Raw genomic sequence first — 121,896 nt, forward strand, 5'->3', positions numbered from 1 at the left:
ACATTGTATTAGGTATTATAAGTAATCTAGAGGTCATTTAAAGGATACTTGAGTATATTCTTAGATCCTGTGGAAAGACTATGCCATTTTATGTAAGGAACTTTTAAAGATTTATTATTTATTTGAAAGGCAGAATTACTGAGAGAGAGGAGTGAGACACACACACACAGAGATATTTTCTATTTGCTAGTTCATTCCCCAAATGGCTGCAATGACCAGGGCTGGCCAGGCTGAAGCCAGAAGCCAGGAGCTTCTTCCTGGTCTTCTTCATGTGGATGCAGGGGCCCAAGGACTTGGGCCATACTCTGCTGCTTTCCCAAGCACATTAGCAGGAAGGTGGAGTGGAAGTGGAGCAGCCAGGACTCGAGCCGGAACCCATATGGAATGCGGCACTGCAGGCCATGGCTTAACCCACTGTGCAACAGTGCCAGCCCGTATCTAAGGAACTTGAGCATCCATGGATTTTGGTATCTGCACTAGAGTGATTGGTAGTATCCTAGAACCAAGCTCCTGTGGATACTGAAGGATAACTGTACCTATAAAAAATTGAGCTTTGCTATCCTGCTACAACATGTTAGTATATGACAGATAGTTCACAGTTATCTACTTCTTGTTGTCTCTGTAAAAGAAAAAATAGTGGTTAAAAACTATAATCATTATTTATAAATGAAACCTTTGGTAGCAATGATTGCAAAAGGAAAAGAACTTTGAATATTAAGGTATGCCAGATATGTTTTTCCCAAGATTTTATTAAATTCTCAAGCATAGAGAACAATGAAAAGAATTGTTTAGTGAGGACTCATGTATCACCTATCAAGACTCACATGATGCTAACCTTGCTTTATCCCATGTCTGTTCATTTATCCATCTCTCTAGCTGTCCCTCAGTCTATCTTATTTTTGGATGTAATTTAAAGTAAGTTGCTAACTTCAGTGAAATTCACTTCTAATTCAGCATATGTATCATTAGCTAGCATTCAATGTTTATTTAGTTTAAATAAAATTGATAGATGTACAAATCTCAAGCATATCATGAAATACAACTTTCAAAAAGTTTACTTGGGAGAAAGAAGGACAGAGACTGCTGGTTCACTCCCCAGCTGTCCACAGTGGCTGGGGCTAGGTCGAAGCCAGGAGCCTGGAACTCAATCCAGGTCTCCCAAGTAGGTAGCAGGGATCCAACTAGTTGACCCATCACAGCCGCCTCCCAGCGTCTGCATGATCAGGAAGCTGGAATCAGGAGCCAGGATTAGAACCCAGCCACTCTGATATGGGAAGTGAACATCTTAACCACTAGGCTAAGTGCCTACCCCTCAAAGAGTTTTGATCAATAGAGACCCATATCAAGGCACCAAGTATGGCCATCTCCACAGATGGTCCCCTCATGCCCCTTCCTTGTCAATTCCTGCTGCTACCCTTCAAGAGGCAAGCATCATCCTACATTTTCTTGCCATAGGTTAGTTTAGCTTGTTCTAGGATCTTCATACTGGCTTGTAAGAGTGTGCAAGGGCCAGCTGTTACATGTGTACCAACACAACACTGATTGCAAATGAGGATTTTTGTCTCAAGACTGATACATTTCTGCTGACAGACAGGAAGCCATTGTGCCAGAGGCTTCCAGCACTATCACACATGATCCTCGGAGCAATCCCAGGAGGAGGAAGCACCAGCCCCATTAAAAAAGATTATTTATTTATTTGAAAGAGTCACACACAGAGAGAAGGAGAAGCAGAGAGAGAGAGAGAGAGACAGATAGAGAGAGGTCCTCCATCTGCTGGTTCACTCCCCAATTGGCTACAACACCCAGAGCTGCGCTGATCCATAGCCAGGAGCCAGGAGCCTCCTCAGGGTCTTCCCATGTGGGTGCAGGGGCCCAAGGACTTGGGCCATCCTCCACTGCTTTCCCAGGCCATAGCGGAGAGCTGGATTGGCAGTGGAACAGCCGGGACTTGAACCGGCACCCACATGGGATGCCAGCACTGCAGGCGGCGTCTTTACTTGCTATGCCACAGTGCCAGCCCCTGCGCCAGCTCCATTTTAGACAGGGAAGGAAAAGGCTGGAGAGGTCAGGTCACTTGCTAATGAATAACCATCCAAATCAGGATCTGAGCCCTATATGCAGCTTCCGTGCTAGTCTATGGCCACTGTATTAAGCCTCCCACTGGCACATCAAACTCTTCTTTGCAGGTATAGAGCCTTGGGAAACGTGAGCGGAGTTGACTGTTGACCTTCATGGCTGCCTGCAGTCCCACCTCCCTCCTCAGGACCTGTCTGCCCTGACTTCTGCCTCACTGTCTCATGTAATCCTTCAAGTCCTTGGCTGCCAGGGCCCTTCTTGCCCTCCACTGCTATTTGCCTGAGCCTTGCCGCCTCTGCAGGCTGCCTTTCCTATGAGAACACAACCTGAAGCCTACCCTGGCAGTGGTGGATACCTCCTCTTGCTACAGCCAAGTGTGTTTTTGTTAAGGAAAAAGGTAGCTTTTTAAATTTTTTTTTTAAAAAACATTTATTTATTTGTTTGAAAGTCAAGTTACACAGAGGGACACACACACACGCACACACACACAGAGGGAGAGGGGAGAGAACTCTTTCTCTCTAGTCTCTGTGGCATAGCAGGCAAAGCCTCTGCTTGCAGTGCTGGCTTCCCATATGGGCACTGATTCTAGTCCTGGCTGCTTCACTTCCGATCCAGCTCTCTGCTATGGCCTGGGAAAGCAGTGGAGGATGGCGCAAGTCCTTGGGCCCCTGCACCCACGTGGGATACCTGGAAGAAGTTCCTGGCTCCTGGCTTCAGATCAGCCCAGCTTCGTCTGTTGGGGCCATTTGGGGAGTGAACCAGCAGATGAAGGATCTCTCTCCCTGCTTTCTCTCTCTGCCTCTAGCTCTATAATTCTGCCTTTCAAATAAATAAATGTTAAGACACAACCTTCTTAGGAAAGCTACCTTCTAAGGGCATACCTCCAGTATGCATACCTAAGGACCTCCCACTAGGCCCACTTCCTAAAGGTTCTACTGCCTTCCTGAGAACCAAGCATTTTAGGGCCTTTGGGGGCACACTGGAACCAACCTCCAAACCACAGCACCTAGTAATGAAGCTTCCACTAAGCCCCAAAGGACAGAGCTGAACACGTGTCAGTTCCTGAAAGGTGCCGTGCTCCAAGAGGTCATGGCAACACTGTGCCCTTCCCGCACCCATATGGGATGCCGGCGCCGCAAGCAGGCCAGAGCTTTAACCTACTGCACCACAGCGCCGACCCTGCCAAGTATTATTTTCCGATAACCTATGCACAATCCTGTTAAGCAAGTTTTCAAATATCTTGACAGCTTTTGACATTTTGTCTTCCTCAGATCTAATCCTATATTTTACCTTTTATATCTAAAACTGACTTTCAGATTTCTCTGTGGGGCTGGCATTGTGGTGCATAGGTTAAGCTGTTGCTTGCAATACCAGCATCCAATATCAGAGTGCTGGTTCAAATCCTGTCTCCTCCACTTCTGATCCAGCTCTCTAGATCAGTAGCAGGCAGCCCTTGGCACCCATGTGGAAGATGGGGATGGAGTTCTGGGCACCTGACTTTGGCCTGGCCTAGCCCCAGCTATTGAAACCATTTTGGGAGTGAACCCACAGGATGGAAGATTCTCTCTCTCTCTCTCTCTCTCTCTCTCTCTCTCTCTCTCTCTTTCTCCATCCCACCACTACTCTGCCTTTCAAATAAATTAATAAATCTTTAAAAAGAGATTTCCCAGGGCCGGCACAGTGGCATAGTGGGTAAAGCCCCAACCTGCAGTGCCGGCATCCCATATGGGTACTGGTTCAAGTCCCAGCTGTTCCACTTCTGATCCAGCTCCCTGCTAATGTGCCTGGGAAAGCAGTAGAAGATGGTCCAAGTCTTATACCCATGTTGGGGACCCAGAAGAAGCTCCTGGCTCCTGGCTTCAGATTGGCCCAGCTCTGGCCGTTGCAGCCACTTGGAGAGTGAACGAGCAGATGGAAGATCCTTCTCTCTTTCCCTCTGCCTCTCTGTAATTCTGCCTTTGAAATAAATAAATAAACCTTTTTTTAAGAAAGAGAGATTTCCCAGAAAAATGACAGAAAAATTTGTTCTTTCACCTTGTAAAAAAGAGGTGTTAGAATAATTAGATTTATTTGATATTTTATAAATTGTATAAAAAGCATTGTAAAAAATACTTACCTTTCCCTAGATTAAAGTTGTTTGGGTAAAATAGCATCAATATAAATATTTCAAAAATTTTGTAAAATCCCTAGAGATTTATCATTGCGCTCACTGTTCATGATATATTTATTAGAATTCTAGTATTGTTTTCTTTATATTAGACAACAGTACAATGTTATCAGACATAATTTCAATTATTTAAAAACTCTTAACATGGTCACAATTTTAGGTTTTTTTTTTTAAGATTTATTTGTTTCTTTGAGAGGCAGAGTTACAGGGAGAGGGAGAGACAACTTCCATCTGCTGGTTCACTCCCCAAATGGTTGCAATGGCTGTAGCTGGCCCATTCTTTTTTTTTTTTTTTTTGACAGGCAGAGTGGACAGTGAGAGAGAGAGAGACAGAGAGAAAGGTCTTCCTTTGCCATTGGTTCACCCTCCAATGGCCGCCGCAGCCGGCGCGCTGCGGCTGGCGCACCGCGCTGATCCGAAGCCAGGAGCCAGGTGCTTCTCTTGGTCTCCCATGGGGTGCAGGGCCCAAGCACTTGGGCCATCCTCCACTGCACTCCCGGACCATAGCAGAGAGCTGGCCTGGAAGAGGGGCAACTGGGACAGAATCCAGCGCCCTGACCGAGACTAGAACCCTGTGTGCCGGCGCCGCAGGCAGAGGATTAGCCTATTGAGCCATGGCGCCGGCCAACTGGCCCATGTGAAGCCAGCAGCCAGGAGCCTCTTCTTGGTCTCTCACTCAGATTCAGAAACCCAAGCACTTGGGCCATCTTCCATTGCTTTCCTAGGCCATAGCAGAGAGCTGGATTGGAAGTGGAGCAGCCAGGACAGAAACTGGTGCCCATATGGGATGCTGGCCCCACAGGCAGAGGCCCAACCTGCTATGCCATAGCTCCAGCCCCCAAAATTTTAGTTTTTAAAAACCCAATAGTGGGATCAGTGTTGTGGCTCAGAGGATTAAGCTGCCACCTGCATTACCGGCATCCCATATGAGCACCAGTTCGAGTCCTGGATGCTCTGCTTCCCATCCAGCTCCCTGCTAATGCTCCTGGGAAAGCAGTGCAAGATGGTTCAAGTATTTGCATCCCTGCCACCCATGTGGGAGACCCTGATGGAGTTCCAGACTCCTTATTTTGCTGTAGCCATTGTGGCCATTTGGGGAATGAACTAGCGGATGGAAGAGATTTCTCATTTTTTTAAATTATTTTTTTAAAGATTTATTTATTTATTTGAAAGTCAGAGTTACACAGAGTGAGAAGGAGAGGCAGAGAGGGAGTGAGAGAGAGGTCTTCATCTGCTGGTTCACTCCCCAATTGGCCACAACCACCGGAACTGCGCTAATCTGAAGCCAGGAGCCAGGAACTTCTTCCAGGTCTCCCACATGGGTGCAGGGGCCCAAGGACTTGGGCCATCTTCTACTGCTTTCCCAGGCCATAGCAGAGAGCTGGATCAGAAGTGGAACAGGCAGGACCCAAACTGGTGCCTATATATGATGCTGGCATGCTAGGTGGCAGTTCTACCTGCTCCGCCACAGTGCCAGTCCCACCTGCCTCAGATTTAGGGGCACCCTTTTGCCATCAGTCAGGAACCCTTTGATTTTTCTACCTAGACATCAAAAGGAACCTCCAGCTCCAAAATGTCTTGAAAACAGCGATCTGTTTCATCAGGCTGCCTTCTTTCTCACCGTCACCACTGTATTACCTCTGGTTTAAGTTTTCTAGACATTAGATGTACCAAAAGGTCTATAGTGATATGTTAGGACTACAAGCTTAGGTGGAATCCCGGCCCCAGATGGAAGGCTGTGACCTTCCTTTCTCATCAGATTCTCAAGAAGCCTTAGAGCAAGAGGTCAGGAGATCGGGGATAGTAGGCCTATTAAACTTGACTGTGACAGCAGATTGTGTATAGGCAGCCTTCATGCCTGGAGCTGCTGCCGTGCAGGCCACTCAGAAGTTCACTAAACTTCTGTGTCTTACATGCTTTGCTACAGGAAATGACTGTGTCCCGTGAGCAGTCTGACCAAAACCACTCCCAGAGTTCTCAGAAAACTGCAGGGCCTCCATTGAGCTGTCTTGTCACAATTGGCCGGCACAGGGTATGATCCTAGCTTCTTGGTCAGAAGTGATTGCCGTGCATATGTTCCCCCAAACACTCTGGTGTCTGTGCTACCACCCAAAACACGTGGCCTGCAAACCAGGAGACCCATTGCCTTGTTGTCACTGTCATCATTATTCTGCTATCTGAATACACTTCCGGCTGATGTCCAGGAATCTTCTGGACTGGCTCCCTGCAAATCTTAAATCTTGCCCTTGTCTACCTTTAATAGCTGCTATTTAGAAAAATGTATTTCTAAGTATATCTCTCATTAAATTCCCAGTCTCTCACTCTCTGACAGCTGTCAGTCCTTCACACCCAGGAAAACTCTTTGAAGCGAATTCAACCTTGTGGTAACTCTTCATTCCATCACTAACAGTGTTTCAGTGTAGAGTTTGTGGCTTTAAAAATAGGGGGAACACAGCAAGTGCTCACAGTTGCCCTTTGCTACCCTTTGCTTGGTCTTGACCTAACTTGAGTCAGGCTTCTCTCTTTCCTACAGGCCCTTGAACTCTGATTGCCCCTAAGCCTGAGCAAACACAAAAAAGTACAGCATGACCCTGTTCTCAGCCTCTCCTGGGAATGGACATTTGCCTCTGAGACCCCATTGGCCATTTTCCCTTATTTTTGCAGCTTCCTCTTCACAGATTTTTATCTCTGCTTGCTGCCTCCTTACCCTATTAAAGAAAAATATTTTTTTTCTGTTTGGATTTGAGACTTCTACATTCTTTATGGTCACAACATTCTCCCTATTGCAATAGTCCCTTCTCTTGTAATAATCCTTTTGAATCAAACTTTCTCCTAAGTCCTGATATTTTTTTGACAACTCACATGCAAAAAGATGTGTTAACAAGTGTGCAGAGCTCCCCATCACAGTCAGGAGGTAAACTAGGACTGTGCTGCTATCTAATAACATGACTGCTGAAATACAGTGAGATCTGCCCAAGGTTTCCAGTTCTTGAGGCTTTTGTTTAATTCACGTGAATAGCTCACTGCACTCTGCTATCTGCATTTCTTACTTGAAATACTGTGTGATGTCCTGCACACTTGCTGTTCCTGCTGCCCCCTCTCAGATTAGTGATTTTTTTAAAAAAGATTTATTTATATATTTGGCAGAGTGAAAGTGTGAGCAAAAAGAGAGGAGAGAGAGAGAGAGAGAGAGAGAGAGAGAGAGAGAGATTCCATTGGTTGGTTCACGCCCCAAATGGCAGCAATGGCTGAGGCTGGGCCAGGCCAAAGCAAGAAACCTGGAACTCTATCCAAGTCTTATATGGGTGGTAGGGTTCAAGCACTTGAGCCATCTACTGCCACTTTCCCAGACACATTAGCAGGGAGCTAGATTGGAAGCAGAGCAGCTGGAACTTGAACTGGCCCTCTGACATGGGATGCTGGCATTGAATAGTGGAAGCTTAACTCACTGCACCACAATGCCAGCACACAGATGAGTGATTTTTTTTTTAAATTTTTGACAGGCAGAGTGGACAGTGAGAGAGAGACAGAGAGAAAGATCTTCCTTTTTGCCGTTGGTTCACCCTCCAATGGCCACTGCGGCCGGCGCACCGCGCTGATCCGATGGCAGGAGCCAGGTCTCCCATGGGGTGCAGAGCCCAAGCACTTGGGCCATCCTCCACTGCACTCCCTGGCCACAGCAGAGAGCTGGCCTGGAAGAGGGGCAACCGGGACAAGATCGGTGCCCCAACCGGGACTAGAACCCAGTGTGCCGGCGCTGCAAGGCGGAGGATTAGCCTAGTGAGCCGCAGCGCCGGCCTGAGATGAGTGATTTTAAGGTGACTTGTACCACCACAACTATTGGGAAAGTTTGTGACATTAGAGAGTTGGGTGAGCATGATTGTCAGGGTCCCTTCCCTGGGGCATACTGCTGCTGAGTGAACATTTTGAGCCAAATTCAAATTCAAGAAATACTGTCCAGTGTGGAATGAAGGGAAGTTTATGATAAGCCCCTTGATTCCCTAAAAGGCCTTCCAGGCTCACTCTGCTGTGAGGTTAGGTTAGTGAAGAATTCCTATGCAGGTAAGTTTATGTGGTTTAGTGCAATTCCAGGTTGTGCTAATAAGAGTTTATAATGTTGCAGCCAAACAAAAGTGCATGTTGTCCATATTATATTTAGCACATTGGTCAACTCACTGATTATGGGCTCCGTCCACCATTGGCTGGATATGAGTATTCACATGAATTGCCTTCTGGATCTTGTTGATGGATGTCTACATCAGGGGAGTAGGCTTATCTTGGTAGGTGAGGTTTGTGGGGGCTGCTTGGCCAGGAGAGGGCTGTTTTGCTCTGTGTACTGAAATCAGGTCGGTAGAAGCAGACCAGTGTATGGCTGGTTATGTTTGTAATCTCAAGGCTAAAGCTAGCTGCAGGTATGGTCATCCTTGTTCTGGTAGATGTGCATTGGTGTTTCAGTTTCCTGCTGGTGACCAATAGTAAATAGAGTGGATGTGTGTGCATGGCTAGAAGCTTTGGGGTGCTCTCAGTGGGTTTTCAGAAAACTTGTCAATTTAGCTGCGTACCAAAGTGAATTCTGAACAATAGGGAACACACGTATGGGACCCTTATAGGAGGGGATGCAAATCATCTCAAAAGTAGACATGCGCTGTATTCCACACGAGAGCCATCTGTGCCCCTGCTTCTCAGGATGCTGCTGTCTCAGTGGGGGGTGACCGGCTCCATCCCTCGCCCTCTGGGAGAAACTGTTCTAGGGCAGCCAGTGCACAGCTTCCGTAGCCCCAGAGATGGCCCCTTGGAAGCAGGTGGTGTGACTACGCCAACACGTTTCCTCCCAGGCTGGCGTGGCTCCACCCCTTTCATTCCTCTACCTGTAAGCTGGGAAGTGCACGTCCTTTAAGGTACCCCAGGAGAGTAACACTGGGCAGCAGCACCCCTCCAGGATGTCCCAGGTCCTTATGGATGGTGGCCTGGGTAGGTAGGCCTGGCAGATGTTGGCATAGCTATGCCCAAGAAGTTGTCGGTGAGGATGGAGAAACTCCCATGTAGAGAGCGGTCAGGTTTCTCCAGGGGATCAGCAATGTTTTGGGGGAGATTTGTCTTTGCAGTACCCTCAAGGGACGTCAGTGGTTTACTGGGCAGCCAGCCTTGCAATCCTTGTAGAACCTGCTTCCATCAGGTGTCCTGGCCGTGTGTGGGCTCAGGGTAGGGGAGGTTTCCCAAGCTGGGTGTAGCCCCTGTATTTTAGACAAGCCTGGGTCCAGATGACGTGATGTAGCCTGCACAGCTTTGCTTGGATGGAATGAGTGGCCTGGGAGGAGGCCCACGGAAAGGAGCCCTGGGCACAGGGTGAGTGCAGCTTGTCTCAGCAAGTGGGGTTTGTGGTGCGGGGGAGAGAGCACGTGATGACCGCTAGGGAAAGCGGCCAGTACAAGGGCTCACACGGCTGGCAGGGTTCACCCTGGGGATTCTTAGGAGCGCCGATGCTATCTGCAATCCCGTAGGGTTGGCTGCTGTTGGCTGTGGACGGCAGCACTTTTTGGAACAGATTGCACCAATCACAAGCATCGTGGCGATGATACAGGGTACTAGGTACTGTCTCTGGGCCCGCGTTCAATGAGACTCCACAGTGGTGGCCAGTGATGACGTGAGTTCACGGTGGTCATGTCACGAGCTCTGCGGTGGGAGGTGGCCCCCGGGACTCGGAAGGCACCTCGGTCACAGGCGGCTGTAACCTAGAGCCTGGCTGAGCCCAGCGGGTGCACTGCTGGGAGGTGGAGTGCTGGCTTCGGTGCAGACGCCTGGTTGTGTTAGGAGGATGGAGCAACCCTCGTGGCCACCACTGTGCTTCCTTCCCACTGTCCCCAGTCTTCCCCGTGTTGCGTCCCCCTGAGGGGTGTGTGTGCCGTGATGCTGCCGGGCATACCTGGTCAGCACAAGGCTGCAGATTCCCACGATGGTGGCTCCAGCAGTGAGCGTGCACTTGACGCTGCGGAGGGGAGGGGCTGCTTGGAGAAGGAGGGGCCGCAGCAGCAGGGTGGGGGTGAAAACCAGAGACCTTCTGCCGTGAGCAGTGAGCAGTGGGGGCTCAGTTTTCCTTGGCTGTCCCTGGTTAGGGGGTGACGAGTTTTGCTCCTGGGGGTCGGGAACAGGTCCAGGTTTGTCCCTGGAGCCTTGAGTAAGGTGCCTGGGCAGCAGGTGAGCACCCTCTCTTTTCAGGTGGTGGTGGGGTTTGCCTGGCTTAGGCCGGATGAGGAGCAGGTACAGGCTGGGCGTGGCCCCGGGGTGCGTGGTCCAGGTCCGCTGCTTGGCGGGACTGAAGGGGAAGTGGCCAGGTGCCAGCTTTGCAGGGAGGGAGAAGGTGAAGGATGGTAACAGGTGTGGGTGCGAGGCCAGGGACCCCATGTCCGTGAACAGCGTCCTGGGGCTGCGTGCCCGGCGTGGCTGTGTGCTCGGCAGAGGCCTCGGTGTCTCTGCGGGGGTCTGCTCCGTGTGTGGGTAGCAGTACGCTGCCGTTGTGCCATAGGGGCGTGAATGACGTCATCAGGGCTGTGGGCAGTGGTTTCTGAAGTTCTCCCCACAACCCTTGTTCTCAAAGCCCTGCGTGTCTTACTATGGCACGGGCCACTGCGGGCCAGTAAGGAAGGTGGGAACCCAAGCAAAGCTGGTTTCAAATGTCCATTGCTGCATTTGCTCGGCAGTGAGGCAGCACCTGGGCCTGCCTGCCTGCCTGTGCCGCTCCCCACGGCCTGAACCATTGGGCAGCGGTGGCGGAGGTTGGTACCCTGCGTGGCTTAGCCGGCAGCTGCCTCTTTCACCCTCTGCCACAGTTCAGGCATCTTTAGTGGTTCCTGATGCTGCAGGGTGAGGCCTGTCGGGACAAGAAAATCCAGATAAACAGGTTGAATAATAACTGTTAAGTGTTAGTCAAGTCCCACACTGCCATGTTCTCTTATCTGTGCCTCTATGACAACTGGGCAGGTCCTGGTTGCTGATACATTTTCTGCTGGTCAGTGGGCCCAGTGAGGCTGATACATTTCCTGCTGGTTAGCAGGCCCAGTTAAGCTGACACTTTTTCTGCTATGTAAGTCCTTGGCTTTAGCCACTATTGTATAAAGCCTGTATATAATATATATATATATATATATATATATGTATATATATATGTATATATATATATATGGAGGCCAACTCTTGTGCTGTTGGCTGCTGCTGTTGCTACAGATGCTGCTGTTGCTGCTGTCTGCTGAATAAAGCATGTCTTCTCTACCTGTGGATCCATGCGTGGTCTTCCGGTTTCTGATGCACACCTCAACATCCCAGGTGGCTGAGCACAGATCCAAATCTGGTCTAATTTACATGAATTGGGGGTGAGTGTCCCCAGTGCCCCACCAGGGGACATGTTGCATCTGATCGGGCTGTGGTATCCCGTGGCAGCAGTCCCAGCATCTTGGTCCCTCACCCCCACCCCAGAGGAGTGGAAACTGGTGAACGGAAGTTCCCAAACCTTGGGAGGACATGCTGCCAGAGAAATATCGGGCTGATGCTGGTTGGATGGATGGATGTTACATATGATGTCAAAGGAGCAGTATGAAGCCACACTTGCCGGTGACACCTGGGTAGAAAATTGTGCCATGTGGAAAAACAGCTAGAGACCCGTGTATGGGTGTACACTTTGGTGCTGTAAACAGGATTCTTTTCAGGTGAGTATAAAATATAAGGTTTTGGATAACTATAGTAGGTGGTGCCTGGTGGTTATGGCCTTGTGGGCTGGGGAGCCCTGCCCCCCAGGAGTGGCCTGGAGTAGATAATTCTCCCACTACCATGACAAAGACATTGCATAGATTGTGAGAGCTGTCTGAGCAGGGAGATGCCCAGATAGCAGAGAGGGCCACAAGAAGTGAGACTGATTTGCAGACAGAAACCTGAGGAAAACTTGTGTGCTTGCAGCACACCTCAACAACAGCATGGGAAAAGGACAGCCACTTTGTGAGCTCTGCCTCAAGCCACATACTCCACCTCCGCTTTTTCTGGGGAAGAGGTGAGAAAAATGAAGAGGCGGCTGCAAGAGCTTGTGAAAACAACAAGGAAAGACCGACTCAGAGGGCCCTGATAAGGACTCAGAGGGCCCTGATAACGCAACAAGCTCCAACACCTGGGGAAAGAAGCCCAGGAGATCAAGATCAAGATCAAGATCAAAATGACTGCTACTTAGTGCTGATGAGGGTAATTGAGGCCCTGAGCCAGGTCACCTGCCGGGGGCTACTGCGGGAGCCTGAGCTTACAGACAAGGTAAATTTTGGCTGCAGATGCGGGCAGTAAAATCCCTTGTCAGAGGACACCCACAGCATGCAGCAGTGACTGTGCCAGTGCCCCAGCAAATAGCGCGGATGTCATAGTACTGATTCCCCGGGGTACATGAACAGCTTGAACAGACTGTTATCCAGTTGGAAAAGGTTGATGTTATTCACCCTGTACACAGCCCAGATAATTCACTGGTATGGCTGGCACAGAAGCCAGATGGTACCTGGCAACTGACTGTGGATTATCGAAGAGGCAAGCAAGGTGACAGCAACTCTACATGCTGCTGTTTGTGGGTTACGGACATCTTGGACCATTTGACTCTGACTTTGGGACAGTAGCACTATGTGGTGAACTTGGCTAATGGGTTTCTCTCCACTGACATAGCTCCTGAGAGCCAAGAGCAGTTTGCATTTACCTGGGAAGCGAGATGATGGACCTTTGTTGTTCTTCCCTGAGGTTATCTACATAGTCATACCATTTGTCCTAGGCTGCTAGCTGAGGATCTGGCCTCCTGAAAGAAGCCTCCTACTGTTGTTCTGTTCCATTGTATTGATGATAAAATGTTAATCTCTGATTCTCTTGCACATTGAGAAACTGTAGCTGAGGGTTTAAAACATGCTCTGGGGGCTGGTGCTATGGTGCAGTGGGTTAACACCCTGGCCCAAAGCGCCGGCATCCCATATGGGTGCCAGTTTAAGACCCGGCTGCTCCACTTCCCATCCAGCTCTCTGCTATGGCCTGGGAAAGCAGTAGAAGATGGCCCAAGACCTTGGGCCCCTGCACCCACGTGGGAGACCTGGAAGAAGCTCCTGTCTCCTGGCTTCAGATCAGCGCAGCTCCGGCAGTTGTGGCCAACTGGAGAGTGAACCATCAGATGGAAGACCTCTCTCTCTCTCTCTCTCTCTCTCTCTCTCTGGAACCCTGGCTTTCAAATAAATAAATAAATCTTTAAAAAAAACATGCTCTGGATTCATAGAGATGGACATTCAATGTCAACGAGGTGCTGCACGGACCTGGCTTGTGTGTTGAAATCTTAAGAGTTTGCTTGGGTAACGACTAAAGTCATACTTAAAGCTGTGATTGATGAAATCCAGGCTTTTCCATGCTGTTATGGACTTTTGTGGGAATTACTGGGATACTGGTGAGTATTTATTCCTCATTTAACACAGATGCTCTGCCCATGCTATCAATTGTGCCAATAGGAGGCAACATTAGATGCCCGAGATTGAGTAGGCTTTTGCAGCTTCCAACCGCATGGTGACACAAGCTCAGGTACTACAAGCGATAGACCCCACAAAACCTTTCCAGTTAGATGTTGCTGTTATCGCCACTGGTTTTAGAAGGGGGCTGTGAGGACAGGCAGGGAAAAGACAAATTGCTGTCAGGTTCTGGTTCCATTTATAAAAGGGAGGCCAAATGGCATAACCTCCCCCCATACACATTAAAAAAAGATAACAGCCATGTGTGTAGCTTTGCAGGCTTGTCAGCCCATAAGTGTCCCCAGAATATCCAAATAAGGACTGTGTACCCTATAGCTGGCTGGTTATGTTAGTGGCGGTGAGTGGAATAGGTTCGTGTCTTCACGCAAGAAAGCATTCAGATGTGTGACAGAGAACAGTGATAAGCAAGGTAACAAGGTTTAATGGGGTAGGACATCTGTCAGAACGGACAGGACAGAATCTGAGAGAAAGCACCCTGTCATTCAGACTGGGGAAAACAAGGTTACGTGGTTTAATGCAGAGGGTACACCTGGCGGAACAGGCGGGCAGCTCAGGAGAGAGCTGAATATGCAGTCTGTATTTAGAATGGGGCTTATAAGGGAAAAGGGATTCAGTTCTTCCCACAATTTCTCCTTCCCCTCCTCCACCACCTCCTCCTCCAGGACAAAGGGTTTGCTGAGTGTGAATGAGGTGAAATTCCTTCCAAAGGTTTCACTACTCCTTGCTGTCAGACCAGTACGTCAGACCGGGGAGCCTAACTGGCCCCAGGCAGAGGAGCTTCCCCCAGGGTACCTTCCTTGTTTTATTGCTCAGAGTTATCAGGCCATGTAACCCATCTGGTGCTGGGGAGAAAGGATTCTCTTGGGGAGCTTTCCTTGGGGGGGGGGGGAAGGCTGAGACCACCTTTAGAGATATTCGGGGTATGGGTGAGACTTTGTAGTGTAAAATAAAGATAATTGAAAATGGAAAGAAAAACCTGGTGTTAAATTGGAAATTGCATAGAAAATTAATTTTTTAAAAATATCATGTAAGATCTCTGTCTTTAATGTGCTGTACACTGTTATTTAATGCTATAACTAGTACTCCAACAGTATTTTTTCACTTTGTGTTGCTATGTGGGGGCAAACTGTTGAAATCTTTACTTAATATATACTAAACTGATCTTCTGTATATAAAGAAAAAAAAATACTGGGCTGCTTCCAACATGAGCTTCTGCAGATACTTTAATTTTCTCAGGCCCCTCTCACACGTACAAGCTAATTTCTAACTTCCTGCCTAACAGTTACAATCCTGGGTGGCTACGCCGCCGAAGACGCCTAAGACGGGAGTAGCTCAGATGCCCACTTTGGCCAAATGGGGGGTGTACTTAAAAGAGAGGGTGGCTATTAATACTAGTCTCTAAAGGGCAATAAAGCTCACAAGATGTTACCCTTCCCTCCCTCCCCCTTGGTTCAGGAACAAGCTCAACCTCTCCCAGATTCCCTGGAAAGCATCTGGCAAAACAGATAAGCCGCACAGGGCAGCTTGCGAAACAGATAAGAAGAAAGTTTCCAGCTACTTCTAAAAGCTCCCTACTCCCTACTGCCCGCCAGCTGCAAGCCCCCTACCTCCCATCAGGGTGATTCCCTCTTCAGCCAGATAAAAGCCCAGCCCTGCCTGTGCCCTGGGTGCAATCTCTTCAGAGACTGTCGCCACCTCTTTTCTTCAATAAAGCAACCTGTCTCTGTTGAGTTCGGCTCTGTCTCTTTCCATCTCTCTTTTCTGGGGGTACAAAGGCCAGAACCCCGAGCTATTCCAAACCTAATATCTTCCTTTCCCAAAAAGTATAGGCCCTAATCGGGCCAGTAACCTATGCTACCTTGCCTGATAAACACCCTCCTGCTGTCCCGGAGACCACGAACCTTACTGTGAGGATATGCTACCCTTGCCATCTACAACTTGTCCTGCCGAGACAATCTGACTGCTTAGAGCATGGTGGCAGTAAAGAGACACTAACACCATTTGGGTGTTGAAGACAGGTACCGGACAAAATAGCCAGTGAACTAAACTGCAGTCCATATGGATGGTTATTACAAATAAACCAGGGCCTTTACATATTAAGTCAGACGGCTGAACAGTGTTCCAAACCATTACCTTTATGGCTACCTCAGTGGGAGCAACAAAACAGGCATAGGTCATTGACCAGTATGGGTACATGCAATATAGAGAGATCTATGGGACATAGGTCCCACAAAAGAGGTCACAGTATATCATTTGAGTGGGCACCATCCACTATTGGCCTCTGAAAATGATAAAACAAATACAGTAGCCCAGATCCATAGCTTCTAGATTCCTGGTAACGATAGAGCCATATGGTTACATCAAAAATTGGGACACGTCCCACAGACTATGTTACTTATGGCCCAACCTTGGGATGTAGATATCACTCCCAGCAAAGCAATCCAAACAGTCAAAAGATGCCTTGGATGCATGTGAGTATACCCGGGATGGTTTAGGCTGTATCCTACATCTGGTCACGTGCTGCATAGAAAAGATCCCCTGCAGCACTGACAAGTAGATTTTATAAGACCCCTACCCTCAAAACTGGACTTAAGTATGTGTTAACCACTGTAGACACAGCAACAGGACTTCTTTTTGCTTACCTGGCTTGTGTGTTGTACAGGCACTAAAACATCTAAGTACAATATCTGGCTGCTTGGTCAGTGTAGCCAGTGACTAGAGTTTGCATTTCACTGGCCATACTCTTCCAAGTCTGGGCTAAAGATAATAGATATATCTTGACCATTGCATGTCCCCTACAAGCCATGAGCTGCTTTTGCGATAGAATGTTATAATGGCCTGCTAAAAAAAAAATTAAAGTTTAAAACTGACCCACTGGTTAAACCAAGCCATTCATTTATTAAATAAACAACCAAAAAAGAGGAAGATGTATCCATTAAATGTGTTACTTCATAGGCAACCACAGTGTGTTCATATTCAAGTTAATACAGAGGCTGAACTTCTGCAGCCAGTGAGTGGCCCTGATGGTCCTATATTACTGCCAGCTCCTTCCCTTTAATGAAAAGTAAAAAGATAAATGCTCATGACCTTGGCTTCTCATGACTAACATCAATCCCTGGACGGCTTTACTCCATGAAATGCAGAGATATAATATCTGTTACAGGTAACACCTTTCCTTGGTATTCACATGGCCAAACATGGCAAAGGTACCCCATGAACAAAACATATATGTTGGCCATATGGCCTGTTCCTGTAATGTTATCCACTAAACACAAAACAAATATAATAGGGTATGTGGTCTGGTATCCCCAACCAGGATGTCCTCCTTTCCCTGCTACTGTCATATCAAAAGATAAAGCAGTTGCTTGTATATTGCCCAAAGGGTGTGATTTGCCTATGATGGTTTCTGTGTTACTTTTGTCTTTTCTACCAGCCTGATTCAAGCCGACAGTGTACTCTCATGGACCCATAATGTATCACACTGTTGGGTATGTACTGAATTTCCTATAAAAACAATAGGTAAATATACCTGTGCCACCCAACAAGTAAAAAAAGCTAAACCTGGCTGGCTTCCCAGAACCCCTTGAGCCCAGGATGGGATACAATCGGGTGAGCGATCAAAAACCTGCCATGAGGGGATCAAGACAACCACCACCCTTTCATTAAATATGCCATAAAATTGTTAGAGATGGTTGCTCAGGAAACAGAGCTTAGGCAAAGGGCCTACATATGTATGAAACAGCAATGGCCCCCTAAAAATCATGCTGCAGGACAGATCCCACAGAAAATGTGCAAAAATATTACTAGAGTTACAAAGCCCAATTATTGGTGGCACTAAACCTGTAGATGTGCTCTCTACCAGACACCTCTAGGTTTGTGGACAGTCCAGCTGGCCATACCCCCAGCTAACCGGGACTGACAGAAGTACTTGGGGGGCAACCTTATATCTCTGGCGGGATTCTAAAATCTCTGAGATGCCACACAGTTGACTTGCAGAATACCATAAATGACACCATAGAAAACAAACGCCCTAGTGTTTTTACCCAATGTCAGGCACTGTTTCCCAGAGAGGGCGCTATTGAGCTAGAGTTAGAAGTAACTGCTCTTGCAGAACACACTGCCAAGGCCCTAAACCAGACGCGACAGGTGTTAGCTTTGATGATGCAAAAGGTAGTTCTCCAAAACTGTGTTGCCTTGGACCTACTAACTATAGCCCAGAGGGGCCCTTGTACTACCCTTCTCATAAAATGCTATACATTCCTACCTGATAGTCAAGATAATGTCATGCGGGTCCTCGTTGAGATAGACACTAAAGTGTAAGCTGTGCAGGCTTTATCCCACAACCTTCTAAGAAAGTGGTAAAACAACCTGTCCTCTACCTGGAGACAGATTCTAATTATCTTCACTTTGGTATCTTATACACTGATGGTTTACTGTTGTTCCCTATACTGTTGTTATGGTATGTGGGTCCAAAAAACTGCCCTATGGGCCCCTCCAAAATCAACCTATTTAAGGAGTGGAATGTCAAGAAAATCTAGGTAAACAGGTTGACTAATAACTGCTAAGTGTGATGCAAGTCTCATGCTGCCATGTTCTCTTATCTGTGCCTCTAAGGCAACCAGGCAGGTCCCAGTTGCTGATACATTTCCTGCTGCTCTGGGGCCCAGTTAGACCGATATACATCTCCTGCTGCTCAGGGGCCCAGTTAGGCTACCACTTTTTCTGCTATGTAAGTCCTTGGCTGATGGCCACTATGGTATAAATTCAGTATATAAGGAGGCCAACTCTTGTGTTGTTGCCTTCTGCTGTTATAGATGCTGCTGTTGCTGCTGTTGGCTGAATAAAGTATGTCTCATCTACCTACCATTCTAAGAACAGTTTCTGGCCCTGAACACCTCAATATCCTAGGCGGCCAAATGAAAATTCAACAAGGCTGAATGAAATGGGTTTGCCAGTTCTGGTGAAGCCTCTCCTGTCTAATCTCCCTACCCCCTGCTATGTAGTAGCCCCAGTGTGTAGGTTTCTGGCGTCTGGTGCAATCCCTAATGACTCTGGTTATATGTCTGTGTGTTGGGTGCACTCCTCTGTTAACCAATTTTCCTGACCTCGTTCTGCCCAAATGCCCTGACCTCTCAAGGGGCCACTGATAGGAGGGGTAAGGAGGCTCATCTGCAAGGTCTGGGGACGCTTCTTCCTTGAAAGATGCACCTGCTTTGAAGATCTGGTTAGCTCACATTTGGCCTTGCATTGTGCCTCCACCATGTCCTGCTTTTTTTGTTTGTTTTGTTTTTGGTAATACAGTATTAACCATATCTTTATGAAATATTCTGGAATCAAAAATGGTAATACGTGCATCAGGCACATCCAACACATGATGTTTACAATGGTTTGCATTGCATTTTCCTTTTCATTTATTCCTGGAAAATGCATGTTTTTCATTGATGAAATACGGAACTGAGCAGATTCCTTATTATTCCTACAAAATTATGGGATAAACTTGCTCTCATTTCTAACAAAATTCACTGGTGCACAGTTTGTAAAATAAACCGTTAATGGACTGAATGCATAGAGCACGCTGCAAGGTATAAGAAATCAGCTAGAAACGAACATAGAAACCTGCCATCTGCACCAACAGTCCTGAATGCTGGCAAACATTTATCACAATGCAGGAAAAAATTAATGAAAGGAGATAAAGTTCAGTCCTGAAAGGGTTAAAGAGAAACCCCAATGTATTGTTGTTTCTAACCATCCCTCCCACTTTACAGCACTTGATAACAGAGTCAGATGTCTGGCACAGAAACCTACACGCGTTTGTTCCAGGATTCATCAGAAGCACAGCTGCTTTTGAAATCAAAGTAGCTTGGTTAATCATTGAAGAGCATTTTGTTTCAAAGAGGACCCTCTCTCCCCCTGCAGATTTTCTGGTTACCATGACCAGTCAGGATAGTTCTCAAAAATGGCACTGAACATTTTCTGTGAGGGTACAGTTGGTACCAGTCTCATTAAAAGCAAAAGCAAACTAACCAGTTAGGGTCACAAATAAGTCTGTGCAGTAAGTGACAAGTATTTGAGCAATTAACTCATATATTGAGGATGTCTGCAGTTGCCACAGTTTAAGCCAAGTCAGCATCAGGTTAAATATTATACTAGCGTTCAACTCGGACATCATTCAAAAATATAAAGGGCATTTTACATTAAAAGCCTGCAGCTTGCCTTCCCAGTTTGTGTGATAAATTTAATGGAGCTGATAAAAAAAATGAATTGGATCACAGCTCAGTATCCATGCATGTTTTTAGAAATTGCATAGGATCCTGAGAGCCTAATATACCCTTCTGAAAGAGAATTTTTTTTAAAATCAGCCATCCTATACTTTCATTGAAGTATCCACCATTCTAAGAAGAGAGTATCCATAAGGGCAAACAACCAGCATCTCTGATAATACCATCATCTCTGATAATACCATCATTGCCTATAAATTACACACTGGAAATGACTCAAAAATCCATGGGAAAGTTTTTTTTTTTTTTAAGGTAGCTGACAAAAGAACTACTGGTAAACAAGCTACTCCAGACTTACCATTTCACTCTTTAGTCTCTGTTACTAAAATGGCAAAAGGAAAAAAAGAAAGAGCAGGGTTTACAGTCCAATATTTTAAAAATTTTGTTCAAAGAAACAACCAAAATAAGACACAAACGTTTAAAAAAGCCAAAGTTTATTTTGATAAATCTGTGAACTTGGAAAGTTATTTTGAAAGCTACAAAGCTGGGTAATGAGTAGTTTGTTCTTCAAAAGCTTCTCCTTTGTTACCAATTAAATTTGTAACATTTGGTCGGTGCCGCAGCTCACTAGGCTAATCCTCCGCCTGCGGTGCCAGCACACCGGGTTCTAGTCCTGGTTGGGGCACTGGGTACTAGTCCCGGTTTCTCCTCTTCCAGTCCAGCTCTCTGCTGTGGCCCAGGAGTGCAGTGGAGGATGGCCCAAGTCCTTGGGCCCTGCCACCCACAAGGGAGACCAGGAGAAGCACCTGGCTCCTGGCTTCGGATCAGCGCGGTGCGCCGGCCACAGTGCGCCAGCCGTAGCGGCCACTGGGGGGTGAATCAACAGAAAAGGAAGACCTTTTTCTTTCTTTCTCTCTCTCTCTCTCTCTCACTGTCCACTCTGCCTGTCAAAAATAAAAAATAAAAATAAATCCTCTAAAAATTTGTAACATTTCTTAACTAAGTATAAATAGGAAATGGAGGAAACTGGCTCATTAAAAGTAATGCAGGAAACTGTTGAAATCTTTACTTTGTATATACTAAGTTGATCTTCTGTATATAAAGTTAATTAAAAATGAAATTTTTTTTGACAGGCAGAGTGGACAGTGAGAGAGACAGACAGAGAGAAAGGTCTTCCTTTTCCGTTGGTTCACCCCCCAATGGCCACTGCGGCCGGTGCACCGGTGCACCGGTCTTCTCCTGGTCTCCTAGGAGCCATCCTCCACTGCACTCCCCGGCCACAGCAGAGAGCTGGACTGGAAGAGGAGCAACCGGGACAGAATCCTGTGCCCTGATCGGGACTAGAACCCAGTGTGCTGGCGCCGCAGTTGGAGGATTAGCCTATTGAGCCACATTGCCGGCTAAAAATGAATCTTAATGAACAATGGGAAGGGAGAGGGAGTAGGAGATGGGATGGTTTGTGGGTGGGAGAGTGGTTATGGGAGAAAAACTGCTATAATCCAAAAGCTGTACTTTTGAAATTTATATTTATTAAATAAAAGTTTCTAAAAAAAAGTAATGCAGGATGGAAAATATTTTCACACTCTGAATGCAAAGCACTGTGTAATTGCTTCCCCTGATGGAACACAGGAGAATAAGTACTACCCGGGGTGGGAGGGGGCAGGGACGACTGCTGTGGCTCAGTGGGTTAACACCCTGGCCTGAAGCGCTGGCATCCCCAAAGGGCGCCGGTTCGAGTCCTGGCTGCTCCACTTCTGATCCAGCTCTCTGCTATGGCCCCGGAAAGCAGCGAAGGATGGTACAAGTCCTTGGGCCCCTGCACCCACGTGGGAGACCCGGAAGAAGCTCCTGGCTTTGAATGGGTTCAACTCTGGCCGTTGTGGCCATTTGGGGAGTGAATCAGTGGATGGAAGACCTCTCTCTCTAACTTTTTCAAATAAATCAAATAAATCTTAAAAAAAAATTGGCTGAAATCTAAACTTTCAACTTGCAGAAAGTCATTAAGACTTCAGCTTAAAAGAAAATAGAGTTCCAGACTTAGACCAAAAAATAAAAACAAAAAACAACCACCAAAAAACCCTGGACTATGGTAATTAGGTTAAACAAGCGTGGTCCAGCTTGGACCCTGAAAGTACTTCATGGCAAAAGTTCAAAAGGGGTGGGGAGAAGAACCTGTTTGGTAACAGGGTGTACTATATACTGTTACATAAAAGGAGGTATGGTGAAAATGGACCTTTTCACTAAAGCTTACACGAGTTCCTTGGTCTGTTAAAACTACGTTAGATTTGTGTCTTCTAGTTTGCCTAACTTTTCTTCCCAACACATATCTATTTCTTGCCCATTTAAACAAACCCAAACAAAAAGCAACCAAACAGCAACAACAACACAGAAACAACAGAAGCTGAAATCCTCCGTTCCAATAGTTTGTACATTTGGATGTTGTGTTTGTCTTACTGTGGCTTCTGCCTTTCAAATCGCACTTGTAGATCCTAGAGGTTTTGAATAGGATCACCTGGCATGAAAAGTTTTCCCAAGAAACCATGCACGATTGTTCTTTTCTTTTCTTTTTTTTTTTTCTGTGAATTTTCTGCCACGCTCAAGTCAGTTTAAGTTCCAGCAAAAAGATGGTTCTTAGGACACCACTGTTGTTGCTGCAGATGACCTAATGCTGGTTGAACTTGTCCTGGTGTTTGTGTAACTTCCCTCGCTGTTTGTGTTTGATTTGCTGGGGAGCACCTGGCTTGAGTTGGCTCCCAGGATGGCTCCTGCTTCACTGCAAAGAGGCTGTGGCCCTGATAGATGGAGGTAAAGCTAGGGGAATAAATAATCCCATTATTACGGACCAAAGTTGCTGGAACCTGGACTGGCTGCCAGACCCATCTCTAACTTTCTTGGAATGCAGACATGTCTGGGACAACACAGAGCATATTCTCTCCACAACACGTAGTTTCAGCTTCTACATAGTTCTTTCCTTCCAAGTTCAGCTACTGCATGTCCTGGTCACTATGTCCCAGCCCAATAAATGCACATGGTTGTGATTCTTGTTTCTAACAATCATGGCGTTCCATTTGCGTGCGCTCTTTCTTTCTTCCATCCACTTCAATAAGATACATACAAGGGGCAGGGCAAAAGAAACATTTTTTCATTTCCATATGACTTCTGTGCACCTTTTACACTGATTGCCTCACTATTTTATTGCATAGCTTCCCTAGTGAGTTGCCTAGATGGTGGTCGCTCACCAAATTTCCTTTTAATTCATGCGAGGTCCTTCAAGAACATGTACAGGTAAGTCACAGGTTGGAACACTTTGATGCACCTCAAAACACCTCGGCCAGTGTATTAATATTCTCCTTTACTTTTGAGATCATAATGGTTGTGAAGAACTAAAATGCTTTCATTTGAATGATAGTCTCTCTCTCTCTCTCTCTCTCTCTCTCTCTCTCTCTCTTAAGATTTATTTGAAAAGCAGAGTTAGAGGGAGAGATAGATCTTCCAATTGCTGGTTCACTCCCCAAATGGCCACAACAGAGAGGGCTGGGCTGGCCAAAGCCAGGAGCCAGGAGCTTCTTCCAGGTCTCCCATGTAGTTGCAGGGCCCCAAGGCCACCCTCCACTGTTTTCCAGGCACATTAGCAGGGAGCTGGATCCGAAGTGGAACAGCCAGGACTTGAAGCAGTGTCTATATGGGATGCCAGCATTACAGGCAGCGGCTTAACCAATTACTCCACAAGGCTGGCCCCTGAATGATACTCACATAATTAATATCACCTGTCACAACAGGCGCCATCTTCCACAAACTCGCTCCAACCCTTGCGAGATTCTCCTCTCCCCGCCCCCATACACCGACTCTTTCTAGGGTCCCTCTCCCGCGTCCCTTCCCGCGTCCCTTCCCTTTTCCATCACCACGCTCGATTCCATGTAGCCCCTGCGCTCTTTTTCTCCTTGCAGCCCTCACGGAGAAGCAGATGTCTTGGGCTGCCTGCGGAGTAGGGGATCTTGCTCTCTGCCTTCCATGGAAACCTAACTGCGCCGTGTTGTGTTGGATGTGAGCAGAGGAATGCTGCACCAACAGGGCTGAGCAGAGGTCAGTGTCATAACTGCTCCCACATCTCTTGTTCCCCAGTGTGTGCACCTTGTGTTTTCCAGCCCTGATTTCGTCGAGGTGCTGTGTAAGGTGTTGGCCTGTGATCCACTCACGTTGAGGGGGGGGTGGTGGTCGTCGTCTGTGCGGTCCCCTGGGAGATGGCTTATCTAGGGCAGGAGCTGTGCTGAGGTTGCACACAGGTTGGAGCGTGGGGTACTTTGCTCTGGCCCCCATGCAGGGACTGGAGGGTGTGAGTAGGGGCGATGCGCTGTGGCTGCCCATTGCCTGGCTCTCCTGCGCCTCGTGCTCGCTCCATCGGGGAAGGAAGTGTTGGGTTCTTGTTGGAGAGGTGCCCCATCCTCCCTGCAGTCCCCACTGAGCAGGGGGTGTAGACTTCCCTGGGGTGCAGCTGTTTCCTCACAGAGTTGGATGTTCTGGTGGGGCCGAGGTGAGCTGTCCCCAGTGGGCACCGTTGCCGTGTGCATGAGCAGGCCTCGGGCTGATCCCAGCCACAGGGAACCCCTGGCACTGCACAGGGAGCACGGAGGCCCACGTGGAGGGTAAGTGTGCCTCCCTGGTGCAGGGAGGACGCCTGTGTCCCTGGGTGCCCAGCAGGCCACCAACCGGGGCCACTTTGAGGTCTGTGACAGTGAAGTGAGTAGTGTGTGGGAATAAAGGAGAGGAGAATGTGTGGTACAGGGACAGTTGGCACTGCAGGGAGTGTAGCCACATTTATGACACATAAATCTTGGACCCAACAGTATGTTCCGTCAGGCTTTTTGACAGGAAGAATAGGGATACTGTAAGGGGAGTGAGTTGGCTGAAGTAGTCCTGCTGACATCAGTCTAGTGATTGTAGGTCAAAGCCCATGGAAGGCTTGTGGGTTGAGGGGGTATTGAGGATTGTTGGGGAACGAGGGGTCCTTGAGGGATATCTTTATGTGGTTGAGGTAAAACGCAACCAAATGGTGTCCAGTGTCCCAGACAAAAGGGAAAGGATACCCAACTGTTGTAAGGTTTCGAGTCTTGAGAGAGGGGGGCTAGTAACAGGAGAGGGGGTAGGTGAGGGTCTGAGGATTGTTGGGTAATGATGGAGTATAGCTTAGTCAATATGCCCACCCAAGGAGCAGAGTTGGACAGGCAGGTAAGATAAGAAAGCTGTGACTAGGGGCCGGTGCTGTGGCACAGCGGGTTAACACCCTGGCCAGAAGCGCCAGCATCCCATATGGGCGCTTGTTTGAGACCTGGAGGCTCCTCTTCCAATCCAGCTCTCTGCTTTGGCCTGGGAAAGCAGCAGAAGATGGCCCAAGTCCTTGGGCTCCTATACCCAGGTGGGAGACCCAGAAGAAGCTCCTGGCTCCTGGCTTTGGATAGGCTCAGCTCCTGCCGTTGTGGCCAATTGAGGAGTGAACCAGCAGATGGAGGACCTCTCTCTCTCTCTGTCTCTCCTCTCTCTGTGTAAATCTGACTTTCAAATAAATAAAATAAATCTTAAAGAAAAGAAAGCTGTGAGTGAAGATTATAGATCCTTTTGAGCAAATAAGAGGTTGAGTATTGATTGAGTGGCTGTGAAATCTGGCCATTATCTCCAATAATATCTAGAGAGGAAGGACTAAAGGTCGCACATATTCCTGTAAGTTGCTCCCATATCCAAAAAGACATAAACTGGCTTGTGAGACACACCCTGGGTTCTGCACTGGTGATGGCAGTGATGGGGGCCTTCAAACCTGGGCCTTGTCAGTCCTTGGCAGCCAGTCCAAGGCACTCATGAAAGGACAATCCTGGCTCTAGATTGGGCTTGGAGGGAGTGACTCAGCCTCCAGAGAGGTGGGAGCACTCAGATTTCCAGTGTCCCCTGTCCCCACATGGCCAGCATGGCCTCAACAGAGCTCAGGGATTCAGGAAGGCTCTTGCCCAGTGTTCTTCCTTGCCACACTTGAAGCAAGGCCCCAGGGGCTTAGAAGGATGCTGACCAGGGGTATTTTATGGCCCTCTTTAAGTGTGCAAGCAGGTAGCTGGTATATAGTCTGCTCTCCTTTTAGCTTTTGAGTTTTAGATTTGTCTAATGTATTAAAGACCCCAAAGGCAGCTTTTCTGAGATCCTTTTGTTGGGTCTGGGGCTTGTCTTTAAGGAGGTTTTTTTTTTTTTGGTAATATCTGGGGATGCCAGTGAAATAAAAAGAGTGTGGAAGTAGAGACTCTCTACCTCCAACCCTGGGTCTAAGTTGCTGTATTTGAGGAGGGCCTCTGAGTCAGTCCATAAAAGTTTCAGGGTTTTCATCAAGGCTTTGTAAAGTGATTTTTAAAATGTTATCATAGTTCCCTTTGGGGTCCTTAGGAACTGTGTCTGTTCTAACAGAGTGTTGTTAGGTGTGTGTAAGGAGTCTGCAAAGGCCATGGCAGCAGCCCCGCTATGGACCTTTCTCTCTAGGTGTGGGGAAGAGGAAAGAGTAGCATAAACCTCCTGCTGGGTGAGGTCACAGGTGTGGGTGAGGTGCAAGAATTCCCTTGTGTGTTGGGCAGACTCCGTGCTGTAGGAACCTCGGTGCTTTTCAGCTCGAGCCAGATCAGAAAAGGAGAAAGGGACATGGACATGGACAGCACCCTCAGCAGCAGACACCTCACAGAAAGGAAAGATAGGGATGGGTGGTAGGGCTGAGCATGGCCAGCATGGCCTCAACAGAGCTCAGGAGCTCAGGGATTCAGGAAGGCTCCCCCGAATCTGCTGGGGGCAGTTGCTGGGAGTGCGCAGGCAGTATGGAGGAAAAGGGGGGGTAGGGTTGAGCAGGAATGGGGATGTGGTGGGGTGGGCAGTGGCTCCCTGTCTCAGTGTCCATCAGGCCCTGGTCAGACAGAGGTTTGAGGAGAGAGCATATGTTTTTATTTAAAGATTTATTTATTTGAAAGAGTTACACACACACAGAAGGAAAGGCAGAGAGAGAGGTCTTCCATCACTTGGTTCATTCCCCAATTGGCCGCAATGGCTGGAGTGTGCCGATCTGGAGCCAGGAGCCAGGAGCCTCCTCTGTATCTTCCCACGTGGGTGCAGGGGCCCAACGACTTGGGCCATCTTCTGCTTTTCCAGGGTACAGCAGAGAGCTGGATTAGAATTGGAGCAGCCTGGACCCAAACCAGTACCCATATGGGATGCCGGCACTGCAGGTGGCGGCTTTAGCTGCTATACCACAGCACTGGCCCCAGGAGCATACATTTTTGCTACACTCCGTCATCAGACAACGAACATAAAGCTGTGGCGGGGTGGGGCAGTCCATCTGGAGTTCTGTCCCATTGATCCCAGGGTGCAAAACACCAGATCTTTGTATAAGCACACCATGAGTTTGGCATCCTTTGATAATATTACAGTGTACTTTACACAATTTAACTTAAAAAGTTTTACCCCCATTGAGAGTCTTATCCTCTGAGAGTTCCAGTAATCCTCCTAGATGCCTCAAGGTCAAAAGACTTAGTTTGGAACTTTAATGTATTGTCAGGGGTTTAAAACCATTTAGTAGATCTTCTAAAAAAGATTTATTTATTTGAAAGTCAGAGTTACACACACACACACACACAGAGAGAGAGAGAGAGAGAGAGAGAGAGAGAGAGAGAGGTCTTCTATCCGATGGTTCACTCCCCAATTAGCCACAACAGCCAGTGCTGTGCCAATCTGAAGCCAGGAGCCAGGAGCTTCCTCTGGGTCTCCCATGTGGGTGCAGGGGCACAAGGACTTGGGCCATCTTCTGCTGCTTTCCCAGTCCACACAGAGATCTGGATCGGAAGTGGAGCAGCCGGGTCTTGAACCAGCACCCATATGTGATGCCAGGGCGTTAACCCGCTGCACCACAGCGCCAGCCCTGGTAGGTCCTTTAAGGCTCAGCTTTCCTAAGTAATTAAGGGTCAACAATATAACAGAAAACAAGAGAAAGCTGTCCTGAAACACATAACATTTTCATTACCTAGGTTAGTTACAGAAACAGAAAAACCTTGATTAAAGAGATCAGCAGGTGACATCAACCTGTGAGACATTACTTCAGGAGACAAAGAGGTAGCAAGTCAGATAACCCTGTTAACTGGACGTTTAAGACAAGATCTAACTTTAAATAATTTCCTTTAAATCTCATCCATCCTTATCTCACACAGCAGTTAACAGTCACAAACCTTCTACAACACAGTTATTTCCTCAGTTTTGTTTGTATATAAAAATCTTTTTATTAAAAATTTTCTTTTTTAACCTTTTGTCACCAAGAATGCATTGTTCTGTTTATAACTTTCTCCACAATTGTCTCTCCTACCTACTAATTCCTTTAACTTGCACCCTGAAACACTCCTGTAATGCCTCTAAATTAAGAGAAATCATCTTTTGCAAGAACAGACAGCATTTTAACTCATCGTTAATGTAAAGCAGTTTTTGAATTTTGGAGGAGAAGGTTACTTTACCAAAGCGTTGTGAACCCTAAATTAGTGATTGGTCTCCTTTTTCTCCTGGTTGGCTTTATCAACAGTGTTACCAAAGATGGCTTATCAGAGGTCTTTTTGTCTACGTGTAGGAAACGATTCAGGCATGAGACCCAGAGTAGTGGTAAGCAAGCAAGCAAGGTTAATGGGTCAGGGTATCTGAGAGAACGGATGCGCATCTCTCCAGATGGAATCAGAGTGTGTGCCCAGTAATGCAGACTGGGGAAAGCAAGTTGACAGAGTTTAATGGAGAGCGTACACCTGCCAGGGCAGGCGGGAATCTTAGCAACGGGCTGAAAGCTGAGAGCCGTGCAACGGAGAAGATGGTGTGGGAGGAGAGGAAGATTTCTGAGCGTGTCGAGGTGGCGTGAGGAGGAGGAAGAGGTGGCAGGGACATAGGCGGCAGTACCAAAGTCAGGCTCAGACTTCAGGGCTCCGCGGTTCGAACTTTGGTCTTTCCCTAAGAGGGGGAATCTAATAGCTGGAGCGTGACTGACAGAATGAAGGGCGTTATGGAGAAAGAGGATGTGTGAACTGAACATGGGGAGCCCAGACCATGTCCCACTGTGATTGATGAGGCTAAGTCTTGGAGCATTTGGGGGTTAAAGTTCCCATTTTAGGACTACTGACTGTTATTATCTGTTTTATACTGTGGCCAAACCGAATTGCAGTAAAAGATGAGTCTCTTAGGCTTTATTTTCTCCTTGTGAGTATGGGTGCTAAGGTTATGAAGGAGATATCTAAGGTGTGAATCCTTAGGTGGTTGGGAGGGTGAGTTTCCCACGTGGAAAGTAATGGAGGTGCATTCCAGAGGGTCACAAAATGGAAAGGAGGGAGAGACGCAGGCGTCCCCAGATCTCCTTCTGCACCTGAAAACGGAGACCATCTCTTAACTCCAGGCCTCCCCACAGTTGGGCTCTGGCCAGAAGGGACAGTTTCCCAGGCCAGAGGAGGGAACTTGACCTAGTGCTGTTAGGTGGGAAGTCAGAAATGAGCTTATGTGTGTGTGACAAAGGCCTAAGGAATTGACATCTACAGTGGTATCTCAGTCATCCCGATAACCTTCCAGGTGCAGCCCAGTATCTGCATTTCAAACGCCCTGCCCGATCCTGATGACCTTCCAGGGGTCCTGCCCCTTCTACCTGATAGCCATCCTTCCTCTAAGGCCGGGCGACGCCAGCCAGGCTTCCCCTGTCTGGTAACTTCAATGGGAAAAAAACTCAGAAAGGAATTTTTCGTATTTACCTTCAACAAGTCCTTTGTTCCGGGAGAAGAAGGAGAGGGGGAGGGAAGGCAAGACCCATCCCCTTAAAAGCCCCAGCCTAAATGTGCACTAGGCACTGCCTCTCAGGTCCTGTCTGGAGAGGTGCCCATCCGTTCTTACGGATGTCCCTGCCCTAATAAACCTTGCTATGTGGCTTTCCCCTGCTCTCTGTCTCACGCCTGAATTCTTTCTTGTGTGAAGGCTAGGACCCTTCACTTCTCCGGTAACAGTGCTAAGATCTTTGGGTGGTGGCTGGAGTAGAAATGCGGCCAGGCCCTCTGGACGGGACTCAGCAGAACTTGCCTCATGTCCCAGGGGTGTGACTAACGTGACAAGTCTAAGGAGCAAGGAGACGTGGCTCACTTCATGTCCCAGGAGTGTGACTAACGTGACAAGTCCAAGGAGCAAGGAGACGCGGCGGTTCCCGTGGACCGGCCGCCTGGGAGTCGCCTTCCCAGGGTTTGGTACCAAGGGTTGGGATTAAGATGTTGGTGCACAGAAGGCGCCGAGACAAGGAGTCAAGGCAGAAAGGTATTTGTCCTTAGGAAGGACAGCACAGTGAGATAGGTTTTCAGCCTTGCCAGGCAGCAGGCTGGGGCGGGGCTGGTTAAGAGACTCAGCCTGTCTGGCCCGCAGGCAGGGCCTTCTAAGCTCTGGTCAGGAAGGGATGGATGGCAACCAGGAACAGGCATGCGAACGAATCTGATCAGTAACTGTTGACCACTCTAAGGGGGAGCAGGGGACACAGGAGGTCTCAGCCCTAGCTGCTGACCATGAAATAGCAAGAGCAGAAAGGGCAGGGGTGCTCCTGGGCTATGTATTGTTCTGGGGATTTAGAACGTGCTTGGCAGGGTGCTTGTAAGTGACCACTGAGACAGTGTATGTTACCAGGCTTGGAGTGAAGGATTTATACCCTGCAGCCTGACCGATCTTGACACTCCCTTTTCTTTTGATTTGTTTCGTTTCTTTAACAGAGAGAGACAGAGACAGGGAGAGACAGAGAAAGCTTCTATCCACTGGTTCACTCCCTCCATGCCCACAGTAGCTGGGATTGGGTCAGGCTAGGCCAGGAGTTTGCAGTTCCGTCCAGGTCTCCCATGGGGGTGGCTGGGAACCAAGCACTTGGGCCATCTCCTGCTGCCTTCTCGGGCACATTAGCAGGGAGTTAGATCGGAAGTGGAGCAGCCAGGACTGTAACATGGTCATGTGGGATACTGGAGTCACAAGTGACAACTTAACTTGACATACTACAATGCCAGGCCCTAGTGATAGGGACTGCAGGGGCCCTGGAAACGAAAGGAAGAAACATACACGATGGAACCGCCAGGAGCCCTGAGAGAGGGGAGAAACACATACAAAGAATCACCAGATGTTGTGTCTGCCCAACATCTTGCCCACCTCTGACTTGGTTGAGCATTCTGTGAACTTTTATTTCATTTTCTTTTTTTTTTAAAGATTTATTTATGTAGAGGCTGGCACTGTGGCATAATGGATAAAGCCACTGCCTGCAGTGCAGGCATCCCATGTACGCACCGGTTCGAGTCCTGGCTGCTGCACTTCCAACCCAGCTCTCTGCAGCAGTCTGGGAAAGCAGTGGAAGATGACCCAAGTCCTTGGACCTCTGCACCAGCATGGGAAGACCTGGAGAATGCTCCTGGCTCCTGGATTCGGATTGGTGCAGCTCCAGCCATTGTGGTCATTTAGGGAGTTAACCAGTGGATATGGGATCTCTCTCTCTCTCTCTGTCCTTTTCTCTCTGTGTAACTCTGTATAACTCTTTCACAGAGAGAAGGAGAGGGAGAGAGAGGGGTCTTCCTTCTGCTGGCTCACTCCCCAATTGACTTCAATGGCTGGAGCCTGGAAGCAGGAGCCTCCTTGGGATCTCCCACACGGGTGCAGGGGCCCAAGGACTTGGGCCATCTTCTACTGCTTTCCCAGGCCATAGCAGAGAGCTGGATCGGAAGTGGAGCAGCTCACCAGGACTCAAACCAGCACCTATATAGGATGCTGGCAATGCAGATGGTGGCTTCTACCGCTAAGCCATAGTGCCAACCCCAACATTCTGTGAACTTTTATGCATAACGGGCTGCTCTGAAGTCAGTCCTTGGTTGGCTCCTGTTGAATGCTTCATTAGCACATCCCTCGGCCATTCAGACAAACTTCCTCATTTAGAATCAAATCAAAGCTCCTCCTTCCAGCCCTTCATGGCAGCGCCTTCCGGGTCCGGAGCTTTCTCCCGTCTTAGTTCACTTCCTTTGCTTGCTCATTCTTCCTGGTGTGCATGCTTCATTCTTCGTTCTTCCTGGTTGTGAGGCCACCCAGCAGGGTGAAAGAGCTGTAACAGTAAGAGCTGCAGCACAAAAGGGCTGTGATGTTTCTAAGGAGCCTGGGGAAAGGAAAAATCTGCAGTATTTCCTGGGTATGAGACACAAACCCGAGCCCTTAGCCACAGACTTCTCAACGCCTGACTGCCCCTCGCTTCATTGGATTCCTGTGCTGGGTCCTTACAGAGAGAGGCCTGAAGGTGGGCGCTAGATCATGCCGCTTTCCCCAAGTGAGAAATGGCCTCCCCTTCCTGACCCTCCCTGGCCTTGGTGTCTCCAGGGTTTCTGAGCACAGAGAGCAGAGGAGAGGCTGTCCTCACCATCACCGTGGTGGCACCGTGCGGCCTGCTCCTCTAGAGGGTGCCAGACCTCCCTAGGGTCCTCCCCTCCCTCTGGTCTCTGGGGAGCTGGGTCTGCCTCCTCTCTGGAAGGTGTCTTGGGGAGAAGCAGCCTGGAGTGGGGCCCAGCCCAGGCCCTGTGGTTGGATTCAGGATCACCGTCCTGTCTGCTGGAGTCTGGAAAGGGTGGAAATGCCAGCTTCCTTGTGTCTGGAGCCACTTTAAGTAGCACTTAATGACCTTAGTCCAAATTTGTGGTCTTGTCGCTCTGCAGAGCAAGGAGAACATTGCCTTGTATTACAGCACATCCAAGTGTGACCACAGCAGGTGCACCAGCTGTTGACTAAAGCACCCCCTGCAGCCGTGCTTAGGGGACCCATGTCAGTCTCTTCCCTATTGTCTTCTTTACCTGCTGCACTTGCCTCAGCATCCCCCCACTCAAGGGCCCATGCTCTTAGCTACTTCCACTCTAGGTGGTCCTGGGCTCAGGGTGGCCTTCCAGGGTCAGAGCCCAATACCTAATGCCACTTTGTGTTCAGGCCCACAGTCCTCAGAGTGCCTAGCACCTGCCGAGTAGTGACAAAGGGGCACAGGCTGAACTCCTTCCTCCTGCAGCTCAGCATCTGGGACCCCATCAGTCAGTTCTTATGAGGTGAGTTCACTCGGGTACTGGGCTTCCTGGTTGGCCAGGCCAGCGTGGCACAGAGGGAGGTCACACGGAATAGAGTGTGGCACATGACATGAAGGTGGTCCAGCTTTGAGCCCCTACCCCTTGTGGCTACCTGGCATGAATTTGCCAATTGGTTATCCTACTGACTGGGCACACGCTTATTTATTTCATGACAATTTTTAGAAATCCTCCCCTTTTCCTCTTTGCTACTTGGAGTTTTGAACAATTTAGGGTCCTTGGAGGTGAAATCTATAACCACAAGGTGGCAGTAGCACAGTCCATTTTATTGAGTGATTCTCTTATAGGCTTACCTGCCAGGGATCCCTCACTGCAGGAGTCTGAATGGAGGTTTGGCCTAGGGTCAGCTACTCAGAGAGGGCAAATGCAAGGGAACTTCTGCGGGATTGGAGAGACCACTTATTTGTTTAGGTTGATGTCATTCTGCAGTGAATTATGGAGTCTCTGGCAGAGAGCTCTAAAAGGTAGCAGCAGCAGCCGCTGCAGCAGTCGCAGCTAGACTCTTTATGGCCTGATACTCACTTTATCTACTGCTAAAAGAGGCAGGTTCAGGTTTCATGGGGTAAGCAAAATGCACACAGGCTAAAAATCTGCCTGTGTGGGCTATTTATAAAATAATTGGATGTGTGAAGATTTGTTTGAATCAGTGGGCTTTTTTTTTTTTAAGATTTTATTTATTTATTTGAGAGGTAGAGTTACAAACAGTGACAGGGAGAGACAGAGAGAAAGGTCTTACATCCGCTGGTTCACTCCCCAAATGGCCGCAATGGCCGGAGCTGCACCAATCCGAAGCCAGGAGCCAGGTGCTTCTTCCTGGTCTCCCATGTGGGTGCAGGGGCCTAAGGACTGGGGCCATCTTCTACTGCTTTCCCAGGCCACAGCAGAGAGCTGGACTGGAAGAGGAGCAGCCGGGACTAGACTATGGGATGCTGGTGCTGCAGGCAAAGGATTAACCTACTGTGCCATGGCGCTGGCCCGTGGGCTTTTGACCTAAAGGGTCTCAGCCTGCAGTGACGAAATGAACAGCTGGGGCCATTATACCATGGCCATTTTTTGCTCATGTGTATAGCAGATAAAAACATAATCCATCGAAGCTGGTCCTTAAAAATTCTGGCATATAGGCTTAAAGGTATAGTTAGAGTTTTTCATTTGGGGATCATCTCTGTTGTTGGCACATATACTTGTAGCATTGGTCCCAAGACCACCGCATCAGGTAGGAAAGAGGAAAGTTGAGGTGATGTGGGGAAGAATTGTGTAGTTGTACTAACATCCACCTCAACCATTTCTTTCTCAGACCCCTCGTAAAAATGGAGGTTTCTCTCTAGTGGGGACTTTCTTTGGCCCCTATTGTACTAATTGTGAACACACATTCATGGATGGGTACAAGACAGCTCTTCATACCTTTCTTCTGGGCCCATTACAGACCATTGCCTATTCCAATTCTCCATTGAGCCAGGTTGCTGAAGATGATATGCAACATGGTATGTGATGTGATACTTCTTTTCCTATTGTTGAACACCGTGGGCTAGGAAGCATATTCCTTGATCTAAAGAAATATAACTGAGTGGTTCAACTTGATACAGTACTTTCTCTTCCAGTCAGATGTAATATTGGTCCTGAATAATTAATTGAGACAAGGCAGATGTAACCACATAACATAAAATCCATTCACACATTTCAGTTTCCACTCAAACTTTCATCTCAATCTCATCAACCATTTCATTCTCATACCCTCCCAATCTAACTATAACCCTGTTAGGACTTTACCAACAGATTTTAGGTTAACTGCATTGGGCTCTCATGTCAAGGAGTTCCAGCACATTTATTCTCCACCAACCATTTTAACCACACGTGTGCATATGGCCTTCAGTCCCCATGCAGGGCTCAGGCCAAAGGATCCTGGCTCCTTCATCAGTCTCCATCCTAATTTATTTGTCAAATCATCACCTCCAGCAATCTCAGGGAAGTTTTTCCATTGTTATCTGTGCTATCAACCAAAGGCTACCAGTTAAAATCAGCAAAGGAAAAAAGTATAGGGAAAAGTCTAGGGGAAACCAACCATAAGCTTCCAAAGAGCTAGAAAGGATTCATTTTATAATCCAGGGCTCTTATCTGACTGTGGGGTGGCTACAAGTCCCTCAGCTTGTGGCTTAATTCATGAACTACCTGACTCATCCATCCTCTTTGCCAAATTTGCTGAGAAACTATGATTAAAAATAAAATGAGAAAATCCAGAAATTCCTCTTCACAAAATATAGGGAAGAAAGAAAAAAAGGTTTATTATTGAGTAAGCGTTAAACCAGACTGCAATGTGTATCACAAGCAATCTTTTAGAGAGATTACAAAGCTAAAAAGAAATCTTACCCTTTTATTATATAATCAGGCAGATATAATCCATTTCAACAAACAGGAAGTTTGTTTTTCCCTGGGTCCACACATGACGCTACAATCAGCTAGAGGGTCCAAGTCGGCCACTCTCACATATCTGGGGCCTCACCTAGATGGCTCTAATGGCTAGGTCCTGCCTCTCCATTTGGATTTCCACTCTGGGCATCTTCATGTGATGGAGGAAAAGTTTGGCAAAGATGAAGGAAGACACTTCAGCGAGGCTTCTTCAGAGTTATGTCCTGCAGAGAGGCAGTAAGGATGGAATACTTAACAGGGAGCTGGGTTAAAGCAGGGAGTTGTTACCAAATAGTTAACAGGGGCCCATTTTCCAAGTCAGAGCAAAGGGCCATTGGTGGAGGAGGAATGGATAGGGCCCCAGATTTAAAGGCAGACCAGAAGAGGCTTTGATGTTGGCACAGTTAACAGGTTCCAGTTCAGAATCGAGGAGCACTGATGATATGAGAGTGAATGGAGGCACACAAAGTCTAGAATATTCTATCATTTGTTCTTTTTTTTTTTAAGATTTATTCATTTGAAAGACAGAGTTACAGAGAGAGGTAGAGACAGAGTGAGGTCTTCCATCTGCTGGTTCACTCTCCAAGTGGCTGCAATGGCTGGAGCGGAGCCAATCCAAAGCCAGGAGCTAGGAGCTTCTTCCGAGTCTCCCATGTGGGTACAGGGGCTCAAGGACTTGGGGCATCCTCTGTTACTTTCCCAGGGGGCATTAGCAGGGAGCTAGATCAGAAGTGGAGCAGTCAGGACTCGAACTGGTGCCCATATGGAATGCCAGCACTGCAGGCCAGGGCTTTAACCCACTATGCCACAGCGCTGGCCCCAAATATTCTCTCATTATTGGTGGAATAACTTTAAAAAGTCCAAGCTAAAGTTCATCCCAGAGCAGCAACAATGGTGCAATATTAAACCGGCTGGAGTTCCAGTTCAGAATCGAGATGCTGGATATTAGACCATTTCACAATGGCCTTCTAATTGAAAGACATTAATGGAAGAATAGTTAACAGACTATCACTTAGAAGCCTGTAACACAAAAAAGCATTATGGCACAGCAGGTTAAGCTGCTGCTTGGTATGCCAGTATTTCACATCAGGGTGCCAGTTCCAATCCAGCTCCCTACTAATGCACCTGGGAAGGCAGAGGATGATGGTGCAAGGGCTTGAGCCCCTGCAGCCACGTGCAAGACCCCAGTGAAGCTCCTGGCTTTGGCCTGGCCCAGCCACAGCCGTTGTCATTTGGGAAGTGAACCAGCAGATAGAAGATCTCTCTCTCCCCATCTCCTTCCTCCTCTCCCTCTCCCACTGTCTGTTACTCCACCTTTCAAATAAACAGAACCAATGTTTAAAAAATACAAAAGGCGTTCATGTAGTGTACATTATGTATGAATGGTGGCCACATGGTAGAGTGAATGGAAGTGAAAATTTGGGGGTACAGTGGGAAAGACTAGATTTGAATGATTGGTAGAGCAGGAAGGAATGAGGCCATGAAGGGCAGAGTGCGCTGGTGGAAGTGACAATGTTACTTTTTTATCTTGAGTGAGTTCTGTGCTCCTGAAAAGCAGTTGTGGTTAGGAAATGCACCTCTCTTCCCATTTTATGTTTCAACAAAGCATCCCTGTATTAGTCAGCTCAGGAGGCCAAAACAAAATAATAAAGACTGGATGACTTAGCCAGCAGGAAATTTATTTCTTACAGTTCTGAAGGCTGGAAGGTCAAGATCAAGGTGCTGGCAGATTTGTTTCCCAGTGAGGGCTCTCTTTCTGGCTTGCAGACAGCTGTCTTCTTGCTGTGTCTTCACTTGACTTCTGTATGCACATGTAGAGTAAGCATACCCTCAAGTGTCCTTTCTTAAAGGCCACTAATTCTTTTTTTTCTTTTTAAGATTTGTTTATTTATTTGAAAAAGTTACACAGAGAGAGGAGAGGCAGAGAGAGAGGGGATTCTTCCATCTGCTGTTTCACTCCCCAGATGGCTGCAATGGCTGGAGCTGCACCGATCCAAAGCCAGGAGCCAGGAGGTTTCTCCAGGTCTCCCACGTGGATGCAGGGGCCCAAGGACTTGGGCTATCTTCTGCTGCTTTCCCAGACCATAGCAGAGAAATGGATGGGAAGTGGAGCAGCCAGGGCTCAAACCGGTATCCATATGGGATGCCGGCACTGCAGGCGGTGTCTTTACCCACTATACTACAGTGCCAGCCCCATCACTAATTCTTTTGACCAGGATTTTACTCTCATGACCTTATCATGACTTCCAAAGGCCCTGTGTCCAAATACCATCACACTGGCGGTTAGGGGTTCAACATATGAGGGGGAGGGAGGTTGGAATGTGCACAGAATTCAGCCCATAGCAGTCCCCAATGATTTTTCTTGTTCTGAGGTAATAAAAGGAGACAGAAGGGGTTACAGTTAGGCAGTCAGATGAAAGTGTGTGTGTGTGGGGGGTTCTTCTCAGAAAAAACTGCCAGGCTGTTTCTTGGAAAAACCACTAGGCACCCACAGGGGCTTGCTTCTGAGAAAGTGGATGGGTGCTATCAAAGGTGCAAGCTGGCAGACGTGCAGAACTCCCCTGGCTGAGCAGAGCCCTGGCTCACATGCCAGAGACACACCCCCCCCTTTTTTTTTAACGAGTTGGCTGGCAATAGTTAACTAACCAGATGACTGTTAGCTTACTTTTGGGATTGACATCTTAGGCAGCCAATCAAAAGAAATCCCCTGTTTACCAGACTAAAACTAAACTCCAAAGTGAGCTATCTTTTCTGCCTTTTCCTTTATCAATAAACTTGCTTTTCCTCCTCATTCCTTGCTTTCTGTGTCCTTCATTCTTCACCGGCGTTGGACAAGAACCCAGTCAGTCCCAACACCAGAATGCCCGTGTCAGAGAGACCTGTCTCCATCCTTCCCCAGGATTCAAGCGTGGCTCCTTTGTAAACCCCCAGACTCCCTTCCTTGTCTTTGGGATGTTCCTCATCAATGAACGTGTCCCCCACGGTTGTAGCATGAAAAGAATGGTATCTAGTCGCCGCATGCATTTTGTCTTTCACAAGATTAAGTGGTAGAATGCGATTACTAGGTCAGAGTGTTTGTGGTCCATGACCACCTGAGCACTGTCAGTTTCCTATTTGTTCCCCAGGCCTCAAGGGGGCACTGAGTGGCATACTACAGGAGCCTCCCGCCCCCAGCCCGAGCTCTCTGCCCCAAGTCCCGGAAGGAAGATGGAATGTGGATTCGGAGGGGTCTCCCTGAATTCTCTCTTAGTCTCCGACTACGATACCATCTGGCCAGGGTCCTTTTGTCCCTGGGCGCCTGTCCCTGTACCTATGTTTATCAATCTCAGTTTCTTCGCTTTTCTATTTCTCTGAGGACAGAATTATACCACCGTGGCCTCCCCCCCATCTGCTTCAGTGGTATCTCCCAAGGTGGACTGTACCAATCTGAGACTTCGCCACAGCCATCCCAATGGTACGTATCACCATACTGTTATTTACTTGAGAGGACTACCACCTCCGTAGTGTCTTCCCATCTGCACAGTTGTACTGACCTGTGGGGGAATCATTGTAATATTTACTTTCCTTCCCCACAGTAAGTCCCTAGGTAGGACTGGACCATCCGAGGTCTCCCCTCCTTTTCTGCAGTGGTATCTCCCCGCTGCAGGCACTGTGGTCCTCAACTCTTCATTTTTTTATATATCAGTTCCCATCAATCACCCCTCGCAGCACATATGCACACCTTGCATACACATAATTTACCCATCTGTATCCTTTGCATAAAAGGCGCCACTCTTACTGCCAAGTTTTCAAATTCCTCCCCAAATCCCATCTCTTCCGAACTGTAAGAGGCACGTTTCTCCGCGGTACAGAATCATTAATTGGTGTAAGATGTCTGTTCCCCTGCCAATCTGATTGCTTGATATGGCCATATTTCTTGCCAACCAAATAAAATTATTGCCATTACTGAACAAAACCAATGTTAGCTGTTCACGTCAATGACGTCAGAAAATGCTACTGCGCATGAGCAGTAATGACTGACAGAACCTGAGGCGGAGTAAAGGGCCAAGAAAGTGGCTCTCGAAGTTGTGACTGTTTTTGCAAAACACCACGGGGAAAGGGGACTTTGCCAGAATAAGAATTTGACTCTTCAGATCAGAGCAGGATATGAACAGGAGGGCAGAGGGTTCTCTCAGAATAGATGTGAGAAGCTCTGAGGGCAGAATGACAAGGACCAATGTGGGTTCTCCAAAGATGGGCACTTACTTGGTGAGTCTTTGGAAGGGGTCTCTGGGTTTGGGCTGTCAACTGAGTGACAGGGATCTGTAGAATGAATGATGGTGGGGTTTATGGGGTGACTTGGATCTGGTGGGTGAGTGATGGGTGTGTCCCTGGAGGCAGTGATGGAGGTGTGCAGGGTGAGTAGTGGAGTCTGTAAGAGTGGAACCGAGCCCCCAAACAGTGTCTTGAGTGCAGATGCTAGATGCCATCAGGCTGCAGTCTCCTAGCCACGCTCCCTTGGCCTCACCTGCGGAATGGAGGAAGTGGTGCAGCTGGCCCTACAAGATCTGAATCACTGCACTCAGCAGGTCACCTGCTTCTCCAATAGAGAACAGGAGGTGGCCGGTACTGCCTCAAGGTGAATCCCAGGTCTGGGTAGCACATTTCCAGGGCCGGGGCAGAAGATGACCCCCACCTGCATGGGGCCCCCAGGCCATCACCAGCAGAGGTCTTGTTGCTGCTTCAGGGCTGGACTGCCGGCTTCCCCATTGCCCACACCCCAAGGCGCATGTCACCTTGTTTCTTGTCTCTAGTTCTCTTGCAGACAACCAGAGCTCAAAGCAAAGAAGGAATGTGGAAGGCAAGCCTCGGCGTTTAGCCGGGGGGCAGCCTGCAGCTGCCCCTGACCCTTGCCCGGCTTTTTCCTGACTCCCCCTGTAGCGTCCTTAAAAACCCAAACACCGTCTTTCAGCAGAGCGGTAGTTCTGGAGACCTCGACTTACCCTGGCATCTGTCGACAGACGAAATGTTCTCTTTCCTTCTGTTGGAGTCTGTAGTGTAAGTGGTGGGGAAGTCTTAGAGTGTGTGATAGGAGGGGGTCTCTTGAATAAGCGATGGGGGGTCAGTGACAATGAACCAGTGCTGGGTGGCCTCTGAGGTCCATGATAAAGCTGTGTTGTTGAGTGATGGGGATCCATGGGGGAAAACAAATGTCCTTTCCCATTTCTTTTTTTAAAAAATTATTTAATAAATATAAATTTCAAAAGTACAACTTTTGGATTATAGCAGTTTTCTCCCCCATAACCACCCTCCCACCCACAAACCATCCCATCATCCCATCTCCTACTCCATCTCCCATCCCATTCTTCATCAAGATTCATTTTTAATTATCTTTATATACAGAAGATCAACTTGGTATATACTAAGTAAAGATTTCAACAGTTTGCACTCAGCATGACCATTTTAGCAGCTGGCATTTAAAGATTTCTAGTCTAGTAATTTGATGAGCTCTCAATTGGATATTCCTTGCCATTCTCAACTCTTCTCTCCGCCCCTCTCAATGTTCTGTCTTTGTAGGCCTTTGCCTTCCGTCCATAAGAGTTAGACCTGACTATGTTCGGGTAAGAAGCTCCTGCCTCCTCATGTAAGGATTCTTAGAAGCAAGGAAGCAGTATTGTATAGTGGTTAAGAGAACAGATTCTGGAACAAAACTGCTCTTATTGACTTTGTGCCTTAGTTTCCCTAACTGTAAAATGGGAATGATGCTGCTGATAATAACACCTACCTTGTATGGCTGACGTGGAGATCAGTTGAATTAAGCTGTTTAGCACAATTCCTGGCACATGTATAATAAGCCTTATTTATGAATTTGTTATTGTTATATAATTTATACTATAAAATGGACTTGTATAAACACAAAGTTAGGATTAAGGACGTACAGGAAGACCAGGGCAAGGCTGGAATGAATATATGTAAATCGTAGGATTCTATATAACTGTGTTGAGCGGCAATTGTTTTTTCTGAGCTTCCAAGAAGCTGTGATGGAAAGGGAAGGGAACACTCACTTGTTTTACCTCACAGAGTGAATACGCCCCTTCCTCAGAAGGAAAGATTTCTCCATGTTGTTAGGACAGTTTTCTGATGGGTCAACCCAGCCTCACCAGCAATCTTGTGATACGTACAGGGATGAGATTGCTCTGCTGTGATTTAAAACATGTCTTTATGTCATCCAAAGGTATCCTTCTGGTGCAGAGCTAAAGGGATATGACTCTTCAAGAGGCCAAGACTGTGCCAGCACAAACCGCTCTCATGTTCTGGTTCACTACAAGGATATAACTTTGGTGGTCAGGAAGAATTAATGAACCCCATGCCCTTCAATTTCTTTCCTATTACATTATTTTTCCTCATCTTGGATTTGAGTACAACAGGCTGATCTTCCCATAGGTCTGTCCTTTTCCATTCCAGGCTTATAATTCATGATCCTTTTCAGTTCTTTCCCTTCTTCCCTTACTAAATATGTCTGTATTATTCCTGCAAAAGTGACAAGTGGCATGAAACTCTTGAGGAAGGTACAATCTAAAAAGGAACACAATCTCCTAATCTCATGTAATCACTCATTCCAGGTGACCAACTGGTGGGGAATTTGGTTAATTACCATCTATACACCTCTCACTTTCTCTTGTTTGTTTATTTTTTGTTTTTTTTTCTACCTCTATTTATATGCATAAAAGAAAGCTCTCCAGAAAGTTCCTGGAAAATGCTATTTTGAAAAAATTATGTGTGAATTTCAAATTTTTCTTGTACCAAGATAATCTAATCTTTTAATTATATTTTCCATGAAGTACCATGTTATAAACATATAGTTGGCATAAATCAATCTTTTGCCACAATTTGCCCATTATGTAAAATTGTTTTGCCCTGTGTACAGTAATATTGACGATGGGAGTACTTGATTAAGCAGCCATAATCAAAAAAATCTGAAATCTTTTTTTAAACTTTTATTTAATGAATATAAATTTCCAAAGTACAGCTTATGGATTACAATGGCTTCCCCCCCATAACTTCCCTCCCACCCGCAACCCTCCCCTTTCCCACTCCCTCTCCCCTTCCATTTACATCAAGATTCATTTTCTTTCTTTCTTTTTTTTTTTTTGACAGGCAGAGTGGATAGTGAGAGAGAGAGAAACAGAGAGAAAGGTCTTCCTTTTTGCCGTTGGTTCACCCTCCAATGGCAGCTGCGGCCGGCGCATTGTGCTGATCCGAAGCCAGGAGCCAGGTGCTTCTCCTGGTCTCCCATGCGGGTACAGGGCCCAAGGACTACACTGCCTTCCCGGGCCATAGCAGAGAGCTGGCCTGGAAGAGGGGCAACCGGGATAGAATCCGGCGCCCCAACCGGGACTAGAACCCGGTGTGCCGGCGCCGTAAGGCGGAGGATTAGCCTGTTAAGCATGGCGTTGGCCAAGATTTATTTTCAATTCTCTTTATATACAGAAGATCAATTTAGTATATATTAAGTAAAGATTTCAACAGTTTGCACCCACACAGAAACACAAAGTGAAACATACTGTTTGAGTACTAGTTATAGCATTATCACAATGTATAGCATATTATGGACAGAGATCCCACATGAGGAGCTGGTGCACAGTGACTCCTATTGTTGACCCAACAAATTGACACTCTAGTTTATGGTGCCAGTAACCACCCTAGGCTCCGTCCTGAGTTGCCAAACTATGGAAGCCTTCCGAGTTCACCGACTCTGATCATATTTAGACAAGGTCATAGTCAAAGTGGAAGTTCTCTCCCCCCTTCAGAGAAAGGCACCTCCCTCTTTTTTTTTTTAAGGGAAAGGGTTTATTGGGGAACACCCAACAGACAGGAAAGCTGATTCCAGCCAAGACTGGGAGAAAAGTCACTCATCTTTTGTTGGTAAGGGGTTTGTCTGTAGAGAAATTTTGAACAATTATACAGCATTAAGTGGGGAAGAGGACCATCAGTACACACAGGTTGGGAGTAGAGCCATTGGTGGTAGAGTAGAGTTTATGATTACAAAGAAATGAGGCCCAAGTGTGCTAGACAGGGTCTAGAACAAAGGACAGAGTCATTATTAGAGGAGCTAAGAAAGGTGCTGTCTAAGCTACAATTAAGTTTTCTGATTGAGAGGCAAATAGAACCTGACAGAAGGGGCTTGATAATAATCTGGTGGGCTTTAGGCCTTGTAAGTTAAGAGGCCCAGACCTATCTATCTCTTCACATGGGGTACATCCTAAGGGAGGTGTGAACCTCCTAGGGGAAGGCACTCTGTTGACTTTCATTACTTAGCTGGCCTGGGGGGAGAGCTGGCCAGGTAAAGGCAGGTGGCATCTGTAACAAGAAATTTACAGTTCTGCCTGCATTGTTGCTGACCCTACTTGGCTGTCCCCTCATCTGCAGTGGTCACTTTGGAAGCTGGGCTGAGTAAAGGGCTTTTCAGCTTAGAGCCAATAAGATCTGTGGCTCTGACCTGGGCATCCTTCGACTCCAGGGCAGGTCCATTTCCAGTGATCCAACTCTTGGCAGAGCTGCCAGGGCTCTTCACAAGCTGACTTCTGCTGAAGCCCAGGCTTACCACCTTGAAAGCCACTGCAGTGGACTGGCCTGTTGGGTCTCCTTGAGGGCAGATCACTGTACAGATCAGCCATTAATAGGCCTGCCACCCATTGCTTCTGATGCCTAGCTTTCTTTTCCTCCTGGTTTGTGTTAAAGCAGACCAGAGGATGCAAGTCAAGGGAGTGCCCATGTCCCATCTCTAATCTTCGGTGGCCTGAACTACAAGTCTATAGTCACAGGCATGTTCTGTAGTAGTTTTTCTAAGGTAGACAATGCCCATGAGGAAAATTATATTCTCACTTAAAAACTTTCTTTCCCTTTGGTCTGAAAGGGAGGTTTTTTCTACTTACTGTTTACTTCGCTGATGGCGAAGTGAATCTAGCTATGAGATTATAATTTAAGCTCTTATTTTGGCTATGCTATTACAGAAAAATGTTAGCCATCTTTTTTATAAGGTTTAAAGATTAAATTGTGCTCCTACAGATTCCTTTATAATAGAATTAGTTTCCTACCTTGAAGAGAATAGAAAAATGAAAGAACAAGTTGGGCTTAGAATAGAGAAATGAGGGAGCAAGTCCTAGATTGCTTGCTGACAATAGCAATATCACATGAAAACTTGGCAAACAGTTTCAACCATTAGATAACAACTTAAGAAAACATTTACCAGAAGGTCTAATGCCTTCTATGAATTTTAAGAATCATGTATTTGGAAACACCTCTTAAATATCTAACATGGTGTAGTTTGTTTAACCAGTAAACTTAAGCACAAACATATAAAATGTTTTTAGTTTCTTTCTACCAACAAGTTTAAAACATATGACACAGAGATTCAGGTCACACGAATTAAAATGTATCTTTGATTAATTTTAGCAGCTTAAATTTATGGACAATCTTATCTATAAGCCAATTAAAATAAAACTCTTAATAAAATTTTCCCATATGGACATACAATATGTACATACATATAACCTAACATAATAGACCAATATAGCAATTTTAATAATAGCTTTTAAAGTCTTTAAACTCTTTTTGTAGATTGCCAATTGATTTGAATTGCTTTTTGTTTTTAGTAACCTCAGTTAACCATACTTTCTCTCAGTTGGTACTGTTAATACATTATTGGCTTCATCTGTTTACAGAGCCATCCCAAAGTACTGAATACAATGTAAGTGGCTGGAAAAAGTCCATAGGAACCTATAGGAGGACAGCTACACACAGAACTAACAACACTTTAGTTTTATGAGCAGCAAATCATATTTGTGGATGACAAAAGACTTTAAGTTGCCATGTTTAAAATTATAAACTCATCAACCAACAAGAGGCACTTGCTTACTTCACAGTATTTTTGAAAGCACGTGTAGGATTTTACAAGTATTTAACCCTTTAGGCCTCTGGGGCTTTCTCATTAAGATTGTCTAGTAACACAATTAGGATAACATTTTAAATAAGGTAACACAAATTTTAGCCTGAGCTTTTTTCATTTCTGTTGGCATGGTATATCTTTTTCCAGCCTTTCACTTTCAGTGTGTATGCATCTTTGTTGGAAAGATGTGTTTCTTGTAAACAGCAAATAGATCGGTTTTGTTCCTTAACCCAACCAGCCAATCTGTGTCTTTTAACTGGACAGTTTAGGCCATTAACATTCAATGTGACTATTGATAAGTAGTAACTTTGCCCTGCCATTTGCCAAAGATATTTTCTAATATATTCTTTGAGCTTCCTGTGATCTTTTGCTTTGAGGTTTCCTCCCTTTACCTTCTTTCATATTGATGACCGTGTTTTTGTGTTTCTGTGTTTCTGTGTGTAACACATCTTTAAGCATCTTTTGCAGGGCTGGACGAGTGGTGACAAATTCTTTCAATTTCTGTTTGCTATGAAAGGTCTTTATTTCACCTTTATTCACAAATGAGAGCTTTGCAGGATATAATATCTGGGCTGGCAGTTTTTCTCTCTTAGTACCTGGGCTATGTCTTGCCATTCCCTTCTAGCTTGTAGGGTTTCTGATGAGAAGTCTGCTGTGAGTCTAATTGGAGATCCTCTGAGAGTAATCTGACGTTTCTCTCTTGCACATTTTAGGATCTTTTCTTTATGTTTCACTGTGGTGAGTTTGATTACAACATGTCGTGGTGAGGATCTCTTTTGGTCATGTTTACTAGGGGTTCTATGAGCTTCCTGTACTAGGATGTCTCTGTCCTTCTCCAAACCTGGGAAGTTCTCTGCAAGTATCTCACTAAAAAGGCCTTCTAATCCTTTCTCTCTCTCCATGTCTTCAGGAACTCCTATAACCCGAATGTTGGGTTTTTTAATAGTATCCTGTAGATTCCCAACAATATTTTTTAGATTTCTAATTTCCTCTTCTTTTCTTTGGTTTGCCTGTATACTTTCCTGTGCTTTGTCTTCTAAGTCTGATATTCTCTCTTCTGTTTCACTGACTCTGTTTTTAAGGCTGTCTAATGTGTTTGTCATTTGATCTATTGAGTTCTTCATTTCATTTTTTTTTTTTTTGGTAAAGACTGCTTTATTGGTGGCAGTTAGTACAAGTCAATAAATATTGATCCCCAGAGAAGAGCTCAGCTATTTATCAAGCTACTGATTCATAGAGAGCTGAATGGAACTGAACCAAGTAATTATTGGTATGACTCAGGTCAATCCTGCTTCTTGGCAAATGAAGCCATGGCCAGCTAATATATGGCATACGCTGTTCCACCAACTGTAAGAATCATGGTGGCTCTATACAGGAGAGCATCAGCTACCCCACCTTTTAGATGCACTGGAATTCCATTATCCTCCTGAAATAGCTTTTGTTCCTCTGGAACTTTATTTTCAAAATGCCTGCGTGAAGCAGTGCTTATGGTTCTCTGGGCAATCTGACGAAGAGCCAGCAGATTTCGCAGCATCTTGGCTCCGTTACTGTCCACCAACCGCGACAACCGAAAGCCAGGAACGGAAAAAAGAAACCGAGTTCTTCATTTCATTTTGATTTCTCTTCACTATCACACTTTCCTGTTCTGCTAGTTTCTGCATTTCATGTTGATTCCTCCCTAAGCTTTCATTTTCTTGAAGGAGATTTTGTATCCTGTCCAGTAAGGAATTCCGTAGCTCAAGCATTTGTTTTTGAACACTTCTAATTGTTCTTATCATAAATGTTTTGAAATCCGTATCTTGCATTTCTTCCATCTCATCATCTTCATAATCTTGGCTTGGGGTGTCTTGTTCATTTTGGGGGTGCCATAATGTCATCCTTGTTCTTGTTTTCTCAGTTTTTGTGTTTGTTGCTTGGCATTGTAGAGATATTCTTTGGATTCTCCTTCCCTCGCTGTGGTGTTTTCTCTTGTTATACTATGACTGTATTAAGTGGACTGTCTGCTTTTGATGGAGCCTTAGAGGCTTGAAATGGGTGTGGCCTGAGAGTTCTGTTTGGTTCCTCAGGGTTAAGGGTGTGCCAAAGGTGACACTCCCAGGTTAGGCGTGGTAAATCTCTCTCTCTCTCTTCCTTCCTTCCTTCCTTTCTTCCTTCCTTTCCTTCCCTTCCTTTCCTTCCCTTCATTTCCTTCTCCTTCCTTCCTTCCTTCCTTCCTTCCTTCCTTCCTTCCTTCCTTCTTCCTTCCTTCCTTCCTTCTTTCTCTCTTTCTCCCTTCCTTCCTTCCTTCCTTCCTTCCTTCCTTTTTCTCTTTCTTTCTCTCCCTCCCTCCCTCTTTCCCTCCCTCCCCTTCTTCCTTCCTTCCTTCCTTCCTTCCTTTCTTTCTCTTTCTTTCTTTCTTTCTTTCTTTCTTTCTTTCTTTCTTTCTTTCTTTCTTTCTTTCTTCCTTTCTTTCTCTTTCTTTCTTCGATTCAGAAGGGAAGTAATTCCGCACAGCTCACATTCCAGCACTGGTGTGTTGATTCTGCCACTGGTGTCCCGAATCGTGGGCTCCCACGCTCTCCACGCAGGTCCACTGTGAATCACTAGTTCCGGAAGAGTTTCCCCTGCTGTTTCTTCCCCTACTCTTCCTTGAACCTGCAGTATCTCCACTTTTATTAAACTGTCTCTTCCCGGACTATCAGTGTGCTTCCTTCCTATTTTGCCATCTTGCCCACCTCCTCCTGAAATCTTAAATACTCCAAAATCCAAAAGTTTTTGATGTGACATCACGCATGGACAATTCTACCTCTGACCTTAGGTAACAGGTCTCAGCAAAAATGCAGGTGCCCTAAATATATTATATAAGCTTACCTTCAGACTTCAAGTAAATATGAAACATAAATGAGTTTTGTGTTTAGACTTGATTTCCACTTCCAAGATATCTCATTTTGCATATGAAAATATTCCAAAGTCCAAAAAAGTCTGAAATATAAAACATTTCTGGTCCCAAGCAGTTTGAATAAGGGATACTTAACTTGGAGTAGTAATAATACTGATAATACAAATGATGATCCTAATGATATGTAACAGTGGCAGATCAGAAGCCAACATATAGAGATCTTATGCTGAGCTTAGCATGTTATTAAGCACTTCACATGTATGATCACTGTTAATTCTCACAATAACCCTAGCAAGTCAGCACAGTTATTATCCACACCTTACAGATGAACAGCCTGAGTTCCAGAGTGAATATGCAAGTGATATGTGCTACAGATCTGATAATTCGTGTAATTGAGATAGTCTCTATTCAATGAACACCTGTTGATAGATATTTTAGTGCCAGGATATGGAGATATTTTTAACAGTTGCCTATTTTTCTCTTATATGCATGTTCTGTGATTTATTAATCAACCTATATTGAAGGACTGATGCATAGTTTCTATTATAGTGTGGCAGTGATCAGTGATCACTCCTGACATGGTGAGCATTTCTAGAATGTCTAGTTCAAAAAGTGGGAACATTTTCTCTTTAAAAACCCCTAAACACTTTCATTCAGCAGAGCGGTAGTTCTTGAGAACCTGAGGTTGATTGCCTTCTCATCTGTGGGCAAATTAAATATGTTCTTTCCTTCACCTCCTACCTAAAAAAAGTGGGCACATTTTGAACTTACATAGATATTGCTGAATTGCCTTTTGAAAAGTTAGTACAAGATGACACTCCCACAATAAGGAAGAAAAATACCCTTTCAAATCCTCTTGTCATAGTTTTAATCCTTGCCTTTTTGATAGGTTATAACATCCAATTTCATTTGTTTGTGTTATTTACCAATGAGGTTGAACATCTTTTCATATTTTCCCTTTTTTAAATATTTATTTTGTGAATTGTTGTTTTGATGGTCATTTGAGGATGTGGTTTTGGTATTCACCCAGAAGGAGTGGAATTAACTGGACCCTACTGAGAATATTTTGTACAAATATGTGATGATAGAGAACTATAGCCATCTTCTCTGTGTGGGTGAGGATGGCTACCAAGTAATCCACTGTGTACCTAGTGAAATAACCTTCCATCCCTGAAGTGCTTCAATACTTTGACTTTGGGTTCCAGGATTAAAGTTTTTTCTTCTTCTTCTAAATATTCATCTACCCATTTGAAAGGGAGGGAGGGAGGGAGGGAGAGAGAGAGAGAGAGAGAGAGAGAGAGAGAGAGGAATATCTTCCATCTGTTTACTCCCCAAATGCCTGCAATGGCTAGAACTGTGCCAATCTGAAATCAGGACCAGGAGCTTCCTGCAGGTCTCACTTGGGAGTGCAGGGGCTCAAAGACCTGGTCCATCTTCTGCTGCCTTCCCAGGTGCACCAGCAGGGAGCTGGATTGGAAGTGGAGCAGGCACCTACACGGGATGCCAGTGGTACAGGCAGTGACTTGACCCACCACGCCACAGTGCTGACCCCAGGATTAAAGATTTTTGATGCCTCTTAGACTGATAAAAATGTATTTTCAGGGCTAGCGGTGTGGTGCAGTAGGTTAATCCACCTGTGGTACCAGCATCACATATGGGAGCCGGTTCTAGTCCTGGCCGTTCCACTTCCAATCCAGCTCTTTGCTATGGCCTGGGAAAGCAGTAGAAGATGGCCCAAGCACTTGGCCCCTGCACCTTCGTGGGAGACCCAGAAGAAACTCCTGGCTCCTGGTTTTGAATGGACTCAGCTCTGGCCATTGTGGCCATTTGGGGAGTGAATCAGTGGTTGGAAGACCTTTCTATTTCTCACTCTTACTGTCTATAACTCTACCTCTCAAACAAATAAATAAAGCCTTAAAAATGTATTTTCAGCTCCCATCTGAAATTTCCTTCATTAAAATGTACCTTCCAAATTTTTTTAAAGATTAATTTATTTATTTGAAAGGCAGAGTTACAGAGAGGCAGAGGCAGAGAGACAGCTAGAGCAAGAGAGAGAGAGAGAGCGAGAGAGAGCGAGAGCGAGAGCAATAGAGAGAGATATCTTCCATTCACTCCCCCCAAATGCCTCCAATAGCCAGGCCTGGGCTAGGCAAAAGATCCAGGAACTGGGAATTCAATCCAGGGACCTAAATACTTGAACCATCACCTGTTGCCTTCCATGAAGTGCTTTAGCAGAAAGCTGCGATTAGGAGTGGAACCAGGATTGGATTCCAGGCATTCTGATATGGCATGCAGGCATCTCAAGGGTCACCTTAGCCACTGCTCCAAATGGCTACCCTGAGAGTGATACTTTTTAGGGTAATGTAATTCGTACACACACCTGTACTCCTACCTTGCACTTCTGTCTCCGAACCTGTAACTGTTTTGTGAACCAAGCACTTTATGTGTTTTACAAACATTAATTTATTTAATATTCCCAATAACCCTGTGAAGTAGTTCCCATCATTATCATCCTCATTTTACAGTTGTGGAAACTGAGGCACAGCAGAAATTAAATGCCTCTGTCAAGACAACACAATTAGTAAGTGGTAGAGATGGTATTCTAACAAGAAGAACCCATGTTCTTTTATTTTAAAGATTTATTTTATTTATTTCAAAGACAGAGTCACAGAGAGAGGTAGAGACAGAGAGAGAGGTCTTCCATCTGCTGGTTCACTCCCAAGATGGCCACAACAGCCGGAGCTGAGCTGATCCGAAGCCAGGAGCCAGGAGCTTCTTCCAGGCTCCCATGTGGGTGCAGGGGCCCAAAGACTTGGGCCATCCTCCACTGCTATCCCAGGCTATAGCAGAGAGCTGGGTTGGAAGAGGAGCAGCCGGGACTAGAACTGGTGCCCATATGGGATGCCGGTGCTTCAGGCCAGGGCTTTAACCCACTGTGCCACAGTGCTGGCCCTGAACCCATGTTCTTAATCACTGCCAACTCGTCTCTTCCTCCCCATCAAGTGGTCCAGAATCTTTTAATTAAAGCTTTGAATATATGGAAGAAGTTATTGGGGTATGTCTAGGCTTTGGAAAAATGAAGAGTTATGGATCAGACTGTTTCTTATTTTGTTTATAGATGTCATTCTTTATTAAATCCACAAAAGAATAAAGAGAAAGGAAAAGAGAATCTCTATTCCTGGTAGTTTGAGTCATGGATGCATTTTCCTTGAGTCAGTCTTTAAATGCACATCACACCCCTTGATCCATTCAGATAAATCATGGCCAGAACAGTGCTGGGTCCAGGAATCCCTGGGAAATGAATGGAGAGAGGGAGGATGAAGTGGACAGGTTGGTAGGGTGGCAGTAGGACTACCCCTGGCTGCCTGGTGACCAGGCCATCCTTATGAACTTACCAGGCACTCATACTGTTCTGTGTGGATACAACCCGCTTGGCACACATGATGTCATCTAGAATGTGGCGGTTGAGTAGATCTAAAGGGAAGAGAAGGGCATGGTGATCTGGTGCACTGGGGACAGGATGAAAATGTAGGAAGGATCCATGGTTTTGAGTTTTCTTGAATAATCTCAACTATACTTTGGCCAATTGTGGATAACCTCGACTGTCTTGTGAGCTGATTATGAATCACCTCAACTGCTGTGTTGGCTGATTCTGTACAAAGTTAACTCATGCTGACTGGTCTTGTTTGCCTTTGACTTTGAATGACCTCAACCACCATATTGACTGATCCGGGACCATCTCAAGCTCAACACTGGCCAGTTTTGGCTTGCTGCAGCTGTCATTATGTCTGTTTGCAAATGATCTCAACTGTAATGCTGGCTGGTGTGACATCACCTCACCCACCATGTTGTCTGATTGGAAAGCTACTTAACTGCCATGTTGATCAGTGCTGATAACTTCAAACACAATGCTGTCCTGGATAAACTCAACTTCTATTTTGACTGGTAATTAATGACCTCAATCTCCATGTTGGCTAGTCTTGTTTAGTCTCAACCATCAACTGCTATGTTGGTCAGACCAGACTGGTATTTAATCGCCATTTTGCTATTTATTTATGATTTCAACCACCTTGATGACCAGTCCTGGAGAATCTCAATTTCCATGTTGATTGGCTCAGGACCTCAATTTCCATTTTTGCTAACCCTGGACTACTTCCATTTCTATGTTGAAACTTAACTACCTTAACTAGCTTGTTTAACCACTTTAGCTAGTCTTGAAAAGAACCTAGTATTTATGTAATCCTGTCTTAGAGAACTTCAACCTCTACGGTGGCCAGTCCTGGACAACCTCACCCTTCATTCTGTCCATTCCTGGGGGACCTCTTCTGTCATGTTGGCAGGACTTAGGCACCACCAACGTCCATTTGGGCTGACCCCAAATAACCCCAGTCTCCATTTTGGCCTGTCTTGGACAACCTCTTCTACAATTTTGGACATCCCTGAACAACTTCACCTGATACTCTGTTTTGTCTTCAACAACACCACACTATTGTTTGGAATGTTCTATCATTTCTGCAATGAGGTAGTTTGTTTCTGTTCCTACAGCCAGACATCTACTTCTTTCCTCATAGCTTGGACAAACTCCACCCCAAATCGGACAATCTCTCCTTCTATTCCACATGGAGCTGAGTTTCCTGTTCCCTGGGTCTCAGAAAACTGCATTTTCCATTCTGTGTGAGATTTTGGACCTTTGAGTTCTCCTGTCCTTTACAACCTCTCGGTGTAATCTGGGTAAGGCTGCAGGATGGTATCTCTAACAGCCCAGACAACTTTCCTGTTTTCCCCATAATATTTTTTTATCTCTTGTGGAAGGAAATGATGGCTTAGACAACCTTGTTCTCTGTATGTGGAGGAGTGGGGACAAGCAAGTTTTCAGTGTGTCCCTAGTGCTGCCTTACCACGACATTCCATGTGGCAGAGGTTCTCGGTGGGTGTGATGCCGTTGTTACACCACCAGGCAGAATTCAGCTGGAAAATCCCATATTCACTGCTACCATCAGGATTGTGGTCCACGAAAGAGGTGTCATAACCACTCTCGTAGTGTGCCATGCACAGCCCTGGGCAAGAAGAAGAGAGGTAAGAGATAGGATTAGGGTCTAGGAATAGGAGATGCTAGGATGAGGGGAATGAGGATGGGGATGATTAGCATCTCAGCTGTGAGGGTGATGATCTTGGTTTGGTGGTAGTGTTTATGTTGGTGATTCTGGCGAGGTATTAGGGATGGGCATGGTGATGGTATTCATTATAGTATTAGCAGTGATGCTATAGATGATGGCGATGGTGTTGTTGGAGATGGAGGTAATGATTGTCAAGGCAAGAATGGTGCTAACTAGAGTGAAAACACTCACTATAGGGAGTTCCTGAGAGGGCCATGCCCTGGCCCAGAGAGGATAAATGACAAGGTAGGGGGGCTGGGGCTGGGGATAGTCAGTGGCGTGGGGTGTGGGTAGGGCCTGGGGTAATGGGAATCTCACAGTCTCCAATGCTGTAGCCCCTGTAGCCATCGAGGCCTGCTTTCTGCAGCTTCATTGCCAGCTCACAGCGTTCATAGATCTTGGCATCTACAGTAGAAATCATCAGTGTGGCCAAGGTTAACACCACAAAGCTCCAGGCCTGCATTATGATACTCACAAGCCTCCTTAACTGTCTCCTTGGCCAGACTCACCCTACAGTGTTCAAAGTTAGGGACGTTCTAGAACTCTGGGCTCTATGAGCCCTATTCTAAGTGATGGATTCTGGAACACAGAGGTCTGGACACCTTACAACTTTCCAGTGTCAGCTCTGTGAGAGACCAACAGACACACACAAGGAAATAAAAAGATGCTGACATATATACATAGATGGAAGGAGACAGAAACAGGAAGAAACCCAGAAGTGTCAAAGAGATATGGGAGAGAGGGGCTAGGGACACATAAAGGACAGATAGTAATCATGCCCTACCACTCAGTTACATCTGTTCCCAATGACTCTGCCCCTCATTGCCTGCATTCCCCTTATATGCTGAGTGCTCAGTGCTGTCCACTACATTATGCATACTGCCACCTCTGGTTCCTCCTGCTCTACAAAATATGACCACTGTGGCCTTGCCCTCGCCTCCTCATTACTTTCATTTTTCATCTTCTTAGTTCATTTGTGCTGCTATAACAGAATACTTGGAGCTGGGAAATTTATAAATAATGCAAGCATTTAATTTTAGTAAGAATCATAATCAACACTTACATAGCACCTGCTATGTGCCAGCCATTGTTCTAAATCTTTCACAATTATCAACTCCCTTGTTATGGCTGTTTTAATGACATGTGGGCTCTGTCATCCTTACTTTATAGGTAAGGAAACTTTGCACAGAGAAGGTTAGTTGTGCCCTAAATTACACAGCTGGTAGGTTAGGGGTTTGAATTCAGGATGTCTCCATCATATTTGTTTGGGTCTGTTTTCTTCTTTGCTATATTCCTAAGTATCTAAGATACTACCTGGCACAAAGGAGGTGCTTAATCAAATCCCTGTAGAGGTCATATTTTAGTGGGGACAAGACAGACAATAAACAAATGAGTTAAATATGCGTGTATTTTAACATTAATATATAATTCTAGTTTGCTTCATATTAGTCCTTTTAAAATATCCCTCTCGTGAACCAATGGCAAAAAGGAAGACCTTTCTCTCTCTCTCTCTCTCTCACTATCCACTCTGCCTGTCAAAATAAATAAATAAATAAATAAATAATAGAAAATTGCCCATCTCTATATATGGATCTGGGCTAGTAGGAAAAAAAAATATGATCCCTCTCGTGGCTTCCCATGTGGCCAGAATGAAATATGAGCTCTCTTTCTGGCAGAGGTGACCCTACAGCACCTGGCTCCCGCCCACACTTCTACAACCCAATACACTGATATTGTCTCATCTTTGCCCATCTAGAGAAAGCAACATGGCAGTCACTACTTAACACCCACCTCCTTACCGCCGGTGTGTGTTCCACTTCGTCGTTTATTTATTCTTTAGCTTCTTTGCAAACCGACTTAACGTCCTTCAAACGTTAGAAGGTAAATTCCCAGCCCTAGCCACAGGATGGAGCCCTGGCCCTTCCCAACCTCCTAGCCTTTGCACACACAGCAATTCTGCCATGCATCCCGTCTTTTCATTCAATTACACTTGCAACCCCATTGCTGCTTTCCAAGTTCAAGACTCGAAATTCCCGCTTGCTACACTCTTTTCCTTCATTGGGCATTTTCGCTCCCCGCTCCACTATTCCAAGAGAAGTGGAAGTCGGAAGTCTTAGAAACGCTGGTTTCTGGAGAGCAAAGTGAAAACCTGCTTAGCACGGTCGCCCTCTAGCGGCAGAAACAGAATAGTTACCATCATTTCGGCTCCCAACAGTGACGTCACTGGCGCGGACATCTTTTCTCTGCGCTTGCGCCGTGGCCCCGTCACCTTCGCGGCCCCATGTTGACTATTGGCGGACGCGGCCTCAAAGGCACTACTGAGCGTGCGCAGAACCGGCCGCCGCTGCATTTTTATCGGCGGTGCTGGACTAGGTCTAGAAGCGGAAGTGCTTGTCTGGGCCAGTTCTTGTAACGGTCTTCTCAGCAGCGAGCAGAAAAATCTGTTCTCGAGAAAGAGTGAGGTTGAAGGGGCAAGTCTTGGGGGCTGTGGGCTGAGTGATGGGGAGTTTTGTGGGTTGGGTGAACGGGGGTGTGTGAGGGTCATTGATGTGGGGGTTTGAGGGTTGAGCAATTGGGGGCCCAAGAGGTTAGTGCATGAGAGTCTGGGGACCGTTGCTGGACAAAGTTATGGCGCAAATCAGGAATGGGTAGGACTCATGGAGTTTTGACTTTCACACATTTTTCCAGCCCCGTGACCTGCACAAAGGGTCCACGCGCATCCCCGAGACCCCTCTTTAGATGAGCCCCGCCTCTCCCTCTGCCCCTCTGCCCCTCTTCCCCGGGCTGAAGCCTGGATTAGGGGCGTCCTGTGAATGTTCCAGCTGAAGTCAATCCGATCCTGGGCCAGACGGCCCCAGTGAGGTGAGGAGAAGGAAGAAGAGGCACCTGACCACGGGCCTTGCCCAGAGTTTGGGGCCAGGAGGGGTGGGCGGTGCCTGTTAGTAGGCGGTAGGGGGATAGCCTCATTGAGACGACAGTTTTAATGTTCCCTATTTTGGCGTCTAATAAGTAACACTTGAGTTATAGATTAATTAGAAAATGGAAGGGAACTGATTAAAATGTCCATTCTTAGACTTTAAAAAAAATGTGTATGGGGTATGCCTTTTAAAACATTTAGCATATCGTTTTAAAATGGATTCTTGAGGTTTTATGACCTTTGAAGTTTAATTCAGCTTAATATTTTTCTATAATATTTTAAAACTTTTCGTTGAAATACATGGACAACAAAAGTACATGGATGAGTGCATGGTTCCATGTAACATCTTTAAGAGCTGTATAACATTTTATTCCTTATGTTTCTTTATTAATCCCTCATTGTGGATCATACGGGATCGTTTAAGTTTTTGCATTATTGAAATCAATGCTAGATGAGGGTGTTTACAGAGAAATTATACGTCGTGATAAATTATTAAAAGAAGTCACTAGAAGCACAATTTCTGGGTTAGTACTATATACACAGTATGTATATCCTTGTGTTTTCAATATTCACACGAGGAAAAACAGTAATGAATTCACGGGTGGTTGTTAACACCATGTGGTTGCCCAAACTTTCACAGAGCAGCCTCGTGGCCAGCTGGTGCGAGGGGGATTCTAGGCAGGTGATTCTAGGCACTGAAAGCCTGATGGGTCTACTTATGTATTCTATTCTTCTTCACTTGTTTCAGCTCAGCCTTCACACATCTCTGACTTCTCCCAAGAAGAGCAGGAAATGGCGAAACCCCAGGTAAGTGTGTCGTCTTTCTGTTACTGTGGATGTGATGAGATACATAAGAATCAGTATGTGAAAGAGGAAATTATTTGTAATGAAGGATTAGGGTCAGGGAAAATGCAATCAAGGCTAAGTTAGAGTATGAATGCATGGAGGACTTAAGATGTAATAGGGATTCAGGCCGTGTCCGGATAAACCCATCATAGGTAGCAAATGTTGGAAGTTGAAAATGCATTGAATATTCCTAACCTACTGCATGCTGCAGCTTAGCAACATAGCACACTGTAGAGCATTGGTGGTTTCCCTTTGCCCAGCATCACGAGAAAGGATCATACTGCATATTGGTATCCTGGGAAAAGAACCACATTCAAAAGTGAAAGTATGGTTTCTACTGAATGTATGTTACTTCTGCACTGCCATAAAGGTTAACAATTTTAAGTTGGACTGTTGTGAGTTGGGGACCATCTGATTAATGTTGAGCTGCTGGTTTCTCTGTGAACCTTCTGATAGCCAAGGGAAATGCAGCAAGTGCCTTGACTTAGTGTACTCATAAGGGGAGAGTCCAGCAAATTCTCTGGGGAGGTTAAGGTTTCCTGGAATTGCACTTCAAGGCTGTGTGTGGGGTCTTCAGGTGGCTGGTGGAATTGTTTTCAACCACAGCCTAGTGACAAATGCAAAACCTGGTTTCCTGCAGGTATATCCTACAGCATTCCTCAGTGAGCTGGAGACATCATGTTAAAATGTAATTTGGGAATGAAATCTCTTAGGGACCCTCCCTCCTGTCTTCCAAATAATTTTTTTGTCAAACTTTTCATTTTTACATAATTTTCTCAGTTGGACTTTCAGTTCTCTTTTGGCCAACAGACAGTTCTGCAGATACCCACAGCATACCATCTTTTTTCTTTCCCTTCAAACGTTTTATTAAATTTACATACAGTAAAATTGATTTTGTTCTTGTGTTAGTAAGTATTAACACATGTAGATGGGTGTAACTAATCTACAGGGTAGTTTTACCACCCTAAAAACTCCTTATGGTACCGTTTTGCAATCATATCCTCCCACACCTGTAGCCCGAGGCAACCACAGATCGGTTCTGTGTTGCCATAGCTTTGTCTTTTCAAGAATGTCATATAAGTGGGGTTTCTTTTAAAATCGAACTTTTCTGTTTGGGTTGATTGACTTACATGCAATTGTAAGAATAATACACAGAGATTCTGTATACCTTTTCCACAGTTTCCCCCAGTGATAACATCTTGCATAACTAGAGAAGAGTGTCACAGTCGGGATATTGGCATTGAGATGGCCAAGCACAGACTAACTGCATCATCCCAAGGATCTCTCAGGTTGGCCTTTGATGGCCACATTCACTGTCTTTACTCTGTCCTGCCCATTGCTAGACTCCTAGAAACTACTAATCTGTTTACCTTTTTGGGAAATTTTGTCATTTCAAGACTAATCTGGGGTGGGTGTTTGGTGGGACAGTTAAGACACTGCTCGGGATACCCACACCCCAAGTCCTTGTGCCTGTGTTCAAATCCTAGCTCGACTTTCCATCCAGCTTGCTGCTAATGCACACCCTGGGAGGCAGCAGATGACGGCTCAAGTAGCTGGGTCCCTGCCATCCGTGTGGGAGACCCACATTGAGTTCTGTGCTCCTGACTTTGGCCTGGTCCAGCTCTGGCTATTATGGGTATTCAGGGAGTCAACCAGTAGATAGAAGATCTCTGTCTCTCCCTCTCTTCTTTTCCTCCATTCAAAGAAATAAAAATTAATAAAAATTTTAAAGAAAGTAATCTCAATGGATTCATACAGCATGTAGCTTTTAGATTCTGGATTCTTTTTTTTTTTCTATTCTGCACAGTTCCCTGGAGATTAAACCCAGTTGTGTATGATAACAGGTTGTTCTTTTAAAAACAAAACAAAAAGATTGGGGTGGCACCGTGGCACAGCAGGTAAAGCTGCCATCTGCAGCACAGGCATCCCATATGGGTGCTGGTTCGAGTCCTGATTGTTCTACTTCTGATCCAGCTCCCTGCTAATGTGCCTGGGAAAGCAGCAGAGGATGGCCCAAGTGCTTGGACCCCTGCACCCACCTGGGAGACTTGAAAGAAGCTCCTGGCTTTGGCATGGCCGTTGCGGCCATTTAGTGAGTGAACCAGCAGATGGAAGATCGATACCCCCCTCCCCCAATTCTGGCTTACAGCAAATAAAATAAATCTTTAAAATAAATTTATTTATTTGAAAGGCAGAGCGACAGGGAGAGACAGAGGGATTTTCCATCTCTGATTCACTCCCCAAATGGCTACAATTGCCAGGTCTGAGTCAGGCCAAAACCATGAACTTGGAACTCCATTCAGGTCTCCCACATGGGTGGCCGGGGTATAAGCACTTGGGCCTTCTTCTTCAGGTTTTCCATGCACATTAGCAGGGAGCTGGATCAGAAGTGGAGTAGCTAGGACTTGAACCAGTGCTCATGGGATGCTGGTGTTGCAGGTGGTAAGTTAACTCACTGCACCACAACACAGGCCCCAGAAAATCCAAAATTTGAAACACTCTGAAATCCAAAACTTCTTGCGTGGAGTGGTGGCATTTGTGAGTTGAAAAAAAAAAATTCCAGGTTTTGAATTTTCAGATTGGGGTACTCAACCTGTAGTGAGTTTTGAGATTTCTTTTATATATTCTTTTCTTTTAAGATTGATTGATTGATTTGAAAGTCGAAGTTACACAGACAGAGAAGGAGAGGCAGAGAGAGGTCTCCCATCTGATGGTTCACTCCCCAATTGGCTACAACAGTTGGAGCTGCACGAATCTGAAGCCAGGAGCTTCTTTCGGGTCTCCCACAGGGGTGCAGGGACCCAAGGACTTGGGCCATCTTCCACTGCTTTCCCAGGCCATAGCAGAGAGCTGGATCAGAAGTGGAGCAGCCGGGACTCGAACTGGCACACTTATGGGATGCCTGCACTGCAGGCAGCGGCTTTACCCGCTACGCCACAGCGCTGGCCCCTATATGTTCTTAATACAAGTCCTTTTCGGATACATGATTTGTAAATATTTTCTCCAAATATTTTATCTGTCCTTTTTTTCCTCTTAACAGTGTTGTTTACATCAGAGCAAGAATTTTTAATTTTTAAATGTCCTATTTATAAATCATTTACTTATGGACTCGTGCTTTTGGTGTCATGTCTAAGAACTCTGCCTCATCACCCTAGGCCATGAAGATTTTTTTATTCCGTAATTTTTATAGTTTCAAGTTTTACGTTTAGATCTGTGATCCATTTTGCATTAATTTTTATATAAGGTGTGAGGATTAGGTCAGGATTTGCCATTTTGCATATAGATTTCTAATTGTTCTAATTGTTGAAAGGCCCATGTTTCTTCTGTTGAACTGCTTTTGTAACTTCATAAAAAATCAGTTGGCCGTATTTGTGGGGGCTGTTTTTGGACCCTGGCTTGTTTGTTTGTTTTAGATTTATTTATTTATATGAAAGGCAGAATGACAAGAGACGGCAGTGACAGATCTTTCATCTGTTGGTTCACATCCCAAATACCCGCAATAGCTAGGGCTGGGCCAAGCTGAAGCCAGGAGCCTGGAACTCCATCTGCATCGTCCATGTGAATGGCACGGACCCAAGTACTTGAGCCATCATCTGCTGTTTCCCAGGGTGCACATTAGTAGAAACCTGAAGTCAGAAAAGCAGAGCTGGGACTTGAACCCAGGCACTCCAGTATAGGATGTGGGTTGATTCACATTCAATTGTAAAAAGAATATGTCCCAAGTGGCCTCTTAACTGCTGTGTCAAATGACTGCCCCTGTTTTTTTTTAATGAATATTGACAAATCATAATTGTATATATTTATGTATTACAAAGTGATGCTATGATGTATGTGTACTATCTAGAGTGGTTAGGCCATGCTAATTGGCATACCCATCACCTCAAATACTTACCATTCATTCCTCCTGTCTTACAGGAACTTAATATCCTTTGACCAACATCCCCACATTTTCCAAACAACCCCCCCCCCCATCTCCAGCCTCTGGTGATCACACCATTCTAATCTCTCACTTCTTTTTTTTTTTAATATATATTTTTTATTTTTTATTTTTTTATTTTTGACAGGCAGAGTGGACAGTGAGAGAGAGACAGAGAGAAAGGTTTTCCTTTTGCCGTTGGTTCACCCTCCAATGGCCGCCGCGGCTGGCGCGCTGCGGCCGGTGCACCGCGCTGATCCGATGGCAGGAGCCAGGTGCTTCTCCTGGTCTCCCATGGGGTGCAGGGCCCAAGCACTTGGGCCATCCTCCACTGCAGTCCCTGGCCACAGCAGAGAGCTGGCCTGGAAGAGGGGCAACCGGGACAGGATCGGTGCCCCGACTGGGACTAGAACCCGGTGTGCCGGCGCCGCAAGGCGGAGGATTAGCCTAGTGAGCCGCGGTGCCGGCTCTAATCTCTCACTTCTATGAGTTCAGTTGACCCCCTATTTTATTTTTATTAAAAATTAAATTATTAGAGAATGAGAGAGCAAGATAGTGAGAGAGGCAAGGAGGGGGGGATACAGCCATCTCCAGCATTGGGGTAAAGGGAGGGACAAAGTTGGAAGCTGGGAACCCAGGCCAGGTCTCCCGTGTTGGTGCCAATAACCCCACCACCTGAGCCATCACTGCGGCCTCCCAGGGTATGCATTGGCAGGAAGCTGGAATCAGGAGTTGGGGCCAGATAGGCGACCTAGGCAGTCTGACGTGGGCTGCAGGTGCCCTAACTGCATCTTGATTGCTAGGGTAAATGCCCACTCCTATTTTATTTTTCTACTTCTCTTTTTTTAGCAATTAAAAGCATCTGCATTTTTATGGGGGACAATACAGTATTTCAACACATGTATACAGTGTAAACTGACCAAATTAGACAATTAGCTTTCTATTTCTTTGTCTTTTCTTTATGTTTGTAACCCTATATGGATTTCTAATTCTTCTAGCTGCTGTTTTCTGGTTCTTCTGGTATTAAGAGGAGCCAGGAACTCCATCCGAGTCTCCCATGTGGGTGCAGCAGGTGCATTAGCCAGGAGCTGGATTGGAAGCCGAGCAGCTGGGAATCAAACTGGCTCCCATAGGGATGCCAGCGCTGCAGGTGGCAGCTTTACATGCTATGCCATAGCACTGGCCCCTAAATTAAAAATTTTATAAAGGAAAATACCACTGACTGGGTGGCTTAAACAGCAGAAGTTTATTTTCTCACAGTTCTGGAAGCTTGAAGTCACAAGATCAAAGCACCAGCAGAGGGGCTGGTGCTGTGGCATAGCAGGTAAAGCCACTGCCTGCAGTGCAGGCATCCCACATGGGCGCTGGTTCTAGTCCTGGCTGTTCCACTTCCGATCCAGCTCTCTGCTGTGGCCTGGGAAAGCAGTAGAAGGTGGCCCAAGTCCTTGAGCCCCTGTACCTGCGTGGGAGACCCAGAAGAAGCTCCTGGCTTCAGATAGGCGCAGCTCCAGCCGTTGCGGCCAATTGGTGAGTGAACCAGCGGATGGAAGACATCTCTCCCTCTCTCTCCCTCCCTCTCCCTCCCTCTCCCTCCCTCTCCCTCCCTCTCTCTCTCTCCCTCTCTCTCTCTCCCTCTCTCTCTCTCCCTCTCTCTCCCTCCCTCCCTCTCTCTCCCTCCCTCTCTCTCCCTCTGCCTCTCTCTCTGCCTCTCTCTCTGCCTCTCCTTCTCTCTCTGTGTAACTCTGATTTTCAAGTAAATAAATAAATCTTAAAAAAAAAAAGCAAAACAAAGTGCCAGCAGGGTGGTTTCTGGTGAGACCTTTCTTTCTGGCTTGTTGGTGGCTGCCTTCTTGCTTTGTCCTTACATGGCCTTTCCTCTGTGCACACATGTGGGACAAAGAGGGAACTTTGATATCTCTTCCTCTTCTTACAAGAGGACATTAAACCTGAATTACTTTGTTAAAGGATCTCTCTCCAAATGCAATCACCGTGGAGATCAAGGCTTTAACATATGAATTAGGGGGCATAATTTGGTCTGTAAGGATGTGTTTTGTTAGATGTACATGTGCTTCATTTTTAAAAGATTTTATTTATTTGAGAGGCAGAGTTACAGACAGAAGGAGAGACAGAGACAAACGCCTTCCATCTTCTGGTTCACTCCCCAAATAGCTGCAGTGGCCAGAGCTGGGTCAATCTAAAGCCAGGAGCCAGGAGCTTCCTCTAGGTGTCCCACACGGGTGCAGGGGCCCAAGCACTTGGCCATCTTGTGCTGCTTTCCCAGGACATAAGCAGAGGGCTGGATTGGAAGAGGAGCATCCAGGACACGAACCAGTACCCATATGGGTTGCTGGTGCCTTAGACAGAGGATTAGCCCACTGAGCCACCTCACCAGCCCTACGTGCTTCATTTATAAGGCTGTTATGAGTGGTTTTGTTTTCAAAATGTAAGTTTCCAGTATTCATTGCCAGTATATGAGAATATTGCTAAGTTCACATATTAGTCATGGAGCTTATTTTGTAGATTCCTTGGGATTTTCTGTATAAACCAATTATATTGTTAATGAATTGACACAGATTTTTTCCTTTCCAATCAATATGCCTGTCTGCTTTCTTTATTATTACATTGGCAAATGTTTCCATTAGAATGTTGAGCCTTTAGAATGGTGAGAGCCTTGTTTTGGTTCTTAGGGGCTTAAATATCCAGACTTTCACCTTTCAGTTTGATGTTCTCTCTAGATATTTTGTAGATGCTGTTCTAGGTTCAGAAATTTCTCATCTTTTTCTAGTTTCCTGAGAATTTTTATCATGAACAACTGTTGAATTTGTCAAATGCCTTTTTTTTTGTATTAGCTGATAGGCTCAAATGGTAATTCTCTAAACTTGGTAGATTACATTGATTGAATTTCAAGTATAGGAATAGCCTTGCATTCCTGAAGTTAATCCTTTACTTGGTTATGGTGTATTGTTCTTTTGATATGTTTGTTGATTTGATTTGCTAATATTTTGGTGAGGACATTTGCTGTATTTATGAGGCATATGTCTTTAGTTTGCTTGTACTGCCTTTCATGTGTGGTTTTAGTATTCAGGTAATGGTTCATAAAATGAGTTTGAAAGTATTTCTTCTATCTTTTGGGTGATAGTGTGTAGAATTGGTATCATTTCTTCACTATCCTGTGCCTTCAGTTTTCTTTTTGGAGGAGGCTTTTGTCTCAACATTCAATTTCTTTCTTAGTTCTAGAACTATTCACGTTATGTCTTTCATCTTGGGTGAGTTTGGGCAATTTGTAATTTTTGAAGGATTGATCCAGTTCATCTAAGTTGTTGAATTTATGTATGCAAAATTGTTTGCAGCATTCCATTATTGTTATTTTACTGTGTATAGTTTCATTTCTTTTTTTTTTAAAGATTTATTTATTTAGTTGAAAGAATTACAGAGAGAAGGAGAGGCAGAGAGAGAGAGGTCTTCCACCCACTAGTTCACTCCCCAATTAACCGCAATGGCCGGTGCTGTGCTGATCTGAAGCTGGGAGCCAGGAACTTCCTCCAGGTCTTTCCACACCGGTACAGGGGCCCAAGGACTTGGGCCACCTTCTACTGCTTTCCCAGGCCATAGCAAAGAGCTGGATCGGAAGTGGAGCAGCCGGGACTTGAACCAGCACCCATATGGGATGCCGGCACTGGAGGCAGCAGCTTTACCTGCTGCATCACAGCACCGGCCCCAGTTTCATTTCTGATGTTGGTAACTTGTGTCTTCTCTTTCTATTCCCTGTGTCAGTATTGCTAAGGGTTTATCGATATTACTACCTTTTTCAAATAACCAACTTTGGGTTTCATTGATTTTTATTTTTATTTTTTGAATTTCATTGATTTCTTTTTGAGATTTATTTATTTGAAAGGCAAAGTTAGGGGCCGGAGCTGTGATGTAGCCAGTAAAGCCGCCACCTGCAGTGCCGGCATCCCATATGGGCGCCAGTTCGAGTCCTGACTGCTCCACTTCCAATCCAGCTCTCTGCCCAGCTCTCTGCTGTGGCTTGGGAAAGCAGTAGAAGATGGCCCAAGTGCTTGGGCCCCTGCACGCATGTGGGAGACCCGGAAGAAGCTCCTGGCTCCTGGCTTCAGATCGGCGCAGCTTTGGCCATTGCAGCCATCTGGGGAGTGAACCAGTGGATGAAAGACCTCTCTCGCTCTCTCTCTCTGCCTCTCTGTAACTCTGCCTTCAAATAAATAAAGAAATCTTTTTTTTTTAAAGGCAAAGTTAAATGGAGCGATAGAAAGAGATCTTCCAGCCATGGGTTAACCCCCAAATGGCCTCAGTGGCTGGGGCTGGGCCAGGCAGAAGCCAGGAGTCTCGAACTTCATCTGGGTCTCCCACGTATCTGCAGGGGCCAGGGGCACTTGGGCCATCCTCCACTGCTTTCCCGGGCACATTAGCAAGGAGCTGGATCGGAAATGGAGCAGCCTAGGCTTGAACGGCACTCATGTGGGATGCTGGCATCCCTGGTGGTGGCTTAACCTACTGTACTACAATGCTGGCCCCAAACTCTGGTGCTCATTGACTTCTATTTTTTTTAAAGATTTGCTTATTTATTTGAAAGAGTTACACAGAGAGAGAAGGAGAGCGGAGAGAGAGGTCTTCCATCAGCTGGTTCACTCTCCAATTGGCTACAACGGCCAGAGCTGCACTGATCCGAAGTCGGGAGCTAGAAGCTTCTTCCGGGTCTCCCACGTGGGTACAGAGGCCCAAGCACTTGGGTCCTCTTCCACTGCCTTCCCAGGCCTTAAGCAGAGAGCTGGATCAGAAGAGGAGCAGATGGGAGGCAAAATGTGGCCCATAGGAGATGCTGGTGCCCCAGGCGGAAGCTTAGTCCCCTATGCTATGGTGCTGGCTCCCCCGCCTTGTGTTTTAGTTGTCTTATGTTTTACATCTACATATGTTGAAACCCCTACTAGACAATGTTACAATTTTCTTTTTTTTTTTAAAAAGATTTATTTTATTTATTTGAAAGAGTTACAGAGAGGTAGAGAAAGAGAGAGAGAGGTCTTCCATCCGCTGGTTCACTCTCCAGATGGCCGCCAACGGCTGGAGCTGTGCCGATCTGAAGCCAGGAGCCAGGAGCCAGGAGCTTCTTCTGGGTCTCCCATGTGTGTGCAGGGGCCCAAGGACTTGGGCCATCTTCTACTGCTTTCCCAGGCCATAGCAGAGAGCTGGATCAGAAGAGGAGCAGCCGGGACTAGAACTGGTGCCCATATGAGATGCCGGTGCTTCAGGCCAGGGCTTTAACCTGCTGTGTCACAGTGCTGGCCCCATAGTTTTCTTTTAAAAAAAATTTATTTATTGGAAACTCAGAGTGAGATGGACACACACACACACACACACATATTGATCTTCCCTCTGCTGATTTACTCCCCAAATGCCCACAATAGCTGGAAGTAGGCCATGCCACCAGGAGCCAGGAAATCCATGTGGGTCTCCCACATAGGTGGTAGGGATCCAAGTACTTGGGCCATCATTGGCCTCCCAGGTGCATTAACAAAGCAGCTAGATCAGAAGTGCTGAGTTGTAGGGACTTTCACCAGGCATTCAGATATGGGATGTGGGCACCCCATACATTAGCTTAACCTCCTGCAATGGAGTGCCTGCTTCAGTGATAAAATTTTCATTTCAAACTGTCATGCATATTTTAAAGAACTTAAGAGGAAGGGCAGGTGGTGTGGTGTCGTGGGTTAAGCTGCCACTTGCCATGCCAGCATCCCATATCAGCACTGGGTTAAGTCCCAGCTACTCTACTTCTGATCCAGCTCCCTGCTAATGTGCTTGTAAAGGCAGTGGAACATTGTCCAAGTGCTTGGATCCTTGCCACCTACATGGGAGACTTTGATGGAGCTCCTGGCTTCTGTCTGGCCTGGCCCTAGTTGTTGTGACCATTTTCTTTGTCTCTCTCCATCACTGTGTCTTTCAAATAAATTTTTATTTGCTTCTGAAGGATTTTTTTTAACTTTTATTTAATAAATATAAATTTCCAAAGTACAACTTTTGGATTATAGTGGCTTTTTCCCCCAAAACCTCCCTTCCACCCACAACCATCCCATCTCCCACTCCCTCTCCCATCCCATTCTTCATTAAGATTCATTTTCAATTATCTTTATATACAGAAGATCAGTTTAGTATATACTAAGTAAAGATTTCAATGGTTTGCACCCACACAGAAACACAAAGTATAAAGTACTGTTTGAGTACTAGTTATACCATTAATTCACATAGTACAACACATTAAGGACAGAGATTCTACGTGGGGAGTAAGTGCACAGTGATTCCCATTGTTGATTTAACAATTGGCACTTACTTATGACATCAGTAATCACCCAAGGCTCTTGTCATGAGCTGCCAAGGCTATGGAAGTCTTTTAAGTTTGCCAACTCTGATCTTTATACAAGGTCATAGTCAAAGTGGAAGTTCTCTCCTCCCTTCAGAGAAAGGTACCTCCTTCTTTGATGACCTGTTCTTTCCACTGGGATCTCACTCGCAGAGATCTTTCATTTAGGTCATTTTTTTGCCACAGTGTCTTGGCTTTCCATGCCTGAAATACTCTCATGGGCCTTTTAGCCGGATCTGAATGCCTTAAGGGCTGATTCTGAGGCCAGTGTGCTGTTTAGGGCATCTGCCATTCTATGAGTCTGCTGTGTATCCCGCTTCCCATGTTGGATCGTTCTCCCCTTTTTAATTCTATCAGTTATTATTAGAGCAGACACTAGTCTTGTTTATGTGATCCCTGATCGGTGACAACTAACTGAGCACCTAAAAGGAAACCTGTAGAAGTGAAATGGACACTGTGAGAAACAATGACTTGATCAGCCCTTGACTTGACTGTCGAGGAACATTTTACTTTATTCCTTTTAGTATTTTTTGTTCTAATTAATACCATTGGTTGAACTCTTTACTTAACACACAATTATTCTTAGGTGTTTAAATTTAACTGAAAAGTGATCCTGGTTAAATATAAGAGTGGGAATAAGAGAGGGAGGAGATGTACAGTTTGGCACATACTCACTCGGACTTACCCCTAATGGTAGAGCTAGAAACATGCCAGGGGATTCCAAATCAATCCCAACAAGGTGGCATGTACCAATGCCATCTCACTAGTCAAAGTGATTAGTTTCAGTTCATAATTGATCATAAGGATAGGATTAAGTGTCAAAGGGGTCAAATAAATGTTTTTAAAGATTTATATATGTATTTGAAAGAGTTACAGAGAAGGACAGAGACAGAGATCGATCTTCCATCCGCTGGTTTGCTCCTCAAATAGCTGCAATGGATGGGGCTGGAGCAGGCCAAAGCCAGGAGCTTCTTTTGGATCTCCCATGTGGGTGCAAGGGCCCAAGTACTTCAGCCATATTCTGCTGCTTTCCCAGGTGCATTAAAAGGGAGCCGAATCTGAAGTGGAGCAGTCGGGACTCAAACTGGCACTCACTTAAGATGCCAGCATCACAGGCAGAGGTTTAACCTTCTATGCCACAGTGTTGGACCCCAAATAAATCTTTAAAAAGAGAACTCGGCCGGCGCCGCGGCTCACTAGGCTAATCCTCCGCCTTGCGGCGCCGGCACACTGGGTTCTAGTCCCAGTCGGGGCACCGGATTCTGTCCCGGTTGTCCCTCTTCCAGGCCAGCTCTCTGCTGTGGCCAGGGAGTGCAGTGGAGGATGGCCCAAGTCCTTGGGCCCTGCACCCCATGGGAGACCAGGAGAAGCACCTGGCTCCTGCCATCGGATCAGCGCCGTGCGCCGGCCGCAGCGCGCCAGCCGCGGCGGCCATTGGAGGGTGAACCAACGGCAAAAAGGAAGACCTTTCTCTCTGTCTCTCTCTCTCTCACTGTCCACTCTGCCTGTCAAAAAACAAAACAAAACAAAACAAAGAGAACTCAAGAAAGATAATCTATTTAGCCAAGTTTTTACCATTTCTGATAGTCTTCCTTAATTGTTGATGATTCAGATTTCTTTTTGCTATCAGCTGCCTGTTATTTCAGAGCAAGTCTGCCAGCAGCCCATTCTTAGTCTTCTTTCATTGACAGTCTATTTTATCTTCAGGCCTGAAGGAAATTTTCACTGCACATAGATTTCCTGGTGGAGTGTTCTTTTCTTTTGGCCCTTTGATAATATTCCACTTCTTTCTGAACTCCACGGTTTCTGATTCAAAATCCAATCATTGCAACGGTTGTCCCCTCAACAAGGAAGGTGGTGGTTTCCCCTTGTCCTCAGTTTTCAGCGATCTGGACCTCTTGAACCTATAGATTCATTTCTTTAGCCAAATTTGAGAAGTGATCAGAAATTAATTATTTTAATATTTTTTCTGTGCTACCCTCTTTCTCCTCTCCTTCTGAGACGCTGACAGCATGGATTTGGATCTTTTGATGTTGTCGCACAGATCCAGAAGCTCTCTTTTATTTTCAATGTTTTTTTAAAAATATTTTTCAGATTGATAATTTCTATTGATTACCTTGATGTTTGTTTACTCTTTTGTCCATTGCCTATTGTGCTATTGAGTCCATCCAATGGGGGTTTGTTTTAGACCTTGTCTTTTTCAGTTTTAGACTTTTCATTTGGTTTATCTTTATAACTTCTGTTTCTTTGGTGACACTTTGTTTTTCTGTTGATTCTCAGAGGGTTTGCCCTTCTTGTGGTGTTTTAATGACAGCTGCCTTAAAGACCCCCTCAAATAATTCCAACACCTATGGCACCTGGGTGTTAGTGCCTTTTCTCATGTGAATCGACATTTTACCAGTTGTTTGTATACCATAAACTTATAGATAGTGCTCTGGATATTTTGAGTATGATGTTACGAGATTCTGGGTTTTGTTTAAATCCATTGGAAAATGTTGCCATTTTTTGTTTGTCATAGACAATTGGCCCTGTGGAGTTCAGGCTGCAAATTCTAATCAAACTTTCTGTGTCTATGGTTTCTATGTCAGTTTAGTTTCCAAACCTTTATGGTGCCATTTGGACCTCCCTCTCCCCCCCCTCCCTCTCCCTCTCCCTCTCCCTCTCCCTCCCCTTCCTCTCTCTCTTCTCCTCCTACTTCCCTACCTCCTCCCCTCTCCCCCCTTTCCCCCTTCCTCTCCTCCCCCTCCCTTTCCCCATCCCTCTTCCCTTTCATCTCCCCCTCCCCCTCTTCCTGCTCCCTCTCCTTCTCTTCCCTCTCCTCCTCTTTCCTCTTGTGCCTCTCCCTCTCCTCCTCCTCTTTCTTTTCTCCTCCTCTCCCCCCTTCCCTCTCCCCATCCTTCTCCCTTCTCCCTCCCTCTCCCCACAACTCTTCCCCTCCCTCTTCCCCTCCTCCCTGCCCCCTCCTTCCTCTCCCTCTCCTCTCCTCCCTCTCCCCCATCCTTCTCCACCCTCTCCTCCCTCTCGCCCCTCCCCTACCCCTCTCCTCCTCTCTTCTTCCCCTTTCTCTGTCCTTCTCCCTCTTCCCTCCCCCACCTCCTCCCCTCCCTCTCCTCCTCCCCTCCCTCTCCTCCTCCCCTCCCTCTCCTCCTCCCCTCCCTCTCCTCTTTCTCCCCTTCCCCCCTCCCTCTCTTCCTCCCTCTTCTCTTCCCCCTCCCCCTTCTGTTCCCTCTCCCCCTCACTTGCTGTTCCCTCTCCCCCTTCCACTCCCTCTTCCCTTCCCTCTCCTCCCTCTGCCCCCTTCCTTCCTGTCCCCTCCCTTCTCTCCCTCCCTCTCCTCTTCCCTCTCCTCCCTCTCCCCTTCCCTTCCCTTCCTCTTGCCCTCCCCTTCATTTCCCCTCCCTCTTCCCCCTCCTCCCTCTTGCCCTCCTTCTCCCTCTTCCCTCCCTGTCCTCCCTCCCGCCTTTCCCCTCCCTCTCCCCCTCCTTCTCTCTCTTCCCTCTCCCCCTCCATCTCCTCCCCATCCTTCTCCTACTCACTCTCCTCCCCCTCCCTCTCCCCTCCTTCTCCTCCCTCTCCCTTCCCTCTCCCCCTTCCTCTCCTCCCTCTCCCCCTTTCCTCTACCTCTCCTCTCACTCCTCCCCTCCCCTCCCCCCTCTTTCCTTTTCCCCTCCTTTTCCTCCCTCTCCCCTTCCCCTTCCCTCTCCCCCTCTGCTCCCCTCTCTTTCCTCTCCCCTTCCCTCTCCTCCCTTCCCTCTCCCTCTCTTCCCCCTCCCCTTCCCCTCCTCCTCCCTCTCCTCCTCACCCCTCCCCTTCCTCCCCCTCCCTTTCTCCCTTTCTCTCTCCTCCCTCTCCCCCTTTTCCTCCCCCTCCCTCTCCCTCCTCTCCCTCTCCCACTTCTCCCTCTCTCTCCCCCCTACCCTCCCCCCTCCTTCTCCCTCTCCTCCCTCTACTCCCTTTCTCCCTCCCTCCTCCCCTTCCTTCTCTTCCTTTTTCCCTCTCTCCCCTTCTTCTCCTCCTCTTCTTTTTTTTTTTTTTGACAGGCAGAGTGGACAGTGAGAGAGAGACAGAGAGAAAGGTCTTCCTTTGCCGTTGGTTCACCCTCCAATGGCCGCCACGGCTGGCGCACTGCGCTGATCCGAAGGCAGGAGCCAGGTGCTTCTCCTGGTCTCCCATGGGGTGCAGGGCCCAAGGACCTGGGCCATCCTCCACTGCACTCCCGGGCCATAGCAGAGAGCTGGCCTGGAAGAGGGACAACCGGGACAGAATCCAGCGCCCCGACCGGGACTAGAACCCGGTGTGCCGGCGCCGCTAGGCGGAGGATTAGCCTGTTGAGCCACGGCGCTGGCCTCTCCTCCTTTTCTCTCTGTGTGAGTGTGTGAATGTGTGAATGTGTGAATGTGTGAGTGTGTGAGTGTGTGTGTGTGTGTGTGTGTGTGTGAGAGAGAGAGAGAGAGAGAGAGAGAGAGAGAGAGAGACAGAGACACCAACTAATTCTTCAGCCATTCTGAGATGTAGGCAGTGGTCCATCCCTTACTTCAGTTCTCAAATTATTTGCTTTTCTGTTTAGGATTAGATCTACCCATTCACAGCTTGAAGATAAGCCCAGGAGTTGACCTATGATTTTGTGGGGTTCTTTTCCTGAACTTCTCCCCTCCATGATTTCTTTTCTACTTTTGATTTCCTTTCAGTACCGCCTGTTCCCTCCCTTTTACAGACACATGGGGCTTAACTTAGGCTGCTGTGCTGCACTTTCCCCAGCTGTGTCCGTGGATAGGAACAAGTGGCAGATTAGCAGAGAAAAGAATGAAATTTCCACCCTCTTAGAAGCATAGTGTCTCCAAAAAGAGGAAGATTCTCTTCCCTCTGGATTTATTTTTTTAAAATTATCTTATTTGAGGATGGGGAGGAGAAAGAAAGAGAGAGAGAGAGAGAGAGAGAGGGAGAAAGAGGGAGAGGGAGAGAGAGAGAGAGAGAGAAAGAGAGAAAGACAGACAGACAAAGAAATTTCATCTACTGGTCCATTCCTCAAATGCCCACATTGACTGAGGCTGGGCCAGGCGAAAGCCTGAAGCTGGAAGCTTAATCCAAGTCTCCCATGTGAGTGATGGGGACCGAAGTACCTGGGCTGTCACATGCTACCTCCTAGAGTGTGCGTTGTCAGGAAGCCGGAATTTGGAGCAGAGCTGGAACTTGAATCCAGGTACTCCAATGTGGGACGTGGGCATCCCAACTGGAGTGTTAACTGGTAGGCCGAATACCTTCCCTCTGGCTTTTGGGAGACAATTGGGCTCCATTTGTGTTCTTGTTCTTGCTCTTACTGCTGCTGGATTTTCTGCTGTCTGGGATATTCTCTCAAGACATGACTACATTGTGGTGTAGCAGATTGAGCTGCTGCTTGCAATGCCAACATCCCATATCGGAATGCCTCTTTAAGTCCTGGCTCTGCCACTTCCAATCGAGCTCCCTGCTAACGCACCTAGGAAGGCAGGGGAAGAAAGTCCAAGGCCAGAGAACAAGTGGCAAACTCACAGTCTCTCTGGTGGTACTTTAAATTCCGGCTTTTCCCCCTGATCAGCCTGCTACTTTTTGAAATAACTTTTCAGAAACATCACGTCACCACTTCGTGTGTTCTGTCTAGGTTTTATAACTCTATTCAGTGGGAGAGATAGGATGGAATGTGCTTACTCCATCTTGGAACCTCGTAGCCTGATGCTGTCCTACACTCCGCAGCCCACAGGAACTAAGATCCCTGGGTGTGTGCCTCTGTGCTGCAGCTGCTGGGTACCATTCTGCCACCTCAGCTGCTGCTTAGCACCAACATTGGGGGCTTCTCCCAAGCCCTAATGGCACTGTCACTGAGCTGCCACACAGATGTGGCAAGCAGTGGGATGGTTGGCTGTGGGTTCACATGTCTTTTTAAACAAATTCTTGTTTCATCAGGCTGTCTCTGATGCCTAGCGTTTTCTCGTCTCTCTTTTTTTAAAGATTTATTTAATTGAAAGAGTTATTAGAGAAGGAGAGGGAGAGGTAGGGGTAGGGGTAGGGGGAGAGGGAGAGAGAGAGAAAGAGAGAGAGAGGGAGGGGGAGAGGGGGAGAGAGAAAGAGAGGTCTTCCATCCTCTGGTTCACTCTCCAAATGGCTGCAGTGGCCAGACCTGCACTGATCTGAAGCCAGGAGCCAGGAGCTTCCTGCAAGTCCCCAACGTGGGTGCAGGGGCCCAAGGACTTGGACCATATTCTGCTTTCCCAGGCCGTAGCAGAGAGCTGGGTCGGAAGTGGAACAGCTGAAACTCGAACCAGCACCCATATGGGATGTCGCACTGCAGGCGTGCTATGCCACAGTGCTGGCCCATCTCTTCTGCTCTTAAAAAAGAAATAGAAACCTTTTTCATTACACATAGAGCACTTGCACCTTACAAAAATCCAAGCAAGTCAAGACTATAATAGGAATGTGAATGTAAAAACCCATTGTCATCTGGAGAGGATTCATCTTCAAGGTTTGATAAATGTTGCCTGGGAAGTTTGTCTTTTATATATATATAACCCTTACTAATGCTCTTTCCCTCCATCCTTACCTTTGATTTCCTTTCTCCCCCTTATGTATTTATATCTAATTAGTCATTTTTCTGTTCTTTCCATTTTCCTCCTATCCTTCCTAATGTTTCTGAATTCACTCTTTTACCTCTACTTTTGTGTTAGAAGAACTTTGTTGTGGTTGGCTTTGTGGTGTAGCTGGTAAAGCTGCTGCCTGGGATGCCAGCATCCCATATGGGTGCCTGTTTGCATCCTGCTTGCCCCACTTCCCAACCAGCTCCCTGTTAATGGCCTGGGAAAGCAGCAGAAGATGGCCCAATGTTTGGGCTCCTGTACCCATGTGGGAGACCTGGACAAAGCTCCTGGCTTCAGGCTTCATCTTGACCAGCCCTGGCTGTTACAGCCACCTGGGGAGTGAACCAGTAGATGGAAAATTGCTCTGTTTCTCCTGCTCTCTCTGCAATTCTACCTTTCAAATACATACATACATACATACAGGGGTCGGTGCTGTGGCTTAGTGGATAAAGCCAGCGCCTGCAGTGTTGGCATCCCATGTGGGCACCGGATCGAGTCCCAGCTGCTCCACTTCTGATCCAGCTCTCTGCTATGGCCTGGGAAAGCAGTAGAAGATGGCCCAAGTCCTTGGGCCCCTGAACCCACTTGGGAGACCCAGAAGAAGCTCCTGGCTTCAGATCGGTGCAGCTCTGGCTATTGTGGCCAGTTGGGGAGTGAACCAACAGATAAAAGACTTCTCTCTCTGCCTCTGCCTCTCTCTAACTCTGCTTTTCAAATAAATATTTTTTTAAAAAAATACATATATACATACATCTTTTAAAAAAAGAACAACTTTGTTTAGGCAATTTTTAAGGGTAGGTCTGCCAATGACAAGTTTTTTGTTTTCCTTCATCACAAATGTTTTGATTTCCCCTTCATTTGTGAAGGATGACTTTGCCAGAGAGAAAATTTGTGATTGACAGTTGTTTCCTTCAGCTCTTAGAAAATACATATTATGCCTCTTCTCTCTGGTTTCCTCAGTTTCTGGTGAGAGATCTGCTGTCATTGAAAGTGTTTTTTACATATAGATAATTCATTGTTTCTCTATGACTGCTTTCAGGATTGTTTTGTTCACCTTTAGTTTTTAGAAATTTAATTTTGACATGGATTGGCACAGATTTTTTTTTAAAGATGTATTTATTTTTACTTGAAAGAGTTACACAGAGAGAAGGAGAGACAGAGAGAGGTCTTCCATCTGCTGATTCACTCCCCAATTGGCCGCAATGGCTGGAGCTGCGCCAATCCGGAGCCAGGAGCTAGGAGCTTCTTCAGGTCTCACACGCGTGCGCAGGGGCCCAAGGGCTTGGGTGATCTTCTGCTTTCCCAGGCCATAGCAGAGAGTTGGGTCAGAAGTGGAGCAGCCGGGACTCGAACCGGCGCCCATATGAGATGCCGGCGCTGTAGATGGCAGCTTTACCTGCTATGCCACAGCGCTGGCCCCAGGCACAGATTTCTTTGGGTGTATCCTATTTTGAGTTTGTGCGGCACCTTGAATTTTTAGGTTTATGTCTTTTACCAAATTTGGCACATTTTCAGCCTTTATTTCTTTGCTGTTAGCTACATTCCATTTCTCCTCTCCTGGTACATTAGTGATTTGAATATTGGTCTTTTGTTGATCTATTGTTCTCTGAGATTGTTAATTTTTTTTCAAACCTGTTTTTTTTCGCAATGTGTAAATTATTCTTTTTTTTTTTTAAAGATTTATTTGAGGAGCAGAGTTATATATAGAGAGATCTTTCATCTGTGGTTCATTCTCCAAATTGCCACAATTGCCAGGGCTGGGCAAGGCTGAAGCCAGGAGCCTGGAACTCCATCTTGGTCTCCCATGTGGGTGGCAGGGCCCAAACACTTGGACCATGTTGCACTGATTTCTCAGGTGCATTAGCAGGAAGCTGGATTGGCACTGGAGCAGCCAGGACTTGAGCCTGCCTGCCTATGGGATGTCAGCATCACAGGCAATAGCTTAACCTTTTGTGCACAATGCTGGCCCCAGGTTAAGTAAAATCTGTCTTGTTGTTCACTGAGTCCTTTGTCATCTCCACTAAACTATTGAGCCCATTCAGTGAGTTTTTAGTATACTTACTGTACTTTTTCATTTTTATAATGTCCATTTGGTTCTCTTATTTCATGACTCCTATTTCTGTGTTGAGATTTTCAGTTTTTATTTATCTTAGAATTTTTAATTGTTGAAACATTTTTATGTTGGCTGCTTTATTTATTTTAAAGGCAGAGTTAGAGAGAGAGGGAGGTATTTCCATACACTGGTTCACTCCCCAATTGGTCATAATGGTTGGGCTGGGCCAGGTGGAAGCCCTGGAGCTTGGAACTCCATCTGGGTCTCTCATATGGGTGACAAGGGCCCAAGCACTGGACCATCCTCCATTGACTTCCCAGGTATATTAGCAGGGAGCTGGATCAGAAGTGGAGCAGCCGAGACTTGAACTCATGCTCGTGTGGGCTGTTGGCATTGCAGGCAGCAGCTGAGCCTACTGTACCATGACACTGGTCCCTGCTTTAATCTTTATAAGATGTTATGGGCAGAATTGTGTTCCCCCCCAAATTTGTTTGTGGACATCATGATTAGTGCAGACACCACACTTAAATGGCCCAGTCCCACAAGACTGTCTCCATTTCGGATGTCAGCCCCAAGTGGGGTTACCCAGGCTTCCTGAACTTCTGCTCAGTCAACTACAAATTCAAGTGTTATCACACACCCGTTTCAGTTTCAATAATTTGGTGGAACACTTCCTAGAACTCAGGAAACTGTTTTACTTACTCTTACTGGTTTATTATAAAGGAAACAACTCAGGAGCGATCAAATGGAAGAGATGTATAGAGCGAAGTCTACGGCAGGGACAGAGCTTCCATGTCTTCTCAAGGTGCGGTGCCCTCGCAGAACTTGGATAGGTTCACAACCCTGGATGCTAACCCTCTCATTTGGGGGTTTTTCTGGAGGTTCCATTCCATAGGCCTAATTGATCAAATCGCTGGCCATTTGGTGGGGATCCCAATCTCTTGGCCCTCTGCCCTCCCCAGAGGTCTGGGAGTATGACTGAAAGTTTCCATTCTGTAATGGTGGGTCTGGTTTTTCTGGTGACCAGCTCTCATCTTGAAACTCTCTAGGGGCGCTATAAATCATATCATTAGCATAGAAAATATAAATTGTAAAGGTTTTGGGAGTTCAATGCCAGGAACTAAGGGCAAAACCCAAGTAACTTTTTTTGTTATACTACAGAATGTTGAGTTTTTTACCTGATTCGGTCTCAGGGTCTCTCTCACAAGAGTGGCTATAAACGCTAGCTTTGCTGTGATGGGGCTCCAGAGGATGTGGTTTTGGGTGTTTACAGTGTGCCTTTCACATGACACTTTATCCTCGGGGACAGCCTAATGCCTAAGTGTCTGACCTGTGACTGGGTGTTCCTCCCACAGGGAACTGGTTTATACTGGCCGATATCCTGTGGCTCTTGTCTGACTCGTCTCCGGTTTATTCCTGCCAGCATACCTACTCTCTAGGAAAGCCAAGATCTGGGAAGAAGTTGGCTTCAGGTGTGCCAGTCAGGCGAAGGAGAAGGCAGTTCAACAAAAGCCATGAAGAAACACAGTGTATTACTTATGATTCCAGGGAGAGAAAGGGAGGTTTCGAGATCTGTGGGTTATCATTGCCTCAATGGGTCCAGAGTGTTACCTTAGATGGGTTTCCCTGGGGGTGTTATTTTTTAAGGTTAGTTTATTTATTTGAAAGGCAAAGTTACAGCAGGGAAGGGGGGCAAAGACAGAGATCTTCCATCCACTGGTTCACTCCCCAAATGGTCACAACGTCTGAGGCTTGGGAATATCCGAAGCCAGGATCCAGGAGCTCTGGGTCTCCTACGTCAGTGGTAGGGGCCCAGGGGCTTGGGCCATGTTCTGCTGCTTTCCCAGGTGCATTAGAAGGGAGCTGGATTGCAAGTGGAGCAGCCAGGACTTGAACCGGCACCAGCTTGTGATGCTGGCACCACAGGCAGTGGTTTCACTCACTAGGACACAGCACCAGTCCTGGGGGAGTTCTAACAGTGGGTTTAAAGGAAGCAGGCCAAGTTCCCTGGAATCATACTGTGACTGAGAGAGTATGTAAGTTAGTTTTTGGGGGTTACTACAATAAACTACCTGAGGTGACTTTTTATATTATATAAAGAGAAAAGGCTTATTTAGCTCACAGCTATGGAGTTTCAAGTCCAAAATTTGGCAGCCTCCTTGGCTTGGTGTTTAGTGAAGGTGGTGGGTAACAGTGGCGAGGGATTTACAGAGGACCACATGGTGAGCCAGGAAGAAGAGCAAGTATTTAGTCTCAATCTTTTGTTTTTATAACTCTTGTGGAGACTGATGGCACGTCCCCAGTGACTGATGGACTTCCCAGTAGGTCCCAGCTCCAAACACTATTACCTGTTAATATGACTTCAGGTTTTAGAGTCCTGTATGAATTCTTGGGCCAAATCATATTCAGACCATAGCAGGTGGTTGCTGCAGGGTATCTGCACTGTCCATGTAGGGGGTGAATGTCTACAAGGCGAGTTGGGTAGTTTGTATCTAGCTGTCCCCAAGGGAGGTGGTCATGAGTAGGTGGCATATAAGACATAATTGGATTGAACAGATTGAGGAACTGGGTGGAGGCAGAGACCTGGAGACTGGGTCAAGGATGACTGAGCCCTGCCTCTGATGTAAGTCCAACATATATCCAAAGTAGATGCCAAAGCAACATACAGTTATGGGAATTCAGTACATAGGGAACAAATAGTGCTTCCTGGGCTGGGGGCTTGTGATGTCCAGATGTCTCGCTGCTGGATCTGCAGGGTGCCTGGTGTCTCGGGGTTCTTTGACCAGCAGGGATAAGAACATTTCTCAGCTGGCTGGGTGCTTGTGTGGGGATCCACCGTCAGTGGTGTCTGACTGCCAGACATTCTCTGGTTGAGTGGAGAAGAAGAACACTCTCCTTGCTGGCTTATTGCCAGCGGGGCTCCTGAGCAGTCTCCTTTGCTGGTGGCACGGTTTGGTGTTGCTGGAGGGACTCTTGTTGAGTTGGGGGCAGACCAAGACTACCCAGGCTGCTTTCTGTTGCTGGGTTGGGGGTTTAGAGAAGTTGTTGGTTCCCTAACCAGTTTGCTTTCTGGTTTCCTCCTTTTGGAATTGTCTTTTGGCTGTGTCTTGCATTACTTCCAGGGTTTGTCATCGTGCTTAATGGGGAAGAGGAGGGAGAGGTGTCTGTGCCATTGTGTCCAGGCTAGAAATCTACTGTTTCTATCTAACCTCTCTTTTGAAACAAGGCGTGTAAAGGTACGTGTTGCCAACTGTGGTTTTCATTCAGTGTAACTTGATGAATACCTACTGAGTAACTCAAGTGTGGGTATCTTTGTGCATCAGACTAGACAATGGTCTTTTCTTTTTGAACAACTGCACATAATTATTGCACAGGTTGAGCATCCCTAATCTCCAAATCCAAAATCTAAATACTCCCAAATCCAACTTTTTGAGGGCTAATATAATGCCACAAGTGGAAAATTCCACGCTTGACCTCCTTTGACGGGTCACATCAAAACACAGACACACTAAAAGTGTTCCATCAAATTACCTTCAGGCTATGTACGTAAGGTGTATATGAAACTTAAATAAGTTTCTTTATTTTTTAATGATTTATTTATTTATTTGAAAGAGATACACTGAGGGAAGGAGAGGCAGAGAGAGAGAGAGAGAACTTTCATCTGCTGGTTCACTCTCCAAATGGCCACAATGGGCGGAGCTGTGCTGATCCGAAGCCAGGAGTCAGGAGCTTCTTCCGGGTCTCCCATGCGGGTGCAGGGGCCCAAGGAGTTGGGCCATCTTCTACAGCTATCCCAGGCCATAGCAGAGAGCTGGATCAGAAGAGGAGCAGACGGGACGCAAACTGGCGCCCGGTTGGGATGCCAGCACTGCAGGTGGTGGCTTTACGCGCTACGCCACAGCACTGGCCCCTAGACTGATCTTGATGCCTAGATCTGCCTTCTGACTCTGGGACTCCAGCCTCCAACTTGGGTGGACCCTGGTAGGCCTTCGTGATAGCTTATATAATTTGGTTCTAGCCACCGTGTGGAAGACCTGGATTGAATTCCTCCTAGTGCTTGGCTTCAAGCCATTGTAGGCATATGGGGAGTAAATCAGGGATGGGAGCACTATGTCTACCTTTATCTCTGTCTTGTAGACAAATTCATTTTCTTTGTTCTTAGAAACATCTAGAGGTCTCTGGAATCCTACCGTCAGGAACTCAGAATCCATTCAGAGCCTTTGGATCTGCAACAGGAGAGTCACAGGGCCTGGAATTTCTGTGCGCACACTAGGGTGGTGATGCACGTTCCACGAGGAGTCTGTTTCCCAGCTTCTGAGGTGTCCCAGCGGCCTCCTAAGGTCTCCTCCAGGGAGGGAAGTCCACAGAGCTGCAGAGGCCGAGCCACCTGGGGCCTCTCAGCAGCAGAGACGGGAAACATTTTTAAAATGGCTGCATTTTTAAAACAAGATTTATTTATTTGAAAATAAGAGTTACAGAAGAGAGGTGTGGGGAGACAGAGATCATCCATCTGCTGGCTTACTCCCCAGATGGCCGCCAGGGCTGGGCCAGGCCAGGCCAAAGCCAGGAGCTTCTTCCAGGTCTCTCACATGGCTGGCAGGGGCCCAGATACTTGGGCCATCCTCTGCTGCTTTCCCCAGTGCATTAGCAGGGAGCTGGATCAGAAGTGGAGCAGCTGGGACACGAACTAGTGTCCATATGGGATGCCAGTGTTGCAGTGTGGTTTTACCCACTGTGCCACAACACTGGCTCTGTTGCCTGCGTCCTTGAGGGGACATTACTGTAGGACAAGTTCCTATAACTGGAATTTCTGAAGGGAATAAATTGGTTTAAATTTTAAGAGGAATTGCCAAATTCCCTTCTAATAAAACGTAACAAGGTCATTCCTCCCAGTAGTGCAGCAGGAACAGCTGTTTCTGACTACTGTCAACCCCCCTTGTCTGTGGGTTTCACGTCTATGTATTTAACCGGCTGTGGATCAGTTTTTTTTTAAATTGTGTCTATGTTGAATGCATACAAGCTAGTTATTATCCCCTAAACAGTACAGTATAACAGCTTATATTGTGTTAATGAAGTAATCTGAAGATGATTTAGTGTATAAAGAAGGGGCCAGAGCTGTGGCACAATGGGTTAGGGCCCCAGCCTGCAGCACTGGCATCCTATATGGGCGCTGGTTCTAGTACCAGCTGCTCCTCTTCCAATCCAGCTCTCTGCTACGGCCTGGGAAAGCAGTGGAAGATGGCCCAAGTCCTTGGGCCCCTGTACCCACATAAGAAAACCAGAAGAAGATCCTGGCTTTGGATAAGCTCAACTCTGGCCATTGCAGCCATTTGGGGGAGTAGATGGAAGACCTCGCTCTCTCTGGCTCTACCTCTCTCTGTAAATTTCAAATAAATACAATAAATCTTTTTTTTTGACAGAGTGGACAGTGAGAGAGAGAGAGACAGAGAGCAAGGTCTTCCTTTGCCGTTGGTTCACCCTTCAATGGCCGCCGCTGCCGGCACACTGTGGCTGGCGCATGGCGCTGATCTGAAGCCAGGAGCCAGGTGCTTCTCCTGGTCTCCCATGCAGGTGCAGGGCCCAAGGACTTGGGCCATCCTCCACTGCACTCCCGGGCCATAGCAGAGAGCTGGCCTGGAAGAGGGGCAATGGGGACAGAATCCAGCGCCCCGACCGGGACTAGAACTCGGGGTGCCGGCGCCACAGGCAGAGGATTACCCAAGTGAGTCCTGGTGCCGGCCACAATAAATCTTTTAAAAAGAGTATAAGGGGAGAATGTGTGTAGGTTTTTTACACATTCTGTGCTGTTTTCTGTAAGGGACTTGAGCATCCTTGGATTTTGGCATCCTAAGGGGCCCTGGACCAATCCCTGTATTGTCCCCAAAAGTATGTATTATAATTGTATTTATTTTTTAGAGGTTTTGTTTATTTATTTGAGAGTGACTTTACCTGCTATGCCGCAATGCTGGCCCCCTATTAATTTTTTTAATATTATTTATTTGAAAGTACAGAGTTACACAGAGAAGGAGAAGCAGAGAGAGAGGTCTTCCATCTGCTCGTTCACTTCCCAATTGGCCGCAATGGCTGGAGCCTCACCAATCCGAAGCCAGGAGCCAGGAGCTTCTTCTAGGTCTCCCACATGGGTGCAGGGGCCCAGGCACTTGGGCCATCTTCCACTGGTTTCCCAGGCCATAGCAGAGAGCGGAATCGGAAGTGGAGCAGCCGGGACTCAAACTGGCACCCGTATGGGATGCTGTCCTGCAGGTGACGGCTTTACCCGCTATGCCACAGCACTGGCCCCTTAATTTAAAAAAAAATATTTCAAAGAGTTCCAGAGAGAGAGAGAGAGAGAGAGATCGATCGATCGATCGATCTATATGCTGGTTCACTCCCCAAATGGCCACAACAGCCAGAGTTGATCCAGGCCAAAGCGAGCTTAACCTACTGCACCACCATGCCAGCCCCTAAATTATTTTTAAAATACATAACTACAGGGGCCAGTGCTGTGGTGGGTAAAGCCACCACCTGCAGTGCCAGCATCCCATATGGGCACCGGTTTGAGTCCTGGCTGCTCCACTTCTAATCCAGCTCTGCTATGGCCTAGGAAAGCAGTACAAGGTGGCCCAAGTGCTTGGGCCCCTGCACACACATGGGAGACCCGGAAGAAGCTCCTGGCTTCAGATCAGCACAGCTCCGGCCATTGTGGCCATTTGGGGAGTGAACCAGCGGATGGAAGACCCCCCCCCCCTCTCTCTGCCTCTCCTTCTCTCTCTGTGTACCTCTCACTTTCAAATAAATAAGTAAATATTTTAAATATATATATATATATATAAAACTACAAAATATAAAACCTCTTTTTCAAGTCCAAATAAATAAGTCCAAAGACAAATAGCAAACAGCGTAAGAAATTATTGCAATATATAGTGCAAGAAAAGGGTTCATATCCTTGATCTATAAGGAACTTATTTTAAGATTTTATTTATTTATTTGAGAGGTAGAATTACAGAAAGAGAGAGGGAGAGACAGAGAGGTCTTCCATCTGCTGGCTCACTCCCAAAGTGGCCACAGCGGCCACAACTGGGCCAGGCCAAAGCCAGGAGCTTCCTCGGGTTTCCCATGGGGTGCAGAGGCCCAAGCACTTGGGTCATCCTCTCCTGCTTTCCCACACCACTAGCAGAGAGCTGGACTGGAAGAGGAGCAGCTCAGACAAAGACTGGCAACCATATGGGATGCTGACAACACGGGCGGAGACTTAGCCTACTATGCCACAGCACTGGCCCCTACAAGGAACTCTTAAAAATCAAGGTGAGGGGCCAACACTGTGGTGTAGCAGGTTAAGCCACCGCCTGTGGTGCCGGCATCCCATAGGAGTGCCAGTTGGAGACCCGGCTGCTCCAATTCTGATCCAGCTCTATGCGATGGCCTGGGAAAGCAGTAGAAGATGGCCCAAGTCCTTGGGCCCCTGCACCCACGTGGGAGACCTGGAAGAATCTCCTGGCTCCTGGCTGCGGATTGGCGCAGCTCTGGCCGCTGCGGCCACTTGGGGAGTGAACTAGCGGGTGGAAGACCTTTCTTTCTCTCTGCCTCTCTTTCTCTCTCTGTGTAACTCTCACTTTCAAATAAATAAATCTTTTTAAAAAATCAAGGTTAAAGGGGCTGGCATTGGGGTGTATTAGGCTAAGTTTCTGCCTGTGATGCTGGCATCCCATATAGGCACCAGTTCACTTCCATCGACTGGTTCACTCGTAAGCTGCTGTCTGTGATGCTAGCATCCAGTGGGTGCACTGGTTCAAGTCCAAGATGCTCCATTTTGATCCAGCTCCCTGCTAATTTGCCTGGGAAAGCAGCAGAAGATGGCCCAAGTGTGTGGGCCCCTGCAACCAACAAGGGAGAGGTAGATGGAGTTCCAGGCTCTTGGCTTCAGCCTGGCTCAGACCTGACCAACCATTTTGGCCATTTGTGGAGTGAACCAGTGAGTGGAGGATCACTTTGTCTCTCTCTGTAACTCTGCCTTTCAAATAAGTAAATCTTCATAAAAACATTTTTAACAGGCAGAGGGAGTGAGCAAGCACTCTCATCTGGTTCGTGCCCCGAATGTCTGAAATGGCCCAAAGCCAGACGAGACTGAATCTAGGAGCTCAGAACTCAGTCCAGGTCTTCCATGTCGTGTGGCAGGGACCCAAGAGCTTGAGCCATCACCTGCTGCCTCCCTGAGTGTGCATCAGCAGGAAGCTAGAATCTGGTTCACAGCTGGAACTCGAACCCAGACACTGATTATGGATGTGGGTATCCTAACCAGAGGCTTAACTGCGAGGCCAGATACACACCCTGTTTTTGTGGTTATATTTGACAGTCTTTTATTACATGTTTTTTTTTTAAGTTGTTTATTTATTTGAGAGGTAGAGTTACAGTGAGAGACACAGAGAAAGGTCTTCCTTCCGTTGGTTCACTCCCCAAATGGCCGCAACGACTGGAGCTGTGCTAATCCGAAACCAGGAGCCAGGTGTTCCTTCCTGGTCTCCCACGCAGGTGCAGAGGCCCAAGGACTTGGGCCATCTTCTACTGCTTTCCCAGGCCGCAGCAGAGAGCTGGATTGGAAGAGGAGCAGCCGGGATTAGAACTGGCGCCCATATGGGATGCCGGCATCGCAGGTGGAGGATTAACCTGTGCCATGGCGCCGGCTGCTACATGAGGTTTTTATTCATACTTAGTCTTTTCCTGTAGTCGGATCATAGAGGCTAAATTTAAGCCATTTTTTTCTTCAGGCTGGCCCAGCCTCCAGCCAGTTCAGTCATTTGGGAAATGAACCAGTGGGTGAAAGTGCTTGCTCCCTCACTCTCTGTGCCTATTAAATTAATTTTTAAAAAATTTTTGGGGTAAAGATTTATTTCTTTATTTGAAGGAGTTACAGAGAGAGGGATCTTCCATCTGCTGGTCTACTCCCCTAAAGGGCCACAATGGCCAGGGCTGGACCAGTTTCCACTTCTGTACTTTTATTCTTGTACATGATGTGAATATGGTTGTAATTTAACCTTTTCCAGATGGCTCTCCATTTGTCCCGGCATCATTTATTTCAAAAGTGGTTATTTCACCCTGTGCTTTGAGAGAATACTTATAGCAAATATGTTTTGCTATCTGATAGGGCTATTCTCTCCCTCTATTTTTATTTCACAGTGTTTTTCTAGCTATTCTTAAACCTGTATTTTTCCAGAAGATCTTCAGTATTACTTTCAGTACCATTTAAAAGGTTGTTTCTTTATCGAACTCTCATTAAATTATAAACCAACTTAGGGATAACTACATCGTTATGATCGTGTGTCATTCTATGAAGAGTTTTGACAGCTCTGAAGATAGAAGCAGCAATTCCCAAAAGAGATCACCCTCACCTCTCACACCAACTGCAAGTTCACTATTCCCAAGACCACTGTCAGGTTTGGTAGTTCACCCAAAGGACTCACCGAGCTTACCAAGAGTTGTTATACTTATGGCTCAGAACAGCTAGAGGAAAGAGATTGGAATCAGCTGTGGGATGAAGTGCATCCATCAGCCTCCAAGCAAGTACTCAATATGGAGCTTACTTTTCTGGATATAGTATTGCCAGCTAGGTAAACTCATGTGAGTCTTAGTGTTCAGAGCTTTTACTGGGGCTTTATCACATAGTCGTGATAGTACAGGTGGATGGTCTCGGTCTCCAGCCCCGTCCTCCTGGAGTAATCCAAGTCCCCCATCCTAAATCATGTGGTTAGTCTTTGTTATGTGGCTAGCTTCCCCCATCAGTGTCAATATCAGACTATCTATGGTTGACTGAAGACCCCCATGCAAACAAAGATACTCCTGTAACACAGCATCTTAAAGATTACCTTCTAGAAGCCAAGGACAGAAGGCAGCTTTTTGAGCAAGAGTAAATTATTTACTACACACTGTCAAGAATGAAAGATATCTTGTCATTTGTTAAGTTTAATTTTGTATCTTTCAGGTTTTTTTAAAAAGATTTATTTATTTGAAAGAGTGACAGAGATCATCCATCCACTTGTTCACTTTCCAAATGGTTGCAATGGCCAGAGCTGGGCCAGGCCAAAGCCAGGAGCCCAGAACTCCATCTTAGTCTCTCATGTGGGTGGCAGGGGTCCAAGTACGTGGACCATCCTCCATTGCCTTTCTAGGATCATTAACAAGGAGCTGGATTGCAAGCGGAGTAGCTGGGAAACCAGTGCTCTGATAAGGGATGCAGGCATGGCAAATAGCTTAACCCTGTGTCACAATGCCAGCCCCTTCACAAATGTTTTAAAGTTTTAAACAAAGGTTTTCCACATTTCTTTAGAAGTTTATTCCTATTTTATTTTATATTTGAAAGGCAGAGATTCGGGGGGGGGGAGAGGGAGGGAGGGATGGAGGGAGATATCTTCCATCCACTGGTTCACTCCCCAAATGGCCACAATGGCCGGGGCTGGGCCAGGCAGGAGCCAGAAGCTTCATCCAGGTCTCCCATGTGGGTGGCAAGGACCCAAGGACTTGGGCCATTTTCTTTTGCCTTCCCAGGCACATTCACAGGGAGGTGGATCAGAAGTGGAGCAGCTGGGTCTTGAACCGGTGCCCATATGGGATGCCAGTGCTATAGGTGGCAGCTTAACCTGTGCCACAGTGCTGGCCCCAGTCCCTATTCCTATTTTCTTTTCTTTGTTTTCCCACATATGAGGGAGAACATGCATGATATGTCTTTCTGTGTCTGATTAATTTCACTTGACACGGTATATCCCAGTTCTGTCCATTTTGTTCCAGATGATAGGATTTTATTCTTTTTTTATGGCTGAGTAGTAGTCCATTCAAGATTTTTTTTTTTGACAGGCAGAGTGGATAGTGAGAGAGACAGAGAGAAAGGTCTTCCTTTTTGCCGTTGGTTCACCCTCCAATGGCCGCTGCGGCCAGCACATCTCGCTGATCCGAAGCCAGGAGCCAGGTGCTTCTCCTGGTCTCCCATGTGGGTGCAGGGCCCAAGCACTTGGCCATCCTCCACTACCTTCCCGGGCCATAGCAGAGAGCTGGCCTGGAAGAGGGGCAACCGGGATAGAATCCGACACCCCGACCGGGACTAGAACCCGGTGTGCCGGCGCCGCAAGGCGGAGGATTAGCCTGTTAAGCCACAGTGCCAGCCTCAAGATTTTCTTCATCCATCCATCTAATGATGGATGCCTTGGTTGATCCCATATCTGGCTATTGTGAAGAGTGTTGCAATAAACTTTGTGGAGCAAGTATCTCTCTGATAAAACGATTTCATGTCTTTTGGGTGTATACCCAGTAGTGTGAGTGCTGGATCATATGGCAGTTCTATTTCTAGTTTATAAAGAAATCTTCACACTGTTTTCCACAGTGGCTGCACTGATTTATGTTCTCACCAACAGTGTATAAGTGTTCAATCTTTCTTTACATCCTTTCCAGCATTTGTTACTTTCTGCCATTTTTGATAATAGCCATTCTGACAGGGGTGAGGTGATATGTCATTGTGGCTTTGATTTGTGTTTCCCTGATGACTACTGATATTGAGTGTTTTTTCATGTATTTTTTGCACATTTATATTTCTTTTGAGAATTATCTATTCAGGTCCTTTGCCCATTTCTTAATTGTTGTTGAGGTTTTTTTTTTTTTTTTTTTGAGTTCCTGATATATTCTAGATATTCACCCTTTGTCAGATAAGTAGCTTGCAAATATTTTTCTCCCATTCTATTGAAAGTCTCATCACTGTATTGTTTCCTTTGCTGTGCAGAAGCTTCTGAGTTTGTTAGAACCCTGATTGTCCAGTTTTGTTTTTGTGGCCTGTGCTTTAGGGGTCTTATCCAAGAGATCATTGCCTACACCAGTGTCTTGCAGTGTATCCTCTATATTTTCTTCTAACATTTATGATTTTAGGTCTCACCTTTAGGTTTTTGATCCATCTTTATTTGCTTTTATGTATGGTAAGAAATAGCAATCTAATTTTTTTCTTTCCTTTTTTCATTTTTACTGATACCAATATTTAATGCCTTGAAATTTCCTCTTTACTTTTTATGTATCCTATAGTTTTTGATAATTAAATCTTTTGTCATTTTTACAAATTCTGAAATTTTGGTTTGTATTTCCCCTCTCCCAAGACTTGTTAATATAAGTATTTAATTTCAGTGTGGAAGATCTGTTGCTATTAATTTTCAGTTTTGCATTTTCATTAAAGAGTTGTTTGTGTTCTTTCTACTTTATGGAACTTACTGATTTGTGACAATATATGATTAGTGGTTTTTTTTAATTTTATTTTTGACAGGCAGAGTGGATAGTGAGAGAGAGAGAGAGACAGAGAGAAAGGTCTTCCTTTGCCATTGGTTCACCCTCCAATGGCTGCCGCGGCCCGCGCACCGTGCTGATCTGAAGGCAGGAGGCAGGTACTTATCCTGGTCTCCTATGGGGTGCAGGGCCCAAGCACTTGGGCCATCCTCCACTGCACTCCCAGGCCACAGCAGAGAGCTGGCCTGGAAGAGGAGCAACTGGGACAGAATCCGACGCCCCGACCGGGACTAGAACCCGGTGTGCCGGTGCCGCTAGGCGGAGGATTAGCCTGTTGAGCCACGGCGGCGGCCTGATTAGTGTTTTTAAGATTGATTTATTTGAAAGGCAGAGAGAGTGCAAGAGCGCTCCCATCTGCAGGTTTACTCCCCAAACGGCCACAATGGCCGGGGTTGGGCCAGGCTGAAGCTGTGAGCCTGGAACTCCATCCTGGGCTCCCGTGTGGGTAGCAGAGGCCAAGTAGTTGGACTGTTTTCCACTGTCTCCCCAGGCACATTAGCAGGGAGCTGGATCAGAAGTGAAGCAGCTGGGATTCCAACTGGAGCTCTGATACAGGGTACCAGCCTTGCAAGCAGCAGCTTTATATGATTACTTTTTGTGACTGCTCCTTATGCGCTTGAGAAAAAGGTATATTTTCCATGATTAGGGTGTAAATATTTATGTCCATAAGGTCTGCTTTATTAATCATGTTGTTTAGGTTTTCTGTATTCTTCATGTTGTTCTAATTTACCTGTCTTGTGCTGAAAGTAGTAGCTCCTATTGTTAGTGTTTCTGTTTCTCCTTGCATCTCCCATGCCTGCTACTCTATGTAGATATTTGCTTGTAATTTGTTACATAGGTGTCTACTACTGATATATTTCTTTTTTAAGATTTTATTTATTTTGAAAGAGTTGGAGGGAGGGAGAGAGATCTTCCATCTGCTAGTTTACTCCCCAGATGGCTGCAAGGGCTGGGGCTGAGCAGACCAAAACCAGGAGCCAGGAGCTTCATCTGGGTCTCTCAAGTGAGTACAGGGACCTACACACTTGGGCCATCTTCCACTGCTTTTCCCAGGCCATTAGGGAGCTGGATTGGAAATGGAGCAGCGGGGACTTGAACCACCACCCCCAAGGGATGCCACTATCAAAGGCAGTGGTTTTCCCTGCTGTGCCACACCACCAGCCCCACTGATAGATTTCTTGTAGTGGATTTTAGCTTTAAAATATCCTTTTTATGTTTAATACGTTTTTGCTTTCTGGTTTGAATTCTTATGTTGGGAGTTTCCAGTTGTTTGGTGTACCATTGCCTATTTATTATTCTTAACCTTTCTGATTCACTTTGTTTTAGGTTTGTCTCTTGAGTATGACATTGAGTTGGATCTTGCTTTGTGAGCCAATCTGAAAGTCTTTTCCTTTTAATAAGTCTTTTTAAAGCTTCATCCTATTTATTGATTTGAATAAGGTTTGGTCTAAACTCTGACATGTTTTATTTTATATTTGTGTATGTTCTATTGCAATGACTTCTGCCAGCAGCTGTCTAGAGCTGGGCTCAACTTAGTCCCAGGCACATTAGCAAAGAGCTGGATTGGAAGAGGAGCAGCTGGGACTAGAACCGGTGCCCATATAGGATGCTGATGCTGCAGGTGGAGGATTAACCTACTGCACCACAGTGCTGGCCCCCATGATTACAGTTTATAGCAAAGGGATGGAAGTGGAATCAGCTAAAGGGAGAGATGCATAGGCTGAGGTCTGGGAGGGTTCCAGCTGTGAAACTGTTGTAGTTCCCCTTCGTTTTCCTATCCTAGAGCACATCAAGAAGTGACAACATGCAAAGTATTGATGACCAGGGAAGTTAACCAGGGTTTTGGTGTCTGGAATGTGATTGAATCATTGGCCACACGATTGAACTTGGTCTTCAGCCCCTGTCTCTTCCCTGGAGGTTGGGCTGCTATCATGTGGCTCAGACTGTAAAGTCTCTTCTATGGATTGAATGCTTGTTCCCTCCAAAACGCATGTTGGATTTTAATTGCCTATGCAAAAGTATTCAGAGGTGGGCTTTTAAGAGGTGATGAGGGCTCCACTGTCGGGAGTGGGTTTGGCACTGCTATAAAAGGGTGAATTTGGTCCCTTCTTTCCGTCTCTTGCCTTCTTCCCCTGCCAGTTGCCAACACCTTGATCTTGGACTTCTCAGCCTCAAGAACTGTGAGCAATACAATTTTGGTGATTATAAATGATCCAGTCTCAGGTATTCAGCAGAAATGGATTAAATCACCCTCTAATTACCTGATAGGTTTTTCTGTCTTGGTTAGCCTCATCCTGAGTTATTTCCTTAGCTTAAGCCACCTAGGCGCCCACTATGAATAACAAGCGTTGTTGATTTGAGATTTTTCTTTTTTTTTGATACATTTATAGGTATAAATTTCCCTGTTAGTACTGCTTTCAGTTCATCCTGTATGTTTGGTATGTTGTGTTTCATTTTCATTTGTCTCAAGGCATTTTCTAATTTCTCTTATAATTATTGTTTGGGAGTGTATTGTCTAATTTTCACCAATTTTTTTCAGTTTTCTTCTGATTTCTAGTTTTATTCCAATTTGATTGAAAAAGAGATATTAAAAAAATTATCTATCTATGGGGTTGGAGCTGTGAACCTCTGCCTGCAGCACTGCATCCCGTATGAGTGCTGATTTGAGTCCCAGCTGCTCCACTTCCTATCCAGCTCCCTGCTAATGTGCCTGAGAAGGCAATGGAGGATGACCCAAGTGCTTAGGCTCCTGCATCCACAAGGGAGACCCGGGTGAAGCTCCTGGCTCCTGACTTTTGCCTGGCCTAACCCTGGCTGTTGTTGACATTTGAGGAGTGATTCAGCAGATGGAGGATCCCTCCTTCTCTCACTCTCTCTCCCTCTCTCACTCTTTCAAATAAAAAATTTAAAAAATTATTTGAAAGGCGAGTAACAGAGGGAGAGACAGACAGAAATCTTCCATCTGCTGATTCACTCCCCAAATGGCTTCAATGGCAGGGCCTGGTACAGGATGATGCCAGGAGCCTGGAACTTCATTTGGATCTCCCACATGAATGGCAGGGGCCCAAGCCCTTAGGTCACCTGCTGCTTTCCCAGGTACATCAGCAGGGAGCTGGATCAGAAGTGGAGCAGCTATGGCTCAAACCTATGTACCTATATGAGATACCAGCATCTTCAGTAGCCACTAAACCTGCTGAAGCACAATGCTAGTCCTGGAAAATGTATTTTGCATGCTTTTATCACTTTTACATTTATTGAGACTTCTTTTGTAGCCTAACATATTGTCTATCCTGAAAAATGTTCCATGGGCAATTGAGAAGAACATGTGTTTTACTATATTGGATGGGACGTTCTGTATTTATTAGGTCTTGTTGGCTTCTGTTTCTTTCTTCAAATTTTCCTTCACATTATTGAGGGGCTTTGTTATTTGGGGCATGTATTTATATCTTCTTGATTAGTTGACTCCTTTTATCAGTTGACAATGTCCTTGTTTCTCTTGTAACAGTTTTTGGCTTAAAATCTATTTTGTGTGAGATATTAGTATATCCATTGCAGCTGTCTTTTGGTTATCATTTCCATGGACTATCATTCCATCTTTTCACTTCATCCTGTTTGTGTTTTTGGACCCTCGCTACTATGATCTAAAAAACAAACAAAATCCAACAAACAATAAAATCAGAACACCTCTTCTAGTCTTTGGAGATTGGCTAGAGGTTAGGGTACTCTTTGAACACTCAGCCACTCTTGCATTCCAGCCTATGGGTCAGCCTGAGGTGAAAGGTTAGAGTCTTCCCAGGTGTTTTGTGAGTGTCTTGTCCTGGGCATGAACATGGCTTTTTAAATCCACCTGTCCATAGGTGCTTTTGTGTGTCTGGGTGGAATCACCTGCTCTGGGCATCTGCAGGTAGTTTTGTCTTGCAGCCTTTTCGAGCAGTGCCCACCACTCTTCCAGCCTGAGTTCCAAGTTCGGCAAAATGGAGACAAGCACTTTGTAGCAGTCTTTCTGGGAGCCCAGAGACACATTAGAACAGACACACAGTAATTTTTTTCAAGATTTATTTTATTTATTTGAAAGAAAGAGGTAGAGACAGAGAGGCCTTCCATCTGCTGGTTCACTCCCCAGGTGGCCACAATGGCCAGAGCTGTGCTGATCCAAAGCCAGGAGCCAGGAGCTTCCTCTGGGTCTCCCACGTGGGTGCAGAGACCCAACCACTTGGGCCATCTTCCACTGCTTTCCCAGGCCACAGCAGATAGCTGGATCGGAAGAGGAGCAGCCAGGACTAGAACCATCGCCCATATGGGATGCTGGCACTTTAGGCTGGGGCTTTAACCCACTGCACGACAGCACCGGCCCCGACACACATTAATTTATGAATAAGTTCTGCCCTGGTCTTTCTGGGACTAGGGACCAGGTTCCCGGTTCCCCCACGGGGAATGCAGGCTTGCTGCTGTGCATTGGAAGGGATGGAGGAAGGCAATACACAAAAGCCACAAAGCTTTCTTTTTGCCTCTCAGTAATCTTTTTCTTGATTCTGTGTTCACTTGATGCTGCAAACCTTTGTTTTCCAGAGTTCTGGCAAAGTTGGTTCTGACACTTTCTTCTTTTTCCTGTTTCTGTTGGGGGGTGGGCCAGAGCTTGGAGCTGCCATTTTACTGTCCCATTTTACTGTCATTGTGAGGTGAGGTTTTTCCTTACCTGAAAGGTTTTCTCATTTTCTAAAGAAGCTTTGGCTGGACGCAGACTGTTTTGATTTGTTCCGAGCACCGGGGCTTGGGATGGCTCGCAGGAGTCTTAGTTTAGGGACACGATGTTTTGACAGTGAGGTGGAGTGTGGCTTCCTGAATACATGGCTTTTGCTTCGGACATTGTAGACTGCGGTTGCCTGTGCTCTGATTTGGTTTTGTTTTGGTGACTACTTGTCATATGTGATTTCCAGGTTTCCCCTGCCAGTTTTTCCCTTTACGACCCAGTCTTTAAATGATGTTTCTTTGTTGCTTTTTACCCTTTTCTCCCTCAAAAAAAAATTTTTTTTTTGTGACTGCTCCCTTGGGTCCTGCACACCTTTCCTGTAGCTGGTGTTCTGATACGCCTAGCCACTCTTTCAGTATTTTCATCCTTATGGTAGATTTTCCAAGTGTGATTTCAGCTCACCTTCAGGCTCTCCACTCCCCTCTTCTGTCTTATTTACTGGTTTTTCAGACCCTCCTCGAGGTCTGCAAAGGTTCATGGCAGGAGTTTGAAAGACAGTTGGGCTGGAATTTGGTACTTTTGTTTTCCTTATAGATAATTAGAAAGTGACAATAGTCTATTTTCTGCAATGTTATATATTCTGAAGGTATAGGTGATATGTGGTTTTCATGTTCTTCATGTTGATCTGTATAGTTTTTCGAGACTATATGGAGAGGTTTGGATTTGTATAGTTGGATTCTTTTTTTTTTTTTTTTGACAGGCAGAGTGGACAGTGAAAGAGAGACAGAGAGAAAGGTCTTCCTTTTGCCATTGGTTCACCCTCCAATGGCCGCCGCGGTAGGCGCGCTGTGGCCGGCGCACTGCGCTGATCCGATGGCAGGAGCCAGGTGCTTCTCCTGGTCTCCCATGGGGTGCAGGGCCCAAGGACTTGGGCCATCCTCCACTGCACTCCCTGGCCACAGCAGAGAGCTGGCCTGGAAGAGGGGCATCCAGGACAGGATCGGTGCCCCGACCAGGACTAGAACCCGGTGTGCCGGTGCCACAAGGCGGAGGATTAGCCTAGTGAGCCGCGGCGCCAGCTAGTTGGATTGATTCTTGATTACCTGTAAGCTACTTAAAAATTTTTTTTCTTTGAAAGGCAGAGTGACAGGGAGAGGGAGAGAGGTCTTCCATCTTCTGGTTCATTTCCCAAATGCCTGCAACAGCTGGGGATGGGCCAGGCTAAAGTCAGGAACCAAGAACTCCATCCTGGTCTCCCACATGGGTGGCAGGGGCCCAAGCGCTTGAGCCATCACCTGCTGTTTCCCAGGTGCATTAGCAGGGAGCTGGATCAGAAACAGAGCAGCCCCCAGACTTGAACGGGCACTCTGATAAGGGATGTGGGTATCACAAGTAGCAACTTAATCTGTGCCACAACACTGGCCTGTCCCTCCCTCCCTCCCTCCTTCCCTCCCTCTCTCCCTTCTCTTTGAAGATACCATTTATGTGGAGTAAAATGGATCCTTTTGAGTGTATAGCCCTGCTAGTTTTGTTAAGCCCATACAGTTATGGAACCAGTACAACATGGATATAGAGAAAAGTTGTGTCATCTCCCAGGTGACCCCCTTGTAGTGCAGCCTTTGCTGTACTCCAGCCCTGGCAGTCACTGATGAATTTTTGCTTTCTGATTTTGCCTTTCCCATAATCCAATAGAAATGGAATCATACAATATGTAGCCTTTCGCATCTGGCTTCTTTTATTCAATATACAACAATTTAGGTTCATCTCTGTCACTGTATGTATTATTCATTCATTTTTAGTTCTGAGTAGTATTATTGTGAATGGATTCCAGGTTGTTTATTCACTGGTAAAAAGGGTATTTGGGTTGTCTCTAGATTGTGATTAAAAATAGGGCTGCCATATAAATGTTTATGTACAGGCTTTAGCGTTTATATAGGTTTTCATTTCACTGTGGGATTGCAAGTGTATATCCGGGAGTGGGATTGCAAGTGTTTTGTGGCAGTATATGTTTCCCTTCATAAATAACTGAAAATCCAGTTTTTAAAGTGTCTGTGCCAGTTTTGCATCTCCACCTATGATAGCGGAGGTCCTGTTGCAGGGGTGGGGAACATCTGGCCCGTGGGTTGTATAATAAGGTCCATGAAATAATTTGGTCTGGCCCTGCCAAGACAACTGCAGGCAGGATTAGAAATTCAGTAACTCTTGGGCCGGCGCCGCAGCTCAATAGGCTAATCCTCCGCCTTGTGGCGCCGGCACACCAGGTTCTAGTCCCGGTCAGGGCACCGATTCTGTCCCGGATGCCCCTCTTCCAGGCCAGCTCTCTGCTGTGGCCCAGGAATGCAGTAGAGGATGGCCCGAGTGCTTGGGCCCTGCACCCGCATGGGAGACCAGGAGAAGCACCTGGCTCCTGCCATCGGATCAGCATGGTGCGCTGGCTGTGGCAGCCACTGGAGGGTGAACCAACGGCAAAAAGGAAGACCTTTCTCTCTGTCTGTCTCTCACTGTCCACTCTGCCTGTCCAAAAAAAAAAAAAAAAAAAAGAAATTCAGTAACTCTTATAGCAGGCTAATTTTTAAGTTGATAATTTTGTATGTCCTGCAAATGGTGTGTGTGTGTGAGATATATATACATATATATATATATATATATATATGTATATATATCTCCATCCATCCATCCACCACCCACCCATCCACATGGCTTTTGGCAATAGAAAGCTTTCCCTACCCCTGCTCTACAGCCTCATCAATACTTAGGATTCTCACACCCCACCAACCCCCAATTCTAATAGATATGCAATGGGCTCTCATTGTGGTTTCAATTTGCTGTCCCTTCATGATGAATAATGTTGAGTGTCTCTTTATTTGCTATTTTTATATATCTTTTTCAGTGGATTACCTCTTAGTTGTTTTGTCTGTTTAACTTTTAACAGTTCTTTATATGTTTTCAGTACAAGTTCTTTGCCCAGTATTTGATTTCCATATATTTTCTTCCACTGTGTGGCTTTTCAGTCTCTCAATGGTATCTTTTGAGTTTTGGTATCACATCTAAGAAACATTTGATTAAAAGATTAAAAAGATTAACAACATTTTCTCCCATATATATATTTTTAGATTTAATTTGAAAGGCAGAGTTAGAGACAGAATCTTCCATCATCTGGTTAGCTCCCCAAATGGCTGCAATGGCTAGGCCTGGGCCAGACTGAAGCCAGGAGCCAGGAGCTTCTTCTGGGTCTCCCACATGGGTGACAGGGGCCCAAGCACTTGGACCATCTTCTGCTACTTTCCCAGGTGCGTTAGCAGGGAGCTGGATTGGAAGTGGAGCAGCTGGGACTTGAACTGGTGCACATATGGGATGCTGGCCCCTCCTCATATTTTCTTCTAGAGACATCATAGGTTTAGATTTTTAGACTAGGTCTGACCCCTTTTAATTTTTATATATGTTGGAGGTATTGATTAAGGATTGTCTTTTTTTATTTTCTGGCATATGGCTATTCACTTTTGGAGGCCCACTTGTTGAAATACGAATTTCCATTTTCCACTGAATTGCCTCTCCACTTTTGCCAAAAATTATTTTATGTAAAAAGATAGTATATTTAAGTATAACACACAAAATGTCTACAGTTTATACTGCTTAATTAAGTATCACAAAGTGAAATACTCTAGCTACCAGCTACAGCTAGGCCGTAATATATAGAACATAATTGAGACCTCAGAATTTAAAATCACTGCCACTCTCCTGACTTCTAACATCCTGGATTAGCCTTGCCTGTTCTCTTACCCTACATATCAGCACACGCAGTATACATTCTTCTGTTTCTGATTGTTTTGCTTTTCAGCACATCTGTGACATGCATTTATATAGGACATGTGCTGGACAACTTTCTTGGTGGCCCTGTAGTTCTCAATGTGAACTGGGCATGTAACATTTTGAGATAAGGAGGGCTGACCTGAACAGCCTAGGTTTGGGTCTCCCTGCTCGCAACAGGATGCCCTTTAGTGCTATGGTTCATGTGCCCCCTTCTCAAGGTATCAAAGCCAAGTTGGGCTGCTTTCCAGGGTTCCTCAGCTTCAGAGCAAGTGTGGCATGCGCAAACAAGACCCCACCCACCTGGGCCGCTTTCCTGCACCTTGCGGGGGGACTAGCCCACAGTGAGCTTCTGTTGTCCCTTGCTGTCTCTAATAAACCCACCCCGCACACCTTGTGTGTGTGGATGCTGTGTCTCGTTGGAGCCAGTGTGAAGTGGTAGTTCATTCCATTGTATGACTGTGCCGCAACCTGCCCATTCTGTTCATGGTTTGCCTCCCGCCCCTGCCATGATTTGGTATTAGGAATAGTTGGTGCTGCCGTGAACATGGCTGTACTTGTTTTCCAGAGCACATGTACATGTTTTCTCCAAGGTTTGAAATTCTACATCAGAGTCAGATTTCTGGGTCATGGTATATGCACATCATTAGCTTCAGTAAGTAATGCTAGCCTGTTTCACCAAAGAGATTATATCAGTTTACATTCCTAACAGTGTTCACATTTCAAAACAACGTTATGGTATTTTAGTCTGCACAATTGTAACTTTTCTGGTCAGTGCCTAAGTAGTATCTCTGTGTGGCTTAAATTTTCATTTACCTGGATGGTAAGGGGGTTGAGTACATTTTCTTTTTATGTTCATAAGTCATTTTTTTTTATTTGGGAGAGAGAGAAACAGAAATAATGTCTTCCATCTGCTGGTTACTCCCCATATGGCCGCAATGGCCGAGGCTGGGCCTATCCGAAGCTAGGAGCTTCTTCCAGGTCTCCCATGTGTGTGCAGGGACCCAAGCACTTGGGCCATCTTTCACTGCCTTCCCAGGCCATAGCAGAGAGCTGGATTGGAAGTGGAACAGCCAGGACACAAACCAGCACCCATATGGGATGCTGGCACTGTAGGCAGAGGCTTAGCCTATTAAGCGACAGCGCCAGCCCTGGTCATTTTTTTAAAGAGATTTATTATTTATTTGAAAGAGTTAGAGAGTCTTCCATCCCCTGGTTCACTTGCCAAATAGCCGCAACAGCCAGAGATGAGCCAATCCAAAGCCAGGAGCTTCTTCTGGGTCTCCCACATGTGTGCAAGGGCCCAAGGACTTGGGCCATCTTCTGCTGCTTTCCCAGGCACATTAGCAGGGAGCTGGATTAAAAGTGGAGCAGCTGGTACTTGAACTGGCGCCCATATGGGATGTTGGCATTGCAGGCTGGGTCTTTAAACCATTGCACCACAGTGCCAGCCCTGGTCATTTGGCCTTTAGTGATATGTACCTATGTACTTCTCTTACCCATTCTTCGTTATTTTGTATATTCCATGTAAGATGCCTTTAATTCTCATGACTGTAGCAGATAATGGCCCCATCTGTAGCTTGCCTTTCACTGCCCTACTTTTATGTTTGTAACACAAGGCTTTTCCTTTACGAGTAGTGCCTTTCACATCTTGCTTTGGAATTCTTTTCCTATCCCAAGCTTAGGAAAACATTTTTCTCTATTTTGACCTACTGAATTCACAGCTGGAGCTTACCCAAAAATGGTGGCAGGGGAGTTTCCTACAAGAGAATGGGACCTTTTGGGATTCCAAAGAAAGGTGCTAAAAGCCAGGATTATCAGTCCAGAGCATTTTTCAGAGGATCTCACTCACAGAAAGGGCTTCAGTCCCCTGTCTCCTGATGGACAATGAGAGAGAGGGATGTCCTACCAAGGGGTGTTCACACCAAGGTGGCGGAGTGTAGGGTTTGATGGGAGAAGCTTGAGGAACTTGACTCAGGGCCAGGGCTAGTTTCTCTCAGTGTTTTGGGCAACAACCTAAATACCTTTCTCAGTGCCTGGGGACGTTCAAGGTCCCAGCTTGAGTTCAAGACTGCCGGGAATACCATGCAGCTGGCCTGGTTACACGGCAGTGTAGACACTGTGTTCCAGCAAGGTCAGGAGAAAAAGCAGGAGGAAGCAGAGGACCCTACAGTTACTCTATAGACACTTTGTGTCACCTCTCACATTATACAGTTTATCTGTAGCTGATTTTTGTGTATGGTCAGAGGGAATAAGTTTAACTTCCCCTCCAGGTAGATATTCAGTAAGCCATCTACATTTATTAAAAAGATCTTCTTCCCACTGCTTGCTAAGCTTTGTCATAAATCAGGTGTGTGTCTATACATGTTTGGATCTTTTTAGTTCCACTGGACTGTTTGTCCATCCTTAGGGTAATATCACATTTTTAATATCATATTACCTAATTGAATAGTTTTTATACCATGACTTGTGATTCTCCCACAAAGTAGGTTACTAACTTGATATGAAATAGACATGCTATATTAAGTCATCATGGTGCACTGGGAACCCAATCAGACCTTTCCCTACATTCTATCCTTACCACCGAATGGTGAGCATTTTTTTAAAAAGATTTATTTGAAAGAGTTAGAGGAGGAGAGGCAGAAAGAGAGAGTGGTCTTCCATCTGCTGGTTCACTCCCCAATTGGTTGCAATGGCTGGAGCTGTGCCAATCTGAAACCAGGAGCCATGAGCTTCTTCCAGGTCCCCCTTGTGGGTGCAGGGGCCCAAGGACTAGGGCCATCTTCTACTGCTTTCCCAGGCCATAGTAGAGAGCTGGATCAGAAGTGGAGCAGTCTGGACTTGAATCGGCGCCCATATGGGATGCTGGCACTGCAGACGGCAGCTTAACCTGCTATGCCACAGCACCGGCCCTGAGCATTTTCTTTCTTTCAGATTTTAAAAGTGGGAAATGCAGATTGTCAATCTGTTAGTTCACTCCCCACCTGGCTACAATAGCCAGGACTGAGCCAGGCCAAAGCTAGGAGTCTGGAACTCCCTCCAGGTGGCCCATGTGGGTGGCAGGGACTCAGGTGCTTAGGTTATCATCCATTGCCTTTGAGGTACATTATCAGGGAGCTGGTTCAGAAACAGAGCACTCAGGACTTGAGTATGGGATGCTGGCATTGAAAGTGGTGGCTTCATCTGTCATTTTAGGATAAAAGAAATGTACTATTACCGGGACTTGTGACATTTGAGGACGTGGCTGTGGATTTCTCCCAGGAGGAGTGGCAGTACCTGAACCCTCAACAGAGGACTCTGTACAGAGATGTGATGCTGGAGGCCTACAGCAACCTGGTCTCCGTGGGTAAGAGTGGCCTCCTTGGCTGATTTTGCTGTTTAGAATGATTCTGTCCAGTCGAGGGCCTTCTTTTTTCAATTTCCCCCTTTCCTCTCCCGACACGGTATTTTTTTTTTTTAATTTATTTGACAGAGTTAGACAGTGAGAGAGAGACAGAGAAAAAGGTCTTCCTTCTGTTGGTTCACCCCACAAAGGGCTGCTATGGCCGGCGCTGCGCCGATCTGAAGCCAGGAGCCAGGTGCTTCCTCCTGGTCTCCTATGCGGGTGTAGGGGCCCAAGCACTTGGGCCATCCTCCACTGCACTCCCGGGCCACAGCAGAGAGCTGGACTGGAAGAGGAGCAACTGGGACAGAATCCGGCACCCACATGAGATGCTGGCACCGCAGGCGGAGGATTAACAGTGAGCCACGGCGCCAGCCCCCTGATACAGTATTTGTGACCTCAAAACCCAGAGTTAAATGGTTTGACTTGATCATGTGCGAAGCAATAGGTCCCTGGTGCTGCCTCCAAACTGCAAGTTTGCTGTCTCTGAGGCTCTAAAGAACAAGGAAGTACCCTGTCATTTCTCATTCACAGGGCAACAGGTCACCAAACCAGACCTCATCCTCAGGTTGGAAGCAGAAGAGCTGTACCCAGAAGGAAAAATCCCAATTTGGAACTTTCTGGGTAAGTGGGATTGAACCAGGCTCTGAGGACAGAAGGTCTCAACCTATCATTCGGATGAGGCTTCCCTGAAAAGGGCTTTCAGGAATTTATCTTGGAGAAAGTTTGTGGCCCTCTGGTGCTAGAGGACAGGGACATGAACACCCCAGACATTAGGACTGACACCCCTGCCCCTCCGTGGGCCACTCTCCCTTGGTTGAAGCTTACCTGAAAGTTTCCACATAGTTCCTTCTGACTTGTGTATAAATGCCTCCATTCCCTTCCAGGACTCTCATCTGTCACTGGCTTACCTGAAGCCAGGCCCCTGTTAGCCACAAACCTGGACTTGAATGCTCCAATTCCCAACTGGACTACCTGAGTCCATTCTCCTTGTTCAGCTGAGACACTCCTGTTTAGAACAGATTTGTAGACTTACAGTTAAAATGCCTTGATTTTCTATTGTTTACAATAGTTTTAGTGAGAGAGAATTCACATGTCATAAAATCCACCTTTGAAGAGTCAACAACTCAGTGGTTTTCAGTACATTCAGAATTGTACAGCCATCATTGGTAATTCTTCGTTTCGTCACCACCAAAAACAAGCTTAACTCTTAGCTGTGCTTTCCATTCCTTTTTCCCACCATTCTCTACCGGTCACTAATGTACTTTCTGTCTCTCTGATTTTGCCTATTCTGGACATCTCATATAAAAAATGGAGCCTTTTCTTCTTGGTTTCTTTCAGTAGACCTGTTTTCATGCTGTGGCATCTATACTTCATTCCTTTTTAAAAATAATTTATTTGAAAGCCAGAGTTAGAGAGGGAAAGAGCTTCTATCCGCTGGTTCACCCCACAAATATCTGCAACACCTCTGGCTGGGCCAGGCTGAAGCCAAGAGCCTGGAACTCCAGCTGTCTCTCCCACATGGATAGCAGGGGCCCAAGCACTCAGACCATCTTCTGCTGCTTTGCAATGCACATTAGCAGGAAGCTGTATCAGAAATAGAGCAGCGGGTACTCAAGCTGGTGCTCACATGGGATGCTGGCATTACAGGTGGCTGCCCAACTGACTGCCACAATGCTGGCCCCTTTTGGAGGACTTACGTTCCATAGTATGGCTAGTTAACATTATCCATTCATCTATTGATGGACATTTTTTTTTTGACAGGCAGAGTTAGAGACAGAGAGAAAGGTCTTCCTTCTGTTGGTTCACCCCCCAAATAGCCGCTACGGCCAGCGCACTGCGCCAATCCAAAGCCAGGAGCCAGGTGCTTCCAGTCTCCCATGCAGGTGCAGGGCCCAAGCACTTGGGCCATCCTCCACTGCCTACTGGAAGAGGAGCAACCAGGACAGAATCCAGTGCCCCAACCTGGACTAGAATCCGGGGTGCTGGTGCCTCAGGTGGAGGATTAGCCAAGTGAGCCATGGCGCCAGCCAATGGACATTGTTTTTTTTCTTTTTGACTTAGGAATGCTGCTGCTATGAACATTCACATACAAGGTTTTTTGTGGTTTTCTTTCAGGTAGGTATGGAGAATCTTCAGAAAGTTCATGGAAACTATGTAGTATGAAAAAGCTATGCATGGATTTCAGATCTTTCATGCCAAAAAACCCCTGATCTTTTAATTCCATTTTCCATGAACATTTTGAAGAATCCTCATACACAGGATTGGAATTGTTATATCAGTGTACTATGCGTTTAACATTTTGAAGAACTGCCAAACTGTGTGAATATCCTATTACTGAAATCTGAAAGGTAGGGGCTAGCATTGTGGCTGAGTGGGTTAAGCTACTTCCTGCAACTCTGGCATCCCATATGGGCACTGGTTCAAGACTCAACTGCTCCACTTCCCATCCAGCTCCCTGCTAAGCAGCAGAGGATAGCCCAAGTGTTTGGGCCCCTGCTCCCCACATAAGAGACCTGGAAGAAACTTGTGGTTCCTGGCTTCAGCTGGGCCCAACCCCAGCTGTTGTGGCCATTAGGAGAGTGAACCAGGAGATGCAAGGTGTCTCTCTCTGCCTTTCAAATAAATAAAAATCTTTTAAAGAAATCCCAAAGGTTTTAACATTCACTGATTCTTGCCTGAAGCAGTTATTACAAAGATGACCGATTCTTATTTTTTCACAGTTCATTTGTTTTCAAGTTCAAGATGTCCTTACTTTATCTAGCAGAAGTCCCTTCAGGCTGGTACCTCTGTCTTTTTAACATGTCCCTAGCACAAGCATACCTTCCAGGTTCCCCTTGTCCTTTCCCTGGTTTAGACCTGGGATCAGAAACTTTGCCAAGGATGTCTGATTGCTATTAGTGGGAGTGTTTTTAGAACTCAGGACTGATGTGTGTGCCTAGCTACTCAGATTCCTGTATCTTTTATCCCCTTGTATGAGTTCAAAATGTTTGTAGAAAATGGAATTAACTGTTACATTTCTTTGGGTGCAAAGACATTTTTAAAGTCCATTCACAGCTTTTTCATAATATACATTTCCTATGAACTTTTTGAAGTACCCTTGTATTTCTTTAACTGTATCAATTGTCCTTTAGTTTTCCACATTCTAAATAAATACCACCAGGAGGTATTTACGTATAGTCCTCTGTTCTGTCTTTTGTTGTTGTTAGATCTAGAAGGTGAGTCCGATTCAAGTTTTTAGTTTCCTTTAGCAAGATTATATCCTAGCTCATTCCACCAGTAGGCATATAATGCATAGTTCTGTTTTGTGTCATTTGTGACTATAGCTTAGATGCATTAATTCATTAATGGTTGGGAAATGGTGAAATTTTAATTACATCACATCATCATTGTTGATTGTCTAGAATACTTGGTTAACATGAGTTACCCTATCTTTCTGTAAGTTTTCTACCTACGAGTTTTCAGGAGTTGGTTTTGTAGCGTCATTCAAAGGTAACGAATTAGTTATGTCTTTTCTTACATATCACTGAATCTATTGCATTATCACAAATCAAACCATCTGATCTTTGGGAGCTTCCTTGCTCTCTAGCATTATAAGACAATCTGGGTTTGTTGAAGAATGTATTTTGTCTGTTTCCTATCTCTGGTCTGGAATTGGCCATTTCTCTAAGGAGCCCTGGTGCTTTTTCATAGAGCCAGGAATTATGCTTACATTTTTAAAGGAAAAAAATACCTTGTGTATTCAAATTAATATTTTCAGATTATATTCTGGACTTAGATTTTAATTAATCTTACAACTGATGATAATTTTAATATTCTGACACTGTTGTATGTATATAGTGAGTTGAATCAGTTGATGTAACCATATTGGTGCCATTGAGAATCAAGACTTGAACATGGTCATTAGGAAAGGACAAAGGGATGTTTACTATTAGAGAACTCTTTGTTCCATGTTGACTTATGATTATTTAGTTCTATGCCATCTAAATAACAAGGCATATTCAGAGAAGTCTATCATCTTTCCTTTTCCATCCTATTTCCTTTAGATATTCATTTTCTTAGAAAAAGGGTACCCTGTTGGACAGTTAATATTCAAGAAGATGTCTTAGTGAAAAAATAAAGTGCATAGACATACTTTTTCACAGTAATATGGTTCCTTATAACAATAGCAATATTGTTGTGGTAATGTACATTTTAAAGCACTTTCTATGTGCCATGCGTGACCTATTCTAAGTAATTTAATCACTTTAACATCCATTTGTTAAGTCAGTGTTATAATTCCTGTATTACAGGCATGAAAGTAAAATGCAGATAGATCAATGACCTAAGGTCACAGGTTGGGCTAGAGAGCCACACGCTAACCACATGGGCCGTACTGCTTCAGCAGATCCTTGCTGGAGCTTAGGTCTCATCAAATACATTTTGTAAAAGCTCTTCTGATTTTGTGTTCATCTCAAGAAGGGAAACTGCACCTGAATTTTAAAATTCAGCACAGATTCAGTGTTCCTTAGCCAAAACATTTGGGATCAAAATGTTTTAAGATTCTGGAGTTTTTGAATTTTGGAATATTTGCATAGATTTTACTGGTTGAGCATCTCTAGTCTGAAAATGTAAAATGCTCCCAGATCTGAAACATGACATTCAAAAAGATCAAGTTTCATATCAGTTTGGATTTTGATATTAGGAATGCTTCATTTGTATTACTATGGCAAAATGTTGACATTACCAAATCTAAACAGTAATATGAATAGTTACTGTACTCTTTTAGCTTTTCTTTGTGCCTAAAAAACTTTATAATTCTGGGCTGGCGCCATGGCTTAACAGGCTAATCCTCCACCTTGCAGCACCGGCACACTGGGTTCTAGTCCCAGTCGGGGCGCCGGATTCTGTCCCGGTTGCCCCTCTTCCAGGCTAGCTCTCTGCTGTCGCCAGGGAGTGCAGTGGAGGATGGCCCATGTGCTTGGGCCCTGCACCCCATGGGAGACCAGGAGAAGCACCTGGCTCCTGCCATCGGATCAGCGCGGTGCGCCAGCCGTGGCAGCCATTGGAGGGTGAACCAACGGCAAAAGGAAGACCTTTCTCTCTGTCTCTCTCTCTCTCACTGTCCACTCTGCCTGTCAAAAAAAAAAAATGTATAATTCTGGAAAAACAAATGCAAGAAAAATTTACTATATTAACTTGAAGATACTTTTCATTTTAATACATACCACTAGAAGAAATTGCCATCAATTAATCTGATATGCCATTGAGTATAATATGCGTCTGGATTCAGAGTTATTAAAATGTGAAATATTGTACATGTAATGGATGAAATACAAGGTTTTCTCTAAATGAGTGATACGGATGACCACCTACTTCAAAAGTTAAGAAAAATTAAGTTTTCAGAGTATACGTTTTTGGAAATACTGAACTGCCTCTTGAAAGTTAGATTGTCTAGATTCTGAATATAGCAAAATATGTAGGACAGGGCCAGGTGGTGATGGAACATGACAACTGCTTTGGAGTTAATAATAGGCACAGTTTTAGTGGAAATGGTGTAGGCAGAAGAGGTGGTGTTGAAGCACTGTGAATGAGAGCTTGGATGGATATCCAAGTAAAGCCACATTAAGTAACAATCTTTAGGTTGTTTCTGTCAAGCTTCTTTTTCTATTATCCACTGAGAATGTGGATTCCAGGTTATTTTAAGCCTTGAGTCTAGGTACCATCCTGTTGCATTTCTATCATTGGAAATAGTATAAATCAGGTACAGTTAAGAGTTCACATAGTAACTGAAGGTTAAGGTAGATAAGATCCCCAGAGTTGATGGAAGTCAAGAGATGCTGTAGAAGTACAGGTAAGAAAGTCTGAGGTGTCAGTATAGGATTGTGGAGGTTTTGTAAAAGACACTGTCCAGGAACTCTGATCAGAATGTCATCTTTCGCATGGTTGGACATTTCTAAGGAAGGTTCCTTTCATAATGTCACACTATAAAGATGGTTTGTTGTTCTTTCTAGAAGAAGTTGGCCACGTTGATGAAGAGATCAAGAGGCAGCAGCAGGATTACCAAGATAACTGTGTGTTGATGCCATTTGGATTCCTTGACAAGAAAACAGGCACTACCAAGAGCAGTCATGGCTATAATGAATTTGGTGATACACTTCATCTGAACTCCAGCCTTGTCACTTCAATACAAAGACCCCATAAGTATGAATTGTTTGGAAGTAATATGGTAGATAATTTGGACTTATTTAGAAGCTCTACAGAAAAGAAACATGGTAGTGGATGTGCAAAATTATTCTTCCATACTGAGTATGAGAAAACAAATCCTGGAGTGAAACCCTATGGCTATAAAGAGTGTGGTAAAACCCTCAGGCGAAAGAAAGGGCTTAGTCTGCATCAGAGAATTAAAAATGGAGAGAAACCCTTTGAATGTACCGCCTGTAGGAAGACCTTCAGCAAGAAGTCCCACCTCATCGTACATTGGAGAACTCACACCGGAGAGAAACCTTTTGGCTGTACTGAATGTGGAAAAGCCTTTAGCCAAAAGTCTCAGCTTATCATTCACCTCAGGACGCACACAGGAGAGAGACCCTTTGAGTGTCCCGAGTGTGGGAAAGCCTTCCGAGAAAAGTCCACCGTCATCATCCATTACAGGACTCACACAGGAGAGAAGCCTTACGAGTGCAACGAGTGTGGCAAAGCCTTCACTCAGAGGTCAAACCTCATTGTCCATCAGAAGACCCACACAGGGGAGAAGACCTATGAGTGCACCAAGTGCGGGGAATCCTTCCTACAGAAGCTCGATCTGATCATACATCATAGTACTCATACGGGAAAGAAACCCCATGAGTGTAATGAGTGCAAGAAAACCTTCAGTGATAAGTCAACCCTTATCATACATCAAAGAACTCACACAGGAGAGAAACCCCATAAGTGTACTGAATGTGGGAAGTCTTTCAATGAGAAGTCAACCCTCATCGTTCATCAGAGGACGCATACAGGAGAGAAGCCCTATGAATGTGATGTGTGTGGGAAAACCTTCACCCAAAAGTCAAACCTTGGTGTGCATCAGAGAACTCATTCAGGAGAGAAACCCTTCGAATGCAATGAATGTGAGAAAGCCTTCTCTCAGAAATCCTATCTCATGTTACATCAGCGGGGTCACACAGGAGAGAAACCCTATGAGTGCAATGAATGTGAAAAAGCCTTTTCCCAGAAGTCCTATCTCATCATACATCAAAGAACGCATACAGAAGAGAAGCCCTATAAATGCAACGAATGTGGCAAAGCCTTCAGAGAAAAGTCCAAGCTCATTATACATCAGAGAATTCACACAGGAGAGAAACCCTATGAATGTCCTGTGTGTTGGAAGGCTTTTAGCCAGAAGTCACAACTTATAATACATCAGCGAACGCACACAGGAGAGAAACCTTACGCATGCACCGAGTGCGGGAAAGCCTTCAGAGAAAAATCGACATTCACTGTACACCAAAGAACTCATACTGGAGAGAAACCCTATAAGTGTACAGAATGTGGGAAAGCCTTTACCCAAAAATCAAACCTCATTGTACATCAGAGAACCCACACAGGGAAAAAGGCCCATGGGAGAAGCCACAGCCGGAAGCCAAAGCTTATTGGGCATTAGACTAAATCAACACACACTGAAGGAAAGTAGTGTCAAATTCGATATTTACAAGTATGTTCTTTTTGATGGTTTAAATGTGGGGAGTAAGTTCACCCAAAAACTCAGAAGTGTTAACAAAATGAGGAGAGGGCTTCCAGGGGCAGAGGAGACCCAGCATCAGTGCAGGAAATTTCAGAGAGAGAAGGTACCCAAGGCTGCAGATGTGGGTAGACTCTCAGCTGGGGTTCAGGATGCACTGGGGGGTGCAGAACCACATATGAATACAACAGTGAACAGTGCATTGGGCAGGTAGGATGTTTCCGAGAGCCTTTAGGGGCTGAGGAGAAAGAGGCAGGGCCTCGACAAGGAATCACCCTGCCAAGCCATATTTGCAGAAAGTAGTCTATGTTATGGGAGGAACTAGGAAAAGAGAAGACTTTTCTTTGAATAACGCTCCAGCCACTCTTATTCACCAACTCAGGAAGCCTGAAATAATTGTGTAGGGATACAGGGTTTCCTGGTTGTTAGAAAATACAGCCCTGAAAAGTCCAGGAAAAACTCTTCTCAGAAGATTCAAAAGTTGAATACCACAGGTACACTTCTAGGGGTGTAATTACATGTACAAAACGATTAACACACAGAGGTATTCACTGATGCAAACAAAAGATTGGAAGCAGTCCAAATGCCACCACGAGGGTTTTGGTCCCCCAGATTGTAGTACGTTCATATGGCGAACTCCTAGGTAGACAAAAATGAATAAGGAGAACTTGGATACCATTTATAGAGTGATGTTGGATAATCGCCATGTTCTGTTATTAGGTAGGAGGAGCAAGGTGCAGGATAGTGAGTGTAACATGCTACCATTTGTATATAAAAAAGGGAAATGGCTAAGTTCATAATTGAGTGTATATGCATTAAATATCACTGGAAAGACACACAAGAATCTGGTAACCGATTACCTGGGGAAGTGGCAATGGGTAGCTGGGGGGATGGACTTGGGAGGGAGACAACTGTGTGTCATTTCATAGCTTTGGAACATTATACTGTATGGATGTCCTACCTTTTCAAAACTAAATAAAACTTAGAAAAAAAATGGTTAGATTCTATTGAGTATTAATACAGCATGCTTTTTTTTCTAATTGAACAAATCAAATAACCAGGCGAACAGAACAGAGTCCATGAATTCCAAAGGCACTTAGGCACTAAAGTGATTCCTAGGTCAGCTGGGACCACATTAAGTAAACCGAAAATAATTAAGACGGGAGCACATTTCTTCCTAGGCAAAGTGATATCTGAAAATATCCTACACTGAAGCCCACCAGCGTCTGTATCTTAGCAAAATGATTCCGATTCCTTCATTCACATACAGAGACCTATACTGTTTGAGAGCTACTAAAGCTGAGTCCACACAGAGGTTGAGTAACTTTCCCCTAAGTGTCACCAGCAGTAGTGACCTTGTCTTTTCCAATGTGAGAGGTTGAAAGCCGTGGTCTCAGTGAACACAGCCAGAAATTACTTAACCAGGTCGTTTGCTCCAGAACAAAAGGCCCTGCTTGGGAACCACTGTATTTCTGACCCTTGGCTTAATGTGCTTTTTTCACGGGGGCCATCTCTGTAGAAAAGGGTAACCCACACTACATAAAACCTATCCGTCAAACAGGCTAGTGGCATAGCCATGACACCCTCTCTCTGCTCTCGCAGGCTGCCATTTTTCCTGAATTATTCTGCAAGGAAATGAGCCTTTGGCTCACTTTTTTTTTTTTCATGACAAACAGCACATTCGGTGCCTTGGAAAGGGAGAGGACATGGGCTCAACAACTTGCTCCTGACACAGTCTTCTGGGATGCTGCAAACAAAACCTCCCATCTTCTGACTGCTGGAGAACCTCCCTGGCGTTTCACATCCATTAAGGGTCATTTCCCACGGCTCTTGGACTCCGGCTTCCTGGGACACAGATAGGCCACTTGTGGGCAAATGGAGGTGAGTGAGGCAGAGACGTAGAAGGGAAAGGATGGGGGTGAATAAATGGGCTGCAGTAAGGACACATCCCCTGGAGTGAGTTACTAGAGTAAAAAGTAAACGTGAGTGTGTGGGGTGAATGGGGAGATGAAGGGCAGTGTGACTGATGGCGGTGCAGTTGAGTGAACAGCAGCACGGCTGAGTGACCCCACATGGCATGGTAGAAGAGCCGAAGCCGTCTAGGCAGTCAAGGTGGGAAGACTGCTGGAATGGGGGAATAATAGTGGGTACTTGGGAGTGACACGGATGTTCAATGCAGGGGTAATAAGGTCTTGGAGTTGGTCATGGGAACTGGTGGGGAGTGAATGCAGGAGGTGGTCACTGGAATTTCTAATCCAAGAGAAGCTGCCCTCACAATGCTCTGGTGACCCCTGGTGTATGGGCTAGAAAAAGCCTGTTCCTCTGGGCATAGCATTCAGTGTCACATCCGTGTTCTCATTACTTAAATATGAAGGGACTTCAAAAAGTTTGTGTAAGTGCAATTGAAAGATAATCTTTTGGTATATAATTATTTGGGGGCAAAATTTTGAAATCCAGGTATATAAGGGGTCTTTTTAAAAGCTGAGAGAACTGTGTATTATAGAAAAACTGCACATAGGTTTTTAAAAGTCTTCACCAAAATCAATTTCCCTATGACTTTCCTAGCGTAGCTTCATACACTTGAATGGCAGAGGGTCTGCCACCTAGAGATATCCCTGACACTGTCCCCAAATCAGCTCATTCATGACTAGGCAAGCAGTGAGTTTCACCTCTATTCTTTTTAAGACTTATTTGTTTTGTTGTTGTTGTTCTTTTTGTTCTACTTAATACCACTGGTTGAACTCTGTGATTAATACACAATTATTCTTAGGCATTTAAAATTAACAAAAGTCATCTCTGTTAAATATAAGTGGAAATAAGGGAGGAGATATACAAGCCAGCACATGCTCACTCAGACTTACCTCCAATGGTAGAGCTAGAAATGTGCCAGGGGATTCCAATTCAATCTTGTCAAGGAGGCATGTACCAATGCCATCTCACTTGTTAAAGTGATAAGTACATAATTGGTAAGTGTCGAAGAGATTTCACAAATAAGACCAGTGTCTGCAAATAATGAAGGATAGAATTAAAAGGGAGAGAATGATCCTGCGGGCGAAGCGGGACACACAGCAGACTTATAGAATGGCAGATGTCCTAAACAGCACTCCGGCCTCAGAATCAGCCCTTGGGGCATTCGGATCTGGCTAAAAGGCCCATGAGAGTCTCGCAGGCATGGAAAGCCAAGACACTGTGGCAAAAACAACCTGAATGAAAGGTCTCGGTGAACAAGACCCCAGCAGAAAGAATGGGCCATCAAAGAAGGAGGCACCTTTCTCTGAAGGGAGGAAGGAACCTCCACTGTGATACGGCCTTGTTTACAAGTTCAGAGTTGGTGAACTCAAGGGGCTTCCATAGCCTCAAGAGCTTATGGCAAGAGCCTCGGGTGCTTACTGACGTCATAAGTAAGAGTGTCTATTGTTAAATCAACAATAGGAGTCACTGGGCATATGCTCCCCATGTAGGATCTCTGTCCTTAATGTGTTATACTCTGAGAGTTAACGATAACACTACTAGTTGAACAGTACTCTATATCTTGTGTGGTTGTGTGGGTGCAGTCTGTTGAAATCTTCGCTTAGTATATACTAAGTTGATCTTCTGTATATAGAGATAATTGAAAATGAAACTTGATGAAGAGTGGGATGGGACAGGGAGTGGGAGATGGGAGGGCTGCAGGAGGGAGGGAGGTTGGAAGAACATTCCTGAGACTGGGACCCTGAAGGTCTGAGGCAGTGTGAAAAAAATCAAGAAAAGAAAAGAATATGATTCAATCTTTGCAAATGACACATACATAGAAAAATCCAAAAGCTCTCTGTATAAATTGTTAAAATAAGTGAATTTGGCATGTTTGCTACCTATAAGCTCGAACTACATAAATTGTTTTATATTGCATGAGCAACAAACTACTAGAATAACCAGACACAATGACTCCCCTTTGGGTGACAAGAGAAAAACTGATGGGGGCATATAATCAAGGCCCTTAAAAGCTGTTTAAATTTGGATGGGGCAGAATCTGATTGTAAGACACCAGGAAAAAGCCCCTTGAGGCTTCCTGAGGATGAGAGAAAGAAGTGAAGAAATTAAAGTCACAAATTTTAAAAATGGACAGATCTATAAGTGTCTCAACAGACAAAGAAAGGAGTTGAGGACAACTAGAAGGAGGAAAAGTAAAAAGGCCGAAGAAGGGAAGAATGACCTAGAAAGGTTCCTTGCAGACAAAGGAGGCAGAGATCAGATCTTGAGGACAAGGAAGGGATGCAGGGCTCCTTCTAAGACTCAAAGAGGGAGAAATGTGGCAATGTTCTTAGAGCTCACCTTCGTGTCCTCTAAGCACCAGAGAGCTGCCTCTTGCTGATGCAGGGTGATGTTCACTTTGAACACAGGAGGTGTACTAGGCTCTGGGCTTACCATGAGAGTCCACCAGCAACACTTGGGCTTGAGTTCACATGTGGACCCTGCAATCAGCTCACCTGTCATCAGTGTTCTCACTGTGCTGCTGCCTCTGTCTTTAGCCTCTGAGGATAGCAGAGAACCTTCGTTATCAGTGCACAGAAAAGTAGAGAACAAAGATGGCAGAAAAGGTAACTTACGTGAAGACTAGCCCAAGAGGGACTGGTGTTGTGGCACAGTGGGTTATACTGGCATCTCATACTAGGACACTGGTTCAAGACCTGGCTGCTCCACTTCTGATCCAGCTCCCTGCTACTACAACCTGGGAAAGCAGCAAATGGCCCAAGTGCTTGAGACCCTGCCACCCATGCAGGAGGCCAGGATGGAGTTCCTGGCTCCTGGCTTTGGCTTGGACCAGCCTTGGCTGTTGTGGTCCTTTGAGAAGTGAATGAGCAGATGGAAGATCTCTCTCCCTCTGTCAAAAGACTAGCCCAGAAGAGTAGGCTTGACTCTGCCAATACTAGGCATGGGGAACTGAACCTCTGAATTCAGAATAGTTGTGAACTCTACGGAAAGAGCAAGGGGAAAGAGAAAATATGTACACAGTGAACTTCAATTGCATTTACCTATAATGGTTTATATATAAAAATAAATATTTAAAGAAAATGTGGATATATATTATCTATGTATATGTGTGTATATATACATATGTGTGATATATATATGTGTGTATATATATATATATATATATAGAGAGAGAGAGAGAGAGAGAGAGATGTACTCAAACTTGGCAGAGAACATTTCTTAATTTGGGCTGCTATAACAGAATTCAGTAGTCCCCACTTATTTTTGGTTTCAGTTACTTGTAGTCAACCATGGTCCAAAAAAGTTAAATCAATATTCCAGAAATACATATTTCATGCATTTTTAAAAAAGACTTATTTGAGAGGTATAGTTACAGACAGTGAGAGGGAGAGGCAGAGAGAAAAGTCTTCCATCCACTGGTTCACTGCTCAAATGGCTGCAATGGCCAGACTTGAGCTGATTTGAAGCCAGGAACCAGGAGCTTCCTCCAGGTTCCCAATGTGGGTGCAGGGGCCCAAGGACTTGGGCCATCTTCCACTGCTTTCCCAGGCCATAACAGAGAGCTGGATTAGAAGTGGAGTGGCAGGGACTAGAGCTGGTACCCATATGGGATGCCAGCGCCTGCAGGCGGAGGAGTAACCTACAGTGCCACAGTGCTGACTCCCATAAGTTTTAAATTATAACCCATTCTGAGTGTCATGAAATCACACTATCTGACTTGGGACATGAATGATTCCTTTGGGCAGTGTATCCACATTGTATACACTACCCACCTATTAGTCATTTAGTAGCTGTCTCACTTATCAGATTCAGTGTCACAGTATAGCAATTAATGTGTTCAAGTAATCCTTATTTTACTTAATAATGGCCCCAGAGCACAAGACTAATGATGCTGGCAATTCAGTTGTGCTAAAAACAAGCCTTTTAAGTTTTTGACTTGGGAAAAAAAAATCACATGCTGAAGTTGGTAAGATGAATCTTCCATCTATGAAGCTGTGAAAGAAAAAGGAATGTGTGCTAGTTTTGCTGACACATCTCACACTACAACAGGTGTGGTCATAGTACATGATAAGTAATGGTTAAGCATTGGAAAAAGCATTATATTACAGAGTTGTACACTATCCACAGTTGCAGGCATCCACTAGGGATTTTGGAATGTATCTTCCACAGGTAAGGGGATACTACTGTACCACAGACTGCGTGGCTTAACCAACAAACATTTGTTGCTTATAGTTCTAGAGGTCTGGAAGCCCAAGATCAAGGTACCAGCAGCTGCAAAGTCTGCTGCAGCCAGCTTCCTGGGTTGCAAATGCTAGCTTCTTGTCATGTCCTCTCATGGCTGACGGAACCAGCTCTAGTCTCATGCTCTTCTTTTTTTTTTTTTTTTTTTTTTGACAGGCAGAGTGGACAGTGAGAGACAGAGACAGAGAGAAAGGTCTTCCTTTTGCCGTTGGTTCACCCTCCAATGGCCGCCGCGGTAGCGCGCTGCGGCCGGCGCACCGCGCTGTTCCGATGGCAGGAGCCAGGTGTTTATCCTGGTCTCCCATGGGGTGCAGGGCCCAAGCACTTGGGCCATCCTCCACTGCACTCCCTGGCCACAGCAGAGAGCTGGCCTGGAAGAGGGGCAACCGGGACAGGACCGGTGCCCCGACCGGGACTAGAACCCGGTGTGCCGGCGCCGCAAGGCGGAGGATTAGCCTATTGAGCCGCGGCGCCGGCCTTCATGCTCTTCTTTTAAGGACACTAATATCATGGGGACTAATCTCTAGTCTCATTCTCATCTTAAAAGGACACTAGGGCACGGCACAGTGGCATAGTGGGTAAAGCCGCCGCCTGCAGTGCTGGCATCCCATATGGGCGCCAGTTCAATCCCTGGCTGATCCACTTCCGATCCAGCTCTCTGCTGTGGCCTGGGAAAGCGGTAGAAGATGGCGCAAGTCCTTGGGCCCCTGCACACACATGGGAGACCCAGAAGAAACCTTCTGGCTCCTGGCTTTGGAGCAGCACAGCTCCAGCTATTGTGGCCATCTGGGGAGTGAACTAGCGGATGGAAGACATCTCTATCCCTCCCTTCCTCCCTCCTTCCGCCTCTGCCTCTCTGTAACTCTGCCTTTCAAATAAATAAATGTTTTATTAAAAGAAAATATACATAATTAATGCATAAATTATAAATGGAACTTGAAAAGAAATGAACCAAACATTTAACACAAAAACAGCAAATGAGTCCAAATAGTTTAAAAAGGGAGAATTAATAAGGATAAAGTGAGATAAAGGTTAATGATCCCTAATTTGAAAATTTGAAATATGACCTGCTCCAAAACTTTAAACCTTTTAAGTGCCAACATGAGGCCACAGTTGGAAAATTTCACACTTGACCTCCTGTGATGGGTTGCAGTCAAAATGTAAATGCGCTAGAAATATTTTATAAATTACCTTCAGGCTATGTGTATAAGGTGTATATGAAACAAATTAATTTTCATGTTTAGACTTAGGTCCCATTCAAGATATCTCATTATGTAACATGCAAATCTTACAAAACCAAAAAAAAATTTTTTTAAGTCTAAAACACATCTGGTACCAAGCATTTTGGATAAAGGTTACCCAACCTGTATTAATAAACAGGACAAACAAGATTTTGTTAGCAAAATCACTAGAATAGATAAAGGTACATAGGCCAAAGACATCTGATTAAGAAAAAAAATTAGGAATGAGATTGGGAACATAATCACACACATAGGAGACATTTTAAATCAATCAGAATCCATCTACAGTTTCCAGTTTAAAAGGTGAAGTGGCTACAAGCACTTAATCCTTCTCTCTCAAAATACACACACACACACACACACACGATTTACTTATTAATTTGAGAGGCAGAAGTTGGGGGAGAAAGTCTTCCATCCACTGGTTTGTTCCCCAAATGGCCACAACAGCCGGATCTGGGCTGATCCAGAGCCAGGAGCTTCTTTTGGGTCTTCCATGTGGGTACAGGGTCCCAAGGACTTGGGCCATCTTCCACTGCTTTCCCAGGCCATAGTAGAGAGCTAGATTGGAAGTAGAGCAGCCAGGACTAGAACCAGCGCCATATGGGACGCCAGCACTGCAGGCAGCCGCTTTACTGGCTATGCCAGTGCCGACCCCAAGATATATTTTAATTTATAAATCCACCAGAATGAAAGGAATGGGAGAGACATTTCCATTCATGTTAAGAACTTAGCAAGTTATTGGTCCAGTGTTGTGGCATAGCAGGTAAAGCCACCACCTGCAATGCCAGAATCCCATATGGGCACTGGTTGGTATTCTGGCAACTCTGCTTCCAATCCAGCTCCCTGATAATGGCCTGGGGAAAGCAGCAGAAGATGGCCCAAGTGTTTAGGCTCCTGGTACCCACATGGGAGACTCAGATGAAGCTCCTGGATCCTGGCTTCGGCCTGGCCTAGTCCTCACCATTGCGACCATCTGGGGAGTGAACCAGCAAATGGAAGATTCTTCTGTCTCTCCTTCTCTAACTCTGACTTTCAAACAAATAATTTTAAAAAGAAAAAAAGAGTTTTACAAACTAGGAATAGATAAGAATTTCTTTAATCTGACTGAGGGCACCTACATAAAACCTACATGTAGCAAACATCATAGTTAAGGTGCCTGACTAAATGTTTTCCTTTAGATCAAGAACACCATTTCTCTTCAGTACTGAATTCAAGGTATTAGCCAATGCAATAATCAAGAAAAAATGTAAAAGGACAAGAAAGAAGCAATAAAATTGTTAGAATTTGTACATGACATTTTATTTTCAGATGAGCTATTAGAATATATATAAAAATATGTAGTCAATTTCACAAGATTAATGGATAAAAATGTCACTATATAACACTCTCTAGGTAGAACTGTATTTCTACATATCAAGAATAATTAGAAAGTGAAAGTTTAAGATGATGCTACTTACTGTATCAGCAAGAAATATAGGAAATACCAACTAGGAATGAACTTCAAATATGCACAAGGCCTCTGCAGAGAAGATTACCAAACCTCATTGAAAGAATATAAAGACCTAAATAAGGCAGTGAAGTTCTTGGCACAAAGACAAGTACACAAATGGAAGCAAATAAACAATTTAGAAATGGATCCACACATAAATTATCAGCAGAACTACAACAAAGGCCACAGTAACCAAGGGTGGTCCTTTAAGTAAATGGTGCTGGAACTGAAGAACCATATGGAAAAAATAATTTTTTCCAAAAGGATTTTATGTATTTGAAAGGCACAGTGACAAAGGAACAGTTCCTCTATCTACTGATACACTCCCCAAATGGCCACGGCTAGGCCAGGCCGAAGCCAGGAGCCAGAAACTCCATACAAGATAGTATCCCATATGGGTGGCAAGGGCCTGAGCACTTGGGCCATCATCCGCTGCTTTCCTGAAAACACTGGAATAGCATGGAGCTGGATTGGAGGCAGAGCAGCTGGGACTTGAATTGGTGCTCTTATGGAAGGCCAGTGTCACGGGCAGCAGCTTAACGTGCTAAGCTACAATGCTGGTCCTGGAAAAAATAATCTTTAGCTCTACCTCATGTCCCAGAAACTAAGGATTGTTATATAAACGAGACAAAGATAGCCCACAGAAATTGACCCTTTACTGTTCACTTCCTCACATTAGGTTGAGACCATTAGCTCAAAGACTGCTGGAGACAAATTCAAATTTATCCACATCCAATTGCTTTACATATAGCCCCAAATAATATCTTTAGGCATTTAGAGTGTGTCAGCTTTGTATCCTTTTTGAAACTGTTTCTTCCATCTGCTACCTATAGATAAAACAAAGCCTGGGCTATAAAAGACCCCAAGCAGCTGCCACCCTTCTGAGCTCCGACACCAAGACTCAGGATTCGCTATTGAGCTGCACCAATATCACCAGGCCTGTAACCACTTCTCCTGTCTCCAGTGAGAGCGACCCTGCCCTCTGCCCTTGTAGGGCGGTGGTCCCATGCCACCACCTCAGGGTGTCAGCTGCTGGGGACTTTCCCTGGCAGGCAACCTGTCCCAGCATGGCACCCAAATGGCTCGTTGTGAAAAATACTACACTTTTGTGTTGGTCAGCCTCAAAATCCTCAAATGTGCTGTATGGGGCAGTAAGGGTGAGATTTGTTGATTGATGGAGGAATTGGCATGGGATCAACAAGGTTATCCTATTGACCTCTGCAGACTCCAAATTTGGACTAAGGTCATTAAGTGCTACTTAAAGTAGCTCAGGACACACAAGGAAGTTGGCATTTCCACCCTTTCCAGACTCCAGCAGACAGGACGGTGATCCTGAATCCAACCACAGGGCCTGGGCTGGGCCCCACTCCAGGCTGCTTCTCCCCCAAGACACCTCCTAGAGAGGAGGCAGACCCAGCTCCCCAGAGACCAGAGGGAGGGGAGGACCCTAGGGGGGTCTGGCGCCCTCTAGAGGAGCAGGCCGCACAGTGCCACCACGGTGATGGTGAGGACAGCCTCTCCTCTGCTCTCTGTGCTCAGAAACCCTGGAGACACCAAGGCCAGGGAGGGTCAGGAAGGTGAGGCCATTTCTCACTTGGGGAAAGCGGCATGATCTAGCGCCCACCTTCAGGCCTCTCTCTGTAAGGACCCAGCACAGGAATCCAATGAAGCGAGGGGCAGCCGGGCGTTGAGAAGTCTGTGGCTAAGGGCTCGGGTGTGTGTCTCATACCCAGGAAATACTGCAGATTTTTCCTTTCCCCAGGCTCCTTAGAAATGTCACAGCCCTTTTGTGCTGCAGCTCTTACTGTTACAGCTCTTTCACCCTGCGGGGTGGCCTCACAACCAGGAAGAACGAAGAATGAAGCATGCACACCAGGAAGAATGAGCAAGCAAAGGAAGTGAACTAAGACGAGAGAAAGCTCCGGACCCGGAAGGCGCTGCCATGAAGGGCTGGAAGGAGGAGCTTTGATGTGATTCTAAATGAGGAAGTTTGTCTGAATGGCCGAGGGATATGCTAATGAAGCATTCAACAGGAGCCAACCAAGGACTGACTTCAGAGCAGCCCGTTATGCATAAAAGTTCACAGAATGTTGGGGTTGGCACTATGGCTTAGCGGTAGAAGCCACCATCTGCATTGCCAGCATCCTATATAGGTGCTGGTTTGAGTCCTGGTGAGCTTCTCCACTTCCGATCCAGCTCTCTGCTATGGCCTGGGAAAGCAGTAGAAGATGGCCCAAGTCCTTGGGCCCCTGCACCCGTGTGGGAGATCCCAAGGAGGCTCCTGCTTCCAGGCTCCAGCCATTGAAGTCAATTGGGGAGTGAGCCAGCAGAAGGAAGACCTCTCTCTCTCTCTCTCTCTCCCTCTCCCTCTCCCTCACCCTCTCCTTCTCTCTGTGAAAGAGTTATACAGAGTTACACAGAGAGAAAAGGAGAGAGAGAGAGAGAGAGAGAGAGAGAGAGAGAGAGAGAGAGAGAGAGAGAGAGATCCCATATCCGCTGGTTAACTCCCCAGATGACCACAATGGCTGGAGCTGCACCAATCCGAATCCAGGAGCCAGGAGTATTCTCCAGGTCTTCCCATGCTGGTGCAGAGGTCCAAGGACTTGGGTCATCTTCCACTGCTTTCCCAGACTGCTGCAGAGAGCTGGGTTGGAAGTGCAGCAGCCAGGACTCGAACCGGTGCGTACATGGGATGCCTGCACTGCAGGCAGTGGCTTTATCCATTATGCCACAGTGCCAGCCTCTACATAAATAAATCTTAAAAAAAAAAAAAAGAAAATGAAAAAAAAATTTACAGAATGCTCAACCAAGTCAGAGGTGGGCAAGATGTTGGGCAGACACAACATCTGGTGATTCTTTGTATGTGTTTCCCCCCTCTCTCAGGGCTCCTGGCGGTTCCATCATGTATGTTTCTTCCTTTCGTTTCCAGGGCCCCTGCAGTCCCTATCACTAGGGCCTGGCCTTGTAGTATGTCAGGTTAAGTTGTCACTTGTGACTCCAGTATCCCATATGACCATGTTACAGTCCTGGCTGCTCCACTTCCGATCTAACTCCCTGCTAATGTGCCCGAGAAGGCATCAGGAGATGGCCCAAGTGCTTGGTTCCCAGCCACCCCCATGGGAGACCTGGATGGAACTGCAAACTCCTGGCCTAGCCTGACCCAATCCCAGCTATTGTGGGCATTGAGGGAGTGAACCAGTGGATAGAAGCTTTCTCTGTCTCTCCCTGTCTCTGTCTCTCTCTGTTAAAGAAACGAAACAAATCAAAAGAAAAGGGAGTGTCAAGATCGGTCAGACTGCAGGGTATAAATCCTTCACTCCAAGCCTGGTAACATACACTGTCTCAGTGGTCACTTACAAGCACCCTGCCAAGCACGTTCTAAATCCCCAGAACAATACATAGTCCAGGAGCACCCCTGCCCTTTCTGCTCTTGCTATTTCATGGTCAGCAGCTAGGGCTGACTTCCTGTGTCCCCTGCTCCCCCTTAGAGTGGTCAACAGTTACTGCTCAGATTCGTTCGCATGCCTGTTCCTGGTTGTCATCCATCCCTTCCTGACCAGAGCTTAGAAGGCCCTGCCTGCGGGCCAGACAGGCTGAGTCTCTTAACCAGCCCCGCCCCAGCCTGCTGCCTGGCAAGGCTGAAAACCTATCTCACTGTGCTGTCCTTCCTAAGGACAAATACCTTTCTGCCTTGACTCGTTGTCTCGGCGCCTTCTGTGCACCAACATCTTAATCCCAACCCTTGGTACCAAAACCTGGGAAGGCGACTCCCAGGCGGCCGGTCCACGGGAACCGCCGCGTCTCCTTGCTCCTTGGACTCGTCACACTCCTGGGACATGAAGTGAGCCACGTCTCTTTGCTCCTTAGACTTGTCACGTTAGTCACACCCCTGGGACATGAGGCAAGTTCTGCTGAGTCCTGTCCAGAGGGCCTGGCCGCATTTCTACTCCAGCCACCACCCAAAGATCTTAGCACTGTTACCGGAGAAGCGAAGGGTCCTAGCCTTCACGCAAGAAAGAATTCAGGCGTGAGACAGAGAGCAGGGGAAAGCCACATAGCGAGGTTTATTAGGGCAGGGACATCCATGAGAACGGATGGGCACCTCTCCAGACAGGACCTGAGAGGCAGTGCCTAGTGCACATTTAGGCTGGGGCTTTTAAGGGGATGGGTCTTGCCTTCCCTCCCCCTCTCCTTCTTCTCCCAGAACAAAGGACTTGCTGAAGGTAAATATGAAAAATTCCTTTCTGAGTTTTTTTCCCATTGAAGTTACCAGACAGGGGAAGCCTGGCTGGCGTCGCCCGGCCTTAGAGGAAGGATGGCTATCAGGTAGAAGGGGCAGGACCCCTGGAAGGTCATCAGGATCGGGCAGGGCGTTTGAAATGCAAATACTGGGCTGCACCTGGAAGGTTATCGGGATGACTGAGATACCACTGTAGATGTCAATTCCTTAGGCCTTTGTCACACACACATAAGCTCATTTCTGACTTCCCACCTAACAGCACTAGGTCAAGTTCCCTCCTCTGGCCTGGGAAACTGTCCCTTCTGGCCAGAGCCCAACTGTGGGGAGGCCTGGAGTTAAGAGATGGTCTCTGTTTTCAGGTGCAGAAGGAGATCTGGGGACGCCTGTGTCTCTCCCTCCTTTCCATTTTGTGACCCTCTGGAATGCACCTCCATTACTTTCCACGTGGGAAACTCACCCTCCCAACCACCTAAGGATTCACACCTTAGATATCTCCTTCATAACCTTAGGACCCAGGGCTGGTGCTGTGGTGTGGCCGGTAAAGCCGCCGCTTGCAGTGCGGGCATACCATACGGGCACCGGTTCGAATACCGGCTGTTCCACTTGCGATCCAGC

At 46.0% G+C, this 121,896-nt stretch overlaps 3 protein-coding genes across 13 annotated transcripts; 1 reads left to right on the forward strand and 2 right to left on the reverse strand.

Moving 5' to 3' along the window:
* Positions 1-46,673: 46,673 nt before the first annotated feature.
* LOC133753286 (cytochrome c oxidase subunit 7A2, mitochondrial) lies at positions 46,674-47,052 on the reverse strand. Its single transcript, XM_062183798.1, has one exon. It carries the CDS (start codon positions 46,993-46,995, stop codon positions 46,780-46,782), a length of 216 nt encoding a protein of 71 aa, XP_062039782.1. The 5' UTR covers positions 46,996-47,052; the 3' UTR covers positions 46,674-46,779.
* A 4,451-nt stretch (positions 47,053-51,503) lies between these two features.
* Positions 51,504-55,587, reverse strand: LOC133753513 (sperm acrosome-associated protein 5-like). 3 transcript variants are annotated; one of them, XM_062184196.1, is made up of 5 exons: positions 55,295-55,587; positions 53,814-53,900; positions 53,238-53,396; positions 51,735-51,813; positions 51,504-51,630 (listed from the first exon to the last, which is right to left on the reverse strand). In XM_062184196.1, the coding sequence occupies exons 2-5, from the start codon at positions 53,866-53,868 to the stop codon at positions 51,531-51,533; spliced, it is 393 nt and encodes a 130-aa protein (XP_062040180.1). In that variant the 5' UTR covers positions 53,869-53,900; positions 55,295-55,587; the 3' UTR covers positions 51,504-51,530. The 3 variants fall into 3 exon arrangements, with proteins under 3 accessions (XP_062040180.1, XP_062040179.1, XP_062040178.1); XM_062184195.1 differs by having other exon boundaries at positions 55,287-55,587; XM_062184194.1 differs by lacking the exon at positions 55,295-55,587 and having other exon boundaries at positions 53,814-53,958.
* A 250-nt stretch (positions 55,588-55,837) lies between these two features.
* Positions 55,838-109,054, forward strand: LOC133753420 (zinc finger protein 182). Of its 9 annotated transcripts, none has more exons than XM_062184032.1 (7): positions 55,844-55,952; positions 56,184-56,357; positions 57,161-57,219; positions 76,932-77,013; positions 100,210-100,360; positions 100,931-101,020; positions 106,390-109,054. In XM_062184032.1, exons 4-7 carry the CDS (start codon positions 76,954-76,956, stop codon positions 108,018-108,020), a joined length of 1,932 nt encoding a protein of 643 aa, XP_062040016.1. In that variant the 5' UTR covers positions 55,844-55,952; positions 56,184-56,357; positions 57,161-57,219; positions 76,932-76,953; the 3' UTR covers positions 108,021-109,054. The 9 variants fall into 9 exon arrangements, with proteins under 9 accessions (XP_062040021.1, XP_062040016.1, XP_062040019.1 ...); XM_062184035.1 differs by having other exon boundaries at positions 106,393-109,054; XM_062184033.1 differs by having other exon boundaries at positions 55,897-55,957.
* The last annotated feature ends 12,842 nt before the right edge of the window (positions 109,055-121,896 follow it).

Source organism: Lepus europaeus, chromosome X (genome assembly GCF_033115175.1).
Source record: "Lepus europaeus isolate LE1 chromosome X, mLepTim1.pri, whole genome shotgun sequence".
NCBI lineage: Eukaryota > Metazoa > Chordata > Mammalia > Lagomorpha > Leporidae > Lepus > Lepus europaeus.

Excerpts from the sequence above, each read along its gene's own strand:
- LOC133753286 (XM_062183798.1), bottom strand. The coding sequence starts at position 46,995 with ATGCTGCGAAATCTGCTGGCTCTTCGTCAGATTGCCCAGAGAACCATA.
- LOC133753513 (XM_062184194.1), bottom strand. The coding sequence starts at position 53,958 with ATGCAGGCCTGGAGCTTTGTGGTGTTAACCTTGGCCACACTGATGATT. Across the intron at positions 51,814-53,237 it reads CTGCCACATGGAATGTCGTG|ATCTACTCAACCGCCACATT; the intron begins GTAAGGCAGCAC and ends TCTTCCCTTTAG. Across the intron at positions 51,631-51,734 it reads CAGAACAGTATGAGTGCCTG|GGATTCCTGGACCCAGCACT; the intron begins GTAAGTTCATAA and ends TTCATTTCCCAG.
- LOC133753420 (XM_062184032.1), top strand. The coding sequence starts at position 76,954 with ATGGAAGAGATGTATAGAGCGAAGTCTACGGCAGGGACAGAGCTTCCA. Across the intron at positions 100,361-100,930 it reads CAGCAACCTGGTCTCCGTGG|GGCAACAGGTCACCAAACCA; the intron begins GTAAGAGTGGCC and ends TCTCATTCACAG. Across the intron at positions 101,021-106,389 it reads CCCAATTTGGAACTTTCTGG|AAGAAGTTGGCCACGTTGAT; the intron begins GTAAGTGGGATT and ends TGTTCTTTCTAG.